This window comes from Hibiscus syriacus, unplaced genomic scaffold (assembly GCF_006381635.1).
Source record: "Hibiscus syriacus cultivar Baekdansim isolate YM2019G1 unplaced genomic scaffold, ASM638163v2 tig00110403_pilon, whole genome shotgun sequence".
Lineage (NCBI taxonomy): Eukaryota > Viridiplantae > Streptophyta > Magnoliopsida > Malvales > Malvaceae > Hibiscus > Hibiscus syriacus.
This window is the reverse complement of record NW_024062723.1, coordinates 930,201-1,052,772: the sequence shown is the minus strand read 5'-3', so window position 1 is coordinate 1,052,772 and position 122,572 is coordinate 930,201. Positions and strand designations below refer to the sequence as shown.

At 35.2% G+C, this 122,572-nt stretch overlaps 9 protein-coding genes and 6 pseudogenes across 10 annotated transcripts; 9 read left to right on the top strand and 6 right to left on the bottom strand.

The window, feature by feature from the left end:
• Positions 1 to 6,573: 6,573 nt before the first annotated feature.
• LOC120123839 lies at positions 6,574 to 11,409 on the top strand (annotated as a pseudogene).
• Positions 11,410 to 14,155: 2,746 nt separating this feature from the next.
• Positions 14,156 to 20,995, top strand: LOC120123810 (chloride channel protein CLC-d-like). Its single transcript, XM_039142635.1, is given in 26 exon segments — positions 14,156 to 14,495; positions 14,598 to 14,670; positions 15,042 to 15,083; positions 15,086 to 15,262; positions 15,365 to 15,411; positions 15,631 to 15,729; positions 16,032 to 16,106; positions 16,398 to 16,446; positions 16,449 to 16,485; positions 16,717 to 16,857; positions 16,964 to 17,034; positions 17,139 to 17,218; positions 17,324 to 17,473; positions 17,919 to 17,978; positions 18,066 to 18,140; positions 18,304 to 18,406; positions 18,409 to 18,454; positions 18,767 to 18,902; positions 18,980 to 19,111; positions 19,449 to 19,526; positions 19,606 to 19,661; positions 19,762 to 19,848; positions 19,943 to 20,099; positions 20,190 to 20,294; positions 20,372 to 20,418; positions 20,784 to 20,995. Coding segments are annotated over 26 exon segments (2,400 nt in total). The 5' UTR covers positions 14,156 to 14,312; the 3' UTR covers positions 20,878 to 20,995.
• Positions 20,996 to 34,247: 13,252 nt separating this feature from the next.
• LOC120123922 (probable linoleate 9S-lipoxygenase 5) lies at positions 34,248 to 38,780 on the top strand. The gene is made up of 10 exons (XM_039142707.1): positions 34,248 to 34,518; positions 34,632 to 34,924; positions 35,019 to 35,262; positions 35,365 to 35,703; positions 35,785 to 35,870; positions 35,944 to 36,051; positions 36,148 to 36,452; positions 36,546 to 36,809; positions 36,921 to 37,759; positions 38,717 to 38,780. The coding sequence occupies exons 1-9, from the start codon at positions 34,248 to 34,250 to the stop codon at positions 37,684 to 37,686; spliced, it is 2,676 nt and encodes an 891-aa protein (XP_038998638.1). The 3' UTR covers positions 37,687 to 37,759; positions 38,717 to 38,780.
• A 535-nt stretch (positions 38,781 to 39,315) lies between these two features.
• LOC120123818 (putative methyltransferase C9orf114) lies at positions 39,316 to 43,324 on the bottom strand. The gene is made up of 11 exons (XM_039142640.1): positions 43,023 to 43,324; positions 42,891 to 42,938; positions 42,618 to 42,794; positions 42,448 to 42,514; positions 41,963 to 42,027; positions 41,254 to 41,332; positions 40,751 to 40,869; positions 40,563 to 40,642; positions 39,994 to 40,063; positions 39,686 to 39,763; positions 39,316 to 39,597 (listed from the first exon to the last, which is right to left on the bottom strand). Exons 1-11 carry the CDS (start codon positions 43,269 to 43,271, stop codon positions 39,526 to 39,528), a joined length of 1,104 nt encoding a protein of 367 aa, XP_038998571.1. The 5' UTR covers positions 43,272 to 43,324; the 3' UTR covers positions 39,316 to 39,525.
• A 1,637-nt stretch (positions 43,325 to 44,961) lies between these two features.
• LOC120123921 lies at positions 44,962 to 45,894 on the top strand. Its single transcript, XM_039142706.1, has 2 exons — positions 44,962 to 45,374; positions 45,705 to 45,894. Exons 1-2 carry the CDS (start codon positions 44,965 to 44,967, stop codon positions 45,892 to 45,894), a joined length of 600 nt encoding a protein of 199 aa, XP_038998637.1. The 5' UTR covers positions 44,962 to 44,964.
• Positions 45,895 to 46,219: 325 nt separating this feature from the next.
• On the top strand, positions 46,220 to 47,334 carry LOC120123919. The gene is made up of 4 exons (XM_039142705.1): positions 46,220 to 46,333; positions 46,433 to 46,516; positions 46,687 to 47,133; positions 47,171 to 47,334. Exons 3-4 carry the CDS (start codon positions 46,728 to 46,730, stop codon positions 47,332 to 47,334), a joined length of 570 nt encoding a protein of 189 aa, XP_038998636.1. The 5' UTR covers positions 46,220 to 46,333; positions 46,433 to 46,516; positions 46,687 to 46,727.
• A 243-nt stretch (positions 47,335 to 47,577) lies between these two features.
• LOC120123819 (magnesium transporter MRS2-2-like) lies at positions 47,578 to 49,702 on the bottom strand. Its single transcript, XM_039142641.1, has 11 exons — positions 49,438 to 49,702; positions 49,345 to 49,374; positions 49,041 to 49,182; positions 48,831 to 48,952; positions 48,635 to 48,709; positions 48,346 to 48,561; positions 48,223 to 48,267; positions 48,095 to 48,139; positions 47,990 to 48,019; positions 47,796 to 47,915; positions 47,578 to 47,694 (listed from the first exon to the last, which is right to left on the bottom strand). Exons 1-11 carry the CDS (start codon positions 49,678 to 49,680, stop codon positions 47,608 to 47,610), a joined length of 1,155 nt encoding a protein of 384 aa, XP_038998572.1. The 5' UTR covers positions 49,681 to 49,702; the 3' UTR covers positions 47,578 to 47,607.
• Positions 49,703 to 51,517: 1,815 nt separating this feature from the next.
• LOC120123875 lies at positions 51,518 to 52,136 on the top strand (annotated as a pseudogene).
• Positions 52,137 to 65,469: 13,333 nt separating this feature from the next.
• LOC120123778 (transcription factor bHLH104-like) lies at positions 65,470 to 95,608 on the bottom strand. 2 transcript variants are annotated; one of them, XM_039142605.1, is made up of 9 exons: positions 95,456 to 95,608; positions 95,295 to 95,378; positions 94,908 to 94,985; positions 94,420 to 94,582; positions 93,600 to 93,852; positions 79,221 to 79,231; positions 72,847 to 72,854; positions 67,651 to 67,657; positions 65,470 to 65,479 (listed from the first exon to the last, which is right to left on the bottom strand). In XM_039142605.1, exons 1-5 carry the CDS (start codon positions 95,539 to 95,541, stop codon positions 93,604 to 93,606), a joined length of 660 nt encoding a protein of 219 aa, XP_038998536.1. In that variant the 5' UTR covers positions 95,542 to 95,608; the 3' UTR covers positions 65,470 to 65,479; positions 67,651 to 67,657; positions 72,847 to 72,854; positions 79,221 to 79,231; positions 93,600 to 93,603. The 2 variants fall into 2 exon arrangements, with proteins under 2 accessions (XP_038998536.1, XP_038998535.1); XM_039142604.1 differs by lacking the exons at positions 65,470 to 65,479; positions 67,651 to 67,657; positions 72,847 to 72,854; positions 79,221 to 79,231 and having other exon boundaries at positions 93,475 to 93,852.
• LOC120123776 lies at positions 69,722 to 71,314 on the top strand (annotated as a pseudogene).
• On the bottom strand, positions 71,506 to 72,192 carry LOC120123918. Its single transcript, XM_039142704.1, has 2 exons — positions 71,899 to 72,192; positions 71,506 to 71,739 (listed from the first exon to the last, which is right to left on the bottom strand). Exons 1-2 carry the CDS (start codon positions 72,190 to 72,192, stop codon positions 71,506 to 71,508), a joined length of 528 nt encoding a protein of 175 aa, XP_038998635.1.
• LOC120123917 lies at positions 74,623 to 75,925 on the bottom strand (annotated as a pseudogene).
• LOC120123777 (enoyl-CoA delta isomerase 2, peroxisomal-like) lies at positions 90,814 to 91,596 on the top strand. Its single transcript, XM_039142603.1, has one exon. It carries the CDS (start codon positions 90,873 to 90,875, stop codon positions 91,590 to 91,592), a length of 720 nt encoding a protein of 239 aa, XP_038998534.1. The 5' UTR covers positions 90,814 to 90,872; the 3' UTR covers positions 91,593 to 91,596.
• A 4,233-nt stretch (positions 95,609 to 99,841) lies between the features above and the next one.
• Positions 99,842 to 106,312, top strand: LOC120123866 (annotated as a pseudogene).
• A 4,482-nt stretch (positions 106,313 to 110,794) lies between these two features.
• Positions 110,795 to 119,529, bottom strand: LOC120123834 (annotated as a pseudogene).
• Between the last annotated feature and the right edge of the window lie 3,043 nt (positions 119,530 to 122,572).

The window sequence follows — 122,572 nt, the reverse complement described above, 5'->3', positions numbered from 1 at the left end:
GTAGTGGCAACATATTTTTTGTTGGTTGATCGATCGACTCTGGAGTGAACAAAAACTACGAATGTTAGAATTCTTAATTGTAATCATCACTTCTTCTTTGGATGAAACTCCATTCCCTTATATAGCTCACCATCATTGACTGATGAGTTAAATCCGTACTCGCCAACATTATGCATTTCCATAAATTTTGGCTGTACGTTACATTATAGTCAGCTTTATACATGTGTGGAGGTTCAATATGTATTGCATTTGTAGGAACTTCATCTACATCATCATCATCGGAGTCCATGTTGAACTATGGTGATTCGGGCTCAACAAATAGTCTTGTCTCAATATCATCCTCACTTGGCTCACGAAGAGGTTCTTCTGGTGGAGATGAGGGTTCCTCTGTGATGATATTTAGGTCGAACAAGCTGACAATTGAATGTCTTCCCCTTGAACTTGAAGACATCGTGTCAAATATTTTGAACTGAGCGATGTGTCGTATGCATCTCTATATTGAGGTCGAAGAAGCTTGCAATTGAATACCTCCCCTGGAACTTAAAGGCATCATGTCAAATGGGTACTAAACAGATTGTTACGTCGAGGCATTCATATTCAGGTCAAAGAAATTGGTAGATGAATGTCTTCCCCTTTAACTGGAAGCGATATTGCCATACGCATTATTCGTGGAGCCAAATCGGTAGAGATCGTAATAAGTTGTTGATGAATGTTTCCCCATTGAACTTGATGGATGGTACCAAGATGTGGATTTCCTATTAACGAGTTAAAATCATTATGCATTACTTGAGTTGTGTTGTCAACTTGATCAGCTTGTTGATCCAGCCCATAGTAGGAGCATAATGACATACCACGAACCACATATACTTCAACAAATATGACATACATTTATGTAACAGCTTTGTATTTTGATTCTGAGCATCAACCATCATAGCAACATCGTCTTTATAGAGAGTTCAAACGATGTATAAGTTAACAAAAATAGTGATGCTGGAAATCTGTACTAAAGTGAGGACATTCTTCTAGTACTTCCAACATGAATCTTCTTTTGAAATTATAGTGATTAGCTCCTCAAGAGTGATGTTCCTCTTGAAGGATAAGCTAACAAAAATGATTTGATGCGAAGACAACGCCATTTCATCTTACCGAATTTCTCCATTATAGTAAATAATAGTTGAAATATGTCTCATTTTGAGAGTTTGGGAGTTTGAAAGATTGAGAGTGTAATACCCTCAGACTAAAACGGGTGACCCGATCTGATTCGAGGTGTTACATTATGGTCACTGGAGCAACCCACAATAAAATCCATGAGAATTTTTTTGTTAAAACGTGTAAAATCATAAAATAATTATAAGTAAAATACAAGTTCAAAAAACCATTAATATATTACAAAATAATTAAAATCATACAAGTTCCAGACTCAGTAAAAATCAAATGTGACCTACATACCCCTAATTACGCTTGTATCGTACTCTGTAAGTCAAGCTAAATGAACTCCTATTACTGAAGTCGATAGTTGCACTGGATCGATTCTTTTAACCTGAAATGGTGAGTAAGAGAGTTAGCTTTGAGGAGCTCAGTATATAGAATTACTAGGTTATGCTGAAATACATGCAAATAAATGACAAGCATAAAAATTTTCTCATTGATTCAACCATCTACAGGTTTTCGTGATGAGCTGAGGTTCTATTGATTTCTTCAGATAACATATAAGTAGCTTATAGCTCAGATGAAATATTCAGAATATCAGGTTCAAATATTGAAACAAACGTCTAGTGTGTTCCTTCAAAACCAAAATAAAATGTAATCATAGTTTAAAAACAGTAGTAGTTATTTCAGTAAAACAATTTTTTAAAATCATTGTAGTACCCTCCATCCGAATCCTCCATGTGAAATTCCTCAGGACATTATTCATAAGGACTTACACTAGACCTTAAGGGTGTGTTTGGTTCACGGAATGTAAGATTACCAGTGGGAATAAAAGATTATCAGGGAATAGGATTACTGGGAATGTTGTATTTTGTGTTTGGTTGGTTTAGCAGAAATGTAAGATTACCGTGTTTGGTTAAAGAATAAAAGAGATTGGAATGTATATTTGACCAAATTGTCCTTATTATATATTTGTATAATATTACAAATTGTAAAATATTTATATATTTTTAAAAAAATTAAATTCATAATATTTATATAATTTTTTTACAAAATTAAAAATATAAAAAAGGTTTAATGAAAGGGTAAAAAAAATTTAACCCCTGAACTTCATATAAAATTTTAATTATAGATTTTTTTTGTAAATCTAAAATAATTTAAGGATAAATTTGTAATTTAACATTCGTAGAATTTTATTATTCAATGACAGAAGAATGATATTTTTGAAAAAAATAAAAATTTAAGGGCATTTTAGTCCAAAACGCCGATAATGTTACAATACCTAAGGGAATGGAGGTAATGACATTACCGGTAATATACCCAAAAAATCTACTATTAGTAATAAAATATTACCGGAAATAAGATTCTCGGCCAACCAAACATGGAAATGTGAGATTCTCTTCCCATGATAATCCTACAATCTTTGAACTAAATACATCATAAGAATCTAGGAATTCAATATGAATGATTAAACAAAAAGCACCCGTCAACATGGTCATGGCTATGAAAGCTACATGACCTACAGAAACAAGTCTTACTATTTTACTTTTTAACCTGATTTGTTTTAATAGTTTCAGTTGATTAGAAACCACTCGTCTGGAGTGTATGCAAGCTTTGATTTTGTGAAATCTGCTGCCTCCCCGTGTCCATTATCACCTGCAGAAAAATTGACTTGGATGAGTCAGTAGTGGGTTCTTTCCTCCTTTTAAATTGTTTATCCATGATGATTTCCTAGTTGTGAATCATGGTTTGTTATTGTCAGCCTACCTTCTCCCCCTTTAAAATGGAGATTTTGGCATGAGATAAAAATCCGGACCACTTTGGCAGGTATATAGGAAGTGTGTGAAAGAAACTGGATTGAGTCGTAAAAGATCATTCTATATGCAATAAAAAACCTTATCCGCAATTAATGAGCTTTAAACCTGTACTAGGCTGAACTAAAATAGGCTCAGCCATAAACACCCTTGGGAATTTGTCAATTGAATAGATGATTGGACTGTGGGAGTATTGGTAGAGTATGGTCCTTGTTGGGTCCTGTTCCTGTGATCATATAAGCATACTGGTTCACATGGCCCCGTATTTTATTGGCAGGTATATAGGAAGTGTTGTGAAGAAACTGGATTGAGTCGTAAAAGATCATTTTTCTATAGCAATAAAAAACCTTATCCGCAATAATGAGCTTTAAACCTGTACTAGGCTGAACTAAAATAGGCTCAGACATAAACACTCTTGGGAATTTGTCAATTGAATAGATGATTGGACTGTGGGAGTATTGGTAGAGTATGGTCCTTGTTGGGTCCTGTTCCTGTGATCATATAAGCATACTGGTTCACATGGCCCCGTATTTTACTGTGTGTTACTTTTACCCCAGTCTCCATATTTTAAGTATATTTTTCAAGATTGTTATTCTTCTAATCCCAATTTTCATTGTTACCTTGTTTCTGTCTTAAGTTGTGATTGATTAAGGGGCATGTATATACTATTTACACTGATTTTATATAACCAGAGTCCCAGAATAGGTGACAAATATAGCCTATAGCGTCATGTCTTGCTTTGGTTTAGATTTTAACATTTTTTTTTCATTTTTCAGTCTTTTTTTTTTGGGTTTTCCCTCGAGTCGTGGTTACTAATTACAAAGGACATCTGTATGTACTATTTTACAATGGTTGTATATAATACAGATATACAGCTCTTAGCATCATCTCTTGCCTGCCTTAGTTCTGTGTAATTGGTGTTGGGGTATGCCTGGTCGTTAACCATGAGCAGTGGCGCATGCTTGATGACTGATGGGCTAAAGAGCCTTGCTTTTGATGTACATTGCGCTCTACCCTGTCCCGTATTTGATTGTGTATACTACCGGACTTAGAAGCACTGCGGATTGGAAGAACTGATTTGTTCTCTAGATGGATGTAACATATTTTTATAGTTATCATACTCCGTGAGCCATGGTGCAGAGATTCTTGGAACATATTCTTCCTGGTGTTGGTGCCATTAGTTGGTAAGGAAAAATGGCTTGTCCTTTTTTCGCTTCAAATCGTTGTTTTGATACTCTTGTAGTAACTATCTGCCATTGACGTGTTGTGGTAATGGTGATACGTGCTATGAGGTCTTGAGATGTTGCCTGTTCGTTCTTGCTCCCGTGGTTGGTTTGTAATCTTGTTTGTCACTCTCCTCATCTAATAAAATGATGATAGATGTCGTGTTCTAACTTCCCCTCTGCTGTTTATTTTTAATGATATATTGGCAGCCTCCGGAGTTATAAAATGATTATTCAATTATTCATTATGTTATAAATTCTTTTTTCGTGATAAGTTTAATGATCGTCTAAGTTGGATATTAACATGTTAGTTAAGATATGATAATCATTTAAGATTACTAGATCATATTTTATTATATCTCAGTCAATAATTAAACGTACAGTTTAGATTATCGTAAAAATTTTAACAGAAAATGATGAATTTGATAAAATTTTAACATAAAATCACAAGTTAAAAAAAAGAAAATGTTGAAAATGTTGACGAAGACACCAAATCTGAATTTATACTTCCTACCTCATGCAACCAAAAAGTCAACGTAAAAGAAGAATTTTATGTTGATGAGACTAGTCAAATTTTATTTTTGGTCAAAGTACACAAGTGGTCCCTTAAGTATAGGATATTACTTTATTAAGTCTCTTGACTATTACAAGTTACAAAATGATCCTACCACTATAGAATATTGCTTTGTTAATTCCCTCGACTATTAAAAGTTACAAATTGGTCACCTAACTATTCATTGTGTTTCAAAATCTCCATTTTTCGTTAGAAAATTGACGATGGTCTAAATTGAAAGTTAACAAGATGACTGAGATACGATAGTTGCTTGAGATTCTGGGATTAGATATTATCATATCACAATTAACATATTAATGTTTAACTCGGAATACTATAAATTTTTTAATAGAAAAAGGACGAGTTTGAAACATAATGAATAGTTAGGTGACCATTTTATAACTTTTAATAGTTGTGTGACTTAACAAAGTCATTTATTTACTTTTATTTTTTTTGTCTAAATTTAATTATAATTTTTTTTAATATATATTTTAAATTTTTATTTTTGAAATAATAAAATGAAATACTTAAACTAACTAAATCACTCAAATGAGCTAAATAAATTTTAAATAATTAGATAAAATACACCAAAGGTCATTGAACTATGTTCAAATGATCATTTTAGCCAACAAATTTTTAAAAATTATGAGATATATATATATATATAGTATGGCTAATTTATAATCTCTTGTTATAAATTATAGTATAAATTATAGGTTTAGTACCTAAACTATTAGTTTTTATCCATTTTTATTTTAAACTTCAATTTTTTTTCAAAACCATACATAAAGTTTAATTTTTATTTTATTTTAGTACCTCGTTGCTAAAAAAATTAGTTTTTTTTTAATTTTAGTATCTTGTTCAAAATTTAATGTTAAGTTTTTGAAAAAATTGAAAGTGATAGTTTAGGTATTAAACACTTTAAATTTTTAACGACGTATATTAACATGAAATGAAAACTAAACATTAGGTTTGATTTTAAAAAATAAAATTTTAAATACTAAAAAAAATAACTAATAGTTCAGATACTAACTGTAATTAAATTTGTTACATCTCGATTAATTCAACGATGAAATTATAAATTCATCTAATATATTTAAATTAGAGATCGTAAGTTAATTATATTTATAATATAATAACGATAGTGGACTCTGACTATAAATTCGGATCAAGGGCAATAACAGCGGAGGCAAGCTTAAGTTTAAAAAAGGTAAAAAGTTACAAGAGATCACTAAACGTTTGAAAAAATTCAATATGGCTTTCGTAGATTTTTATTTCTCAATGTAGCCCTCCAACGTAGAAAACAAACAAACATGTGACCCTTAAGCAACGTTTTTCGTCGTTGACCGTTGCAGTACTGACATGTCAGTTTACAGTGCTGACTTGGCGTTGGCAGTCCACGGTGTTGATGTAGCAATCCAACTGCCATGATTGAGTTATCAATTTAATTAATTTGTCATGTCATGTCACGTTATTTTGCCACCTTAGACTGTCATGTCAGTATCGTGAACTATCACATCAACATCGTAACAGTCAACAACGAAAAAATGTTGGTCAAAGGGCCATATTGAATTTATTTTTGAGTTAGAGGGCTATTAGAGAGAAAATTAATACAGGGTCACATTAATTTTTTTAAAGTACAGGACCTCTTATTGTATTTTACCAAACAAATAGACAATAATTAGTAAACAGTATTTTTTTAATTCAGAAAAGATATCAAGGCAGAAAGATCTTTAAGCAAGTCGCCATCAACAAGTATAAGCAATGTCTGAAAAAGTCCAAGAATCCTTACATCTTTACCTTAATTAGTTATCTTTTTCTGGAGAGAAAAGGCAAAGGCTTTGTAATAATGGATTCAAGCACAGCTGAACGTCGACTTAGCGCCATCCACGGCCACCTGGTCTCCGCAGCCGCAGGTTCTCATTCCGACCTCCGTGCCAATCCAACCGCCGGTGAATTCCTCTACGGTACGTGTATCTTGGTTATTGTACGGTCGAGAGAAGAACAATAAATATAAGCTCCGTTGACCACTTTTTTTTTAAAAAAATATGATTCTTTTAGTTGGTGTAAATGGTCATTAATGGCTGAACAAAAAAAAAGTAGTATATGCTTTTGGGTTGATGGGTTGTTCTTAAATTTCATGTAATAAAGGGGTGGAAAAGATTCTTACTTTTCTTTGATCTGGGAATTATATGTGGGAAGTATAAAGTTCATTGTTAACTAAGATTTATTGATCTTATGATCGTTGAAAACTAGGAGTTGCTTTTAGGGAGACATTTTGACATTTTTAGTTCGATGCTAGGATCGATCCAGGGAGGCGGACGTGATTGTCCTCTGAAGATTTTAAATTATAGTATATTTTAGATATATTTTTATATTTTCTGTTAATAATTTGTTTTCGATCTTATAATTTAATAAGTTTACCTACTCTTTCATTTCCTAATATAAAATCTTACGTCGTCTTCCTTGCTGATATTTGAAGTGACGGAGAACTCGAATTTATTTTGTGTCAGTGATGGTGGAATGGGTTTGCCCGTCTATTTTAGGACAGGAAGAAATGTCAGCAGCTTATATATATATATATATATCCATTGTAATAATGATATGCATTTAGTTCTTTTATCTGATTTATCTATTGGGATTGATTCTTGAGCAGAGCAGGGTTATAGTGTTGTGCTTCCAGAGAAATTGCAGTCCGGAAAATGGAATGTGTACAGGTAACACTCTGCATTGCCCCTTCTCAATTCGGCTGTTGTCGACATTTTTTTAAAAGTACTTTTGTGCCTTACCGCAGATCTGCTCGCTCTCCGTTTAAGCTCCTGACGAGATTTCTCGATCATCCCGATATCGGTACATTGCACGATAATTTTGTGTAAGCATCATTGTTTTCCTGGCTGAACCATGCTCAAATTCCATAGTCTGTGTTTCTTTTGCCATGCATCTATGCTTTATGATTGATTTCGTATTGAAATCTTCACTTTAGTCGTGCGGTCGATACCTTCCGGGATTACAAATACCTCGGTACGAGAATTGGAGACGACGGTAAAGTCGGAGGGTGAGTTTCCTACTGTCGAAATGAGTTTCACAGTGATGGTTTATCGAAGTTCATTTGTTTGACTTTGGTATCTTTTTGCTCAAGTTACAAGTGGATGACATATGGAGAAGCTGGAACAGCTCGGGCAGCCATAGGTTCCGGCCTAATATATGGAATACCAAAGGTATGCGCGTCGCGTAACATACCCGATTTCGGTTATAGATTGTTCCTTTTGTGGCATGTGATTCTATTGGTTTTTCTCGACAGGGCGCTTGTGTCGGAATATATTTCATCAATAGACCGGAGTGGCTCATTGTCGATCATGCTTGCTCTGCGTATTCTCTTGTATCAGTTCCTTTATATGACACTCTAGGTTTGCCAATGGCCACATCGTCGCTTTTCTATTTGTCCGTCTTCACCGATTATTAAGATGCCAAGTAGAAAGTTTTGTTTCTTTGCAGGTCCAGATGCTGTCAAGTACATTTCTAATCATGCAGATGTGAAAGCTGTATTTTGTGTGCCTCAAACACTGAACTCTGTAAGTTTTAATTCGTAAATGGAGCAAGACGGATTGGAATTTGGATTTGTTTCACGAGATTTATTCGTCTTTCCGCTTCGAATTGCAGTTGCTGGCCTTTTTATCCGAGATTCCATCCGTTCGATTGGTTGTGGTATATACTTTCTTGCCAAATCCGAGTAGTGTACATATTAATCTGTCATTTTCTCAGGAAAATAACTATTTTCTTCTCTTGGTGTAGGTGGTTGAAGGAACGGAGAGTGAAGTGCCTTCGTTAACTGGCATTCAGATCATCACATATGAAAAACTATTAAGCCTGGTAATCGGAAATCCTTTCTCATCTACATCATAGTCGTTTTCATCGACATGATCTCGGTATTGTTAGGACCGATTCACAATTTTGCTCAACTGCTGTGTTGTATGATTGTTTCTCGTTTAATCGGTACTTTAGGGCTGCAGTAACCTTCAGCCTTTTATCCCGCCGAAACCAGACGATATCGCGACCATTTGCTACACTAGTGGTACAACTGGAACACCAAAGGTATATATGTTAATCCTCTGAATATCAACATATTGAGTAAACATAGGTTCTTTCCTTCACCTACTTATTCTTCATAAATTTTGACTAGGGAGTCGTGTTGACACACGGAAACATGATTGCGAACTCTGCCGGATGCTGCGCCGGTATAAAATTTTACCCCTCAGACGTGTAAGATCTATAGGTTTTAAATGAACTTCCGGTATAAAATCATGATACAGTTTTGTTAGGATTTATGAATGAATTTCCTGTTTTTCCTTAAACTTCCCTGCTGGAATATATGTCCTATGTTCAGATATATATCATATCTTCCATTGGCACACATTTACGAACGAGCTTATCAGGTTATGTTACTGTATTACGGAGCTGCGGTTGGATTCTACCAGGGGGTATGAGAAATTCCTTACCTTTTGGTGCTGCATATGCAATAGATGTGAACAATATCTCATGTTCTTGATCATTTTTGTGCAGGATAACATGAAATTAATGGATGACATGGTTGTGCTACGACCGACGATATTTTGCAGCGTCCCTAGACTGTATAACAGAATTTACGCAGGGTACTATTCCGATCGTTCAGTTGATTGTGCCTGGTATATTGATCGAATCATTTTATCGAGCTCTTCCTTTTTGCAGTATTATCAATGCTGTAAAGTCATCTGGTCCTCTAAAGGAGAGGCTTTTTAATGCAGCCTACAATTCCAAGAAGCATGCTATAATGAATGGTAAGTGTTTACATCTGTAAGTCGATGTTTTCGCCACGTTACTACACCGGTATGTATTGATTGTGTATAATTTTTTTCTTTAAGGAAAGAGTCCTTCGCCCCTGTGGGACAAATTAGTGTTCGACAAAATAAAAGCCAGACTCGGAGGACGAGTTCGCTTCTTGAGTTCAGGCGCTTCACCCTTGTCTCCTGACATCCTAGACTTCTTGAAGATGTAAGTTAATTTACTTTAAACATGTTGAATCGAGACGTCGGAAGTGTCTCCTATCGTTCTTGTCAATGTTTCTGTTATTGAATCTGCAGCTGCTTCGGTGGTCGAGTTGTGGAAGGTTACGGAATGACCGAGACTTCGTGTGTTATAACCAGTATGGATGAGGGTGACAACCTTTCTGGCCATGTTGGCTCTCCTATTCCATCGTGCGGTGAGTTATTATACGTGAGCTTCATTCAGGATGTTCTCTTCTTATTCTTTTTGCAACGATTCCAGAAATAAAGCTCGTTGATGTCCCGGAAATGAACTACACATCCGATGACAAACCGTACCCTCGAGGAGAAATCTGTGTTAGGGGTCCAATTGTTTTCCAAGGATATTTCAAAGACGAAGTGCAAACGTATGCTCCTCGGACATGACCCTTGACCCTTCTCTTCTAGAAACTTACTTATACTGATGTGTTTAAAACGTAAAAATGGGACAGGAGAGAGGTACTGGATGAAGATGGATGGCTCCATACCGGAGATATAGGCCTATGGTTACCCGGGGTCGTCTAAAGATCATCGATAGGTAAGGTTGAATATCAGTCAATGTGTATCTGTTCCCCGGACATGCTCATATCTAGATCTTTACTTGAAATTGCATATTGGTACAGGAAGAAGAACATCTTTAAGCTGGCTCAGGGAGAGTACATAGCTCCTGAAAAAATCGAAAATGTATGCTAAATGCAGATTTATTGCTCAGTGTTTTATTTACGGTAAGAGTAAGACGACAATGTTCGATCATTTCCTGCTCTTCTTTCACTCCTCTGTTGACGACTTGGATCGTTTTGCTTGTTAGGTGACAGCCTGAACTCTACATTGATTGCTGTCGTCTCGGTGGATCACGATGCCCTGAAAGCATGGGCTGATTCCGAAGGCATTAAGGTAATCCATCTACTGCTGTTTTACGTTACCACACATCGCTTGCTAACGTTATCCGGCAATGATGCATGCAGTACAATGATTTAGTACAACTGTGCAATGATCCGAGAGCAAGGGCCGCAGTCCTGGCCGATATGGATGCTGTCGGAACACAAGCTCAGGCAATACTTCTTGATGAACTCACCGTGTTTTCCATTTTTCGGCTATTTATCTTTCTGTTTCCTTCTTCGCCGGACCTTAATACTTTGTTTTCGATTAATCGACTTCGGAACAGCTGAGAGGCTTCGAATTCGCAAAAGCCGTGACATTAGTACTCGAACCATTCACAATGGAGAATGGTCTACTTACTCCGACCTTTAAGGCAAGTGACTACATTTTCTATCAACCTCATTGCCATGAACAAACTGAAACCGGCACGATATACTCTAATCGGTTTTCTTATTTTCGGCCAGATTAAGAGACCTCAAGCAAGGGAATATTTTGCAAAAGCGATATCGAACATGTATGCCGAGCTCGCTACGTCGGATCCGTCCCCTCGGAAGTAATCGCGGCGGCGATGCAATAAAAATGCAGATCACAGTGACCAAATTTGCCAAAGGCTCCCAACATTGGTCTAAGTATATGTTTCAATCCCATAGCTGAAAAATAAAAAACGGTTGATTTCTTTTCCGGTTATATTTTTCTTCTTTTCTTACCTTGTGTCACACTGTAATTTTCAAATCCATCTCACATTAGTCTCAAAAGTATTTTTCAATCCCAAAATTATAAATATTTCGATAGTTGGTATGTTTATTAGGGGTGTTCAAAAATAGTCAACTCGGATGATTCGATCCGTTGACCCGATCAAAAAATTCGGGTATTTTTTTTAAAAAAATCAAGTTCCAGATTGGGTACCCGGCCCGAAATTTCCCGGTCAGGCCCAAGTCACAAAATTAAAATTTTTCGTGTATAATAATATTACATATTTAATTATTGATAGTTTTATATATTAAATTAAACTAATAAAATTAAAAAAGGCGTATGCTTTATTTATATTATGGATTATTAGATTTTGAATTTTTAAATTCTATGTTTTATATATTGGAGTATGTAATTTGATCATTTAAATTTGTGTAGTTTTTTTAAATTAATAATTTGAAAATGATAAAAAAATTAGGTACTCGATTATCTGGATTACGGGTACCAGTAACATCTGGGCCGACCAATCCAGTACCCAATGACCCAGGTACCTAGAACTTTAAATACCTGAAAATCCGGTACTTGGATTTGAACACCCTGATGTTTATGAAGAATAAAGTAATTATTTTAAATGTAAAATATACAAATGATCATTTGACTATAAAATATTATTTTATTGAGTATTTCGACTTTTAAAAATTATATAATGATCTATATGGCATTGTTTTTTAAGTCCCTCAACTAATAAATGTTACAAAATGATCACCCGACTATTCAATGTATTTCAAACTTGTCCTTTTTCGTTAAAAATATAGATGGTAATTTGAGCTCGAAGTTAACATGTTGACTGAGATATGATAGTCATTTAAGATTCTAATTGAATTCATTATTATATCATATTTAAGTCAGCAAGTTAACGTCCAACTTAAATTGTCATCAATGTTTTAACGAAAAATGAAGAGTTTGGAACACAATGAATAGTCGAATGATCATTTTGTAACTTTTAATTAGTCAAAGAACTTAAAAAACGTCTTATAATTGAAATATCATTTTATAACTTTTTAATAGTCGAAAGACTTAATAAAATAATATCATATAGTCGGGACCATTTATGTATTTTACCCTTATAATTAGTAGGAGTATATGAATTTTATTTTAAATTATTCGTTTATATTTTGACATTAAATGAATTATTCAAAAAATAAATTAAATTAAATGAGTATTCAGTTTTAAATTAATACATGAATATTTTTTGGTTTAAAATTTAGTGGAGGAAATGGCTGCAAAATTCGTGGAAGGAAGCACTTCCACGTAAAAGAGGAAATAATAAAGTTCCCAATTTCGTAAGTGGAATAATAACAGGAAACAGACGGGACCTATCTGGTAATGTCATGAAAATAAGGCTTTATTACATAAACGGACACCTGAATTATGTTCTTTCTTAATGTAATATTATAATTTTTTTATTATCTCAAATTGATACCTTGAATTGAAAAGCATACTCAAATTAGTATCTAAATTTGAAAGAAAAAAATCAAATTGATATTTGGTACCAATGTGATATTTTAATACTGAATTAGATTGTCAATTTGTATAATAGACTTAAAAATAAAGGATAGCTTTCTCATACTTCTCTAAATTATCATTCATGGTCAATTAACAAGTGTAAATTATGCGTTTAGTACATAAATTATCAATTTTAATTTGTTTTAGTACATACTCTTTTAATTTTTTTAAAAGCATGCCTAAAGTTTAGTTTTTATTTCATTTTAGCGTCTCATTCAAAATTTAATGTTAAGTTTTGAAAAAAGTAAAAGTTTAGGTGCTAAAACAGATCAAACTTGATAGTTTAGGTACTAAGCGTGTTAAGTTTTTAACGATAATGTACTAAAATGAAACAAAAACTAAATATCAAGTATGATGTTGAAAAATTGAAAGTTTAGGTACTAAACAAACTAAAACCTATAGATTGGGTACTAAATGCATAGTTTACTCATTTAAAATGTTTTAATTGAGTGTTTAAAGTATCAATATCTTATATTAATTTAATCATTTCCTTAACTTTGTAATTACTTAGAATGATTTGTATGGAATTCGTGTTCCCCCCCCCCCTTCATTTATTAAAAAAATATGTGAATTAAATTTAAATGTATGTACGAATTTATCACAAAAATAAATTTAATATAAAAATTGATAAAATTGATCATTTTTTTTGAAAAATATTATTTTAAATCTATTAGTTCTAAATTGGTTATATAATAAGTATGAATATTTATAAGCGTAATTTACATATTTAGTACTTTTACTATCAATTTTTTGTTTCAGTACCTAAACTTTCAATTTTTTCATAATCATACCCTGTTCAAAATTTAACATTAATTTTTGAAACAAATTGAAAGTTTAAATACTAAAAAGGACCAAAATGATAGTTTAGGTATTAAACGTGTTAAGTTCTTAACGGTGGGTACCAAATGAAACAAAAACTAAACATTATGTATAATTTTGAAAAAATTGAAAATTTAAGTACTAAAACAAACCAAGAATGATAGTTTAAGTATTAAATATATAATTTAGCCTATTTATAAATTGATCTGTGTGATTTAGAAATTTTTATATGAAATTGAACTTGTATTTGAAGTTTCAATTCACAGTTAGGTCAAGAAAATGATTTAATTAGAATATTTTGAAGTATGAGGACTGGTTTAGAATTCGGGTCATAGATAGAGAACTAAAACTGAAGGAAAGAAAAACCGAACAGTCACGCTCAATTGTAATCTTTGTTGTTCAAATCCCAATATTATTCTCATTAGTAAGATCCTCCTTTCTAATTTTTTCTTTTTAATTCGTAATAATTTGTTCTTGAGAGCTTTGATTGTGGAGTAATCTCGTGGAAGCTTAAAACTTAGGAATTTTTAAGGTTCAATAGATCGATCGATTTGAATCGATCATGTTATCGAATCATTTCGAAAACAGATCGGAAACGGCGAGGTTTGCTTGGTCTCGGCTTCCGCATGCAGACGACGGTGAACTCGACGGAGTCGGACTCTTGAGTACGACTACAAGCAATAGGAACGGCGTCGAAAGCCTTGATTATGAAGTTATTGAAAATTACGCTTATAGAGAAGAACATGTACTCTTTTTAATCATACAAATTATACAAATTACAGTTCAGCTTTCTTTTTAAGTTATTGAAAATCCTTTTTTAATAGGTTTGATCTGAAATTCAATTCAGGCTCAACGAGGACAGCTTTTTGTTATATATAACGCGGGTGTTAAGTGGTTCTTCGCTTTGCTCATCGGCATTGGTAAGTTGTTCTTTCTTCATTGGGGAAAAGAGAAGGAAAAATATAATTTCAGTTGTTTTGCTGATTTTAACGTTTTTAAGATGAATTTCCTAGTGATGGATTTGAGTTGGGGACGAGTAATAGTTATTTTAGTTTCATTTTATTGATTTTTTTTACTACTACTAGCATAGAAAGAGTAAAAACTTTAGAATCATATTTTTAGATTCAGATTATATGAGAAATAGACTATTTTACTTTGAGTGGTGAATACTACTTGACCTGCAAAATTAAGAACTTGTATATTGTACTGCTTTAAGTGACAATTCTTATATCATTTTTACAATATGTTATTTGGTAGTGTGGATGACATATGTTCTCTTGATTGATTTCAGGTACTGGATTAGCTGCTGTGTTTATCAATATTTCAGTTGAGAACTTGCTGGATGGAAGTTTGCCTTGATTTTTAGCATAATACAGAAGTCGTATCTGGCTGGCTGTCTAATTTACATCTTAATCAACTTAGCTTTAGTCTTTTCTTCTGTGTATATCATCACCCAATTTGCACCGGCTGCAGCAGGATCTGGTATTCCTGAAATTAAGGGCTACTTGAATGGTAAGTTTTATGTTTTTTAATCTCTTTTGTTCCTATACTCATTGATGAGCTATCCCCAAGTGTTGAATAGTCTGACAATCCAATTCTTATCTTACCTATCAGGAGTTGATATTCATGGTATCCTTCTTTTCAGAACTTTGATTGGAAAGGTATGATAATCTTGCCAGTATGATGTTGCAACTTTAGATTAATCATAAATCAGTTGTCACTTTATATACCCATGACGTGCGCTTTTAATAAAAACCATTAAGACAAGATTTTTGAAATCCTATGAAATCAGATTGGGTTTCAGGTTTATCAAACCATAACCTGCCTTTAATATGCCACTACAACTATTTCAGTTGCGTTCTTCTCATTGTAATTTGCAGATATTTGGAAGTATTGGTTCTGTTGGAGGTGGTCTAGCTCTGGGCAAAGAAGGTCCTCTTGTCCATATTGGTGCTTGTATTGCTTCTTTACTTGGACAAGTAAGCACTTAGCGATCGATGTATGGTAATGCTAGGGTATAATTCAATTCAATTTTGTCTTAAAATTTCATGATTTTATAGCAATCAAGTGATTGTATTACTGGGCTTGCTAGTTGTTTTTATGGTTTATCTTACAACCATTTATTGATTTCAGTCTGAATGCAATAGTAGTGTATTTTAACAACTGTATCTATGTTGTTTGGTCTCCAAACTTTAATATTCTTTATGTTGTATGTATGGCATCTCTTCAAGAATTTGCAATGCATGCTAAATTTTCTTTCCAATGTTCTATGTTGACCCAGGGTGGATCCACAAAATACCATCTGAGTTCCAGTTGGCTTCAAGGTTTCAAGAGTGACCGGGATCGGCGGGATCTTGTGAGTATAAGAATAATTAATTGATTGATACTTCTGGAAAGGATATATATCAGAACGCCTTTATGGATTTTCTCATTGTGTATGTATAGCTGTTCAAAACGAATCCTCCTAGGATGCAGTTTTACTCCCTGACTTCCAAATCATCCTATTTCTGTATAGTTTCACTATCTCTTTTGTTGTAATTCTAATGATTTTTGCTTTAATTGGAAGTTATATTTGATTATGGTCTACCAATTTTCCTAACAATGAAGATTATATACTTCTAAATTTTCTAATATTTATTTCGAAAAGGTGACCTGTGGCTGTGCAGCTGGAGTTGCTGCTGCTTTTAGAGCTCCTGTTGGGGTGTATTATTTGCATTAGAGGAGGTTACATCTTGGTAAAGAAGTTCTGTTCTTTAACTACTATTTAAATATATGCACAAGCATGTTACTTTAGGACTAAATTGTTCAAATTAATTTTCTTTTATGTATCTTCAGTTTCACAATTATAATTTCTTGCCATTCATGTGTAAGTGCAGATATAGATCTGTATGGATATATGTTTTGTGCTTATGTATATTTTCGTATTCAACTCTAACCTTCATAGCATCTGATCTTTGCTTTTGAAGGTGGAGGAGCCAACTAATGTGGCGTGTCTTTTTCACTTCTGCAATTGTGGCTGTTGTTGTGCGAGTTGCTATGGGATGGTGTAAAAGTGGAAACTGTGGACATTTTGGTGATGGTGGCTTTATTATATGGGATATATCAGAGTAGAATCTTCCTTATACTCTTGTATATTAACCCCCAAACTTTTTGCTCAGCTTTAATCTTACTGCTTCAAAACATTTTTTTTCCTTTTCCTTTCATCCTGTGTAGTGGTCAAGAGGACTATTCTTTTGAGGAATTATTGCCAATGGCACTTATTGGGGTCATTGGAGGTCTTCTAGGTAGAGCTTTTGAATTGGGTTTCACATCTGTTATTATCTTAATCTTAGTTTCTTTTAATTAACTTTTGATTAATATCTGTTTTTTTATTATTTATTGAGCCCAGGAGCTTTGTTTAACCAACTTACTCTATATGTGACTCGCTGGAGACGTAATTATTTGCACAAGAAAGGGAATCGAGTTAAGGTGATGAATTCCTCTAACTGTAGAAGCTGCTTGGGCTCTTAAAGGGCATATCTAATGTCTTTAACTACTGCTTACCCTACTGGTTGTCTGAACAAATCATTGCAGATATATGAAGCATGCCTCATCTCTGTTTTAACGTCAGTTATATCTTTTGGACTACCACTACTAAGAACCTGCAGTCCATGCCCAGACTCTGAACCTGGCTCTGAAATTGAATGTCCAAGGGCTCCCGGAGTGGATGGGAATTATGTGAATGTAAGATATGCTCATATAGTTACTGTATGTATCAGCTTGATGCATGATATGCCAAACTTTTCCTTTCCAGTCGTGATGTTTCTTCCCTTAATAAAGGCTTTTTCTGTGCAGTTTAAATCTATAGGTAGAATAGTTCAAACTTGATTGTGTTTACTGAATGCTAGAATATATGAATCACAACTTTAAGCAACTTTGCGGTCAGTTTTGGTTGAAGATTATCTCGATTTCTAACTTTGGTGCTGATTTTCTTTGTTCTCACTTTTTCTCTTCTGGGTGCATTTATCTCAAGAGCTACCTTTGTAATGCAATAAATATAGTATTATTTTTCAGATGAGTGGTTATTTCAAAGAGCAGGAGGAAATCTTTTGTTCTTATTTTTTTTTAAGTTTTGATTGCAAATTTACATTACGGTTATTTTTCCTTAATTGATTTATGTTATCTGCAGTTCTACTGCAGTAAGGACAAGGAATACAATGATCTTGCAACTATCTTCTTCAATACTCAGGTCTCTAATCTTTTGAGATACATTCTTGCCATTGATAACCTACTTGCCTTGTAGTTTCTATATTAACAGGTGTTATATCTGTCACAGGATGATGCCATCAGGAATTTGTTTAGTGCAAAAACAATTCACGAGTTCAGTGCCCAAAGCTTGTTGACATTTTTGGTAGTGCTCTGTAAACTTGTTGACTTCCTTACAAGTATACTTATAATGTATTTTAAAACCCTATTCCTTACAAGTATACACCCAAACTCAGTGGCCAATGTTTTTTAACCTTAAAATTATTCATGGTCTGACTTTTTCCCTATTTTCAAATGATTTATTTCAGGTTATGTTCTATACCTTAGCCGTAGTGACATTTGGTACTGCTGTTCCAGCTGGTCAATTTGTTCCTGGAATAATGATAGGATCAACATATGGTCGTCTTGTTGGTATTTTACTGTTAACCATTACAAGAAACTGAACATTGAAGAGGGAACGTAAGTAAATTGTTTACTTGTCCGGAATTTGAATAATTATCTATATTCCTAGGTATTATGATTTTACTCATTTTTCTTCTCCTGAGAGAAAATGATGATTCATGAACATAATGGGAAAAAATTAATAATTTGAGTCATAAACAGCAGAAGAATAAATCTGAAATATACTTGTTATTTGTGCATGCGTTGGTGGGTGGCTGTATGAAAGATTAAATTATGCAATATTCTATGCCCATGAAATGATCTATTTTCAAATTTCAGTGTTAATTATATGGCAATGCTAAAGTGCTTTATAATTTGATTGATTTGCAGATACGCACTTCTAGGAGCTGCTTCATTTCTTGGGGGTTCTATGCGTATGACAGTATCACTGTGTGTCATTATGGTCGAAATCACAAATAACTTGAAATTTTTACCGCTTATTATGCTTGTTCTTCTCATATCTAAGGTATTTATTTGAATATCGGTAGTTTTGTTGATTCTTACTTGATGTAATTTAACAAGTCCTCTCTTTTTGCCTCCCAGGCTGTTGGAGATGTTTTCAATGAAGGTTTATATGATGAACAAGCACGATTGAGGGGCATTCCATTGCTGGAATCAAGACCCAAGTACGAGATGCGGAAAATGACTGCCCAGGAAGTCTGTGGGAACCAGAAGGTTTGTTGATTGTGTTAATTTCAGAGAAAGACGAAAACTAAAAACAGAATTCTTCCCATTTGTGTGTATTAGCTTTGAAGAATTGAAAAAACTATCTAGGGAAATAGTCACATTGATAGCCTAATTACAAGCTAATTGCACCCTATAGCCTAAAGTCAGCCAACATAATCACTAAATTTCAAGTTTTAATTTGGTCAACAGTTTGACCCTTTTAAATTATGTTTCACTGGCAAAACCGAACTATGTGAACAATTATTTTCTTAAAACAGTACAACTTTGACCTGGCTCCTATGGTTTGACTCCCAAGTCCTAAACAGCTTATATTTCTACCTTCCAGGTTCTTTCACTTCCTCGGGTTGTAAAGGTTGCAGACGTGGTTTCCATTTTGCAAAGCAATAAACATAACGGCTTTCCCGTAAGCTAAACTTTCGTATTACTTGTTTCTCTTGTTCAATATCAGCAATTTTGAAACTTGTTTAATTTCACCTACCTAGGTGGTTGATCACATGAGAAATGGAGAGCCACTTGTCATCGGAATTATGCTTCGAAGGTATAACAAACTTATTTTCGCCCCTTGATGTTTTAGTCTTTATTTTGAAGAGCCAACGCACACTCGAAAGTACTAACTTCTGCATTTGTTTATAATGCAGTCACCTACTGGTACTTCTTCAATCCAGGATTGATTTCCAGCATAGTCCTTTACCCAGTCATTCCACTGGTGGATCCAGAGCAATTAGGTGAGTCGAAATTCGCTGTATTTAAGATTTTATTGTGCCGTTCTGTCTTTTTTCTTCCCTTTAAGCTCACATCAAAATATCCCGTTATTTGTAGGCCTAATTACAGTGAATTTGCTAAACCTGTTTCGAGTAAAGGAATATCAATAAATGATATCTACCTTAGTTCGGACGACTTAGAAATGTACATAGATCTTGCACCATTTCTGAATCCTTCACCGTATGTGGTACCTGAAGATATGTCTTTAACAAAGGTGAGGTTTTAATCGCAGATTATCGTGTTTGTTTCCTATGGTCTATGCTTGTTGTATCTCGTAATGTTTTCAATGTTTGCGGTGATATAGGTCTACAATCTTTTCCGACAACTGGGATTGAGACACATATTTGTTGTTCCTCGTGCATCTCGAGTGATCGGTGTGATCACTAGAAAGGATCTGCTGATTGAGGAGGTATTTCAAGCTTGCATCAATATTTTCTTATCTAAACTCGGACTGCACTAATCGAACTTCGATCTTTCCCATTGCAGGGAGCTGAGTATTCAACTACCACGGAGCTCCAGTCTACTAGTGTAAGGTCTCTATGCTTCTTTACTTCTGTTTATAGATTTAACTTCTGCCATCATGACACAAATTCAGCAGCAACCCATACTTCTTTACTTCTGGTTTATCTAAACCTAGCAATTTATACACGACAACACGAAAATTTAGCGCGAACATAATGCGAATACATGAATGCATTGGTATATATACGAGATGAATGACTAACGTGTCAAAATTCATATACATAATAACTTAACCAAGATTACTTGGAAAATACCCAGCACAACACGGATGTATGAATTGCTAGATTTAGTTTCAACCCTTGATGATTGACTAACGTTGGTACGTACATACATATATATTTATGTATGTATATATATATATATTTGCGTATGTCAGTGGTCAGCGACATGAGAGACTGCCGGCGGCGGAGAATGGTGTGGATTTAGACCGGCCACTTCTGAATGGTCTTTTGGTTCAACATCAAAGGTGAAGGTCATATTCCTGCTCCATTCTTCTATTCTTTTTGGTTCTACCATCCGTGACCCTTCTGATCAGATTCTTTATCTATGAATCTCAGTAACTAATATTTTGTATCATTAAAGAAAAACTCATATATAGGAAAGTTCGATCGATATGATATATATTTTTATTATTTAAATTATTCGAGTTATATAAATGTTGATCTCATTTGTACAGTTCAAATGAGAAGACGTTATTTAACAAAATCTATTTATTCGATTCATAACTTGAATAATTCCAAACTTTAAAATTAAAATATATTTTATGAATTTGAATCTAATTTTAAAATAAAGGGTAAAGTACAAAAATAGTATCGACTATATGGTGTCATTTTATTGAATTTAACGATTATTAAAAGTTATAAAATAGTATTTTGATTATAGGATATTGCTTTATGAGTCTATTGACTATTAAAAATTATAAAATGTTCACTTGACTATTCATTATATTTTAAACTCATGATTTTCCGTTAAAAAAATAACAACAGTTTGAGTTGGATGATAATTTGTTTTATGAGATATGATAGTCGTTTAAGATTCTGGGATCAGATTTTATCGTATCTCACATAGTATATTAATATTCAGTTTAAATTGTTGTCAATTTTTTAATAGAAAATGATGAATTTGGAACTTAATAAATAGTCGGGTGATTATTTTGGAAATTTTAATAGTCAAGGGATTTATAACAAAACAATATCTTATAGTGAAATGACTATTTTATAACTTTTAATAATCTGATACTCAACAAAATAACATCATATAATCGGGAACTATTTGTATAATTTATTGTAAAATAACTTAATACAACATTTTAAATATATAAAAATTAAAAAGACTGTTAATTAAGATAAAGGAAAAGAAACTTAAGTGAAGATGCATCGTTTTCAATTTTCATCGATCGAGTTTTTTCATTTTTCATTTAAAAAAAGGTAACTTCAACTTGTTCGATTAAAAAATCAAAATGCGACTGATAACATTATTAATAGAATTCCATCGAATTTAAATATATGATATTTTAGAGTTAATTGCACCATATTGTCATCAAACTATGACCCTCAATTTTAAATTGATCTCTAAACTTTTTAATGTTTGAATGTCATCCTTAAACTAAGACTATCATTTTAAATTACTCCTCAAAGTTTTGAACATTTTAATTTTATCCCCAAACTATGACCCTCTTTCTAAATTGGTCCCAAATGTTCTGATCATTCCAATTTCATCCCAAATTATATGTATATATTGATCACATTCCTTGTTAATAAAATTGATAGGTTAAGTTACGATGAGACTGATTACATGTTCAAATGGATTCGAGGATGAAATCATAATATTTAAAAGTTTGGGGAATAATTTGGAAAGAGTGTCACATTTTAGGGATGAAAATAGAATGTTTAAAAGTTTAAGAACTAATTTAAAATGAGAGTCTTTGTTTGGGGATTAAATCAAAACATCTTGAAGTTTAGGGATCAATTTGAAATAAGAGTCATGGTTTAGGGACGAACGATGCAATTAACTCAATATTGAAAGGTAGTATAATGAGTTAGTTAAAGAATAATAAAAAATTTGGTATTCCGAGGACTGACTCAAAGCACGTCCTTGTTGAACAATAAAAAATAAATATAGCAAAGCACATCCAGGTCTTGCGTGGTGATAATCAAGAGAGTATAATATAAAAAATGCAATTTTTTAAATATTATAAAAATGTAGTGGTTGAATTTTAATTTGCTGAAAGTTCAGATACCAATGTGTAGGCGATTTCCAAGGAGCTTCAAGTGTTCTGCAATTTATTTTAGGGTAAAGTATAGTAATGGTCACTGAATATTTTCTGAAGCTTGCATTTAGGTCCTTCAACTTTTAAAATTTGCAATACAGTCCCCCAACATTTATTCCGTTTGTACTATAGTCCCCCAACTTAAATCACTGTTAGAAAATTAGGGTAAATTATATAAACGGTCATTAAACTTTTCAGGCACTTGAATTTAGGTCCCCAACTTTTAAAACTTACAAAACAGTCCCCCAATAATTTTATTTTCTTATTAAATATAGATGTATAGAAAATATGAATGATTCAATTTATATTTAAATGTATGAATCATTTATATTTTTGATATATTTTATTTTTCTTGTATAAACTAGTATTTAAAATATGTTTATATTTTAATCAAAATATTTCAATATACGAATAAAAATATATTTATATAAATGTATATTTATATTTAGATGTATAAATAAAAAAATATATTATTCATATATTAATGTATGAATCATTTATATTTTTTGAATATTTTATTTTTAATAAGAAATTAAAATTATTAATTATATTAGAAATACTCAACTTAAGATTATATATATAAACATGAATTATAAATATGAAAAATATAATTATTAAATTTAGTTTAAAAGTATATAAATCTTAAATTTATTCTTTTAAAATATTGTATCAACTAATATTTAAAAAATATATTAAATCTATCAAACAATTTATCAAATATAATATTTTTATTGTAAAAAATATAATATTTTCCCATCATTTATTGCTTTCAAATTTTTTGCCGAAGTTCAAATCTCATTATTTCCATTTTCCATTATATTCTTTTTTTTCTGGCATTGGTCATACTATTAGTATATGTATTATGTATATCTCTTAACACAAACGATGGTGTTAGCTTAGTGGCTCCACCCTGTATCTTTCATTTGCGTGACTCAGGTTTGAGTTTGCCCAAGACCCAAATTTTACTTCTTTGTAACTTAATTTTCTTCTAATTAGGTGGTGACATATGTCACCAATAACATATATCATGATCATGTGTTAACACATGTCAGATCCTGGTTAAATGATTAATTTATTAAATTTTATTTAATTTAGGACCAAATTGATAGCATATATAAATAATTAGGTGGTGACATGTGTCACCAATGACACGTGTCATGATCATGTGCTAACACATGTCAGATCCTAATTAAATGATTAATTTATTAAATTCTATTTAATTTAGGACCAAATTGATTATATAAATAATAAAGACTGAATGTATAATAATGTCAATTCCTTTTAACTGCCACTTCATCATTTGTATCAATTGGTAACGACTAGTGGCTTAGTTGAAACAGTTAAATAATTATGTTGTATGATTGATAAATTTAAAAGATCGATGACAAAAGTAAAAAGGGCTAGATAGTTAAGTTGTCAACCTAGTAGTTTACACTTTTATTTATACGTCAAAATAACATTTTATAAATTTAAAATTCGAATTATTTTAAACCTCTTCTATATCCTAACTACTTTTTTTAATTAAAAAATTTCTTCAACAAATAAGAATTATACTATTATATTTATATAAAAAAATATGTATCACATGAAATAAGATGAAATTAAATAATAATAAATCTGACATAATTGAATTATTTTGGAATTTAGGGTTTAGAATGAAATTGAATTACTTTGGAAATTGGGGTTTAGAATGAAATTGAGGACTGTTTTGCAAGTTTTAAAAGTTGGGGGACCTAAATTCAAGTGTCTGAAAAGTTCAATAACCTTTTATATAATTTACCCTAATTTCTAATGGTGGTTTAAGTTTGGGGACCATATTGCAAACGGAATAAATGTTAGGGGACTGTATTGCAAGTTTTAAAAGTTGGGGGACCTAAATGCAAGCTTCAGAAATGTTCAATGACCATTACTATACTTTACCCTTTATTTTAAAAATAAAAGTATCGAACTTTAACTAAAAAAAAGCTTATTATTATTATTGTTATTATTATATAAGAAATTAAAATTAAATTATAATTATGATTAGAAATCAACTCCCACTTTAAAAATACCAAAACGATTTTTGACCAACATTTTTTGTCATTGACACCGTTCATTCCTACTACGTGGATGCTTTCTCAAAGCTATTACGAATGGATTATTATTTGTGGCTATTGATAAAGATGAAATAATTAGTTTCCGGTTGTGTGGCCAGTTGTTGAGGGGGTGGAAAAGAATCAAATAAATGAATTTTGTAGAAACTTATGGTTGACTTAAAGCATACTAATAACGAATGACTTATACTAATGTTGGTCAATGACAAAAAACGTTGGTCAAAAGGTCACATCAAGAGCTTTTTTTTTAGTTTGAGGGTCACGTTGAGAGAGAAAATGGTACGAATACCACATTAATAATAAAATTACGGGTAAATTACAAATTTTGTAACCGGACTTCACTCTCTCTCCTATTTCACTCATTGTACTTTAAATCTTTTCAATTTCCTCATTGAACTTAATACATTGGATTTTTTGGTCACTCGACCGTTAAATAGTAAAGGTGTTAAAATGAGATATTATATAGATAAAACAACATCGTTTTAGTGAAAAAATTTATTTTTTGAAAACGACATCAATTTTAACTTTGTCTATTATTTTACAACGGAATGACCAAAATAGGAGAGAAAGTAAAGTTCAGTGACCACAATGCATTAAGTTCAATGAAGAAATTGAAAATTTTTAAAGTTCATTGAGCAAAATAAGAGATAGAGTAAAGTTTAGTGATGAAATTTGTAATTTACCCTAACATTATATGGTATAATAAATATATATAAAATAATTCCAAATATTAAAAAAATAGTATAATAAATATATAATAATAATATTAATAAAAAATTCGAATGTGGAGGACTGACTCAAAGCACGTCCCTATTGGGGGGAAAATCAAAGCAGATCCAGCTCATGTGCAGTGGGGATCAAAATAGTATAATATATAAAAACATATACAATATGTGCAATTTGTACTTCTCTTTAATATTTCGCAATAATGATATTATAAAATATACTCCTTCATTTTGGTGTGCTGAAAGTTCACGATCCCACAAATATATATTTTATTTCACTTTCACATAAACATATATTTTTATAAATAAAAAATATTTTTAGATAAAATTTTGAGATTTATGATTTTCGGTCTAAAAAAAATAAGAGACGGTGAAAAAGGATTCTTGTAATTAAAATATTTAAAATCATTTAATTTTTGGTAAAAATATATCAATAGTCTCTGTTCATTTTGAAAAAAAAATCAAAGTAGACATCGTATTATTTTTTTTCTCTCAACGTGGCTCTCTAACTCAGAAAATAAACTCAATTTGACCCTTTGATCAACGTTTTTTGTCGTTGATCGTTACAGTACTAACGTGGCAGTCCACGATTCTGACATGGCAGTCCATATGTCATGTTAGAGTTATCAATTTAACTCATCTGTTACATCATTAACCACGTTAATCTACTATCCTGGACTGTCATATCAACAGTATGAATTGTTATGTTAACATCGTGAATTGTCATTTCATCACCGTAATGATCAACAACAGAAAAAAAATATTAATCAAAGAGTCATTATGTATTTATTTTATGAGTTGAAGAACCACATTAAAAAAAAATTAATAATACGACGTTTTTTCAAACAGGGACACTTGAGGCCTTTTTTATTAAATTATTTGTGTTATATTTTACTTTCCCGATAACATATACTTTTATCAATATATATATATATATATATATAAACTAATACCCATCTTGAGAAGCTGGTCAACGGTGCTCATAATAAAGGATGAAAGAGACGAATCTTTTGATTCGAATATGGATAAAATCTTCTCTTATTATTTTATATTATAAATATGTTTAGAATATGTGCAATTTGCAATTTCTTTAATATTTCGCAATAATAGTATAAGATTCAAAATGCCATGGGCTACTCATCTATGTGTTTTCAAAATAGAGAAAATAATCTCAGTGAGTGAAAATGCCTTATAATATACGATTTTAACCAACTTTTTTTCGATTTACCAAATTGACCAACAAAATCGCAATGCGATCTCTAAATCGCAACGCGATCTCCACTATCACAAATCAATTTCCAGATTCGCAACGTGATTCTGACTATCGCAATGCGATAATACAAAATCGCAACGCGATTCTGACTATCGCAATGCGATTATGACTATCGCAACGCGAACGCGATTCTGACTATCGCAAAGCGATAATACAAAATCGCAACGCGATTCTGACTATCGCAACGCGATTCTGACTATCGCAAAGCGATAATACAAAATCGCAACGCGATTCTGACTATCGCAAAGCGATAATACAAAATCGCAATGCGATTTTCCAAATTCGTTGCAATAGTTCAAATTATCACGTTGCATTTGTTTTTTAAGAATTTTCTCTAAAAAGATAGTATCCGCGTGGACATTTCGAAGACACGTATTACCACGACCACGACCTGAGACGGGACGGGACGGGACGGCGGCGGCGGCGGTGCGCAAGAGTCTCCCTTGTTCTCTTCCACTCAACAAGGAAGTGGGAAATCCAAGCCTTAAATACCCATTCCCAATAGTGTTTCTAATACTATGTGTGATTGAGCATTGCAAACACTTGGGAATCTTTTACACTATCGCAACACATTCTTTATTGTTTCAAACTCCACGTGAATTTGGAATAGTTAAAAGGTAAACTTATTTTGGATTTTTCACTATCGCAACACTTTTTCACTATCGCAACAACACGTTTTTCAAACTCTCGCAACACATTTTAACTATCGCAACACATTTTTCAAAATCGCGTTGCGAATTTGGAAACTGAGTTGAAAAATTAGAGTTCGCGTTGCGATTTTGTTGGTTATTTTGGCAAATCCAAAAAAAGTTGGTTAAAATCATATATTATAAGACATTTTCGGTCACTGAGGTTATTATCATGGGCTACTCGTCAATGTGAATTAAATGAATCATGAGCTAGACATAAAATAATAAAAATATATAGGTAAAAAGGTATAAGTGGTCCTTGTACCTTTGAAAAAGATAATGTGGCCCTCATATTATTTTTTCTTTCAATATGAACCTCCAACTCAGAAAACAAATCCAATGTGGTCCTTTCACCAACGTTTTTTCGTTGTTTGACCGTTGTGATAATTCACAACAGTTCATATGACATGTCTGGGTTACCAATTTAGTCTATCTGCCATGTTATCAATCATAGTAGATTGTCACATCAACACCATGGACCGTCACATTAGCATCGTGAACTGCCACATCAGTACCGTAACGATCAAGGACGAAAAACGTTGATCAAAGTGCCATATTAGACTTATTTTATGAGCTTGAGGACCACATTAAAAGTAAAAATAATATGATGGTCACATTGATTTTTTTAAAAAAATATACAGAGAACTCTAATGCCTTTTTATGAAAAATATATACTTCTTTAAAAAATTAAAAGAAATTTTAAAATCATAAAAATGGGAAATTCCAATATTATACTAATTTTAAGTTTAATTTTCTATTTTTAATTTCAAAATTTCAACCATCTACTATTAATAGATATATGTTAAATTTAAATATATGATATTCAAAAACTAAAAGTTAATTGCTCAAAGTATAACAATAGAATTTGATCTTGGTTTCAATTATACTATTGAGTTGTCAAATTCTAATATTGTGACGATGTGAACAAATAATTTTGTTTTGGTATGGATTATCGATGCTCAAAATAGTGTCATTTTAGACGTTAAACATTTTCGGTTGTTATTGGTTGCCAATCACACAGCATGTCATCAATCATCATTCGTTGCAAAATTGGTACCAAAACATCCGTATTCAACTCCTACTTCTCCTATGGGCTATGATCGATTTTTCGTCACAATATTAGTATCAAAATGTTCGCATGCAACTCCTCTTTCTTCTTCTATGATTGATTTTTCATCAAAATCATTCGAAATCAATAAAATTAAACAAAAAATCATTATTTTAGGGGATTGGGGACTTCTTGGATTTGAAGGTTCGCGGATGTTTTTTCTCTCTTGGAAATCTGAATTGTGAGAAGCATTATTTTAAGAAGAATTACAAAATACCTCAAAAACAGCCTTATCGAATGACCATTGAAGGATATCAGAGTATTAACACATCCTAAATTAGCGATCCGATGAAAAATAAAAGATAAGTGAAATGACGACATTTTGATATCGATTTTGTCACAAACGACGATTGGTTGCTAGCAACTACTAAAAAAGTTAAGTGCCTGAAATTGAATCTTTTTAAAGTTTAGTTGCAAAATCAGCACTCTTAAAATCTAACACCTAAAACGACGTCATTTGGGGCACTAGCGAATGTAAACGGAGTTTAGGACGAACATGTGTCCACCTTGAAATTCAAATTCTTTTATGTTAGTTGTTCATTTTACTGATGATACTCAACATGAAATTTTATTTTTGTCCCCATACGAAAAATATATGTTTATTAATATATATACATATACCCACCCTCAAAGATATATTTTGATCCGTCATTAATTTTATACATTAATAATCGTACGACTAATATCAAAGATAATATTTTATCCACGTCATTATGTCGTTAAAATTTAAAGGCAAAATGATATAATTGAATCTAAAAAGATGGTATAACTTTAATCATTAAAATTCCAGTAATTTCGCATGCCGGGGCACGTCATTATTGAACCGAAACAAAGCACATAAATCACGTGCTAAACATATTATATTAAAAATGTTAATGTCCTATATGTACATATAATATTAAAAAAAGAGAAAATAACCTCAGTTACTGAAAATGCCTTGTAATATACGATTTTGATCAACTTTTTTTGGATTTGGCAAAATGACCAAGTAAATCGCAATGCGATCGATAATTCGCAACGCGATATCCGATATCGCAAATCAGTTTCCAGATTCGCAACGCGATAGTCGAAGGGCGAAGTTCGCGTTGCGATTCATTCCAATTCATTGCGACAGGCGAAGTTCGCGTTGCGATAGTCCAAATATTACATTTGTTTCTTAAGAATTTTCTCTAAAAAGATAGAATTCGCGCGGACGTGTCGAAGACACGTATTACCACGACCACGACCCGACCCGACCCGAGACGGGACGGTGGTGGCGGCGCGCGAGAGTCCCCCTTGTTCTCTATCACTCAACAAGAAAGTGGGAAAGCCAAGCCTTAAATATCATTCTCAATAGTGTTTCCAATATTATGTGGGATTGAGCATTACCAACACTTGTTTCCAATACCATTACCTTCATTGTCTGTAAGAGTTTAATTTTGAAACTAAAAAAATATTTATTCGAATAAATAACTTACCCTTTGAGGACTTTGATCATAAATGAAGTAATTGCTAAAACTAACTCTGATTCGGGTTCTTATAGTGTTCAAATGACTTACTTGCAAAGAGTAGATGATGACCAAACAACTCGATATGTTTCCTTTGTGTCATTATCAGCTAGTTTGGAATGAATCGCAACGCGAACTTTGCCCATCGCAACGAATTTGGAATGAATCGCAACACGAACTTCGCCTATCGCAACGAATTGGAATGAATCGCAACGCGAACTTCGCCTATCGCAACGAATTGGAATGAATCGCAAAGCGAACTTCGCCTATCGCAACGATTTGGAATAAATCGCAACGCGAACTTCGACTATCGCAACGATTTGGAATGAATCGCAATGCGAACTTCGACTATCGCGTTGCGAATCTGGAAACTTATTTGCGATACCGGAGATCGCGTTGCGAATTATCGATCGCATTGCGATTTACTTGGTCATTTTGGCAAATCCAAAAAAAATTGGTCAAAATCGTATATTACAAGGCATTTTCAGTAACTGAGGTCACGTGCAATGAGAATCAAGACAGTATAATAATATATGCAAATGCGAGACATGTAGAACTAAGGATGATTAAAGTATTCGAATATAATAAGTTTAAATCTAATTCAATATTATAAGATCGATTTACCTCCCGTTTAGTAATACTGTCTAAGAAATGACCATCCAGCTCAGTTGGTAGAGCACAAGGCTCTTAACTTTGGAGTCGTGGCATCGAGGTCCTACGGAGGGCATTTCATAATTCGGAGGTCTCCTACGGAAGCTGCTCTCAACCTGGCGTTGGGGGCAGCTTACTATCCTACCTCCCCCTTATCCCATTACATATGGGAATAAGGGTCAGCTAATTTTAGTAATACTGTCTAAAAAGACTTTTAGTTATAAAAAAAACTCGTTTTGACTATAAAATTAACGTCATACAAGTAAATTTTTCTTTAAAAAAAGAAAAAGGGTAACTTTTACCCCAGTAGTATACTCAATTTATCACTTTCGCACCAATCTAATCCTCGAAGTTGTTCAATTGCATCATTTTATAACTTACCCCTAACTTAAAACCTTATATTATAAACCCTAAACCCTAAATTATAACCCACAATCTTTGAACAATAAACTCTATACCCTAAACCTTAACTTAAGGTTTATAGTTTAAGGTTTTAAATTAGGGGTAGATTATAGAATGTTACAATTGAGCAATTTCGAGTGTTAAATTAATGCGAAAATGAATTGCCCGTCCAACTCAGTTGGTAAGAGCGCAAGGCTCTTAACCTTGTGGCCGTGGGATCGAGTCCTACGGTAGGAAATTCATAATTCTGACTGCCGGAGGTCTCTTACGGAAGCTGCTCTCAACATGGCGTTGGAGGCAGCCTACTATCCTTCCTCCCCCTTACCTCATTACATATGGGAATATGGTCAACTAAATTAATGCGAAAAATACGATAGGACGAAAATGATAAATTAAGTCTACTACAAGAATAAAAGTGATCCTTAAGCCTAAAAAATAAGATAAAAACGATAATTTCAAACAAACAGTAAATGATAGATTAATAAATTTATGCTCGATGAAAATCTATAATAATTAATACAAAATAAAACTTAAATCTTAATCTTGACATAAATCGAGATTTAATTAATTAATGTGTGACATTTTAAGTACATAAAAAACACTTGTTTATCATTATTCTAACACATGATTCCCCATCAATGCAAATATATATATCTATAGAATATTATGTATATGTGATGTGTTGGTAGAATCTGATTTGTGGCTGCAAAATGACAAATTGGACAAAACTATGTCTTAATTAGCGTTAACCCATTTTAATATCATTTTTAGAATATATTAATTAGCATAAATAATTTACCTACCATCTTTGAAAATTTCTAGGTTGCATCCCTTAAATAGGGAGGACCCCAATGGCATTTATCTCAGATTTCCCCCCTCAAATCTTACAAATTATTGCCATTAAAATTGTATATTAATTTTAGGATAAACTACATAAATGGTCATTGAGCTTTTAGGGTTGCATTTTGGTGACCAAACTTTTAAAACTTTCAATACAATAATTGAATTTTTAGTTTATTTTCAGTAAGGTCCCTGATGTTACCTCCCGTTAGTTTTATCTGACGTGGCATGTTACTGTTATTTTTCAGCTTAATAAAAATTAAAAAAAATATTCCCAAACAGTGTTGTATAAAATTTGAGAAAAGTTAAAAGGGTTTAAAACTATTTTACCGATCAAATGACTTGGATAAATTAGGTTTAGTTTGAGTTTTCTGGTTTAGACTTTTTGTTTTTTAGATTACCGATCGTTGGTGGATGAAAATGAGGGGGAGAAGGACTCGATTGAAGGTTTGTTCAAGTGTGGCGAATGATAAATTGTTATTTTTGAAGTATTTTATAAAATTATTCTGAATTGATTAATGTTTTACACTTCAATTTACGTGTTGAATTTCAAATTCCAAATTCATGTTCTTAGCTTACCAAAATGAACTTGAAGCAGCAAACACAAGCAAAAAAGCATAATCTCTAAATCCTAAATCATCTATTTCTTAACCCAACATAACTAGATACAACAAAATCCCCAAACAGACAACCCAAATCACTCGCTCAAACCTTCTCCCCCTCTCCATAACTCTCATCTTCCTCAGCAAATTAACGATAACTGATAACATCACGTAAGGTAGCTTTGATTGTTGAGATTGCAGTTGGTGTCTTCATTACTAGCTTCGATTGTTGATCAAATAAAAAGAACGAGAGAATAAGAGAAAGATAAATTTTATTTTTAGGGTTTCCAGTCAACTTTGGGTGAGAATTTTTTTATCAAGCTGAAATGAGTTAAAAGAATTATTTTAGTAAACTAAAAATAACAGTAATGTGCCACACTAAATTAAACTAACGGGAGTTAACGTAAGAGACTTTACTACAAAATGAACTAAAAGTTAGGTGGCTATATTACAAGTTTTAAAAGTTGAGTGACCAAAATACAAGTACCCTGAAAGTTCAGTGACCAAGATATAGTTTACCCTTAATTTTAAATAGTTGGCATGCCAATAGTTACTGAATAATAATGATAATAAGCTGCTTCCTGTAAAAACGTTTTTTATTAGTAAAAAGATAGATCCGAACGCCTCTTTTTCAACAAATAAATAGGGTAATCTCTCAACATTTAGGGCATTTTCACTTTAGTCACTATTTTATTTTTATTTTTAGTGTAAATTACACCAATAATCCCTCAACTTTTAAGTTATCTTTATTATGGTCACTTTTAGTTCTATAAGAAATATTTAAAATATTTTTTTGGTTACCCTACCGGTTCCAAGGCTTCGCCTTGACTAATCCGGACCGACCCACATCGCACACATGATTTTGGTGGGTGATGTCCATACAGAAGGACTTTGACGCAAAACATCACTTAAGCGATATTAAGTTGTTTACCACTTAAACTTACTCATATCGAAAATATTTAAAATATTTTAATGTACTATTAGTTTACCAATATTGTTACTTGTATCATTCATTCAACTTCATTTGTTCATTTTTTTTAACTCCAATGACAATGCATATAATAGTTCTATTATTACTATATTGAAGTATCTTTTAATTTTTCAAACAGATTAAAAAAGTATAGTATATTTTGGGGTAAAGTATACAAATGGTCCCATGACTATTTTATATGTTCCGATTTTGTCCTTTCTTGTTAAAAGATTGATGTCAATTTGAGTTGGATGTTAATATGTTGACTGAGATATGATAAAATCTGATCTAAAAATCTCAGATGACTATCATATCATAATCAACATGTTAACGTCCAACTTAGATTACTGTTAATTTTTGTAAAGGAAAAGGACGGGTTTGGAACATATGAAATAGTCAAGTGATCGTTTTGTAACTTTTAATGGCCGAGGGACTAAAAAAGCAACATCCTATAGTCAAAGGACCATTTTGTAACTTTTTAATAGTAGAATGACTTAATAAAGCATCATCCTATTGTCGGGGGGCCATTTTGTTTATTTTACCCTATATTTTATCATTGTAATGTTTTATCCCACTTGTGTAATGCGTGGTTTTAAAGTTTTTAAACTCTTTTGGAAGGATGTAAATAAGTTAGGTTCATAAATAAAAGGGCTTAATGTGTAGATAATAATTTTCAACTAAACCCAATAAATTATGTCACGTGGCTACATTATTTTAACTAATTCCAATGAATGCTGACTTTAATCTTCGCCTACAAATGGCTTCGTGCTTCCTATTACATTCATTGCTTAAGATCTTGTTTAAATTTTAATAGCTTCGTGAAGCAAATCACAGGGGATTCGAGTGCAGCTATGGCGAAGACGGTCACCGGGAAAGTGGTTTTGGTGAAGAAGAATCTGACGGACATGACTGATCCGGCGGCTTCTTTGCTCGACCGAGTCGGCGAGCTCCTTCACCACCGTGTTTCGCTGCAGCTCGTCAGCGCTAACGTTGTCGACTTCGGTTCGTATCTTTCTTTTAGGTTTTCGCGGGTTAATTGTGTTAGATGTATTTGAATCAGGATTTGAGTTTCAACTTGATCTTTGAATTTCGAAATATCGTTTGTTTGTTCTCAGCTAATTGGAAGCGAGGGAAGCTCTCCATGCCGGCGTATTTGGAGGATTGGGTGGGTACGTTGACACCGATAACTGCAAAAGAGGCGGCGTTTTCGGTCAGATTCGAGTGGGATGTTGAATCCATGGGTGTTCCTGGTGCTTTCATCATAAGAAACAATCATCACAGTCAGTTCTATCTCAAGAACGTCACCTTGTACGATTATCCCGGCCATTCCTGGATACATTTTGATTGCAATTCATGGGTTTATCCCACGGATAAATACAAATATAATCGTATCTTCTTCGCCAACAAGGTAACTTTGAAGTTTCGAGTTCGAATCTAATTAATAGTGAGAAATGGGACAAGTAGATTCACTAACAGATGTTATGGTTATATTTTGATTTTAGAGTTACCTTCCATCTGAAACACCTGAAGCCTTACGCGACTACAGAAAGGAAGAACTTGAAAATCTTAGAGGAATTGGACGAACAGGAGAGCTCAAAGAATGGGATAGAGTATATGATTATGCTTTCTACAATGACTTGGGGATGCCGGAACTGGGGAAGAAATTCGCACGTCCGGTGCTCGGTGGAACGGCTCAGTATCCGTATCCGAGGAGAGGGAAAACTGGTCGTGCACCAAACAGAAAAGGTTGGAACTTGGAAGCCTCCATTATGAATTTCATTACTTTACCTAAATTAAAGCTTAATATCTCTACATGAAAACTAAATATGGAAGATGTGTGACTAACAGACCCGAACACGGAGAGTAGATTGGGTGGACTAGACATGATCCTGCTAAACATTTACGTTCCACGAGATGAACGGTTCAGCACGGTGAAATTCTGGGATTTCCTTGCTTATTTTCTGAAAGCTGTCTCTCAGACAATGGGCACCGTAATAGACGACCACAACATATTTCATTTCGATTCCATTCAAGACGTATTTGATATGTACGAAGGTCATATAAAACTACCCAGTAATGACTCTCTAAAGGGAATAAGGGATGCAATCCCTTGGACTCTTGTCAAGGAACTTCTTCGTAATGATGGTGAAAAATTAATGAAGTTCCCGGTGCCCGCTGTGATCAAAGGTACATGATAAAACTTTACCGTTTTCATCGGCGCGAGACGGTCTCAACACGATGTTAATGTTGGTGTTTTATTGGTTGCAGAGGATAAGAATGCTTGGAGGACGGATGCAGAGTTTGCTCGAGAAACTCTTGCCGGTCTCAACCCGGTTATCATCAATCGGCTTCGGGTAAATATAGCTCACATTAGTGTTCTTTTGGTCACTTGGTCTTACAATTCACAATAATTCATCATGTTTGTAGGAATTTCCCCCAACCAGCAAGCTTGATCCTGAAGTATATGGGAACCAGCATAGTAGCATTAGAGAGGATGACATTAAGCATAATTTGAATGGATTAAGTGTGAAAGAGGTAGTATTAAACATCATTTACTCATGCTAATGTTATCAGTCAGATTGTAGCAAATATCAGATTACTAATCGTTTTATTTGTTCATATTCGATTCAGGCTCTAGATAACAACAGATTGTTCATATTGGATCATCATGATGCATTGATGACGTACCTGCGGAGGGTCAATTCAACTAGCTCAAGGATTTACGCCACTAGAACCCTTTTCTTTTTGCAAGATGACGGCACGCTGAAGCCGTTGGCCATCGAGTTGAGCTTGCCGCATCCGCAAGGAGACAAACATGGTGCGGTCAGCAAGGTCTTCACCCCGGCAGAGCGCGGTGTTGAAGGTTCGATCTGGCAGTTGGCCAAAGCTTATGTTGGGGTGAACGATTCAGGATATCATCAGCTCATTTCTCATTGGTATGATTGCTGAAATGCCGATGTCTCCATAAATAGCAAACTGACTGAAAACACTGCCAATCATTTACAATGATTAAACGTGTTCTTTTGCAGGTTAAACACACATGCAGTTGTTGAACCATTTGTGATCGCTACTAATCGACGATTGAGTGCGATTCACCCGATATATAAGCTTTTGCATCCTCACTACCGTGACACGATGAACATTAATGCACTGGCTCGTATGCTCCTCATTAATGCTAATGGGATAGTTGAGTTAACTGTTTATCCAAGAAATTTCGCTCTCGAAATGTCGTCTGCCATTTACAAGGGTTGGAATTTCACTGAGCAGGCTCTCCCTGCTGATCTGCTTAAGAGGTAAGCCATGCATGACCCGAACTCGGAGATGTTTGGTGTAATTAACCCTCGGAAATTTACCGAAATGAATATTTAATCGATCATGTCATTTTTTTGAATCATCCATTGCAGAGGAATGGCTGTTAAGGACCCAGGGTCTCCCAATGGAATTAACCTCGTGGTAAAGGATTACCCTTTTGCAGTTGATGGGTTAGAAATCTGGTCAGCCATTGAAACATGGGTCACTGAGTACTGCTGTTGCTACTACACATCAGATCAAGCAGTGGAAAAGGACGAAGAACTCCAATCATGGTGGGGCGAGATCCGAGACGAAGGCCACGGCGACTTGAAAGAGCAACCGTGGTGGCCCAAGATGAGCACAATACACGATCTGGTTCAATCATGCACGACCCTAATATGGATCGCTTCAGCACTCCATGCAGCAGTCAACTTCGGCCAATACCCGTATGCCGGTTTCCTCCCTAACAGGCCGACAGTCAGCCGTCGGTTCATGCCAGAAGCGGGCAGCAAAGAATACGCCGAGCTCGAGAAAAACCCTGACCTGGCCTTACTTAAAACGATCACCCCACAGGACCAAACGATGATCGGCGTGTCCCTCATCGAGATACTCTCTCGGCATTCAGCCGATGAGATATACCTCGGGCAGAGGGAGTCGGACGAGTGGACTTCGGATGAAAAAGCATTAGCTGCATTTAAAAGATTTAGGGAGAATCTACTCGATATCGAAAAGAAAATCGAGACCAGAAACAATGACCCCAACTTGAAGAACCGAAACGGACCGGTGAAGTTGCCATACACGTTTCTAGACCCTAACACCTCCGGTAAAAGTGGAGAGGGACTCACCGGGATAGGTATCCCTAACAGTGTCTCAATCTAGGTTATTTGTTGCTTTATGAGAAAATGTAGGTTGTTTGTGCGACAAGCGAGTCTTTGCCTTTCTTCTTGCTTTGATGTAATCTCCTCCCTCTAGTCCCCATAATAAAAATAATGGGAAGAGAAGTTATTTTATTGCTTAATCTCATAATAATCTGAAGAGAATTTATAATAATTAGCGATGTATGCTGTTCGGTCCAATTTGATTATAATATTTAAATTTATTAATACTTTATTATCAGTTTTCTTTTTAGTACATTAATTTTATAATATATACATGTACGTACATGCGTTGTTAGAATCTGATTTGCAGCTGCGAAATGTCAACACCTACACACCAACTGAATAAAACCATGTCTTAATTAGGGTCAACTTATTTGAGTATGATAGTATATAAAATAAAAAATAGCATAAATAATTTACCTGCTTTTTTTTTGTTTAAAATTTGTAGTTTGCATTTTAAATAGGGTATAAATTATTACGGTTAAATACAAAAATAGTCCCTCAAGCACTACTTTGTTGAGTCCCAAGGTATCAAAAAGTATAAGATGATCCCCCAACTATAGAGCTCTACTTTGTTGAGTCCCTCGATTATTAAAAGTTATAAAATGTTCCTATGAGTATAGGGCGTTGCTTTGCTGAATCACTCGACTATTAAAGTTACAAAATACCAATCTGACTATTCATATGTTCTAAACTCGTTCTTTTCCACTAAAAGATATAGCAATATGAGCTAGACGTAACCCATTGACTAAGATATGATAGTCGTTTAAGATTTTGATATCAAATTTTATCATATCCTAGTTAGGAGGTTAACGTCCAACTCAGACTATGGTCAAAATTTTAATGAAAATGGTGAATTTGGAACATATAAATAATTAGGTGACTATTTTTTACTTTTTAATAATCGAGGAATTCAACAAAGCAATATCCTAGTTGCCATACACGTTTCTAGACCCTAACACCTCCGGTAAAAGTGGAGAGGGACTCACTGGGATAGGTATCCCTAACAGTATCTCAATCTAGGTTCTTAGTTGCTTTATGAGAAAATGTAGGTTGCTTGTGCGACAAGTAAGTCTTTACCTCTCCTCTTGCTTTGATGCAATCTCCTCCCTCTATAATAAAAATAATGGGAAGACAAGTTATTTTATTGCTTAGTCCAATCCCAATTACTCGGAATCTTATAATAATCGGAGGAGAACTTATAATAATTAGCTATGTATTCAGTTCGTTCTTTGACTATACCATATTTATATTTATTTCTTTTATTTGAGAATAAGTTTTATTTTATTTTTATTTCTTTTATTTGAGAAAATGTTCTATTTTATTTTGACGAGTAAAACAACACTTGTCATGAACTCTCTGGGATGGGTATCCCTAACAGTGTCTCAATTTAGGCTCTTTGTTGCTTTATGAGAAAAATGTAGCTTGCTTGTGACAAGCGAGTCTTTGTCTCTCTCTGCGTGCTTTGTTGTAATCTCCTCCATTTATAATAAAAACAATGGGAAGAGAACCTATTTTATCGCTTAGTCCAATCCCAACTATTCGGAATCTTAAATTTGATCAACCAACTTTCAAAGTAAAAATAAACCTTGAAAATTGAACTTCACGTTACTACAAAAGTCCGGTATCCGAAATAAGGGCCTAAGAGGAGAAGAGATGCACACAGAGACAGACGTGCTGCCATAAATTTCAGAGCATGCGCATGCATGCAGCAATTAGTATCAAAATCCAAGGAATACCTTGTCAGCTTTCAAACGATATATTCTCCGATTCATTGCCAACAATGTGACATGAAAAAACCAATCTGATGCGTCAATGCATTTGAGAGCCCGAGTTATCTTCAGCTCACATCTCTTTGCATTGCTCGAGTTATTGGTTCTTGGAAATATTGGAGTGATATCAAGAGTGCTTCCTGTTTTGTGAAGATAAAAGAAACTCAAAACATTGACTGTAATTGCATGAATTTAAGAATACATGAAAAATTAGACAAAAAGAAATACCTCCGTTCGAATTGTTCTACTTCCTTGATGTGGACATGTGTTCAAATACAGGTCAAATATGTCACGGACATTTTTTTCCTGAACCGAAGAAAAACTTGCTCAGTCAATATACTGCATAATTCACCTTGTTTTGAACCAAAAAGTTCTAAATGCCACGGACGATGATCTAAAATTTTAACCGCAAAAGAATAGCCATAAATTGACTCAAGTGTGAACGTTTATTTAAGGGCACTTGCTTGTATATGGAGAATATGACACGGTACCGTATATTGCAAAGACAATCGAGACTAACTGCCGTCCAATTATACCTTCAACTTATAATCTTCATCTACACACTTCTCCAACCCAGCAAGTCCACCAAAAGCAATTAATAAATGCCTGTCATATTATATAATACAATCAAGATGTATCATGGAATGAAATCACTCAAGGACAAGAGGAATATTATACATTTCCATATGAGAGCATTCTCGGGAAGATTTTGTATAAATAAAGCTCAAAGAAAGTAGTAAGATTTCATGGATACCACAACAGAACAAGCAATGCAAGGGGCCAGGAAAAACGTATGGCCCTTCAATGTTACTGATTGCTTGTTATTTATCAGACTAATCACCAAAAAGGAAAATTACCTTCATTAAACGGATGAATATCAAAGGAACCACTTTAAGTTCATTTCAACCACAATAATAATTAAAGTAGACTCGTCGTTACATGGTATGATACATTGTTCTGTACATATGGGGCAGGATGAGCCATGAATAGATACAACAGAGAGGATAGCTCATCACATGCCAATGCAAGGATTTCAAGTGGAGCACATATTTTGGTAGAGTATGCTCATCACACATAAAGGATTTAATATGAAAAAAAAGTATACCTAAAGTTAGGTAAATTAAGCTGTGATGAATTAACAACTAGTCCATGCTCAGATGTACCAATCAAGTGATCATATCCACCCTGAGACAACATTTTAGACGCTATCCTGCTGTTAGTGGTTGTACAAAAAGAAAAGGAAATTGGGAAAAGGAAGTGAGTTTAAACCATATTATAAAAAAGTATGAATACCTTGTATGGGCAATCAGAGAATACCGAACTGATATTTGAAGCATACCGCACTTTATACCCCCAATACATACCTGTGTCTTCCCTAGGCTTGGAAGAGGAGACAACCTGGAGAGGTAAATCTAGAAAAACAACTTTATAAGCTTAACACATAATTTCGTCTATATCAATTCTTCTACTTATGACTGTAAACGAATTTAGAACATGCTGCACCATCTTAAGTCCAAATAAATGATTTTTTTTTCTAGCCAGAGAAACTGTTCATCCAGGAAGAAAACATTATTTCGTTATTGAACATTCACTAACCCAAAATACAAAATTAAAAGAAGTCATTCCGTTTTGGATGCAGCAAAGGCATGTTAAATTTGCATTATCCAGTAACAGGTAGGAGCAGGACAAAGAAATAAATAAACATGTACATCAAGTTAGGTTTAAATTTTCACACTCAATACCTATTACATGATACATGAAAATGGAACATGAAATAACATCAGAATTCTCATTACCATAATCCAAGTTTTGGTTAGTTCCCATCGCAACTGTGACTCTAATTCCAGGCTCAAGTGCTTGAACAACCACAACATTCTGCATAAAGAACCATAAAATAATCCAAAAAAATTCACAAGTATTACAAGTTTAATCCAAACGAGAGGTAAACAATAACATGATAAATTTTATGTAAAATCATACTTGAGCTTTCTGAATATAAAATAGACAAAAAAATTACAAATTTGTATAAAGAAAATTCAGAAGCAAATATGATGTGTTTCCATTGCCAACTTTTATATGAAAATTTGTGTAGTGGTTGATATAAAATATTTATGGTAATGCCAATGATTGAATAGAATGAAATTGCCAACTAAGAACTATGTTCATCAACAGAATGGGCCAAAGAAGCATAGAGTTTAAGGAACCTTTAGCCAAAAGTACAAATGAAAGAAAAAAGACAAAAACCATCAGCTATCAACAACTTCAAGGGGCGAACAAGAAGATTTCCAGGATAGTTCTAACCATTAAGGAGCATTATATGAGCAAATAAATTAAGTACTTCTTCATTTTGTTTTATTAAAAGTTGAGTAGAGTAGACTCTCTCCCTCACACTCCCTTTGCATGGGCATGGGGTCTATTTGGGTTAAATTTGGCGCTTGATTATTAAAAATAAATTATTCAGGCAGCATGATTAAGTAAGACACACTCGAACAGGAATGTACGTACCTTATCTAAACCTACATCAACCATTGTTCCCACAGCGCTTGTAGGTTTTTCATCAAGCGTCACACCTATAAAGTTATCACAACAAATGAAGTAGTTAGACAAAGATTCAGTTCAACCTATTCATTGATCAGATCAAGCACTTCTTCAAGGAGGCAACATATTACTATGATTCCCATAGAAACCAGGCTGAAGTTATTTACAATCTGGAACCTAAAATAACCTTATCATTGCTTTACAAAAGTCAGTAACATCAGTTTCCATCAATTTCCCATAGAAATTACATCTGAATTCCTCACATTTAAAAAAGCATACTTATCAGTCCATATCTACCTGTACTACAATTTCACTTTTAACAATTGTAAACCTAGTAAGAAATATAAAACAAACAAGATCATAGAGGAGCTAAATTTATTTGGTAATGTAAGCCAATTAGCTAAACCTATCCAAATGAAGGGATGATCAAAAGAATCATGGCCAAACTTTACCTTCCCGATAGGGTGCCCACTCATGCTTACGCAAATGATGCGGTGCATCAAGCGGAGGCAGCATTCCCTGCAATATGCACACAAGTGTGGACATCAACTTTAAATCCCATTCCATTAAAAATCAAAACAACAACAAAGAAATTCATCAAAACCGCGAATTTGATATTCACCACATATCTGAGGGTATTATGCTTAGGGAAAAGGGCTTTTCTTAGATATTGCGGCGTCTCAAGATACTGCAAGATCCTAACAAGAAAAGACGCTCCTCTATCATTTTCATTCGAATTATTTTGATTCGAAAAGGCACCATTATTCCTCGAGCTACTCTTATTATCAAACACCACTACCTGCTTATACAAACAACTGATTACTGATTCTGATTAAATCATTAACAACTAAAATGTAGGTTCAAATAAATAGGAAATTAGGTTATAAAAAAAGACCTCATCAATCCGAAAAATCGTTGCAGCACGAGCAATTTGACCTGCCAACTTTAAAGAAAAAGGAAAAAAACAAATGAAATATCGAAAATTTATTTCTTACCAAAAGAAGAGAAAACAGAGTGGATTAATTACACGAGTGGCTAGCTCGAGAGATTGAGCGTTGTCGACGATAGAGCCAGCGATGGCTACGGTGACGGTGGGGATTTCGTCAGCTTTTTTGGTTTCACCGTCTGTTACTTTCTCTGCTTTCGTTTTATGCTTCTTCTTTTTATTGCGAGAATCGGCGGTGGCGGTGGCCGCGGCGGTGACAGGACTGAGATTCGTTAGGGTTTCAGCTGGACTGTTTGTTTCGGCTTCTCTTTTCTTATTCTTCTTTCCCATTGCTCAGTTCGCTTCAGTTTTAGCTTAGGCTGCGGTAGCTGTAACAGTAAAAACTGAACCACCCGGTCGACGAAAGGGCTTTGAGGGTTTTGAGCGGAGACGCCAATTTATAGATATTGTCAATTTATGATTTAAGTCCATATATTATACTTACATTTAGGATTTAATCCCATATTTTAATTTGTTACAATTTGGTACTCTTCTTTTACAATATTATCAGTATCAAATTGACAACATTATTACAATTAGATTTGACAAATGTTGTCTTGGCCGAATCATTGTCGATTTAAGAGTGCTTTCTTTGTGGGGATATAACACCATCGAGTTGCCTGAATTTTTCGAAAAATTTGAACATCTTCTCTACTTAAATCTTTCATATACTCGTTATAGATATTCGATTTATCCAATATATATCAATCATCGATTGGTCTAACGAAATAGATATTCGATTTATCCAATATATATCAATCACCAGTTGATCTAACAAAATGAGACGCTAAATCCTTAAACAAAGTTAAGGGGTTCGAATCCATAAACTAAATTATTACTACGAAGACATTATATTACACCCGCAAATAAATATATATACTTCATAGGTATTACAACACTTACAACATAAAGCAAGTAGAGATTTAGGAGCAAATTATTGTGTAGCTGAGGATATATTTGTTCAAGATACAAGCTTCAAGTTTTCTATGGAGCTTCCCTACTAGCAACCTCCAATCCATTACCTGCAAATCGAATTCTCAGATACGAACACCAACCCGAATTCTAAATACTAATTATAGTGTTGTTTTGAGCTATTTAACTCACCGTCTGGATCGAAAAAGAAGACCTGTCTGACCTTTCCATTGGGTAGTGACCTCTGAAATGTTTGGATTCCTTTATCCTGAAAAATTCCCACGGTGCCGAAGACTCGTTTTGTTTAAACTTCAGATATTAAAATGGATATGATTTTAAAAAATTTGAAAGTTTAAACATTAAAATGAATTAAAATAAATAATTTAGATAATAAATGCGTAATTTATCCTATTTTAAGACTCGATACCAAATCGGTAAATGAAAAATATTTTAACCGCATCCTCTCACCACCTCCAACAACGCGCCAACACTCGCGTTAAACGAACTATCAACTGCCTTCCTTCCGCCACGTCATCGCTACCCGTTGGCTCAATCAACCGCCAAACCCTCACAAAAAGAAAATTAAAATTATATGGAGAAAATGCATTAGAGGTCCCTATACTTTTAACGAAAACCAATTTGGCCCTTGTATTATTATTTTTATTTCAACATGACCCTCTAACTAAAAAAATAAACATCATGTGGCCCTTTGACCAATTTTTTCTCGTTCTTGATCATTACGGTGTTGATGTGTTATTCTACGGTACTGACATAATAGTCTAGGGTGACAGATTAATATGGCAAATGACATATTAATTGGTAACTCAGACATGCAGATGAACTACCACGTCAACATATTGTACTGACACATCAGTATAATAATAGTCAACGAAGAAAAACATTGGTCGAATGTCACATTAGGTTTATTTTTTGAGTTAAAGGGTTATATTGAGAGAAAAAAATAATATAAGGACTACATTGGTCTTCATTCAAAAGTACAGGGGCCACTATCTTTTTGCCAAATTATATATATCTATATAAAAATTGTTTGCAATTATTTTTTATGTAAAAAATGGATGAGACATTCTTCGATTCAATGGAGTTTTTAAAGAAACAATCGGTAGCCGATACATTCGTCGACATTTTGTTATGCGCCGTGCCTATATGGCTCGCGGTAATGGTCGGGCTCGTCATGGGCTGGTCTTGGCGTCCGAGGTGGACCGGCTTGGTTTTCTTCGGCCTACGATCGAAGTTCCGGTTCTTCTGGACAGCTCCTCCCGGGTTCGGAGCTCGCCGACTCTGGTTCGCCTTCATCGCTCTCTCCGCCTTCTCCGTCTTTCGGAGGATTTTCTCTAACGTTATGAAAGGGAGATCCAAAAATTCGGCAGCTTCCGCTTCGGATTCCGCCGTTCCATTGCCATCGCCATCGCCGCCGCCTCCTACACTGCGGATTTCGCCGGAAGGCGCTGCTGAAGCTGATAGGTCAGTATTTATTTATTTATTTTTCAATGTGATTGAAAACAGAACCATTTTTCATTGGATGAGTCTGAGTATTCGATGGTTGTTTTGTGTCTTTAATTCCGTGTGATTTGTATCAAGCTAAACATCAATTAGACTTCATAATTAAACTTAAAAACGATGAAGCTAGTTTTAAGAGATGGTTACGCCAATGATTATGATTAGCTTTTATTATTAGCATCGCTTTCGCTTGTTAATTTCTGCAGTAATTAAAATCTCCTTATGTTACCATTGGAATGGTTAACAATGTTTCATGCATGAGTTTCTTCATGACTAATACCTATTTCTTTATAGCCATGGTGGTAAAGCTGAAGAAACAGAGCAGGCTATTGTCACGCAGAACTTAGCACTCCTCTTGCATTTACTGGAGGGGAAGGATGGGGAGATGGAATGGCAAAGGATGATGGAAAGAACTACTACAAATATGTCATACCAAGCTTGGCGCCATGAGCCTGAGGTGGTTTCTGATTTATTCTCTTTTTAAGATAGAAAGAGAGTTGGGAATTAGTGCTCGCCGGTATTTCGTTATTTGTACCGCATCGCTCTAAGAGCTTATGAGCATCACATTTGTTAGTCAAGTAGCATTTCAACTATGGTTGAATGCAAGCTATTGTTGTTCGTCAAAATTTCACGTCATGAAATCCAAAGATGCAATATACCTGATAGCTTACATGATACTTGCTGTTTCTTTGTGTTTTCGTTTATGTTGGATGGAATTCTGTTTTACTTCCTAATGGTGATTTTGTTTACTATAGTGGCCATGCAGTTTACCGTAGTAGAACTGTCTTTGAGGATGCAACTCCAGAAATGGTTAGTTCTGGGATGACGATTTTCGACCGAAGTGGGACACTATGCTCTCATACTTCAAAATATTGGACGAGTGCCCTCGTTCAGGGTCAATGATTGTTCACTGGATAAGAAAGGTAAATGATCTGAATGGTTCGTATAATTTTGTTTTTAAGCACATTTCTTATCCAATACTATACATGGACTAACATATTTTAACTTGTCTCATCTTGTAGTTCCCGTTTTTCTGCAGTGATCGAGATTACGTAATTGGTCGAAGAATATGGGAGGCTGGAAAGACTTTCTATTGTGTGACAAAGGTACAAGGCACAGACTATAATGTTCTTTTCTTTAGTTGGATCTGTTTAACTTTTTTATGAACTACACTCCTGATGAAGTTGATGTCAGGACCTATTGGTTTTACCATATGATTTTGGTACCATATCCTGGTTTGCCGAATCGTGACAACATTCAATCTATGATGTTCCAGGGGGTACCTTATCCTTGTTTGCTGAAGCGTGACAAGCCAAGATGAGTCGAGCTTTACTTTTCAAGTTGGATTATCAGGCCTGGTGGGTCTCTGTCTCTGCACCTTATGATTCAAGAAATCGTATTCTGGACGTTGCAAGTGATAACACCTTTTCTTTAAACTATCCTGTGATGTGCAGTGGAATCTTGAAAGGCGATGAACAGCAGTCCGCATGTGAAGTTACTCTCGTACATTATGAAGACATGGGGATCCCAAAAGACGTAGCCAAATTGGGTGTTCGTCACGGTATGTGGGGAGCTGTGAAGAAATTGCACTCTGGAATGAGAGCATACCAGAATGCTGGAAAAACCGATGCTTCATTGTCTAGATGTGCACTGATGGCAAGAACAGGCACAAAAAATTATTGTGATGTGAAAATAAGCTCTCCTGGTCCTGTTTCAAGGGAAGATGAAAATGAGCTCTCCTGGTCCTGTTTCAAGGAAAGATGAAAATGATCAAACCACGGTTATTGGGAGGAGGAACGGTAATGGCCTTAACTGGAAGTTGATCTCTGTAGCTGGAACAGTGGCGCTGGCTTTCAGACTCCGCTCGGGCGTAATCGTGAAGGCGTTGTTAGTCGGAGCCGGGCAGAGAAATGGCCGGCGATGAGAAGTTTTTTACATTGGTAACATGTGCTATTTTTAGTGGATTTTGATGTTTATGGTAGGTTTTTCTACATTGTTTTTATTGAACAAAGAATCTCTTCCGTGAACAAGTTTTTTCCATTAAAGTTAATTATTTCAAAATCTTATTTAGGATAGAATACAACACTTTCTTCTTAAAACAAACACATACCTATAAATTTTCTGAGGTACACTTTCTCTTTTACAATTGAAAGTAAAAAGGATAGAATACACTTTTGTTTCATGCAACATTTGCAGCTCAAGATCCAAGCAGACCCTTGAACCGAGCACAGGACATGATCAGTATGAACACAACCGCGGATATTAGCCCCGAGACAACGACCACCTGTCAATGAAAAAAAACGGGACGACAGAATGATCAATCACCGGACATGGGAACCGAATCAATGTCGTCTAGTTTAACTGATGTGAAAACACTTTGCTTACCCATGGAAACATGTAATCACGGTCGGTATTCCATGAATAAGGAATGTTCATCCCAAATATTGCAGTCACCAAAGAATAGATGGCTAGAGCCACGGTTCCAGAACTTAGAAAGAGCTCTAACTGCAAAAGGAGAAATCTTTTAAGAAACTCATTCGATAACATTCTAATGTGTTAGAGAATGAAGAATAGAACACCTGGATAAGCTGATTCCGGTGATTGTCGAGCTGCGAAGAAGGAAGGTTAAGCAACAAGCAACAACAAAAATCGTAATTTCGAGTTTTTAAGCTTATGATCGATACCTGAATGTTGATGTAATCCTCTGTATCGTCGATATATTCCTGCAGCTACATAATTCCGAATCAAGCAGTGAAACTTAGAAATGCAGATTTCAGAACATGACTATTAGATAGGAGAAGAGGATGAGTACCGTGGTTAATTTATTCAGTGTACCATCGATTTCCATAAAGTAAACCTGTAAGACAGAGCAATACAGACTTAGCTTAGGGGTGAAGGAATTGTTAAACAAGAGTAAGTAAATCACTATTTTAACCTCGAGTAACATTTCGAGCTCCTCGACATCGTTCTCATCGCCCCAAAGTGTTGCTGTACTTGCTTTGGAGATCATTGATCCTATGGTAGGAGAGACGGAATACCGATTGGCAGCACCGGATCCACTAACGGGTGAAGTTGCAGACAACTTTCTCGACAGATAAAGGTCGGACATGTCGTCGTCGTCGTCCAGTAGTTGTTCAAGTTCATCCCTCACCTTCAACAAATGGCAATGATTACACAAATGCTGCGAATGATAGAAAATGTTTCACATAGACATGTATTAGTACCTTTTGTACCCGAGCAGTCAATCTGGTCATTGCACTCTTCATTTGACGAACTCGATCTAAATTACGACTGCTAATCTGCATAGAGTACAGATTACAACCGAAAATAAAGTACGAACAGGCCAAGACGAACGACTGGAAGACGATGAAATCCATCGAATTTCGTAAAAGTGAAAAGCATATGTGAAGTAGCATTTACCAGGGAGGTAAGCTCATCTAAAGCAGGGTAAGCTGCAGTCTCTAGTTCTAGTGTACGTGCAGCCAGAAAGCTACATATGGATTCCAAAGCTACCTCCAGCGCCTGGAATTCGAACGGAAACACTACACGGCAAGGCTCAAAGGATTCAGATTCCAAAGAAACGACGAAATCAGAACATTATATATGATGTTCCGGACCGATACAACATACCATCTTCAACGCCTGCGTCGAAGTTGATTCGTGCACTCGTTTCCTGTCCTCGATCAATGGCATTCACTAGAGGCAGCAGACGTCTCCGAAGTTCATGAACAACAGGGACGACGTATTCATCCGACGGGTCTCGGAGCAACACCTATTCAATACAATACAAATATAAATCACCATCTGAAAAGCAGTCCACAGTACAAAATCTGAATCCAAACCACTCTTAGTCCCGTTACACATTGGTTAGCGCTTTCTTTTATAAAAACTCGAAACCCGATTGAATCAACAAAAGAGAGAAGAACCCACTGACCTCCTCTGAAGTAATAATTGCCTTGATATGCTGCAATTCAAAATAAAAAAATCAGAAAAAAAAGACAGTAAAGAATGTTTACAAATTTGGGACCTCTAGATTCAACACGATGGCTCCACCACGGCCGAGAATGGTCGAAGGGTAAGACAAGAGTGGGTCGAGTATGCGTAAATCACGGGCGTGGACGTTAACTCGTTGCATGATAGCGTACTTGTCGACGTCGAGCACGGTGGTTCCTCCATTGCTGTCCAAAAGAACCCAACTCCACGACGGCTGCGCCTTCTTCTTAACGGTCACCGCCGCCTGATTTCCCGCCGGAACCACGTGCGTCGTCATCTCGAACCATCACCTTGCACACTTCTCCAGCTTAATTCGTCATCAAAATTATATACACCAAAAAAGAACACTTTTTCTTCTTCTCAAATTCGTAAATGTTTCTGACAATTTTTTATTTTCAGTCAAATCGAATACGAAAAACTAAAATGGGTGACTTTTAGGGGCCTGGGAATTTATTCTCGTCTTCTTTATTAAACTGTCTTAAAGTTGAAACGAACGTGTGCATGAAGTGTTATTCGATTTTCAACTTACACGTACAATTATTATACGCAACGAGAGATCCTGGTTTAATTGGTACCTAGATTCTTTGGTTAAGTTATCTGACTTTTAGTGTTTTAAGCTGTGTTTTATTATACATACATTTATCTACGGATGCACGAACCGAGTCGCTTCCGTAGTAAATGAGTTAATGTTATTCTTTAATGATCAAGGTTCGAGTATTATTGATGGTAGGAGTGTGAGTGTACGTATGTACAGATGAATTTATGTCTATATACTTCAGTTCAAATTAAAATTTATATTGATTTGACTTTTTATCTTTTATATAATTGAGACTTGGGTGCAGAGACGGAGCCAATATTAGATATAGACATGGGCCGAAATATTAAACTTTTTAAGAAAAATACAATAACTTATTTGGTATTTAAACTTACAATTTAGAAAACAATGTCTAATTTGTCTAATAATTAAATTTATAATGACCTAAATGGTCGACTAATTCAGATCGGGTATTGCAGAGACGAGGGAGATCCTCTTGACCCAGTTTGCTTCATTCGCAATTGCCAAGACTTGAACCACTTACCTTGCTTAAGAGATCTAGTGTCTCATTCGCTAGACCAACATGTTGTTGGTATTAGATTATCATTCTTTACAACTCGAAGTCTGATTTGGGTGAGCGTCGGTCGAGTCTGGCCAAGTCAAAAAATTTCGAGTTATTTGAGTTGATGAATCCTATTTTACAACTCGAAGTTGACTTGAAATTTTTTCGATTCGAGTTTATAAAATTTGAGTCGAAATTTTGAGTTTCTGTATAAGTTTAACTGTAAATATTTATAATATTATGATATTATTTTATTTCAATTTAAATAATTTTTTATAATCATATACAATACATATATATTTATTCATATTTTTTTCATATATATAAATTTTTTAGTCCCTCGACTCGACTTAAACTTAAAAATCAATCTATAAATTTTGAGTAAAAAATATAATTTTTTTTAGATAAAATCAAATTAATCGAAAACTCAATCTATACCCATCCCTACCCCACTCACCCTCGGTGCATCCATGAATACAATCATACATATTTTGTGTAATTATATCCCAAGTCAAAGTGTAATCAATAGTTTGAAATGATTAAATTCTTATTTATCCTTTGTGATGGGACTATCAACCCCAGAAAGCTCCGTATTGCAATCCAAACCAAACCAAACCAAAACAAAACAAAAACAAAGAGCCTCTGACCCTGTCTGTACGTATGATGTTGATGACCAATAGCACCTGCCCATGTTCCATCTCACATACATGGAGTAATAACCTATTCAAATTAACATCCACACACTGATCTCATCTCCTAAAATTTATTCAAAAAAAAATTACTATTAGTAGCAAAGAGCTTCTTTTTTATGCCCTCTTTCTTTCCAAATCTCTAAATCCACTCTTTTTCTGAAACCCCAATCTCTCTATCTCTCTCAGGTATCAGTTCATTGATTTCTTTTGATTTTCTTTCATTAAAGAAAAACATGACATGGTATATGAGGTTAGATTGTTGTTTTTGTTGTTGTTGTCGTCGTCGGTTTGATGTTTACTAGGTCTTACTCGAGAAAAAGAGAGGAAGATCCATGGAGAGGAACAGTTTTGGTAACAGCTTGAAAGACCATAGTAATGGCTGCAATGACGACAACAACGGGAAGAAGAAGAACCAGACAGGGTACAAGGTTAAGGATTCATCGCCGTGGAGCTGTAATGATCCGGGTCTCGGAGACGATTTCCTCGCCGGGTTTTTATGGCCGCCGAGATCTTACACTTGCAGCTTCTGCAAAAGAGAATTTAGATCGGCTCAAGCTCTGGGTGGTCACATGAATGTCCATAGGAGAGATAGAGCCAGGTTAAGAACATCACCTCCAAGTGACTGTCATGTTCATCCCCCCTTTTTGAACCTTAATCCTAACCCTAACCCTAACCCTAACCCTAATTTATCTTCTTCTTCTTCTTCTTCTTCCACATTTCCTCCCCTTCCTTCATTTTCCTCGCCGAACTGGCGCGTCAACGGTACCCTCATCGACCCTTTGGCCATGGCTTAGAAACCGGCTTTCGGGGTCAAAGAAATCAAAGATTATGGCAAGTTGATGGAGAAGAAGACTGATCACCATCAGTATGTAACCTTGGAGACTGGTCTGGTTAGTGATTCAAAGGAAGATTTGGACTTGGAACTTAGATTGGGGTACTCTTAGGCCTAATTCGGTCGATATATGCTTTTCGATTTCGCATGTTCATCGGCACTCATACTTGAACTCAACTGGATCATCTTCAAGCATCTTTGTTTGAACCTAGGGTTTAATCCGATCGATTAATTCAGTCACCTTTGAAAGGCGTTCGAGTTTTGGTATCCGACACTCTTTTCCTTATTCCGAGACTAGGTTCAAAATATGTTGTTTATTTTAATGTTGTATGAACACAAGTGTCATCTTTTATTTTATTTTTATCACTTGGTGTGATGCTTCACCTGTTAGGTTAACAGTGTACTTAACAACAAAAGCAGTTGAATTAATCAAATTTTAGAACAAAAAAAGTAAACAGTTCAAGATGTCATCTTTTGAAGTACTTGACCTACTTAGTACTTACATCTAAAGAAAATATAATAAAAAAATTTATGATCAATTTATAACTTCGTATATATAATATTTTAATAAACGAATATAGTATTATAATTACATTTAAATATAAAATTGATCGATAATACTATTTTTCATGAAATTTTTTACTTGTATCAATATTATCAATGCAAATATTACACACACATATATATATATACACACACATGTTTGATGATTGACAAAACATTGAATCTTTTTCTCGATCTAACAAATTATATTGCGTGACCGACACCGTCAGTGTCGATCGAGTTTTTTGAATGAAAAAATAGACATTCCAAAAACTTCTTTTTTCGTTTTTAAAGATCTTATACACAACTTAATTCCGGATTTAGTCAAGAAGATCCTTCACACAACTCCCAACTCGATTCAAAAGAAAATACTTACACAACACTAAACAAATTTACTAATAAAACCCGGATTTTGACATCTACGGAAACCGACGAGAAGCGAACGTACTTACCGAAATGCCAATGAATAGTGGATGAAAGAACTGGCATTTGCCAAAACCTGAAGTTGCATGATTGGAACCACGACTGGATCATGTTGTTAAAAGGAAAAGCATGGCACTTTTCCTTTTTTATTGATTTGTTTGGATCGATGGTGGACAAAATGTGACATTATTGACAACCTAAAGAAAAAGGAGCTGTAAAGAGGGAAGATGGGGCAAATTTGACTTGCTGCAACTTTTTAACAAGTCATTTTCCATACATTCACTTATACTCTGCATTATTTGCAGTCACCATTGCAGGTATTATTATTGTTGGAACCAAGTTCCAACACCACATGAGTGTATGCAGCAATGTGACAACCCATTAAATTGGGCCTTCTGAATCCGTAACGACCCGGATTTTAGATTCGATATTCGAGCGTTGACCTGAACCATGAAAGAATCGATCAGTATGCATGATTAGGGACACTGGATAGAAATATGGAGCTAATCGAGTTTGAATTCGGGTGCACGGATAGGGAGATATTTTAGTTGAGAAAGAAGCTTGGAGGACTAAATATGAAATTTAAATCGGAAAATTTTCGATACGTTATGATTAATCTATGATTTCGAATGTCAAGTATGTTATTGATCTCGTTGAAGACCGATGCCAATGAGTACTTAATCGATTGAATTAATTCATGTTTATTCATTTGTTAAAGCATTGAGATCTTATGTGAGTAGGGTTGATGTTGAATGTAAGTAGGGTTTGTGAGCTATTGGATGCTTTCCCCCCCCGAAATCTGATAGTTTGCATGTTCCCGACAATGTCAGGGGTTGAGGAATGGTATGATGGGTTTTCCTTAAAGGGGAATGAAAGGCTTATGTGAGTTTAAATCATTACAGACAACTCTCAGACCCAAACTCTTTCCAAACATGTCATTAGGTCAGGACACAACACAACACCACTCATTTACTTTACACACATTACGCACTAGGGATGGAGCAAAGATCAAATATTAGAAGGGACAAAGTATTTAATTTCAAAATAGTAAGGACTTGTCATGTATTCAATCTAAAAATTTGGAGGACAAGAGTCTAATTTTAGTTAAAGTCAAACTGATAAGAACTTAAATTGCTATTAAATTAAAAAATTTGGGAGGGCAAGAACCCCTCCATCCCATTCCCTATATAGCTTTGTATATATAACCTTGTTTTTTTCTTTATTTCTGGTATAGGATGTGTTCATCGCTGGAACAGATACATCAACAACCGCTGTGATATGGGTTCTGAGCTTCCTGATGAAAAATCCAAAATGTTTGAAAAGAGCTGAAGAGGAAGTTGTCAAAAGTCAAATAATTTAGGCACCAAATGGTGCTTTGTCAAAGTCAAAAATTAGGCACCTAATTTTTGTTGAAATTGGGTAATGGGATAATTAATTTTAGTCATTGTAATTTAGGATATTTATAAGATTAGTCCTTAAGTTTCAACTATAAATACCCTAGCTTATATAGCTTCAAAATCATCCCAAAGCATTATAGATTTCTTCCAATACTAGAGAGATTTTAGAGAGTTTCTTGAGAGTTGTTTTCTCCTTTTTATCTAGAGAGAATTATCATTGTTTTCTCCTTGGTAGATCGAGAGAGATTGTAATTCCTATTTTCTCATAGTGAAATTCTTCTACCGTTGCCCGTGGTTTTTACCTTAAATTTTTAGGGGTTTTCCACGTAAATTTTGTGTCTCTTTTATCTTCATTTTTATTTTCTCAAATTATCAGTTGCGATTTTGCTCTATCCGATAGCCGTCTTCCGCAACAATTGGTATCAGAACCAGATTTGAGTGTGTAATATCTGCTTATTGTCTTTGTGGTTGCCACCAAAAGGTGGATCCTCTAACATAAGAAAATAATAAGGTATTACTCATTCTTTGAGGTTCTAGAGAACTATTTACGATAGTGAAATAGTGGGAGCTACCCGTAAAAGAAGCTATAACAAATAAATTTGATATTAAAAAATTCAATGGGAGAAATTTCTCATTGTGGAAATTGAAGATGAAGGTTATCCTGAGGAAAGACGGTTGTCTAGCAGCTATCAGTGAAAAGCCGATGGATTTCATAGATGAAAACAAATGGAACGAGATGGACGGGAATGATATGAACAAGAACCAGAGAGTTATGAAGCTCTAACAACTCTTCAATCAGATCATGTGAGAAGACGTCCTAATTGGCACTCAGATTATGTTATAGAAGGTAATATTGCATACTGCCTTTTAATAGAGGACGGTGAACCATCAACATACCAGGAGACAATAAACAACTCAGATGCTTCACTATGGATGATGGCGATGCAAGAAGAAATTTAAGCCCTTCATAAAAAGAATACATGGGACCTTGTACCACTACCACAAGGAAGGAAGCCAATTGGTAACAAATGGGTCTTCAAAATCAAGTGAAATGGTGATGATCAAGTGGAGAGGTATCGTGTAAGATTGGTGGTCAAAGGATATGCTCAAAAAGAAGGTATTGATTTCAATGAAATCTTTTCTCATGTGGTTCGACTAACAACAGTTCAAGTAGTCTTGGCAATGTGTGCTACATTGAACTTACATCTAGAGCAGCTAGATGTTAAAACAGTTTTTCTTCATGGAAATCTTGAAGAAGAGATTTACATGCTCCAGCCTAAAGGTTTTGAAGAAGACGAAAAGAAGAACTTGGTTTGTAGGTTGAACAAATCTCTGTACGGTCTAAAGCAGGCGTCGAGGTGTTGGTATAAGAGATTTGATTCCTTCATTATGTGTCTTGGATACAACAGACTTAATGCAGACCCTTGTGCTTATTTCAAGAGGTCTGGTGATAACGATTTTGTTATATTGTTGTTGTATGTGGATGACATGTTGGTTGCAGGACCCAACAAAGATCATATTGAATAATTGAAGGCACAACTGGCTAGGGAATTTGAAATGAAGGACTTGGAATCAGCAAACAAGATTCTAGGGATGCAAATTCACCGAGACAGAAGTAATAGGAAGATTTGGCTTTCACAAAAGAATTACTTGAAGAAAATCTTGTCACGATTTAGCATGCAAGATTGTAAGCCAATTTCTACCCCTCTTCCTATTAACTTCAAATTATCCTCCAGTATGAGTCCTAGCAGTGAAGAAGAGAGGATGGAGATGTCTCGAGTACCGTATGCATCAACAATGGGAAGTTTAATGTTCGCTATGATATGCACAAGACCAGACATTGCACAAGCAGTGGGAGTGGTTAGTCGATACATGGCGAATCCAGGCAAAGAGCATTGGAATACAGTAAAGAGGATCATGAGATACATCAAAGGGACCTCAAATGTTACATTATGTTATGGAGGATCAAACTTACTAATCAATGGGTATGTAGATTCTGACTATGCAGGGGATTTGGATAAAAGCAAATCTACTACAGGATATGTGTTTAAGTTGCTGGTGGAGCTGTGAGTTGGGTTTCAAAATTACAGTCAATTGTGGCTACATCCACAACAGAGGCAGAATATGTAGCAGCTACACAAGCCAGTAAAGAAGCAATTTGGTTGAAGATGCTATTGGAGGAGCTTGGCACAATCAAGAGTATGTCTCTCTGTTTTGTGACAGTCAAAGCGCCTTGCATCTAGCAAGGAATCCATCATTTCATTCAAGGACAAAACACATACGAGTTCAGTACCATTTCATTCGTGAAAAGGTGGAAGAAAGGACAGTAGATATGCAGAAGATCCATACCAAAGACAACATAGCAGATTTCATGACGAAGGCGATCAACGCTGATAAATTTACCTGATGCTGATCCTCCTGTGGCCTGTCAGAAACGTAAGCAACATGAAGGTACAAGGTACAAAAGAATGGTGTGAATATATGATTATTCCAATCAAATCTTCAAGTGAGAGATTGTTAAAAGTCAAATAATTTAGGCACCAAATTAGGCACCAAATGGTGCTTTGTCAAAGTCAAAATTAGGCACCTAATTTTGTTGAAATTAGGTAATGGGATAATTAATTTTAGTCATTGTAATTTAGGGTATTTATAAGATTAGTCCTTAAGTTTCGACTATAAATACCCTAGCTCATATAGCTTCAAAATCATCCCAAAGCATTCTAGCTTTCTTCCAATACTAGAGAGATTTTAGAGAGTTTCTTGAGAGTTGTTTTCTCCTTTTTATCTAGAGAGAATTATCATTGTTTTCTCCTTGGTAGATCGAGAGAGGTTATAATTCCTATTTTCTCATAGTGAAATTCTTCTACCATTGCCCGTGGTTTTTACCCTAAATTTTTAGGGGTTTTCCACTTAAATTTTGTATCTCTTTTATCTTCATTTTTATTTTCTCAAATTATCAGTTGCGATTTTGCTCTATCCGATAGCCGTATTCCGCAACAGAAGTGAGGAATTTGATTGGGAAAAAAGACTTTTTAGAAGATGATATTCCAAGTTTAACTTACCTAAAAGCCTTGATAAAAGAAACGTTTAGATTACAACCAGTAGCTCCATTGTTAGTGCCACGATAAACACTGCGAAAGTGCAACATAGAGGGATATGAAATACCCACCAAATGCTTAGTGTTTGTGAATGCATGGGCAATAGGAAGAGACCCTCTAGTTTGGGAAAACCCAGAAGAGTTTTGTCCAGAAAGATTCATTGGCAGCCCTATAGATTACAAAGGACAACACTTTGAACTCATACCATTTGGTGCTGGTAGAAGGATTTGTCCTGGAATGCATATGGGAGTTGCAACAGTGAAGCTTGCACTTGCTAATCTTCTTACAAATTTGATTGGAAAATGCCATCAGGATTAAACGAAGAAGACATAGACTTCGATGTCTTACCTGGGATCACTACGCACAAGAAAAATGATGTTGTCCTAGTGGCTAGGAAGATTAATGATTAATCAATGTATCTTTATAGTAACTTACTTGCTACTTGCTCTAGTTCATACTTTGTAGAGTTTCATTACTAATAAAAACAACACAAATTCAAGATATAATGGACAAGCTCACATCAACAAATGTTACTTCTTGATGATTAACAAGTGTTTCTCATCACATACAAATTAAACCCAGAGCCAGCAGAGAAGTTGGATGGAAATTTTTAAACTTCAGATCAAAACATATACTAAAACTTAAATTTTATACCTTAAATTCTACACAGTGACAGAAAAATAATGGAATAGACTTTGACCACACATGCTATGCTATATAAAAGCTCAAACAATAAAGGGCAGAGGGTTTTTAGTTAACGTGGGTTAAATGTCATGGAAAATATAGTGTTGGGCTTGGCTTTGATCCCTCAATTGTTGGTTTTTTTGTGAAAAAAATGAGGATGGGTAAAATTTAAGGTAAAATTATTATTTTAGTCTCTCTATTATATTTAAGGGTTAACTACATTATTGATCACTTATGTTTATGTTTTGTCCACTTTTTCTAAATGATTTTAAAAAACATAATCTATTATCACAATTGTTTTTATTTAATTAAGATATAGTCACTTTCAGTTTTATTTAATTAAGATGTGATCACTACAGGTTAACTACCGTTAACAGTTAAGAGATTAGGTGACATGATATTTTAGTATAATCATACATTTAGGTGACCACTTAACTATTTAGCCATTTTACTTTGATCATCGATCTTTCAATTTTGTCAACCAGACCACTTAACAATTTAATTGTATACAATCAAGTCACATGCCCTTAATACTTAACAGAACGACTGATGTGGCAGTTAACAAAGCTAGTATAATTATGTGAGTTTAAAGCATTACATAGAACTCTCAAACCTAAACTTTTTCCAAACACTACTGGTGGGCGGAACTTGGTGATAAAATTTAAGGGACTATCTTAAAATTTTTAAAAATTTAGATATTTAAATTAAAAAAATTTAAAATTTTGAAAGAAAAAAATTTAAAGAACAAAATTACAATTTTTCAAAATTTTGGGGGCCGTGACCCCAAATGTTCCCATTTATTTACCCCTCTACATACTACGCATAACTCATATATATTGTCCTACCGTATATAGCCCTCGTATTCGACCTCATTTGCATAATTTTATGTGTTATTAATCAATTAGATGATAACATATTGTTAAAAAAATAAAATAAAATATTATTTTTTATGATGTTTCATTACTTATTTTATTAACCATATATAAAATTTCATCCTGAATCAAATATAAAATCTCAAGTATATGTCTTAACTTATTAAATTATCATATGGACCGATTAGTATGAGGTCAGAGAGAATGATTTTTTAAGTGAAGTCTTCACCAAACACTTAGCTAAACTACTTGAATTTGTTAAATAAATAATTCCTCCTAGTCCTTGAGTATGGGTTTTATTGATAACTTTATTTGTTTATTTATTTATTTATAATATTTCAGTTTTTAAATATACTTTAAAACCTTTTAAAAGGTCAGAAATATATTTCCTAAAAAATCATGATGACAGTTCCTACTTCTTCGGAATCTCTTAATAACACTGGCTGTCCGATAACGATGGCCGATGCATCAAGAAGCCCCAAAGGATCGGCGATGACGCCCATGGCGATCTCCCCGCCGATATGGACACCGAAAATAGTGCTGCGTTGGATGCTGTTCCAGCGAACCCTAACCCTCCCATTGATGTGAATGTTTCTGAGACTGGCACGGGAGATGCCGTTGTGCATGGTCTGTTCTATAAGGATACCCTTGTTGGTGGCTGTCCTGATAGTGCTTTTTCTGAGGAGCCTATCATTGATGAGGAAGACTTTGAATTACTTGAAGATGATGTTACTCGGGGCTTTGTTGATGGTGTTATATCAATTGATTTCTCCAACCGAGTTCAAGAATTGGCTAACAAATCATTAGACCAAACTGTTGTTGTGAAGTTGTTGGATAGGAAAATTGGTTATACGACTTTACGGAATAACTTTGGAAGCCATCAGAGCCAGTCCGAGTTATGGACATCGAGAATGATTATTTCTTGATTACTTTCTGCACCTAGTCTGATTTCTTAAAGGCCATCTCGGAAAGCCCTTGGATGATTATTTCTTGATTACCTTCCGCACCTAATCTGATTTCTTAAAGGCTATCTCGGAAGGCCCTTGGATGATATTTGGTCATTACCTGATGGTTGAGCCATGACAGTGAATTTCTCTAATTCTCAGTTGCACCCTAAGAAAATCACTGCTTGGATTTGCCTCCCCGGTCTCCCGGTTACCCTCTACAAACGAAGCCTTCTCACCAAATTGGTGATTGCATTGGATCCGTAATCAAGGTCGACTTTCAAACTGAAAATGGATGAAGAGGTCGATTTGCCCGTATGGCCATTCGCCTAGACCTTGGTAAACCTCTTGTTTCACGTATTCTTATCAATGGCCGTTTGCAAATTCTCGAGTATGAAGCTTTGCCTTCCATTTCTTTGAATACGGGAAGTATGGTCATGTCCAAGCTGTTTGCCCCACTATTGCCCACCCCTCGCAAGAAGCTCCTGTTTTGCCTCTTGATCCACCCCCTCTAGCACCACAGTCAATGTACTTCCCGAACAGGCGAAACCCGATAGTGAATCGATGGATATGTCCTACACAAATACAGAAACTTCTACTGTTGTGTTTCAATGCTCTTCTGAGCGAGCCCTAGTGGTGTCCTATGATGATAGATGTTGTACCCCGATGGTCTTCTAAAGCACTGATACAGTTCATCTCCCCTCGTTAGTTATTAATGTTTAAGTTCTTCATGTGAAATGTGCAGGGTTGTGGTAACCCTAAATTTGTCAATATTGCGAAGCAATTAATTCGTGAGAATGCTTCTGACATATTAGTTTTGTTGAATCGCGTATTAGCGAAATTAAAGTTGATCTGGTCATTTCCTGTCTTGGCTTTCTCTGCTCTCATCGTATCGAGGCCTTAAGATTCTCTAGAGGTATCTGGCTCGATTGTGCTCTTTGCAACACTTACTGGGACGAACAATTCCCCACTGCTGTCGTGCACCACTTGCTTTGCGTCCGCTCCCATCATAGACCTCTTCTTCTCTACTCCGATCATATTTCATACCATCGTCCTCCTACCCCTTTTCGATATTTCTATGGCTGGCTCGGACATGAGGACTATTGGAAATAAAACACTCACACAAACAACTTTTATTGAAACTCAAACAAATATTACAATAGCACTCTCACTCAAAAAACTAGAACTACAACTCACTCTTATAAGACTTTGCTTCTTCACTCACTTAGAAGCTCTTAATTTTTCTTGATGCTTAAACTAAAATGGGGAGGGGTATTTATACTACTCAAGAACAATCTTACACCACACAAATAAAATAATTTAAACCATTAAAGTCTACAAATACCTAACTAAATTTATGTAAGCAATGACATCTTCATCTAATTGATGTAAGCAATGACATCAATTTAGTTTGGGTTTGGGTTTAGGCTCCCATAATGGATCAAGTTTATGATCCAACACCCCCCTTAAACTTGATCTTGTGATTCCTAGTAAGTTCTTTAATCTTATGAAGTCTTCGCTCGTCAGTGGCTTGGTAGAAATATCGACAACTTGATCTTGTGACTTCACGTATTCAACTTCCACATCGTTTATTGTAACATACTCCCTTATATAGTGGTAGCAAATATCGATGTGCTTGCTTCGATCATGGAATACTAGATTCTTTGCTAAGACAATGGCTGACTTGTTGTCGACACAAACCTTGGTAGGCTCTTCTTGTATCAAACTTATCTCCTTCAATAGATTTCTAAGCCAAATTGCATGACAAACGCATGAGGTAGCATCAACATATTCCGCTTCACAAGTGGACAATGTGACAATCGGTTGTTTCTTTGACATCCATATGAAAACAGTATCTCCCATGAAAAATACGAATCTAGTAGTGCTCCTTCGATTATCTATGTCTCCACCCCAATCACTGTCGCTATATCCAACAAGCTTGTAATCATTAGAAACTGAATAGAACAAGCCAAAGTCAATTGTACCTTTCAGATAGCGAAGAATTCTCTTTGCGGCTTTAAAATGGGTGGTTGTTGGAGATTCCATATAACGACTAACCAATCCAACTGCGTGAAGAATATCAGGCCTCGTGCAAGTTAGATAGCGTAGACTTCCCACCAAACTTTTAAAGAATGTTGGATCTATACTTTTTCCTTCTTCATGTTTGGACATCTTGATCCCATATTCTTTCGATGTGCTTATTGGCTTACAGTTCTCCATCTTGAACTTCTTCAGGATCTCCTTTGCATAGGTTTCATGTGAAATGAAAATTTCATCCTTTTGTTGCTTAACTTCAATGCCAAGGTAGTACGCCATGAACCCCATGTCTGTCATCTCAAATTCCTTCATCATCACATCCTTGAATTCATTAAACATGCTTGAGTTGCTTCCAATGAAGATCAAATCATCCACGTAGAGACACATGATCAAAATATCTCCATATTTGATCTTGATATATAGAGCATGCTCGTAGGGACACTTGTTGAAGCCATTCTCTTGGAAGTACTTGTTGATTCGGCTATTCTATGCCCTTGGTTCTTGTTTTATCCCTTAAAGAGCCTTCTTCAACTTCAACATTATCTTCTTACCCTTTGACTTGTAGCCTGATGGTTACTGAATGTAAACTTCCTCTTCAAGAACTCCATTTAGGAAGGCAGACTTTACATCCATTTGATGTATCTTCCACTTGTTTTGAGTTGCTAAAGAAATGATTAGTCTGATAGTCTCCAATCGAGCAACAGGAGCGAATACCTCATCATAGTCAATTCCAGCCTTTTGACTATAACCTTTAGCAACTAGCCTCGCCTTGTGCCTTTCAATCTCTCCTTTGGCGTTTTATTTGTTTTGTACACCAATTTGACACCTATCGCCTTATGTCCCTTGGGAAGTGAGGTAAGTTCCATGTGTCATTCTTCTCGATGGCCTTGATTTCTTCGTCCATCGCATCTCTCCACTTCTTTTCTTGTACTGCTTCTTGAAAGCTCAATGGTTCACAATTAGCAAACAGACAAAATAATGTAAGATTATCTTGTCGTTCAGTTACCTCATAGAGATCTCTAAGGCTTCTTGTACGTTGCACAACTCTTTCACTTTGACTCTCACTTGACGATGACAAAAGTGATGAGTCTCCTTGAGTGGTTGATGTTGGTGAAGTGGGTGGAGTTTTAAGCTCTTGTTGAGGTTCTTGTTGAGGTTCACCTAGTTGTTTCCTCATTGTCTACTTATCTTCTTCAAACTGAGGAAAGAAATTGAAGTCATCTACATGAGAGTTAAAATCATATTCTCCTTCTTCGTTGAAGACCACATCTCGACTAATCACAAACTTCTTATTGTCTGGATTGTACAGCTTGTAGCCTTTCGAATTAGTATCATAGCCGATGAAGATAAAACTCTCGCTTTTATCATCAAACTTTGTTCTTCTCTCGTCTAGTACGTGAACATGAGCTATACTTCCAAAGGTTCTCAAGTGGGAAATGCCAGGCTTTCTTCCACTCCATGCCTCTTGCGGTGTCTTTCCCCATACACTTCTTGTTAGAGATCGGTTTGACAAGTAGACTACACACGCTACTGCTTCCGCCCAAAATTCCTTGGGTAGTTTTTTGCTTTTGAGCATTCTTCGTGCCATGTCGAGGATTATTCTGTTCTTTCTTTCTGCCACACCATTTTGCTGGGGGATCTAGGAACTGTCATTGGTCGACAAATTCCATTTGCTTCACATAACTCTTGAAACTCCTGGAAGTAAATTCTCCACCTCGGTCGGATCTCATGGCTTTGATCTTTCTACCACTTTCTCTCTCCACTGCTGCTTTGAACTTCTTGAAGACTTCGAAAACTTTTGACTTCTGTTTCAAGAAATATACCTAGGTTTTTCTTGAAAAATCATCAATGAAGAGAAGAAAATAGTTACTGTTACCAAGAGAGCTTGGCTTGATCGGTCCACACACATCGGTATGGATGAGCTCAAGTGGCTTTTTGGCTCTTGTCTCTGACTCCTTCGGAAAACTTTTCCTGAATTGTTTCCCGACTAGACACCATTCACAAAGCTGGTCAGGATGGTTGATGCGAGGTAGTCCCTTCACCATCTCCTTCTTAGATAGCAGCTCTAGACCTCCAAAATTGAGATGCCCAAATCGAAGATGCCAAAGCCATGATGCATCTTTGTAGCAAGCTTTCAGGCACTTTGCAACATCATCTTGTATGTTGATCAAGAACATTCTATTATTTGATATTGACACTTTAACAATGAAGTTACTCTTATCATTTTTTATAGAAAGATTATAATTATTCATATGAATATCATAACCTTTCCCTACCAGTTGCCATAAACTTAAGATGTTACTTTTCATATTGGGCACATAGTAGACATTTGAAATAAATTGATGTCTCTCATCTTTCAAACGGATAAGAATGTTACCTCTCCCTTTCACTGCTATTGTGGAATCAGCTCTAAACGAAACATTTCCGCTTACTGACTCATCTAGCTCCACGAACATGTCTTTCCTTCCACACATGTGATTGCTTGCACCACTGTCAAGATACCAGAAATTTGATTTGCCACCATTAGTTTCATTTCGTGCTAGAAGAAGTGTTTCTTTGCCATCTGTCTTTTCCTCCACATAGTTGCCATTCTCCTCAATTTTGTTGTTGGGAGATCTACATTCTGAAGCATAATGCCTAAACTTCTGACAATTATAACATCGAACTTGAGATTTATCATGCATTGAGTTTGGATTGATTCTTCCATGACTTCGTGTCGAGCTTTCTCCTTTCTCATAGTTGTTGTTGGAATTGTTGTTGTAATTCCAACCTCGTCCACGACCTCGACTTCCATCTCGTTCATGGCTTCTACCTTTGCCTTGGCCACGTTGGTTTCTATCATTGCGTTGGCTTTCATGCATATCTTTGAGTTGTAGCTTGAGGAGTTGCTCAGTAAACTCATGTTTCTTCTTATGCTTCTCTTCATATGCTTGCAATGATCCTTGGAGTTGCTCGATCTTCATTTCTTTCAAGTCTTTAGTTTCTTCAATCGCACGACGATATGCTCAAATTTGGGATCCAACGAACGGAGTATCTTCTCTATTATCCTCACATCTTCTAACTTTTCACCATTTCTTTTTTATTGATTAGAAACATCTACTACTCTTGAGAATAATCTAAAATAGACTCGGATGCTTTCATGTGTAAGGATTCGAATTCACCTCTTAATTTTTGGAGACGAACCTTCTTCACTTGCTCGGATCCTTTGTAAGAGGTTTACAGCTTCTCCCACGCTTCCTTGCTATAGCTTGCACTCGAAATCTTTTCAAAACCATCATCATCTAATGCTTGATAGATGAGGTAGAGAGTCTTCTTGTCTCTCTTTCTTGAATCCTTCAAAGTTATCTTTTGATCTGGTGTAAAATAGAAAAAGCATCATCATTCGCAGGCTTGTTATAGTCTTTCTCTATGATATCCCACACATCTTGTGATCCAAGAAGTGCCTTCATTTGATATTCTAATTGTTGTAATTGTTGTTGTTGAGTGTCGAAACTTGGAATGGTGTAATACTATTTGCCATATCTCTCAATATAATGACTTGATTTTCTGGTAGTAGTCTTCCGGCGGTGCGTCAGAACTCAGATTGAGAAAATTCTAGCAACGGCGGATTCATCTCGTCGAGACCTTCGATCTTTCCAACTTGCTCTGATGCCACTTTATTGGAAATAAAACACTCACACAAACAACTTTTATTGAAACTCAAACAAATATTACAAGAGCACTCTCACTCAAAAACAAGAACTACAACTCACTCTTATAAGACTTTGCTTTTTCACTCACTTAGAAGCTCTTAATTTTTCTTGATGCTTAAACTAAAATGGGGAGAGGTATTATACTACTCAAGAACAATCCTACACCACACAAATAAAATAATTTAAACCATTAAAGTCTACAAATACCTAACTCTCACCTAACTAAATTAATGTAAGCAATGACATCTTCATCTGATTGATGTAAGCAATGACATCAATTTAGTTTGGGTTTGGGTTTAGACTCTCCTAATGGATCAAATTTATGATCCAAAAGGACTTTGACAGGTGGGTTTTTGAAGAATGGAATTTGGCTTCTAGTCTCTCTGAAACTGTGTCCAATTTTACAACAGTTGTTACCTCCTGGAATAAAACCATATTTGGGTCCATCAGTGCTAAAAAACGCTCTCTTATGTCTCGACTTAGGCGGTACAGAGAGCCTTAGAGCGCAGACATACGGCTTCCCTTTGTTATCTGGAATTCTCTCTTCAAGTTGAACTTGAAACCGCCCTTGACCAGGAGGAATTACCGTGGAAGCAAAAATCTCGTGCGAATTGGATAGCAAATGGGGACAAGAGTGCTAAGTACTTTTATCGGAAAGCTAAAATCCGTCGGAATAGGAACTGTGTCTCTCCTTAAAGCAAGCGGTCTCCTACTTTCGAAAGTTGTATGAGGATTCTTCTCCTTTCGGTCCTGTCTTTCCTATCTCCGGCTGCTTCCCTGGTATTCCTTTGGCTGGCTATAATTCTCTTCATGTAATTCTTGATGCAAAGGAAATCTACGCCGCGCTTATGGATATGGCCCCACTTAAAGCACCTGGCTTGGATGGCCTTCATATCGAGTTCTTCCAGAAAAAATGGTATATTGTTGGTGTTGATATTTGCCGCATGATACAATCTGTGTTTAATAAAGGAATAATCGAGGAATCCCTGAATAGAACCATCATCACTTTGATTCCTAAGGTAGATTGTCCGCAAACTACGGCAGACTTCGGGCTATAAGCTTATACTCGGTCTTATATAAACTTATCACCAAAGTCATCGCAAACGCCTTTAGAATATCATGCCTGGTCTTATCGAACCTGTCCAGACAAGCTTTGTTGTCGGACGGTCAATAACCAACAATATCATTCTTAACTAGGAAATTGTCCATTCTATGCGCACAAAAAACCAAGCAAAGGTGGATGACGATCAAGGTTGATTTGGAGAAAGATTTCGATCGAGTTAAATGGAGTTTTATTCGCGATATCCTCTATGACTGTCGCCTCTCTTATTCAGGTCATTATGCGATGCATTACTTCATCCATCATGCAAGTTTAGTGGAATGACACTCTCACTGCTCCTTTTAGGCCAAAGAGGGGTTTTCAGCAAGGTGATCCCCCTCTCTTTATCTTTTCGTCTTGTTATAGAACGTCTCGACCATCGTATTAACCATTGGGTTGCTTCGGGATCCTGGAAATCGTTCCGGCTTGTTCGAAACGGTTTCCCCCTCTCATACTTATTCTTTGCTGATGATCATCCTCTACAGCAAAGAGAAATTATCCCAAGCACAACTTATAGCCTCTACTCTCTTAGAGTTCGACTTTTCTTTCGGTCATAAGGTTAACTCCCAAAAAATGCAAATCTATTTCTCTCCTAATACCGATATAGGTTTAAAGCAGGCTATCTGCTCGTCATTGGATTATCAACAGGTTGATTGTCTTGGTAAATATTTGGGGTTACTGTTATTCATCAAAGAATTTGTTGTGTCGATTATGACTTCATCTTGGACAAAATGAAGGCGCGCCTAATGGTTGGGCAGCACGGTCCTTGTCCTTAGCTGGCCGTATACCGCTAGCTAAGTCTGTGCTCTCTACAGTTCCGCTCTACATTATGCAAACGACCAAGCTTCCTCAGGGTGTTTGCAATGCGATTGACAAGCTTGTGCGGCGTTTCATATGGAGTACATCCCCTTACGATCGCATGATCTCTCTTGTGGATGGTCATCGGTTTGCCAACCGGTTTGGCGTGTTGTCTGGGAATCCACCATTCTAATCTGCAGAATAAGTTTTATTTTTATGGAAGCTTTGTTATGCTATCATAGTCCGTCCGAACGATCTCTGGGTCTGAGCTTTGCGTCAGAAACACAACCTTTTCACCCTCTGCCCACTCTCAATTCAACGACCAGCCTGTTCGCTGCTTTGGCGGGCCTTGTCCGCGAACTGGGATGATTTCTGAAAGCAGCTCTTTTGGCTTCTTGGAGATGGTATTTGTGTTCGTGTTTGGGACGATAATTGGATCCCAACACTTGGTCCTATCCGTTTCTACCACGCGGACCCTCCTGTTGCTCCGCACTTTAATGGCCTGTGTGATTTGGTAACCTCAGATGGCGATTGGAATCTCGATATGATCTCTTCCCTGCTACCTGTTGACTTCATCCCTCACATCTTGGGCGTTAAGCCACCTTTGACGAACGCTGGCGGTGACCATGGCGTTTGGGTTGGTGATGCCCAAAATAACTTCACTGTTCGTTCCGCCTACAACCATCTTCTCACCACCGTTGGAGTTCCGCCTGATCTCATTTAATTGGAAGCTTGTCTAGTCTCTCTCTGTCCCTCGACGTGTTAGGGCGTTTCTCTGGCTGTTCATCAAGGACCGCATCCTAACAAATCATGAAAGGTATGATGAGGGTTAACTCCAGATCCTTCATGCCCTCTGTGTGGTATTCAGGTTGAAACTACTACCTATGTTTTACGCGACTGCACCGACGTGAAGATCGCTTGGGAAAGTCTCATCCCTGCTGGCTCCGCACATCATATTCTACCCGGTTCATGATTGGATCAGCTCCAATCTTGCCTCCGTTGCATCCATCGTCGCGTTGAACTGCCCTTCGAAGATTCTTTTCCACATTTCTTTGGCACACCTGGAAAAGGAGGAACTCCTTCATTTTCACGGATTCCCGCCACACCATGGAAGCTGTCCTTCGTCTACTCTTCTTGGTCATTCGGCGTCGCTTCTACCCGAGCTACTACTATGAGGATGACGAATCGTCAGGAGAAGCAAATCATGTGGGTACCTCCACCAGTTGTTTGGTATTGCCTCAACTCGAACGTTGCTGTACCTCCACCATATTCCCCTCTCCATGCCGAGCTTTGGGACATTTACATTGGTTTGTAGGTCGCTTGGGATCTTGGTATTAAGCTTCTGCAGGTACAAACGGATAGCTTGCACGTTATCAGCCTTCTTAATGATGCTGGAGCAGCTAAGCATCCGCTCCCGCTTGTTCGTGTTATTACTTTGTTCAGCTTTCGTGGTTGGTTTCTGGACTTTTGTTGGATGCCCAAGGAAGGGAATATGGTTGCTGATGGAATGTCGAAGCTGGATCTCCCTTTTCGTACGTTTGAGTCACCGCTGGTCTCCATTAAGCCGCTTGCCGATAAGGATATCTATGGTCCACCCTATGTAAAATCGTCTTAGATAATTAGGCTTATGCCTCACCTTGTAGTAAAAAAAAAAAAGAAATATAATTGATTTTGGAAAAAAATTGATGAGGAAATGCAGTCGTCAAAGGAGAAATTATTTTTTATTGAATTTTTATAATTTTTTTGATAACTCATTTCAATAAAAATACCTGATAAAAATCTAATTTTTTATACTTTTTTATATAGTAATATTATTAACGGATATTATCACAAACTCCAAAAATATATCGTAAAAAAACATACGTACAATATAAAGCACAAAGAATAATGGGTAGAGGTTTTTTAGTTAGTGTGGGTTACAAAAAATGTCGTGGAAAATATCTTATCTAGATGTTTTGTCCCTGAAAATATCTAGATATTACTTTATATATAGATATTTGGCCCCTGAAAATATCTTAATTACCACAGTGAGGACCACAAGATTTACGATATTACTTATATATGGGGGAGGATCCCTCTCAACTTTCAACACAGTGAGTAGAATATTAGAATGACCATACTATTGTTTCTCATCCTCCTTCTACCTCTTTCCTTCTTTGTTCTTTTAAAACATTACGGCCACAATGTCAATCTCCCCCTACACCGCCTGCTCTTCCTTTGATAGGTCACTTGCACATGCGTTGTTAGATAACTCACCCCTCATATTTTTCTTTGGAGGCTCTCTCGAAAGTATGGTCCTCTCGTGTACTTGCGATTCGGGTGCAGGCCGAGCATAGTAGTTTCTTCTGCAAAATTGGCTGAAGAGGTTATGAAGACCCATGACCTCGACTTCTGCAGCAGGCCTGACCAGCGTGGTACCCGTAGATTATCTTACAATCGCTTAGAAGTGGCCTTTTCACCGTATGATGACTACTGGAAGGAGATCAGGAAACTTTGTGTTATACATCTCTTTAGCAGAGTGCAACAATTTCGTCCCATCCGAGAAGATGAAGTTGCTCGCCTGATGGACAAAATATGTCAATTGTCTGTTGATTCTAGGCCTGTCAACTTGAGTGAGGCAATGATGTGTCTTGCCAGTACAATCATTTGTAGAGTGGCCTTTGGCAAACGGTATGCCGAAGGAGGAGCTGAAAGAAGCAGGTTCCATGGTTTGCTTAACGAAAGTCAAGCCATGTTAGCAAGCTTTAGCTTCTCTGACTATTTTCCATTCATGGGTTGGGTGGATAGATTTTCTGGGTTTCACAATCGCCTTGAGAAAACTTTCAAAGAACTCGACATCTTTTACCAAGAACTCATTGATGAACATCTTGATCCAAACAGAGTAAAGCCAGCACAAAAGGATATACTCGATGTGTTACTACAAATATCGAAGGATAATGATTTTCCATTTGATCTCACTATAGATCACATAAAGGCTATTCTAATGGTAATAACATCACATCTCCGCTTAATAATTTTATCTTCACACTTCATGGATATATAACCTTGTTTCCCCCCGTCTTTATTTCCGGTGTAGATTGTGTTCATCGCTGGAACAGACACATCAGCGGCCGCTGTGATATGGGTTATGAGCTTCCTGATGAAAAACTCAGAGTGTTTGAAGAAAGCTCAAGCGGAAGTGAGAAGTTTGATTGGGAAAAAAGGCTTTCTAAAAGAAGATGATATTGGAAGTTTGAGTTACTTAAAAGTTGTGATAAAAGAAACGTTCAGACTGCAACCAGTAACTCCATTGTTAGTGCCACGGGAAACACTCCGAAAGTGTAACATAGATGGGTATGAAATACCTGCCAAATGCTTAGTGTTTGTGAATGCATGGGCTATAGGAAGAGACCCTCAAGTATGGGAAAACCCAGAAGAGTTTTGTCCTGAAAGATTCGTCGGCAGCCCTATAGACTACCAAGGACAACACTTTGAGCTCATACCATTTGGTGCAGGTAGAAGGATTTGCCCTGGAATGCGTATGGGAGTTGCAACAGTGGAGCTTGCACTTGCTAATCTTCTTTACAAGTTTGATTGGGAAATGCCACCAGGAATGAACAAAGAAGACATAGACTTTAACGTCTTACCTGGGATCACTACACACAAGAAAAATGATCTTATCCTATTGGCTAGGAAGGTTAATGATTAATCAATGTATCGTTATAGTAACTTGCTACTTGCTCTAGTTTATACTTTGTAGAGTTTCACCCATATTTTATCAATCTTATCAAAACAACACAAATTCACCATATATAAAATCATTAATTTTTAAACTGGATAAAAAACAAATTTCATATTTAATTATAAGACATAAAAGGTTTAAATACATGATCAATGCTATTACCGGGGATTTGATCATGAAATGCTAGCCTGTACAATCCTCAAGGAAGCAGTATCGGTGCTACGCAGAACTGCCCTGTATTTGAAAATACCATCACTTGAAGGGCAAGTGGAGGGACGAAGAAGCCTTTCAAGCACTTCATATAAAGAACATATCACAGTTGCCGTTCTCTGTGTAAAGCAGATGAGTTGAATATCTTCATTGCTTTTCTTGAAACCATCTTTTGAAAACAACACTTTCTTCAACACCTACAAAAGTCGCACAAGCTATATTATTACCTTGTTGATAATCAGATACATCCATAAAGAAAAGCTATGAAATTGCTCAAGTTTCTAAAGTGATTTCACACCTGTGGTTTGAATATGGACAAATCAAAATCAAATTTCGCAGCTTTACCTTCAATCTACTTTCCTAGGGATGAGATTTTCATCATCGATTAGAACGAGAGGTATGTGGGAAATCTTGGACCGTTCTCGTCCTTCAACTCTCCTGCACTCTTCTTTTAGCAACGGACAATCGGATATTAATAGCATCCCAAGCGAGAGAAGCATGTCTTTTTCTGGAAGAGATGTGAGCTTTGGACAATCTCCGATATCCAATAATGCAAGAGAGGTGAGGTGTTGAAATCTCTTGGAGAACATGAACTCCAGATTATTGAAATTACAAATGGGGATAGAGATAAGAGGAGGAGGCAGCGTCATTCCAGTCCTTTATTCTGGAAACGACACCAAATTTAAGCGTCCGAGGCAGAGTCGTCGAAGAGAGGCAAGTCTATGGAATCCCCATTCAACAGTGAGCTATATATTTGGGTGCGCCTGAGATTTCAAGTGATGTCAAGTTGGTTGGAAACTCCTCTTCTGGAAATGATATGTCGGCCCCACAGTTCCACACCTTTAACTGCAGAAGGGAGGTGAAGTTGTTGATGCACTTTGGAAGGGCTCCAATATTTTCACAATTGTCAACTGTGAAAACTCTGAGACTTGTGGAGGACAATTCAATACCTTCGAAACAAACCACCAGATTTGAACAATCCCATAAACAAATCTCCTGTAGATGGCTGAGCTTGACTAATCCTCGGGGTAAAGATTCATATTTTGAACATCCATAATTTGAATAATTTCGAGATCATTGGTTTCATGCAAGTCTTGGGATATGCATACCAACTCCTGACACTCCGAAATAGAAAGCTTTTTAACCATCACGGGGTAGCTTGAAATTTAGAAATAAGCTTCTCAACTTTGGGTAGCGGAGAATTCGGAGATGTTGAAGCCGATTGAATATATCGCCTCTCAAAGATAACCATATCCAAGACAAACATCTTTCAATTATCAACTGCTCAAGCAGGCAACTGTTACAACTCATACTCTCATCAAACAGGTATTGCAAATTCTCACAACCCCAAATCCTCAGTTGTTTTAGAGCAGGGGGAAGTTACTCTCTGTAAAAGAACCCAAACCTTCACAGTTTCTTAGTACCAGTTTTGTAAGGAATGTGAAAGCATGCGACACTTTTGGTAGTATACTGAAATCACGAGTTACAAAATGTTTGGAGTTTGCAAACCTCAACATTCTCCTCTCAACAGCAATACTAAACTTTGAAATCCTTAAAAGATTCACACTTTGCAAAGAGGTGACCTCCTTCCCTGGTGAAGAAGATGAGCATTCATCCACCAATTCTTCACACCCTTCCACGCTTAATTCACGCAGTGATGGATAACTTGAAATTGAAACTACTAACCTCATGCACTCGTAGATTTCAAGTTTCTGCAAGGACTGAAGACGGGTTGGCAACCTTCCCAACAATCGAGGACAATGTCTTATCGCAGCTTACGAAGCATGGGTAACTTTGAAACTTGTTCATCACCTTCACAAGCATCCCACTCCTCCCAGTTTGGTAGACTCTCGAAAGATAAACCTCTAAAGATGCAAATGCAACTGACTGATTTTCCCCAAACAACTCATTACCAATCTTGCGCACCTCAACCAACCCACCAATTGAAAGATCTTTTAAGGATGACAACCTTCCAATTAGTGGTAGTGATTTGCAGTTTTTACAGCTGAATAGCTTCAAAGACGACAAATTCCTGAAAGAAGAATCTGCTATCCAAGTGGAGAATTTTACACCACCAAAATTCTCAATGACGAGTTGCTCAAGCTTTTTGGGAGGATGAAGAGAGTCTAAGACTTGTTCTTCAACTTCATTATTCCTTGTAGGTTTCTCAAAGTCTCCACCCCATTTTAGTACCAACTTAGTGATCCCAGATTTCTCATTCAACCTGGCTTCCCTTGAATCTTGACCATTAACATTCTCTAACCTCGAAAGATCAAAATCACCTCTGAGATTTAACAAATTCTTCAATTCTCCAATGCGATGTCCATCACCTTCGCCTATAACAAAATTAGATAACCTTTGAAGATTGGTTAGATTACCAATTCCTAAAGGCATCATTTCTATTAAGTATGTTCCTCTAATATCAAGACAATGCAAGTGAACAAGATTTTCAATCTTCGAGGGCAATTTTTGAAGCCTATAACAATCTTTTAATAATAAAGCTTCCAATTGATAAAAAGTACATAAAGAATCAGGTAAACATTTGATATTAGTATGGGAAAGATTCAAATAACATAGAAGTTTTAAATTTTCGAAAAATTCAGGCAACTCAGTGATCCGATATCCACACAAAGAAAGCACCCTTAAGTATCGAAGTCTCAGCAATAATTCAACCAAAACATCATTAGTAAAATAACCCTAATGATCTTGATTTAACTGTAGAAAAGTACGTAAAGAATTTGCTTGATCAAACTCTTCAAACTTCTTCATAGTGTCATACCGACTGCAAATATAAGACGAATGACGAGAACGATGTTAGAACAATTGTTGCTTATTGTCCTCCAGTCCGCCGCATATATCTCCTGCAACTAATTGACCAAATCATTCATGAGGTCACGCATGACAAATGAGATTTATCTTGACTAGATATCTGAAAAATGATCTTGACACTAGATCTTGAAAATATTTGTTTCCAAGATTTCTAATTTGATGTTAGCTTTTTGTTGCAAGAACCTTCTGCACTCCATAACAAGATTTATTTTCTTCTTCAAATTCATAATCTTTTGAAAATATGGAGCAATATGCAAAGCAACGTTTCAAATGAGAAGATTATGGCAGCTTAATCGCAGTGCAGGAATTATGCCGCATTGATTTTCTGGTAAGTCCCATATCTCGCTCTCATATACTCTTTCCCATTCATCAAGATTCTTAGTTGTGCGTAAGAAGCTTCCAATGGCTTTTGCAGCTAAAGGTAAGCCGTTGCACCTTCTCACAATGTTCTCTCCAACTTGTTTAAATCGGAGATGTCCATCAAAATTTATTGCTCTTAATGCATGCTGTGTAAATATGGACAAACAAACCTCATGTGATAGTTTATCCAAATGAAAGACTTTCACTGGATCCACATTAGATGAAACATTTGAAGACGAGTAGTTATATAATATCTTGGTCATTGCTCCAAAGGGAGACTGTAAGGTGGACCAATCATCGTAACTCTCGTTCCAAAGGTCATCTAAAACAAGTAAGACACTTTTTCTAGATAACTTCTCCTTCAACTTGACTTGAAGCAAATTCAAGTCATTAACATCAGGCGAGGAAGAATCGATGGATTGTAAGATAATTTTGGTTATTTTTAACAGCATCAAAGTCATCGGAAACACATACCCAGGCCCTGTGATCAAAATACTTCTTTAAGCTGGCATTGTAGACAAGCTGAGCAAGAGTTGTTTTACCCATCCCTCCCATGCCAACGATGGAAAGGACGTTAACTCCAACGGAGTTATTAGTTTTGAGCAAATCAATCATTTCACGCTTCTCATTGTCTCTACCAATATACTCCACAGATCCATCCACCACGGAAGTAGGTTGCAGCCTGGCCGGTTTCTTTCGCTCGGAGCTTGCAGATTGAGGCAAGATCTCACTCAACCCCAAACTATTTTTTCGTGTAGACAGACTGTTGAGTCTAGCAGTGATCTTTTTCATCTTGGGAATCGTGGCATTTTTAAAGAGAAATGACGATGGAGTGGAACTAGTGCCAGTAAACCAGGAAGGAAGGAGTTTCCGTATCTCACTAGATCTGGGTTGAGCCAGAGTTTTCTGGAGGTTGAGACGTAACTGTTCATAAGCAAAGTCGTCCAAGATGTCATCCACATCGTAAGCCAAGTCTTGGAGATCTTCCAACCAGCTCTTCACACCCTCGTCCTTGATTTGTTTCTCCTCTGCATGGTTCAGAACTGCTTTGATATCGGACAATAGGGACTTCCACTCATTGAGCTGGTCGTCCAGTTTCTTGTGATCAGCAACAAAGTTGAGAGCGTCATCGATGGACTTGCCAAGAAACAGATCCAAAAGCGTTGACAGAGCAACCTTTCCAATGAAAGTCATGGTGGGAATAGGAGAAAGAATCTGAAGAAGAAAAAGGGAAATTCAGGGCACAAGGAAGAAAACAGAGAATTTGCTGAAGTCAATGGATTGTGATGGTTCAGAATAAGATATAATAATGGAGATGGAGCCCAAGTGGTTGTTGCAGGGTAGCTTTCATCGGAAAACTCTAAGGAAAGTGGAAAAGTCATAGAAAATTCCAAATAATATTGTCTGTCTGCAATACATTGGACTACAAGAATATGCCATCGTGGGCAAGTGGGATACACCTTAGCTTTTTGACTTTAATGGCATCTCATGGCCATATATCTAACTAATGAAAGAATATATCATTTCCCATGACATTAATATTAAATTTAATAATCCTAAAAAGGTGTAATAATTTTTAGTCAATATGATAGTAATCATGATAATCGATGACGATAGTGATCGACAACCGAGAGATTTTGATATGATTAATAAGATAAATTAATATTTTATTTAAAATTTAATAGTTAAATTAATATTTTTATCTAAAATTTAGTAAGTAAAATAGTATTTTATCTAAACATCAAAAGTCAAATTAAAATCTAATCTCTTATACTAACACGTCACGCATCAAATTAATCATACTTAACATCTTAGTGATCAAAATGTTATAAATCAATAATATAAGTGATCAAAATATTATATTTCAAAACTTGATGATTAAAGTAAACACTTATAAAAAAATGACCATTTTGATAGTTTACCATAATATATTATATTATTCAAAGAGAAAATAACTTCAGTGACCAAAAATGCCTTATAATATACGATTTTAACCAACTTTTTTTGGATTTGTCAAAATGACCAACTAAATCGCAATGCGATCGATAATTCGCAACGCGATCTCCGGTATCACAAATTAATTTCCAGATTCGCAACGCGATTCTGACTATCGCATTGCGATTTTCCAAATTCGCGTTGCGATTTTCCGACTATCGCAATGCGAATATGTAAATCGCAATGCGAATATGTAAATCGCAATGCGAATATGTAAATCGCAATGAGAATATGTAAATCGCAATGCAATTATGACTATCGCAATGCGATTCTGACTGTCGCAACACGATTCTGACTGTTGCAACACTTAATTTCAAATTCGCAACAGGTTTTAGTTTCGCAACACAAATGTTTTGGGTATATAACTACGCAGCAGAAGCAACTCATAACCTAAATCCCTAAATCGTAACTCATTCCATCTCCATCTACCACTCTCTCCGGCGACATCCGTTCCTATATCCAACGACATCCTTCCCCATCCGGCAACATGTTTTAGTTTCGTAGCTCGTTTGTTTAGTAAATTAATTTACAATAATGAAATCATCTAATGTTGATCATGTTTGGATAGATTTATGTTTTGGAGGGTCATGGGAGAATGTTCATGGTGTTTTACAATATATGCCTTTACCTATGAATCTTCAACTAAAACTGTCATTAAAAAAGTTAACTTATGAAACTCTAATGTTACGTGTTGCAAATAAATTGAATTTAGAGCCCTTAAGTGGATTTAGGCTATCTTATCAGAGAAAAGGTAAAGTTTATTTGTTAACCGACAATGAAGATGTTGAACGATTCATTTCTTACATTAGTGTTTCGCAAGATGATGTTACATTTATGTTGTTGAACCTAGAAGTAGTGAAGTTGGGTCAGTAGCGGGTAGTAATCAACTAAGTTTTTCAACCCCAGTTTATGGTGCTCAAAATTTAATGGTTCCACCACAATTTCATCACCAAACAAATTTTGTTTCACCACATTTCTAATACCAAACACAATCTCAAAACCCACAACCTTTCCCTAATCCAAATCCCAATCAACTTTCAGCACCAAATTCCGATTTTCGTATTAACCAGTTAGACGATGATGAGCCAACATAAAAAATTATGAGTACTAGTTGGTATTCGAAATTGGATCTTGGTCAATACCCGGACTTTGATCTTGGTCAATACTCGGATTTTGATGATGTTTCAGAAGAAGAAACAGACCCTGCGTGTAATGATTTTGATATTGATCAATACCCGAATTTTGATGATGAAACAGCCGCTGCCGAGGAAGATATTGTTGATGATAATGAGAAGGAAGTTACGACTGTGAATGAACATGTTGAACATCCATTCTATAATTCATATAACCTTGAAGAAGAAAAAGAAATCCCCGAAGAAAAGTCCCCGAAGAAAATGCCATGGGAGTATAACTAGAATATGCCAAAATTACTTCAGATACCAGAAGAAGAGTTGGTAAAGATATCAGTTGATTGTTACACAAAAGTTATTCGTGTCAAGAAAGATGATTGTTTTGATACAAAGGAAGACTTGAAGATAGCTTTGTATACGAAATGTGTGGAAGATGGATATCAACTAAAAGTTAAAAAATCAAGCAAAGATCGTTTCGAAACAAGGTGTATGATTGACAAAAATTGTACGTGGCGTATGATTGCAAAGAGGATAAAAGATTGCGAAATGTTTCAAGTTAGGACTTTTATTGATAAACATACATGTTCAAGAACCTAAGGTTTTCCTCACTATAGAAAGGCAAACAAAAAAGTGTTGGGTGGTTTTCTGGCTGAGTTAATGTTTTTGAATAGCATGGTATATCAGGGACATGAAATTATGACTGACATGAATGCTCGGTTCAAGATTAGTATCTCATATTCTCAAGCTTGGAGAGTCAAATGTTATGCCTTGGAATTGTTGAGGGGGTCTCCAGAAGCATCGTTTACCCAACTGCCGGCTTATTGTCACAATTTAAAGCTGAAAAATCCTGGGTTGATAACTCATATCAAAACAGATAAAGATGGACGCTTTGAGTTGCTATTTATCGCCATTGGTGCTGCGGTTAGTAAATCAATATAATTTTGTTGACTCATTTTTGTTAGTTACATGCATTTCATATTTAAATGATTATATTTCTTGTGTATATGATTTTGTAGATTCGTTCGTTTATTACTTGCATGCACCCAGTTATTATAGTTGACGGAGCACATTTAAAAGGTCGATACCTTGGAGTAAACTTATTAGCAGTAGCCATGGATGCTAACAATGGGATACTGCCAATAGCTTACGGGGTTGGCAAATCTGAAACCTCTGATTCATGGACATGGTTTATGGGGCATCTTAGGGATTGCATAGGTCCTATTAGTAATCTGACAATCATATCTGATAGGGCAAACTCAATTGACAACGTTGTTAGAAGGTGTTTCCCATATGCTTTTCATGGACTTTGTGGTGTTCATTTATATAGAAATATAAAATCAAGGTTTGCTGGTATAAAAAATCACAAATGGACATACTGGAAGGCTGTAAAAGCTTATCGGGAAGTGAATTTTAATAAGCATATAAATTGTTTAAGACGTGTTTTGCCTCAGTGTGCTCAAACACTAGAAGATGTCGGGTTTGAAAGATGGTCAAGAGTACATCAACTTGGAGCAAGATATGGTTTCATGAATTCTAATAGTGCAGAATCAATCAACGCTCTAAGTCTTCATTCCCGGAAATTACCCATTACTATGTTAATGGAGTTTTTTCGAGCCTCTATTCAACAGTGGTACTACAAGAAAAGAAACCATGCAGGTATTATTTCTTTAAATTCGTAACTTGTCATATATTTTACTAAGTATTATTTATTTAAATTTACAGGAACATTGGAACATCGTGTTATTCCATAGACTGAAAAAAAAGATAACGAAACGTGTTGTGAAGTCAACGTCATGGAGAGTTGAACCATGTTCAAACACTTTGTTTGAAGTACTGGATAATAACTTAAATGGGCTTGTCGATCTAAATGTAAAGACGTGTAGTTGTATGAAATGGCAAACATCTGGTTATCCGTGTGGGCATGTTATAAAAGTTGCTCTTCATCTAAACCAAGATGATTCAAGCGCATACGCTATGGATTGCTACACTACAGAAGTATATCGACAGACGTATGCCAAGATTATCTACCCTATTCCATATCATTCTGATTGGGACATACCAGATGACTTACAAACAGTTTTGCCACTAGCCATGGACAGAAGGCTACTTGGCCGACCAAAAAGTCACGATCGTATACAGTCTAAGGGTGAAGAGAAGAAAAGATCGACATGTAGTCGGTGCAAGGAAAGTGGTCATACAAGGTTGACATGTGGATCACCAGTGCCATCACAATCATCTTTTCCTCTACCAAAATATGGATCCTCATCAAAATACAAAGCTCATATGGTGTCAAGAAAAAGGCAATCAAAATCGCAATCAAAATCAAAATCCCAATCATAACCGGCTTCACCTTTTGGGACTATTAACTTAGGTGATTTTTAAATGCAAACGTTGTATTATGTGTAAACTTTTAACATTTTCAGATAGGCATGTATTAGTAACTTGAGTTTGAACATTGTTATGATATGTTCAGTTATTATCAGTTATTACACATTCATTTGAATATTGCAACGCGAATTTGACTATTATGTGTATTTTATGTGTAAACTTTTAACATTTTCAGTTAGGCATGTATTAGTAACTTGAGTTTGAACATTGCTATGATATATTCAGTTGTTATCACTTATTACACATTCATTTGACTATCGCAACGCGAATTTGATTATAACAACGCGAATTTGACTATCGCAACACGAATATGACTAGCGCAACGCGAATTTTTCTATCGCAACGCGAATTTGACTATCGCAACGGCTATTTGAATATCGCAACGAGAAAATCGCAATGCGAATTTGAGTATCGTAACGCGAATTTGATTATCGTAACGCGAATTTGATTATCGCAATGATTATTTGACTATCGCAACGAGAAAATCGCAAAGCGTATTAGACTATCGCAACGCGAATTGACTTTCGCGTGGCGATTTTGTCTTTCTCGTTGCGATTTTGAGTTTAGCGTTGCGAAAGTGTACCTCTAAAAGGTCTTTTGCCTTTAATATGATGCAGATTGAAATCAACAAATCAACTTTTACATTTCAATCAATTAAACAAGCACAAATAAGAATTATTTACACATCAATATTAAACAAATCAACTTTTACAAATCAATTTTTATAAATCAATTAAACAAGCAAAAAATGATAATAATTCTTATTTTCCTCATCAATTAAACAAATCAGACTTTTAAGAGTCAATTAAACAATAAAAAAAAGTGTACCCCAGACAGTTGTTTATGCACACATACATCAATTTCACGCAGCTCACTTCAGGATTAACCTGCAGAAACCAAACATTTGCTCAAATAACACTTTCTACACATCTAAAACCAACAAACAACAAATTATTATTGAATTCTAGGTACTTAACAACACTTGCATTTGACTTACAAATTGTTTATGGACACTTTCATAACGCGGATGCAGGTAGGCAGCGTCTCAAATATATCGCTCTAGCCATAAAATGCCAAAACCACAAGCCTACTGCACTTCTATCTCTATCGGTGGGAGGTAGAAACTGTGTACTTCTTGTCGTCAAACGCTCCAAGAACATGCATACGAGAGGACCACAATCCCCTCTGGCTTCCGGCATTTGTTGTGGCGCGATCTCGTCTCTGATAACTGTAACATTGAACTTCTTTGGCTTCTTGTTTCTAGAATAAGTCCAATCGCATCCAAGAATTTAGCCAAATGAGAGCTCCATCCCTTAATAATATCTCTTAAATCATACAATGATATGTAATTTATCATGCTGTCATATACTATTGTCTTCAGGGATGGGACTTGAAGCTCGACGAGAATCCAATGAGTACGTTCCAAAACAGGGATAAACACCTGCAATCATAAGTTATATGATGTATGTGAGACTTTAATATGTAATAATGGAAGAACATGAAATAAGTTATATGATAGAGTTATAAGAAATGAAATGAATATGAGAGATTAATATAATCAAGTATAAGTTATATGATATGGTATAAGTAATTATACGAGAAATGTTAGGAGACTCTAAGAGAATAGTATGAATTCGAGGGCATAAATAAGGATACATAAGTAATATAGGGAAGATTGATAAATTAAAGGAAACTATGGTTTATGTATTATAGTGAAGAGCTACAAAGTTTTATTAAAGAGTATTGAGGAAGTCATGAGAAATGGAACTAAATAAATAGATGGTTTATGTGAGTGGAAAAGGTAAATGATATAAAATAAATGGAAATTATTTATAAGATAGCATGAGACTAATTGAACATGTAATATAAACTTTATAAAGGAGTACTTGGGTAAAATCATTATATGATACAATTATAGAGAATTACTATTCAAATTATATTAAAATATGATATATGAGAATATGAGTAAGTTTATAGGATATTGATAGGACATAGAAGAATATGTAAATGTATGCTGATATGAAAAAGGGGATACAAAGAAATGGAGCATAAGGTAGATAATATTATATCAGCTATTATATATCTATATGATATATGTCATCAGATAATATGAAAGGACTCTGAAAATTGATATAAGCTACGTAAAAGTGTTCTAGGTGTTTTTATATGTTATATGAAGTATATGATCTTATGTGAACAAGATATAATAAGTATGTTTACATGAATAAATGTGATTGGGTGAGAAATGATAGAAATTATACAAGAACATGAGATATGTGACATGTGAATTATATGGAAATGATCTACGTGTAAGTGAACTATGTGACTATGTGATAATATGAAAAGAAGCTATGTGATACGTGATATGTGAAAGTGAATTACATGTTTATGTGAATATTTGAAATGAAATAAATGATAATGCCCATGTTATGTGTCATGAGAGCTAGGGGTATAGTTGGCATGCCAAGAGTCGAGGGTTTCATAGGTCTTTCGGGACAACTCATAGGTCCTTCGGGACAAATTCACAGGTCCTTCGGGACAAATTTCATATGCCACTCAGTGGGACTTATGCGAGCTGTGGTGACAGCATTAGTGCACAACCTCTATAGACTCACATATCGATAGTTCTCACATATGTACATGGGCTAATCCAGAGATATGAACAAATATATGTTAGTGGTATGATAAATGTTATAGAAATGATATGATGTTGTGTGTGTATAGTGTTTGATTGAAAAGGTTAACAATAAAAATATGTGATTACATGATAAACTGTTAAGGATGAATTATGTGTATGTATGTATTTACTGTAGTTAATCTGATATGATTTTATATGATACGAAGAATGCATGGAATTGGTATACCATGATAGAACATAACATGCATATATTGATATATGTTATAAAGTGCATTATAAGTTGTTATACCTCACTAAGTCTTCGACTTAGCGTGTGATTGTTTCACACGTAGGTTTTGGGAAGAGTAAAGAGTAATGCGGAGCAAGACAGGTCAGTTCTCCTTACCAAATGTCAGATCAGAAAATATATGTAATGGTTATAGAGTGTAGTTGGCATGTAATCTAAGGATATAAATTGTATGAACTCTGATATATTTTGTAAACGTTTTGAATAAGTTAAATGTTATCAAAGTTTTTTTTTAAATTACTCACTATTTTATACAAGTAAATGTTTTGAAAAGTCAATGTAACACCTCGGACTCGAATCCAGGTCGGGTACAAGTTGGGGGTGTTACATTTAATGGTATCAGAGCTAAGGTTTAGCCGATTCTCGGTATAAACCGAAGTCCAAAGTGTCATAAAAGGTGTACATGCCAACCTAGATTGAAAAATTTCTGATCTGATTGTGTAAGGAGTATGTTGTCTTGCTAATAGAATAAGAATAGTTTAATACAATATAAATCCGATCGTGATAATTTCGAAGTAAGTGAAAGGTGATATTCCTGATTGTGATAGCTATTCACCTGCCCTGGCCAGGCAGGAGGAAGAGCGGACATCTCAGGAAATGCCTAGTAAGATCAAAAGTTGATTTCAGAAAGCTGAAATCATATCTGAATAATGATAGAAAGTTTTCATCGTTTGGAATCGGAAAAATGATATAGAGTAGTTTTGTTATTATGTGGATAAGATAGAATATGGTGAACAGGTGTCACCATAAGAATGTTAAAAAGATCTAATGACGTGATGAGTACGTATAGAAGAACTCAAGGATAAGTGCATCAGTAACAAGTGTATAAGATGTATAAAGTCAGAGCTTATGAGTTTGAAACGAAGTGATAGTATTGCGCATAAACAAGAGTATGTTTATGATAAGGGTTTGCAGTTAAGATGGAAAGAGTTAGCATTGGCTAACTAGAGTATGTGATAAAAATGTATTGGAATTATAAGATTATAAGATATTGTCAGGATATGATAACCAGATCTACAATGGATCTGGATATAGTTGCATATTTGGATCATAGTAATGGGGTATAGTAAAGGAAAAGGAAGTAAGAATTTTTATATTTAAGTAAAGCTGAGGATGAATAAGAAGAGTTTGAGAATGTGTATATCGATGATCAGATTATAGGACACAGGAAGTCAGAATGTTGAGTTTGAGCAAAAGAAATTTCAGGATGTATGAGAATTGATGTGAAATTGATAAGTTGAGTAAGCGAATGTTGAGATAATTTAGATTGGAAAGGATGTATAGGATTGGTATAATAGGGCTTGTGCCCTAGATTGAACGAAAGTTATTATCTAGCTGTCAGAGTAAAGGTGCTAGAGTTATAAGATTGGAGGAAAAATAAAGTGGAATTAATTGATTATGATGTGAATTTGAATATAGTTGTATATTCTGAGCAGATAGCTATGATGTAGAAACTGAGATAAGTATTTGCATGGAACCTTCAGGAAGAAAAATACAAGTATAAGAAATGATAAAAAATGAAGTTATGTATAAGAAATGGGTTATTAGAGTAATGAGGATGCAATGAAGATTGGTACATAAAGATGAGTATAAGTGATAAGACAAGAGTATATGAATATGAAAGGAATATATGATTTGTATAAGGAAGAAGGAATAAAGAAATGAAAGGGATTGATTTAAAGGATCAGATACGATAAATATGGAAGTACAGAGGACAATTTTGATATAGAAATAAGACAAGTGTGCAAGGTGATGTGAAAATATTGTTTGACTCCTTAAAGTATATGTTTAATCACATTGAAGAAGATTTAAAGTTGTGTTTTGGTCAAATGATGACGAAATACAAGTTTGGTATGGTTATAAGGTAATTAAAGAGTTATGAAGAAATAGATGGATTTATGATATAGAGTGATGAGATGGATGTACTGTCAACGTGATGAGTGACATTATATGGAATTTTAGAAAGGTTAAAGGAAAAATGCATAAAGGAAGGAGAGAGAAGACATAAATGGATTAAAGTTACTGGTTGTTGTTTAAATGATAAGTGACCTGATATGAATATATATATATATAAAGGAAAAAGGTAATTGAAAAGCTAAAGGATTGAAAAGTAAGTTTCTGATGATGACAATAAAGATTAATTAAATGAAGCAACATGAGAACCTTAGAAGATATGTTCTATCAAAATGTCCAGTGAAAATTCGAGGACGAATTTTCTTAAAAGGAGGGGAGATTTGTAACATCCGCAATATCGGGTTAGTGACCAAATTGTAAAGTTTCAGAATTTGGTGACTAAAGTATAAGAATGAAATAGTTCAATGATTATTGGATATATATGATGAATGTTATTTAGTAATTAGTAAAGGAAATAAAGGGCAAAAGGGTCAATTGACCAAGAAATGAATAAAAAATGGGATTGGTAGGATAAAGGCACGTGGAAAGGGAGAGAATTCTCTAGAGTTCTCTTCTCTTTCTTCTCTTCTTCTTCACGTGGAAGACAAGAGCCAAAGGTAAGTTTCTTTGTTTATAATTGAATTGTTGATTTAAGGTTGGTTTTAATTATTATATGATAACTAAGCTTAAGGAAAGCTTAAATCATCTTAAAAGCAAAGGATGGTGGAGTTAGGAGAGATTAAAGATTTAGAGTTTACAAATGAAATCTTGGAATAAAGTTCATTTCTTAGATTGGAAGTTAAATTTGACTTGTCAATGGTTAAATTAAGAGATTTGGAGTGATAGAATTGTATGTAGATCATATAGAAAATTTGGTATGATTCTTGAATCTCATAAGGAAGATAGGATTTTGAGGTTAAAGATGATTTACATGGATATAAGTTGGTTCAAGTTATAGTAGTTAAGTTTAATGTCATAAGAGGGGCTTAAAATAGAAGAATTAAGGGAAGAGTTGATGATTTACGTGCTAAAATGTCAGTTCTGGGCAATGTGCATCGATGCACATTCATTGTGCACCGATGCATCGATGATAAATACCAGAAATTGTTTAGGGTGCATCGATGCACATGCAGTGCATCGATGCATGAATTTTAAATAGAAAACATCGAATAGGATTTATGCATCGATGCATAAGGAGTGCATCGATGCATCCCCATTAAATACAAACATCGAATAGGATTTATGCATCGATGCATGGTGTAGTACATCGATACATACCTTCATTAAAAGATGAAATTGGCTTTTCTTTGAGACTAAGGAGTGATAGTTTCAAATATATCAATCAGTATACTGATAAGTATTAATGTATTATTATGTAGATATAGAATGAAAGCTTGTTCCGGAACAAACTAAGGATTAGGATTGATTCAAACAACGAGGCCCAGGTGAGTGCATACTAGTGATATGAGGTGTTTAATGGAAATAAGACTTGTGATGAGTCTATTTCCTAGAGTAATATGCATGAAGTCATGGACATGATTATGTGTAGTTATAATTATATGTGATTATCTGTATTACATTGATTGTATGTATGCATGACTAAAGATAAGGATATGCTTTGTATATGTTATATGATGTATGTAAGACTTTAATATGTAATAATGGAAGAACATGAAATAAGTTATATGATAGAGTCATAAGAAATGAAATGAATATGAGAGAATAAGATAATCAAGTATAAGTTATATGATATGGTATAAGTAATTATACGAGAAATGTTAGGAGACTCTAAGAGAATAGTATGAATTCGAGGGCATAAATAAGGATACATAAGTAATATAGGGAAGATTGATAAATTAAAGGAAACTATGGTTTATGTATTATAGTGAAGAGCTACAAAGTTTTATTAAAGAGTATTGAGGAAGTCATGAGAAATGGAACTAAATAAATAGATGGTTTATGTGAGTGGAAAAGGTAAATAATATAAAATAAATGGAAATTATTTATAAGATAGCATGAGACTAATTGAACATGTAATATAAACTTTATAAAGGAGTACTTGGGTAAAATCATTATATGATACAATTATAGAGTATTACTATTCAAATTATATAAAATATGATATATGAGAATATGAGTAAGTTTATAGGATATTGATAGGACATAGAAGAATATGTAAATGTATACTGATATGAAAAAGGGGATATAAAGAAATGGAGCATAAGGTAGATAATATTATATCAGCTATTATATATCTATATGATATATGTCATCAGATAATATGAAAGGACTCTGAAAATTGATATAAGCTACGTAAAAGTGTTCTAGGTGTTTCTATATGTTATATGAAGTATATGATCTTATGTGAACAAGATATGATAAGTATGTTTACATGAATAAATGTGATTGGGTGAGAAATGATAGAAATTATACAAGAACATGAGATATGTGACATGTGAATTATATGGAAATGATCTACGTGTAAGTGAACTATGTGACTATGTGATAATATGAAAAGAAGCTATGTGATACGTGATATGTGAAAGTGAATTACATGTTTATGTGAATATTTGAAATGAAATAAATGATAATGCCCATGTTATGTGTCATGAGAGCTAGGGGTATAGTTGGCATGCCAAGAGTCGAGGGTTTCATAGGTCATTCGGGACAACTCATAGGTCCTTCGGGACAAATTCACAGGTCCTTCGGGACAAATTTCATATGCCACTCAATGGGACTTATACGAGCTGTGGTGACAGCATTAGTGCACAACCTCTATAGACTCACATATCGATAGTTCTCACATATGTACATGGGCTAATCCAGAGATATGAACAAATATATGTTAGTGGTATGATAAATGTTATAGAAATAATATGATGTTGTGTGTGTATAGTGTTTGATTGAAAAGGTTAACAATAAAAATATGTGATTACATGATAAACTGTTAAGGATGAATTATGTGTATGTATGTATTTACTGTAGTTAATCTGATATGATTTTATATGATACGAAGAATGCATGGAATTGGTATACCATGATAGAACATAACATGCATGTATTGATATATGTTATAAAGTGCATTATAAGTTGTTATACCTCACTAAGTCTTCGACTTAGCGTGTGATTGTTTCACACGTAGGTTTCGGGAAGAGTAAAGAGTAATGCGGAGCAAGACAGGTCAGTTCTCCTTACCAAATGTCAGATCAGAAAATATATGTACTGGTTATAGAGTGTAGTTGGCATATAATCTAAGGATATAAATTGTATGAACTCTGATATATTTTGTAAACGTTTTGAATAAGTTAAATGTTATCAAAGTTTTTTTTAAATTACTCACTATTTTATACAAGTAAATATTTTGAAAAGTCAATGTAACACCTCGGACTCGAATCCAGGTCGGGTACAGGTTGGGGGTGTTACAGTGTACTAGTAATAACTTGTTTATAAACATATGATAGTATTTGTGTTAACTTACATTATTTATTGTCGTATACGGTAGTAAATATTCCCATTGCTGCAATGTCCGTTTCCTCTTCCAGGAAATAACCCTAGGAATATCATTAGAAGTTTTTAATGCATATGTCTGCATGGCGGGAAAGGCCTCAAATATCCAAATCTACAAACAATATAATAACAAACATTATTAATTGTTAAATAATAATTAATTATAATTTTGGAAACATTATATAAAAATTCTTACCTTAAAGGCCCAAATAAAGCCTGACAAAGTGTATTTGGAACCATCGCCACACAAACTTTTTCGATCATCAAAGGCAGACGACAACTTATTCCATGTAGCTTTCCATAGATACGAACCCCACGGAAACAGGTTCCATGCATTTAGGTCCTCTACCAATTTAATTAGATCATTAAGAATATGTTGTCTGACCTCTCTGCCTAAAAAGCCGGCATGCAAAAGTATTAGAAGGCATACTCGGACAACATCGACGTCATCCATCCGAGTAAAACCATCTTTCTTATTCAATAATCTCGTCAAGTCTTCCACGTGTAAATTCGACTTCTCCATTGACAGCTCAGGAAAAACCTGGGATAACCATGATAGGCGGGTAATATGTCTATTGTACCGACCTACATCATCGTGTCCGAAGCGTAGACCGGTGATTAAGCAAAACTCCTCCCGCCCAAAATACGTATACGCCGGTGAAAAATCAAACCATATCTCTTCATCACGATGTTGTATAGTCTCTGGTAGATCGCTAGTCATGGTTTGAAGAAACAAATGGGTCAACATAGCATCTTCACCCGGATGTTGTACTTTCAGTCATGGCCTGAAGCAAGTATCCTCAAATATTTTTCTTTGTGCAGGTGAAAGCTTCGACGCAATTATTTTGGCCAGGCTTAATTTATTTCTTAAGGTCAATTGAGCCGAATAAAAGTTATACAAAAAAAATAAACATACCAAGTTAGATATACCAAAAACTACACTGTGAAGATATATCAAGAACAATAAACATAAAGAGTAATAGTTTATTCTTCAAACTTAAATTTGCAACACTGTGAATTTAGTATTTGTCTTTGTTTTTTTGTTGAAGTAATGCAATTCATTCAAGTTTCAATTTGTAAAAGAAGAATAGTTTCTGAAACTTAAAATCGCAACACGAAAATGAAAATAGCAACACGAAAATGACTATCGCAACGCGAATTTGACTATCGCAACACGAAATGAAAATCGCAACACGAAACTAAAATCGCATTGCGATTCTATCGTTGCGATTTTCATTTCGCGTTGCGATTCTCGGTTTCAAATACGAAAATTGAAACTTGAATGGATTGCATTACTTCAACCAAAAGACAAAACAAAGACAAATACTAAATTCACAGGGTTTAAAGACTAAACAGTTTAGCAGTATTGGCAGCAATCGAATGAATTTAATAGGCAATCTAAATGAAATGGTTAATCAATTATTGAAATTACCAGTAAACTTATCATCAATTTCAATATGAAAAATATAATAATAATGCAAAAATTTCAAAATAAAAATAATTAAAAAAACTAACTCTCGGTGGTTGATTTGGTTGATTTTCCATTTCTGACCGTGAATGATTGTGATGGTGGCTCTGAGAGATGGAGATGGACGGATTTCGCCGGAGATGGGGACTGATTTCGTCGGAGATGGGGACGTATGTCGCCTTAGAGAGTGAGAAATGGAGATGGGACTGAGTTGTGATTTAGGGTTTTAGGTTATGAGTTACGATTACGGGATATACTATGAACGGTTCAGTGTTCCGATATATTAATATTCGTGTTTGGAATTTGAAAAAAATACGCGTTGCGATAATAATGGCGCTTTGAAAATCGCATTGCGATAGTCAGCATCGCGTTGCGACAGTCAGAATCGCGTTGCGACAGTCAGAATCTCGTTGCGATAATCAGAATCGCGTTGCGATAGTCATACTCGCATTGCGATTTACATATTCGCATTGTGATTTACATATTCGCATTGCGATTTACATATTCGCATTGCGATTTACATATTCGCGTTGCGATTTAAATATTCGCATTGCGATAGTCGAAAAATCGCAACGTGAATTTAGAAAATCGTAATGTGATATTCAGAATCGCTTTGCGAATCTGGAAACTGATTTGCGATACTGAAGATCGCGTTGCGAATTATTGATCTCATTGCAATTTAGTTGGTCATTTTGATAAATCCAAAAAATATTAATTAAAATCATATATTATAATGTATTTTTGATCTCTGAAATTATTTTCTATTATTCAAAAGATAAACCTCGGCGTAGCTTCCAATGCTATTAGCAATAGCGTAGAAAAAGTAGAATCACAATATGTGTACCTTAGAGAAACGCGGCAACCTCTTCTTTTTAACGTTGACCGGCGACGGCCAGCACCGGATTAACCCGAATATCATCGGCGAACTGCTGACCCTTCTCTCTCAGGTCAAGGCTCAAGCCACTGTGGGCTCGGCTCTCATCACTCAAGGCCAAGGCAAATTCTTCTCCAATGGCTTCGACCTCGACTGGGCTCAAGCCGCCGGATCCAAACAAGGCGTCTCGGAACGGATGCTACACATGGTGGAATCGTTCAAGCCCCTCGTCGCCGCTTTTCTCAGCCTCCCGATGCCGACCGTCGCCTCCTTGACCGGCCACGCCGCGGCCGCCGGATTCGTCCTCGCGTTGTGCCACGATTACATCGTCATGAGGCGGGACCGAGGGGTGCTTTACATGTCCGAGGTGGACATAGGGTTGACGATGCCCGATTACTTCAACGCGTTGTTTAGAGAGAAGATCGGCGACGCCTCGGCTCGCCGCGATATCTTGCTGCGGGGGGTGAAGATGAAGGCTGACGAGGCGGTTAAGAGAGGGGTGGTGCAGGCGGCGTACGATGGTGAGGCGGAAGTGAGGGCGGCGAGCGTGCGTATGGCGGAGGAATTGGGCAAGAGGAAGTGGAACGGCGAGGTTTACGCCGAGATAAGGAAAGGCTTGTTCTCCCAGCTTTCTGCTATTGTGGGATTAGGCCTCAAAACAATCGCCACTCCAAAGCTCTGATTAAGGGGAAGAAACAAAGAATCTCTAAGGTATGGTTATATGTTTGATCTGGGTTTTAGTTTTGAATAAATCGAATGTTGTTGTTGTTGTTTGAAGAACAATGTTGTTAATCAAGGATCACTTGAACCCAAAATGAAGCAACTCGTTCAAAATCTAGTTAATTCGACCCGGATCGATTCGACTTAACTATTAACAGGTTTAAGTACATTGCAACTCCGGCCATAGTACTAAATGAACTTGTGTTAGATGATTCGAAACAGCCGAAATTAGGCAGTTTTCGGCCTTGGGACTTTCTTCCTCAGTTGTATCTTGACTATCGAGTTCTTCATCCCCTGAAGAAGAATGCTCCGCATTGTGCGACACTCGCCATTAACGAAAGAATCAATGAAGTTTGCACAAATGTAATGCGCGTGGAACACTTTAGAGATGCCTATGTAAATACCTGCAGAAAATCACCGAGCAGAACCGAGCATCGGGCCTCATAGGGGCCATAGTTGTAGAAGTCGTAGAGAAGAGGAGTGCTAACCAGCAAATACACGATCTACGGGAAACGGAAGAACCGATCAAACTACGTGAAATTAACTGATAACTTCCTTCACAAACAGAACGGCACCGAGTCCTTTCAAAGCGATAGCAGCTGAAACTAGTTTAACCTGTGTTCAAAACGGATCTCCACGGTATGAAACTTCATATTCCAGAAAAAGAAAGAAATTCATCACAAGTGATTAAGAGAGAAAAGGAACATCTTACGTCGATATCTGGTAAATCTACATGGAGCAGCGAAGATATATGGCTCCTAGCAAGATCAAGCTTCGGTATCAGCTCCTTCGCCGCAGGTCCGCCGTCAACCCTGAATTCATTGAACCTGCCATCATATCGACTATGTTTAGTGAGCACAGCTAATCAAGCTCTTTCGACAGTCTTCCAAACAAGAACGGTTACGATAGGATTCCAGTAAAGCACGACACATTCGGGGCATTGAAGCAACTACCAGATTAGACAAGAAGAAGAATCCATCACATTAGATCTGACACCACACTTATCTATGTTACTTGGATTCGGGTTCAAGTACGTGTCCGACACGGGTATATTATTCCTTTCAAGCAGTCGGAGAGGCGTATTGCCAAACCCTTACCCAAAACTGTCGGAGTATTTTAAGGAAAATGAAGAGTGAAAGCAATTAACTTATAAAAATGACTTGCATAGGCTAATTCACTCTTCATTAGAACTTAGCGCACCATAATGATTATTGTTTTAAGTACATTTTTAGCCTAAAATATGCAATTACATAGCTGGATGATTAGTTCTCTAGGAAGTAATTAAGACAATAATCATTAGAAATAATCATACATACTTGCATATTTTAGGCTAATTCAACCATAAATAAGAATAAAAATGTTATCCCTACCATTTCATTATAAAATATTGGGTAAACTATGCTTTTAGTACTTCAACTATTTTTGTCTATTTTAGTACTTAAACTTTCAATTTTTTTTAAAAAATCATACCTAACGTTTAGTTTTTATTTCATTCTATTACCATGCCATTAAAACTTAAATGCGTTTAGCACCTAAACTATCAATTTTTGTACGTTTTAGTACTTGAACTTTCATTTTTTTTAAACTTAACGTTAAATTTTGAATGAGTACTAAAATGAAACAAAAATTAAACTTTAGATATAATTTTAAAAAATTTAAAAGTTTAGATATTAAAATGGATCAAAAATAATAGTTTATGTACTAAATACATAATTTGCCCAAGATATTAAAACTTGCAAATATGTGAAGAGTACAAGGACTGCAAGCATAATTATACGAATAGGTTATTTTTAACATTTTATGCGAATCTAGTCCTATCATAAATTCTTCACTATGATCTCATGAAATAATACAAACCAACGGAAATAATACAAATAGCATAACCTACGTTACTCGAGAATAACTATGTAAATATTTACAGATTTGGCCAGAACGCAGAGGATACTCGGAAATAAAACAAAGCAAAAACAATACTATGCTGCAGGGGGCCTAAGCTCGTGATCTTGAGACGTATCTCGTGCCGACGGAGGTAGATATTGCCACATTGGGACCAAACCGTAACTGGGAAAAACGGCCATCTTGTTTGCCTCGGGATGATATGGCACTGGTTGAGCAGGAACATACCCGGTTGGTGGAACGGTTATCGCTTTCAGCTGTTGCTCTATCCTTTTTTTATTTGCCTTCAGTACAAGCTTCTCTTCTCGGAGTTCATTCTTCTTGGCCTGTTGAAGGGGTAAAACGAATATGAAAAAGCAGACGCTTGAATTTATGGTGCAATCTAAAAGAAAATGATCATTTGAAAGTTTATCGACAAACTATTGTCAACTCGTACCAATGTATTCCATCTACATGACTAGACCAAATTGACACTGAAAAGAAAAGAAAAGAGCCAACTATATGACCAACTAGAAAATGGAAATACATCCTTTAGAACCACCAACCATGCACATCATCTCAAAGTTAATATCCCCCGGAACAGAGTTCCAACAACGAGCAATATTATGAACCAACTTTCACCTAATGTAAACAATAATCGAACCAGTTCTTCCAGTCATTTTATCGTATCACCTACGGAAGATATTATACATATCAGCTAGCATGTTAAGAACAAATAATAAAGATCACATAATCATTATATCAAACAATAAATCGACCCAAACGGTAATCATAAACTAAAATTTACATCAGCAATAAACACTGCACAGGGTACAGAACCAGAAAAAGAGGCCAGTAGGTAATTTACTGAACATTGGACCCGATTACACATCCAAAATGATCTGAAAGTTTACCTTTAAACTTTTTATTTCCTCTTGCAGCTTTTCATTTGTTTCTTTGAGCTCCTGAGCCTCAGTTCTTAGTTGGGTCAGAACTCGGATGGCATCATTGAGAATCGCCAATTTGTCAGTCCGGGAAGATCTCCCAGGTTCCAAAATAGAGCTTAGATCCAGAAACCTGTGAGAGTATAACACAATCTGTTCTTTATATTTTTACCTTCTTCATGTGATGCAAATGTACCCTAAAACTACTAACAATGAAAAGTAACCCTAGGTCATCCATCATCATCATTCCTAACAATGAAAAGAACAAGCAAAACTGATGGCAGTTCTAACACAATACATTTATCGCAGCTGCAGATGCAACGAATAGTATGACCGTCAATTCAATAGGTACCGGTCATAAGGGCAGCGAAAGAAAACCCAAAACCAAAAACTACTGTTTATAACATCGAGTTGCAATCACTGTATAAGTTAAGAGCTCCAAAAAGGGAGTTACATGCCTTTCATTCACTCTCTCCCGTCTCAATTTTTCGCTGCATGCCTTTGCACCTGACCTGCTGCAAGATCCACTGCGTCCCCTAAAAAAACACAACAAATTACACACATCACCATCATCATCAAAATGAAGAATCATATGAACAAAACTAAAATGAAAATTGGAAGAAAAAAACCCGAACTTTAGGATTAAGGCTTGTTAATTATTAATGTTAACTACAGTACACCAAGTAAAGTAGTAAACATAATAAAAAAGCGAAATTTTGGGGATTTTTTTTTCTCTTTTTTGATTGCTCTAGGAACTATCCGAATCAGCCACTGCCCAGAAATATATATTTTGGATCTGAATTTCATCCAACAGTTAAATTGAAATAAACTGAAAAGAACAATACCTCTTGCGAGAGCAATCTCCATCGACGAATTCATTTCCTTGATGCGCAAAAGTTCCAGGTGAGAATTCAATTTCTCTACCGCTACTGAAACAAAAAGAAAAGTCATGAATCAGATGGAAAAACGATACCTGTATTGAATTGATTCTTTTTTTAAGAAAGACCTGTAATAGGGACACAGTAAATCCTGAGAAGAACTATCATCGATGAAATTAAATTCCAGAAAATCCCAGTCTTCTATTGAATCCATTTCTTTCACCACTTCCCCGCAGGTTTTCTTCTTTCTTTTAGTTTTTTTCCCGAGAAACTCGGATGAAATAATATACACTGCGGCGGCATGAAAACAGTGATGCTTATATGAAAATGGGGAATTCACATTAAATATAGGGTAAACTACGCATAAAGTATCTAAATTATTATTTTTGATCTGTTTTAGTACATAAACTTTTAATTTTTAAAAAATTATATCTAATGTTTAATTTTTATTTAATTTTAGTACATCACCGTTAAAAACTTAAAGCGATTAGTTTAGGTATAATTTTGGAAAAATTGAAACTTTAGGTACTAAAAGGGACTAAAACTGATAGTTTAGGTATTAAATGTGTAGTTTACCCAATAATAATATTGGTAAATTATGCATTTAATACCTAAACTATCAATTATAATCCATCTTAGTATATAAACTTTCAATTTTTTTAAAATTATACCTAATATTTAGTTTTTATTTCATTTTAGTCCCACCAATAAAAACTTAATGTGTTTAGTACTTAAATTATTAGTTTTGATCCGTTTTAGAACTTATACTTTCAGTTTTTTCAAAATTTAACTTTAAGTTTTGATCAGGGATACTAAAATGAAATAAAAATTAAACTTTAGGCATTGTCTTTAAAAAAATTAAAAGTTTAGATGGGTGTCCCAAAATACTTGTGGGGAGAGGTTGTCCTCACTGCTTGCTACCTCATAAATCGTCTACCATCAAAGGTATTAAATTTTCAAACACCTTTACGTACACATTAAAAGACCTTTCCCTTATTTCGTGTTCCCGACCTACCAACAAAAATATTCGGTTGTAAAACCTTTGTCCACAATCATCAACCCAATCAATCCAAAGTTGATCCTCGAGCCCACACCTGTGTCTTCATTGGCTATACCTCCACACAAAAGGGCTATAAGTGTTACTCACCAACCTTACATAGAATGTTTGACTCTCGAGATGTCGCCTTTTTTTTAGAATGAACCAAACTTTGCAACATCTCATCTTTAGGGAGAGACTCTCATTGAAGATGAGACCTTTAATACCCTTCTCATTATACCTCGTGATTTTACCTCTACTATCACAAACAAACCTAACAACCCAACATCTATTGTGATTCTAGATTTAGGGATTGTTTCTCTTGTGCAGCAACAAGAAATTAGCAGAAATAATCACACCACTGAAGAACAACAACAACATAATTCAGGAAGGCAGCAAGAACATGCTCCAGAACTTCGGGTATACTCTCGATGACTTCATCCTCCTGAAACTGAAACAGCAGTTCTAATTTCATCCCCAACCGAGGATTGTTCTGATACAGAAGTCTCACCTCCATCACCATCCATCTATCTTTCAATTGTTGTTCTAAAGCGAACAAGGAGCTACACTCAACACCATATTTCTCGGTTTGTATCCTATGGAAACTTATCTAAGTCTTATAAAGCTTTTGTGTCTAATGTTGATACTGTAGAAGTTCCGAAAAACATAGAAGAATCTCTTAAATCAACTAAATGGAGGCAAGCTGTGATGGAAGAAATAAAGACTCTCAAAGACAATGAAACGTGGGAAGTCTCGGATTTACCAAGTGGTAAGAAGACCGTAGGATGCAAGTGGCTCTTCACTACAAAATTTAAACCCGATGACAGGTATACACTGATGCAAACTGGGTAGGTGTTGTTAACGACAAACGTTCTACAAGTGGTTACTGTAGCTACGTTTGGGGTAATCTCGTTTGGAGTGATGGAGTTTGTTCATGCAGCTAAAGTTGAAGGACTACAGAAGATCGTTAGTATCCAAAACAGCTACAGTCTGCTGGTCAGGCGTTTCGAGGGTAAAGCATTGCTTAAATATACATATATATCTTTATATAGAGAGATTTCGGAACTTAAAACGTCCATCTTTGATTATCTATAACTGCTCGACATCTTGCTGTTGCATCTGTTACTCATTCCCTGAAGTTTCGATTCATATGCAATGGCCAACAGATGAAACAACAACCCGGGACAGTATTCATCTGTAATCGGTTCCGGCAACGCTTAATCACGATTTCGTTTCCTCGTGCTCTTTCGGGGACTTTGTTTGAAAACAACATATTTAAGAGATAGTTAACTTTGTGCTTTGGTTGAAGTTTGCCACCCGAAGAATTGCAACATCGGCTTGCTTTCATATTCTCCGCTTGGTGGTGGATCACTGACCGGAAAATGTCTAGATATCGACTCCGAAGCAGCAAAGAAAGGAAGGCTGAACCTTTTCCCCGGATATTTGGAAAGATATAACAAGTCAATTGCCAGGAAGCAACGATAAAATACATTGAAACGGCGAAAAAGTATGGATTAACTCCGGTTGAACTCGTGCTCGGATTCGTACGGGACCGGCCGTTTATGACGAGTTCGATCATCGGTTAGACCTCGGTCGACCAGCTCAAGGAAGATATCGATGCTTTTCGGACAACTCGACGACCTTTGCCTTCGGAGGTAATAGAAGACATTGAGGCCATTTTCAAAAGATACAAAGACCCCACCATTCTGTTAGACCAAACAGTTCCAAGCATGCGATTTACTCATTTGGATCTTTTTATTTTTACCCTTTTTTTCATTGTTAAAGGCTAATAATACCTTGTATCAATAATTTTTAATTTTTTAATTAAGGGTAAATTACACATTTAGTTATCCAACTTTTATTGTGTTTTTGTTTTGGTCATCTACCGCATAATTTTTTATTTTTTCACTTGATTATTAAGTGTATAACGTTGTTTAAATTTTTTGAGTAAATTTAAGAAGAGAAAAAAGAAAACCATCATGCTTTATATATTTTCAGACTTTATGATTCATCAACCTCATAGTATTTTCTTTTAAAATTTGAATAATACAAAGATTGAAAAGGAAGAGAAGTAATATATCTCGATCCTACGATGTTCAAATATTGAATGTTTTGCTATTGATACTACGCAACTAATGACTTGGTGAAAAATATGAAATTTAAAAGTTGAGTGACTAAAGTAGAAATATAAAAAAATTGAGTGACTAGATTCACATTTTACCCTTTCATTTATTAAGTTTTTTTATTAATCTGGGTAGATACAAGACAATACATATTCTTAACGTTTGACCATAAACATTCATATCCTTACTACATATGTGGTATTCAAATCCAAAATCTTAAGGGTGTGTTTGGTTCACGGAATATAAGATTACAAGGGAATAAGATTACTGGGAATGTTGTATTTTGTGTTTGGTTGATTTAGCAGAAATGTAAGATTGACGTGTTTGGTTAAAGGAATAAAATATTATTGGAATGTATATTTGACCAAATTGTCCTTATTATATTTTGTTTTTAACAAGTTGGAAAATATTATATATTTTTAAAAAAAAATTAAATTCATAAAATTTATATTTTTTTACAAAATTGAAAATATAAAAAGGTTTAGTGAAAGGGTAAAATTTTATTTTAACCCCTGAACTTCATATAAAATTTTAATTATAGACTTTTTTTGTAAATCTAAAATAGTTTAAGGATACATTTGTAATTTAACATTCGTAGAATTTTTATTATTGAATGACAAAAGAATGATATTTTTGGAAAAAAAATTAAGGGCATTTTAGTCCAAAACGCCGGTAATCCAACAATACCTAAGGAAAGAGAGGTAATGATATTCCCGATAATATATCCCAAAAAATCTACTATTGGTAATAAAACATTACCGGGAATGAGATTCCCGACCAACCAAACATGGGAATGTAGATTCCATTTCCCATGAGAATCCCACATTCCTTGAACCAAACAGCCCCTAAGAGATAACAAGTCGCTTAACCACTGAAGTCACTAAATTTGTTTCAAAATTTTAAATTATACATAATTTATCACATGTTTTAATATCTATACTAAATTATAAAATGATGTTTAAGCTAAATTGTAATTCAAATTAATTTCATAATTAATATTTTAGAGTATAATTTTGTGTTTGGCAAGTGGGAAGGAGAAAATTGAGAGGAGGTTAAATTAGTTAAGAAAAGGAAGAAAACATGGAAGTATGAAAAGGACAGAGCGGAAATGTCTCAACATTTTCACCGCTTACTCTCCTCTCATTTCGCCTCATCTCGCTCGCTCTTTATTTTTCTCGTTTCTCCCATGCATTTGCAGCAGACCCAACTCCAACAACAAACAAATGATTCAAATAAATAAGCCTTGGGGATCATGTTTTTCGAGTTTGGAACTTTGGGTTCTTATCGTTCGATGATCAAAGAGTAGTGGGTGGTTTTTGTTTTCTGGGCGATCGGAGTTCGTGAAGAGAGGCCACATGCATCTATGAAGACAAGGTGGTCAGCAGGGGAGTCGCCGTTTCAGTACCTGATGATTGAGCGTCTTCGTTTTCGGCGGTCTCCTTTCGGTTCTTTTAAATGGAATGGCAGATCTTGTTCATCATGGCAATTTTGAACGCGACATTGAGCAAGTATTTTCTCTTTCCCCTTCGTTTTTCTCTTGTATGTTTGTTTTAAGCTTAATCCGAGCCTGAACGAGAATATGGAAATATGGTCTCTGAAAGATTTTTCGAATACACAAATATGTAAATCTCACACTAACCTAATATATATATATATATATATGAATGACGAGTACGGGTTGATGGATTCAATAGTATAAACGAAAAGAATGGGACGAATTAACTGGAAATGAGCAAGAATTTGATGTGAACCCCTATCTAGGAATCTGCAGGTTGGCATTTTCTGTTTATTCAAATATAGAAGCTAGGGTATTCTAAAAATATATATGGAAGCGAGTTAGGATGTTATACAATTATTGAGCGAATTTAATGGTAAAAGAAAGTATTGTTCTCTTTAAAAGTTTTGAGTTAGGATATTATACAATTATCGAACGAATTTGGTGGTAGAAGAAGTATTGTTCTTTTTAAAAGTTTTAAAGTTGAGTAATTGTATATGCAGTGTCTACACGTTTACTGTCAATTGATTAATAAAATGAAAATTTAAATATTAAAACGAACTAAAACTAATAGTTTAAATACCAAATGCGTTTACCCATTATTTTGTGTAGTTCTTTTAATTCCTTACCATTTGTTTTGAAGGCGATTATTGCTTTGAAAAAGGGCACTCGGCTTATCAAATACAGCCGTAAAGGAAAACCAAAGTTTCGAGCATTTAGACTTTCCCCTGTGAGTTACTTCCTCTTCAATCTTTTTTCATCTCAATGTACTTCGATGGTGGAATGAGTTCTTCTCAAATGATGGAAAAATGCATCATCCATCTGTGTTACCAAGACTCAGATGTGTTGTGTTAGTAGATGACAGCATATGACAGCTCCCTTTATCGATATGCTCTCTAGGGTAAATTATGTATTTAGTACCTAAACAATTTGTTATGATTAATTTTAATACCTAAAGTCCCAAGTTTTTTTAAAATCATATCTAAAGTTTAGTTTTTGTTTCATTTTAGTATCCCGTTCAAAATTTAACGTTAAGTTTTGATTTTTTTTGTAAGTTTAGGTACTAAAACGGACCAAAATTGACAGTTTAGGTATTAAATGCATTAAGTTTTTAACGGCGAGTACTAAAATGAAACAAAAACTAAACCTTAGGTATGATTTTAAAAAAAATTAAAAGTTTAGACCCTAAAACATATCAAAACTAATAATTTAAGTATTAAATGTGTAATTTACCTAGTCTTTATACTAGTAAAGACATTAAATAAACTCATAACTTTTCTTTAAAGTTAATATTTACTGTTAAGAAATGTAAGTTACAGTTTAACAGAGCTAATATTTTTAAAACAAATTTCATGTCATTTTTAAAAGTAAATGTTAACTCTATTAAAATTAGCCTTATTTTTCTTATTGGTACTGAGACTAAATCGGTTCATTTAATAGTAAATGGACTAATTTGAATCAACCCCTATGATAGAGGGACCTGGAATGAATTTTCAACCATGTTAGTATGTACCATATACAAATAGTCAGTAACATAATTATTCGGCTTTTGTAATCAGGGATGGAGTCAAATGATTGGTCTAATTGTTTTTAAGTCTCTTAGTTTTGAAATTATATAAATTAAGTCTTGGCCCTTCTCAATATCTTAGGCCTATTATTTTTTTCAAGTTTCTCTTAATTTTGAAACTTGATAAATTCAGTCTCCAGACTTCTCAAATTTTTGGGCTCACCTTTAGGTCATCGTAGTTTTAAAACTTTACAATTTGAGTATAACCGGTTGCGAACGCAAGTAGACTTCAGGGTGTGTACGTGCTTATCTTGAAATTCGAATATTTTTATGCAAGTTGCTTATTTTATTTATGATGTCCACTCTGAAATTTTATTTATACCTACCTTATATAAAAAAATTGTTATTAATATATCTGCCCTCAAAAATATTTCTAGATGAGTACAATTAAAATCTAACCCCATTTTATTATTATTTACGTTCGAAGCCCCTAAAGTTTCATCATGACTCTGTCCTTGTTTGTATACAAATGGGTCTTAGTGGATGGATGGCATCTTAAGTTTGAAAAACCGTGGATAAATTTTTAATATAACTTCAAGTTGAAATTATTGTTTGAATGAGTACAATTAAAATCCTAACCTTACTTGAATTAGTTAGAAAATAAGCCAGATGGACATTTATGTAGTTCTAATTTTACATACATACACACACACATAGATATACATGTTTGCATGTGAATTCTCTTCTATTCCTAATTTCTGTTGTTTTCCAGTAGAAAGCAGCCATTACTAGAAAAGCATATGCAGTTACTCTCTCAGTAATCTTAAGTGCATATATGATTTCAGTTTTAGCTTTATTAACAGGATGAAACAACACTGATATGGTTATCGCATGGACAAGAGAAGAATCTGAAATTAAGCTCCATCTCTCGTATCGTTCCTGGACAGCGAACTGTAAGTTCAATTCCAGCTTTTCATTTTTCCAGTTAATGGCAGCGTAATTGGCCTTCTTTTTTGTGTCATGCCACTAAAATAACATGCAAAAAAGAGAGGTTAAAACCAGTGCTTTTCAACTTCTACAGGCTGTTTTTAGAAGATTTCTTCGCCCAGAAAAGGAGTACTTATCATTTTCACTTCTATATAATAAGGGTGGTGACAGATCTCTCGACTTGGTTAGTACCAGTCATTAGGTTATCTGCTATTTGTTTATATTCAGCTGAATGGTAAATTTGAATCCAGTGATTGCAATTGTCTACCTCCATAGATCTGCAAGGACAAAGCTGAAGTTGAAGTGTGGTTATCAGGTCTTAAGGCATTGATCGGACAGAATCGAAAGAGACGAACCAAAAGTGATTTAAGTGATGTGAGCTCTGCTTTCTACATACATATGCATATCATAAGACGCTTGTTGCATGTATTGAGTTAGCAGACCGAACCAGTATTTGTCGGAGAATCCACTTACAATATAAAATATTCTTACTAATGAATCACAAAGGACTTACTTTTGGAAGATACATACAGCGTGAACGTCCATTATAATTACAAGAACTCGGAGATTGTATGGCTACATTTGTTGCCTATTCTTTAGATTGGAATATATTCCTACTGACTTCCATGTCTTTTGTGACAGCTACAAGAAGGTTATTTATTACAAAATGGTCGCCCGTTTGGTGCTCTAGAGTTCAGCAATAGTATTTCTAGTAGTGTTGCATCATTTGATATTGGAAGCTCAGATGCGGGGTCAGAACGTGCAAATATGCAGATGAGACCTAGTAATGCAGATGGTTTCCGAATAAGTGTTTCAAGCACTCCTAGCTGTTCAAGTGGTGGATCTGGGGGTCCAGATGATATAGAATCATTAGGTGATGTTTACATGTGGGGAGAAGTATGGCCTGACGGATCAGATGGGCCTGTAAGCTCAGTTTCTCCAAAAATTGATGTGCTAACTCCTAGGCCCTTGGAATCGAATGTAGTGCTTGATGTTCATCAGATAGCTTGCGGTGTGAGACATATCGCTCTTGTAACAAAGCAGGGTGAAGTTTTCACCTGGGGTGAGGAATCAGGAGGAAGACTTGGTCATGGAACCGAAAAAGACTTTAACCATCCCCGATTAGTTGAGTTCCTGGCAGTAACTAATGTCGAATTCGTTGCATCTGGAGAATATCATACATGCGTTGTATCCTCAGCTGGTGATTTATTCACTTGGGGTGATGGTGTTCATAATGCTGGCCTCCTTGGTCATGGTACTGACGTCAGCCATTGGATACCAAAGAGAGTTAGTGGTGCATTAGAAGGACACCAAGTGTTATCCATCTCATGCGGCACTTGGCATTCAGCTCTGGCAACTTCTAATGGCAAGCTATTTACATTTGGGGATGGAAGATTTGGTGTTTTGGGCCATGGAGATAGGGAAAACAGTGCATATCCAAAAGAAGTTCAAATGTTGAATGGACTAAAGACGGTTAAAGTTGCATGTGGAGTTTGGCATACCGCAGCTATTGTCGAGGTTTCAGGCCAGTCTGGTGCTAACATTTCATCAAGAAAGTTGTTCACCTGGGGTGATGGGGATAAACACCGGCTAGGCCATGGAAGTAAGGAAAGTTATCTCCTTCCATTCTGTGTCTCTTCGCTAATTGACTACAACTTCCACCAGATAGCTTGTGGACATACTATTACGGTTGCACTCACTACATCGGGTCATGTGTTTACCATGGGTAGTACTGCATATGGTCAATTAGGCAACCCAAGTTCTGATGGAAAATTACCGTGCCTGGTACAAGATAATCTGGTAGGTGAATTTGTCGAAGAAATTGCTGTGGGGCATATCATGTTGCTGTACTGACATCAAGAAGTGAAATATTCACATGGGGAAGAGGAGCCAATGGAAGACTGGGACATGGTGACATAGAAGATAGAAGAACTCCAACATTGGTCGAATCATTGAGGGAAAGGCATGTCAAAATATATCATGTGGTTCAAACTTCACTTCCTGTATATGCATCCATAAATGGATCTCTGGTGCTGACCAGTCAGTTTGCACCGGCTGCCGGCAGGCTTTTGGCTTTACTAGAAAGAGGCACAATTGTTACCATTGTGGACTGGTGCATTGTCATGCTTGCAGTTCCAAGAAAGCTTTGAAAGCAGCATTGGCTCCGACTCCTGGAAAACCTCACCGTGTTTGCGATGGTTGCTACACAAAACTTAAATCAGCTGAAGCTGGTAATACTTCACTTTTGAATAGAAAGTTTGCTGGCCCACGGTCCTCTATTGATGGCAAGGAAAGATCTGTAGATAGTCATAGAGGAGAGTTAAGGTCTTCCAGGCTTTTACTTTCTCGCAACACAGAACTGATAAAATACCTTGAGATAATGTCAGGAAAACCGGGGTCTAGAGTTGATGCTTCTCAAATGCGAGCCTCCCAATTTCCATCACCTATACAGCTTAGAGAGGCTCCAACTCCAAGTCCATTAGTTCCTTTTCAAACTGCTTTTAGACCGGCTACATCTCCGGCAACACCACCTCATTCCCCTATGAACTCGAGATCTAGTTCACCGTACTCAAGGCGACCAAGTCCTCCACGCTGCACAAATACATTTTCAAAGAATGTTATTGAAAGCCTCAGGAGGTCAAATGAAGTTCTGAACCAAGAAGTGTCAAAACTGCAAAATCAAGTACTAGTGATATACCTATTTGCTGTTCTGTTATGCTCATCCACTGCTTGTATTAAACAGGCAGCCTGCCATCAAAACTAATCCGTTTTTCTCTACTTTCGAGCGGTTACAGGTCAAAAGTTTGAAGCAGAAATGTGATACACAAAACGTAGAGATTCAGAAACTACGGAAAAAGGCTCAAGAATCAGCTTTAAATGCTGTAAGAGAATCATCCAAGTTTAAAGAGGCCAAGGAAGTCGTGAAATCCATCACAGATGAGGTAAATTTAACTTAACTCGCTTTTCAGTTTGCCACCAGATGTAAACCGTGCCATCTACGATGATACCTACCGATAAAAGTCGATATTGTTCTACAGTTGAAGGAACTATTCGAGAAGTTGCCCTCCGAGGTTTCCGAAAGTGAAACATTTAAAGCTATGAATACTCAAGCTGAAGCATTCTTAAGCACTTATGGAAAACCCGATGCTTCTTTGCCAGCAACCTTGGAAAACCAGACGGTGGAAAGCACCACAGCTATTGTTCCGTCTAATGATAGTGGAAGTTCCAGAGATGCTGCAGCTCAACCAAGCTCGGCTGAACTTACCGAGCAATTCGAACCCGGAGTCTACATCACTTATGTTAATCACCCAAATGGAGGAAGATCTTCAAACGAGTTCGATTCAGGTACTTGACTTAATAGTTGATTTTACTGAAATAGCTCCCCCTCTCCGTCTCACACATTCGATCACACGTACATGCAGCACATAGACAACTGAATGCACCATCGACATAAATAAAACCCAGTGAACCAAAATTGTTTTGCCAATGTACTGACTCTCAACATTTGTGCAGCAAACGAAAGTTCGCCGAGCAAAAGGCTGAAGAATGGTGGAGCAATAATAAAGGTAGGGTGCTTATGAGGTACATTAAACCATCAGCAGTGCCATCCCCTCTTCAACCACCACCACCACCACCAGCTGCTGGTGAAACCACTGACGCAGCACCTCCTTCCCAAACTTAGTTTCATAAAAGTCGGCAACGTAAAGTAGAGAAAAATCAAGCTGCCACTCGGTTCGCAATTGCAGCAAACATCAAAGATCAACAATTAAGATATGCACTTTAATTTAACCTGATTCTGTTGCTCGGTTGATCCAAATTACTAACATCGACTTATAAGATTACTTTGTAGAACAAAAATGTAATAAAATGGGAATTATCTTGTCCCAGCATAGTGCTAATGGATTCCTTGTCCTGTATAAATAAATACCAGAAGTTCAATAAGAAAAATTGCATCAAGCAATAACATTGATAAGCACCATATCACTACAAGCTATAAAGAAAAATACGAAAAGAAGCTGCATAATGTTGATGACAACAATAGCAAAATCCATGATTCAAGATACATTCTCCTTTTTCAGCTTAGCAAGCTATTGCCTGACGACTCCGGCCCTCTGCAAAACAATATAGTGCAGCTTTGCCAGCTTTGAATTTCTAGAAAGCGTTATCTGCAAAGAAATCAATAGTTGGTATCAGAAACAGATCTTGATCTTAGCCAAAATGAGCTTGAATCTATCGAAGTCATTGAGAGATGCCCTTCTCTTCTGGACAATCAGCTTTCGACCCCATGAGCTATTTTCCCTTTTGGTCTTAACATCTGCAAGTCAACATAAAATGATTAGAAAGAAAACATTACTTTGAGAAACGATACTTCATTGCTGGTAAAAATTATCATCCTTACCAGCCTTCTCCATAGCTTAAATCAACGTCTTCTTCTTTGGAACACGGGGAATGTCGATTGTGATATCTGTTAATGTAAGCCTCTTGAAGTTCATTTGGCCTCACCATATATGGGGCATCAACAAGTGAGGTTAGGTTTGTTTAGAGGTTTTGAGATTGGGAGTCCGGGAGATTCTTTTCAGCTCTCCCATCTTCAATTCGCAGATGATTTGTTAATTTTTTGCAATGCGTCTGTTGGGAACTGAAAAATGTGAGAATGGTGCTTCTGATTTTTGAGTTGATGTCAGGATTGAAGATTAATCTTTCAAAGAGCATGTTATTCGATATCAACGTCAATGACGAGGTTATTTTTGAGTGGGCTGCTGCAATAGGGTGCACAGTGAGTTCTTTTCCAACAGAATACTTGGGGCTTCCGCTTGGGCCAAAGAAAAACTCAGTTACTCTATGGGATCCGATTATTCAAAAGTTCTAAATAAAAATTGACCACGTGGAAGTCTGCCTCCCTATCCATCACTGATAGAGTGGTGTTGATTAAGTCGGTTCTGTGCTCCTTACCAATATACTTCATGTCGATTTTTAGATTACCAAGGTGTGTTCTGAAGAGAATCAACTCAATTATGGAAAATTTTCTTTGGGGGAAATCGAATATTAAAAACAAAATTCATTGGGTTAATTGGGAAATTGCCTGCAAGCCTAAGGAGTTGAGAGAGATTGAGGTTCCAAATCTTGAGCTTATGAATTGATCATTATTAGGAAAGTGGACATGGAAGTTTGCCAACGATAAAAACTCCTGGTGAAAAAGGATAATTTGTTGTAAAAACAATATTAATCCGAATACTATGGGTGTAGAGAGTTCGGTCTCCTGCAAAGCTTCTTGGATATGAAAAGGGGTTGTGAAGAACTGTTGCTCCACTGACGAGTTTGGGGAATGTTTGCGAAGTAACTTTCGGCTGAAGCCGGGTAATGGGGAATCAATAAGATTCTGGCATGACGCTTGGTTGGATGGAGTTCCTTTGAGGGTACGTTTTTCTCGATTGTTCGCATTATCAATCAACAAGGAGGGGAAGATCGTCGATTTCAGGAAAAGTAATTCGTCAGGCTGTTTCTGGGATATTGCCATGAGGAGAAATCTTGCCGATTAGGAGTTGATGCAATGGAATGAGCTTATGGCATTGTTGTATAATTTAAATCCATCGTCATCGATGGATAATAGTCTTCTATGGGAGGGAGAAGGAGATGGGAGGTTTTCAGTGAAATTTTGTCTTGAAATTTTTTTGGGAACCTCGTTCGATAGTTTTCCTTGGAAAAGAACAGTCTGGGCCGGTGTAGCTCCTCCTAGGGTTAAATATTTTATTTGGCAAGTGGTGCACAAGAAGGTTGTGGTCAAGGTAGAGTTAATAAAACGTGGGGTGCAAGGTATAGAAGATTTGTTTTGTCCGTTTTGTGGGTTGGTTCAAGAAACAGTTTCTCATCTATTCTTTTCTTGCAAAGTGTCTTGGGGGTTATGGACTAGCTTCTTGCGCCGGTGAGAGGTTTCATTTGCAATTCCAGAGTGCCGGTGAGAGGTTTCATTTGCAATTCCAGAGTGCTCTGTAGCCTTATTTTCAGTTTGGTTTGATCTTGTGCCACGTTCATGCGTTTGGACCTGCATCCCAGGAGCGGTTTTGTGGTCAATTTAGAAAATGAGAAATGATATTATTTTTAATAATGGGAAATTAGATTTCACTTTGTTATCTTTTCTATCAAGGTACATAGTGGCATCATGATTTTCTTCAAAATTTCCTAAATTGATGGTCTCTTTTGATAGTCTTGTGAGGGATCTGCTGCTAGCTGATCATGTTATGTTCGACGAAAAGATATCACAAAAGGTAGTCAGTTGGTCTCCTCCTCCTACGGGTTTTGTTAAGCTGAATGTAGATGGTGCTATGGAGAGGTGGTGGTCGAAGGGAGGAATTGGTGGGCTTATAAGAGATGAGAAAGGAGTGATATTGGGTTCGTTCTTAGAACAAGTTGGATCCAGTCCTCCGATTATGGCATAATTGATGGCAGTGAAGAGAGGTTTGAATCTGGTCCTGGATTCGGATTTGTCGGAGAAACAAAGGATTATTTTGGAGTCCGATAGTGTAGTGGTTGTGGAGTGGATAAAAAATCCAGTTATCTCCATTCCGATGTTTCTATCCATTGTTAAAGATTTGCAGACATAGTGGTCCATAGAGGGGTCATTGTTCGTCATGTGGCTAGAGTAGCAAATTGTGAAGCGGATAAACTTGCCAAACAAGGGATTGGTTAAATGATGGGGAATTAATTGGGTTGTTGTTTTCCTATTTTTGGTATATTGGGAACATTAGGGAATGGTTTTGGTTTGTAATTGGTTGATCAACCTATTAGTTTGTTTTGTTGTAGGGTACAAACATATTCATGCAGGTATTGTTGTTTGGCAATGTGTTAAGTGGGCTGCCATCGTTCTTCGGTGGTAGTCTGATCTTATTGTACTTGGTTATTATGCAATAAAATTTCTAAGGCGTTCTTTTTCTCCTTCTAATGTCTGTTGAGTCTTTGCTGCTTGACGATTATGAAGGGGTTTTAACGAGGCCTTCCTTTTTATCAAAAAAAAAAAAAAACAAGTGCTTGCCACATCAAAAACACAACCAGTCAACCACTGAAGCTCCACTTTTGCAAACATCACCTACCTAACTTCAACAAACTCAATGGCTGATAAAGCTCCGCATTCTATCCGTTCTACAGGCTAACATTGTTCATCAAGTACAATGGCATGCATATATAAGACACATCAAACCCCTCAAATCCGAGGTGCATAACAAAGCCCCGACCCTCCAGATAAACAGGAAAACTCAGCACATAGGCTTAAATCATATACTAATATCCGACACTCCTTCCCAAGTGTAAAGTAAACATTGAGTTGGCACAAGTCTTGAAATACGAAATGACTTACATAAGGCAGATTCATTTCTGCAGCAATTTGCAGATGGAATGAATATTTCAAACAAAGCTACACTCAACAAGATAAACACAGAGAACCCGAACAAAAACCCATATTGAAAATCCAATTAACTTAGTATAAGAAACAAAAATGCACTAAAAACCCAAAATGTACCATTGAATTTACCCTTAAGCGACTATTACAACATTGACTTCAATAGCTAAAAACCCAAATTCCATTTCATCATTACAAATCCACAAAACACTTAAAAATGATAACTTTAGATGAAAGCCAATACTGTACTAAATCTGAGAAGGGGGCATACTCTGTTCTGGTCGACGGCATCGACGATGACAACCAACTTGCCGTAGTCTTTTCCGTAGTTAACGAGAGCCACTCTCCCGATCTCAATGTACCACTTAATTGACACTTGAATTGAGCGTAAAATAATTTAGACAATTAGATAAGAAAAATGTATAGTTTGGGCACGTATTTTTATACTAAGTTTGATTTATTTGACTAATTTATAAATATTTCTTCTAAATTTAATTAATTTTAATTATTATATTCTCAAGATAAACTGCATAAATAATCATTGATGTTTAAATAAAAAAATTCTACTGATATTTTAAAGTAATAATTTAATTATTATTATTAACAAGTCAATCACTCACTGTTAACATCCATTTTTGAAATAATAAAGTATTAATGTGATCCATTAAATAGATTGATATGACACAGTTTGAGCATGCAATATAATTAGGGTTATAAATCAGATGAAAAAAATCGTGAGTCACTCGAGATCGATTCAGTCAAAGCTCTATAAATGCTCAATTCGAATGGACTCAACTCAAGTTGTCAAGCCTTCATACATAACATCTAACCAGTCTACCAGATACAATATTCATATATATATATATATATATATATATATATATATATCCTTATTCTTACATTGCAACATGTCCATTAACTGAACACAAGCAGGGACTAGGGAAAACAGGTTGTTCGAAATACTGGCAGCAGCGGCAGCAGTTTGATCCAGCCGGTTGAAGTGGTCTATGGTGATCATCGTTAAAGCCTGCTTATTTCTGGGTCGATATTCGGCACGAAGCTCATTCATCGTTGAAGGAATATGCCGACGGGAAACCTTTGTACGGATCTCCAAGTGTATCGAAATTGCCGGCCCGCGAAAATACAACCTGCATTCGTTCGTAGCAGCAAGCCTAAGGATTAAATTCTTCCACATATACATGGGACTCGTTGTTGCTTGACATGATTAAGGAGTCCAAGACTATAAATTTTAAGTGTGCATCATGTATGTATGGAGTTTACCTGGTAATCTATAAGGGTTCCGGTCTTGAAACCGGCAGCACAGTAATCGAAATAGTATTCCCATGTCCGCATGAACTTGTCGTCGAATCCCAGAGCCAGAACTTTGCTGAGGAGGAAAACAAAATATGTTCATGGTCACGAACTTCTCGTGCCGATCAAAATCGGCACAATGTGTAGGAGGAGAGAATTGCTAAGTACCTTGTGTTTTCCAGGAAAAGTTTTCGCCACCACCTTAGTGTGTGGTAATAACTGATTCCGATGTTTTCGACATGCTCCACACTGCACTCGTGCAATAATCGTTGATCAATTTCTACCTCCGAACAAGGAAAAATGCGTGTCCGATTGTCTAAACAACGAAAGGTATTACCTGAATCTTGTTGCATTAGCCATGGCTGTCAAATTCCTGTCCAAAGAAAGCAGGGTTCCACCGGGGAAGATATATTCCTTTAGGAAACCTGCTGTTTGCTGAATTTCCTTGGAAAGCTCCTCTGGAATTGAAATGAACTGAGGAAAAAGAAAAACAAATGACCACTCCTGGACATCAATGAATTGTTTCGGCCTAATACGAAAGTGAAAGTTCTATCTTCACCATTTTAGCATTACCTGAAGTACGAAAAGTCCGTCTTCCTTCAATAATTGGTCGCAGCATCGGTAAAACTCCTCGATATATTCTTCACCGACATGTTCTACCATCTCTCTGAAGAACATAATTGCAAAATATTGAAGCTATTTGTCAAGAAACTACTAAATATAAGTTAACGGGAGCGGAATTTATAGCTTACACAGATATGATTCTGTCAAATTGGTGTTGCTTGGGTAACTGGCGATAGTCGCAGAGGAGTATTTTGATTTTATCCTGATGTTAAGAAACTTGTTAGCTATGGGAAACAAGGTGAAAATAAGAATTATATGCAGACAGAAGCTGGGTTTTTTCGGACATGGATACCTCAAGTCCAGCTTCCTTCACTTTCTCTTGAGCATATTTCAATTGCTGCTCTGATAGAGTGATGCCAGTGTAATTGCATCCTGTTCTTTTGACAGTTTCAATAGCTAAGCTTCCCCAACCACACCCGATATCGAGAACTTCATGCCCCTTCTCTACCCTTGCCTGAATGTATCAGATAACAACACCATCAAATAAATGATCATAGCAAAAGAAAATGAAGAATGATGATGAGACCATCAAGAATGCTCACTTTCTCAATAAGGGAACTGATTTTTCTTCGCTGTGCGACGTCCAAATGCTCTTCCCCCGTCTGTAAAGTAACTTAACATCAACGTCACAATGCTAGAAAAAGATAAAATCTAAATGTCCATGCACTTTTAGAGAAAGAGATATAAGTTGAGATCCTGACCCTAAAAACTCCAGAAGAGTATTGCATCATTTTACCCAAGTATAGAGTGAAAAGCTCGTTGCTCTGCAGGCAAATTTGCAGGGAATTGGTTAGCTTTGATTCGATAAATCCAGTTGAAAATAGACTTATCCGTGGCTAGTACATGGTAACACCGAGTTAGTAACATAGTTCCTTAACAGAGAGTTATCCGGACAAAGTTTGCTACTTGTAATACAAATAACTTGTTGGAGGGTGAATACTGCATATTTGTAATCAAATTAATGATTACTTACCAGATCATAATGACGAGCGATGTTCCTACGAGCCTGCGTAATGGTATTTTGTCTCATGAGATGCTTCACGAAATACTTTGCCGATGATATACTAGCTGTTAACAGTGCAGGTGACCACCAAGTCCTGCAACCAATTAAACGTCCATGCTTTATGAACCGATTTTGTTTGCGGATTCTACTAGTATCGCAATCGAGATTCGTCTTTAAGCTATAACAAACCTTCTTTTATTTGACGTTGCTGAATTCTCTTTGTTGGCAACGAGTATCTGCAAAGTTGTCGATGAAGATTATGATTACATATAACATAAATTGTACTGTATTTATGGGCACAGGTCTCGAGAACCTTTTCTTACCCGGAAAAGATTCAGAAGACCATCATTTTCATCGACGAAAGAAAAATCTCCATTGATATACGCATCTGCAAGGCCTATATCAGCATCTTTCATAATCTGGGAGAAAACACATCCAGTGTTCATTAGCACTATATTATAATATTAACAACTAATCCAACTTGGTTGAAAGCTCGAGTAGAGTTTACCCTCCAGTAAAAATGAGGATTGTGCACTTTCAGGGCTGTTTTAAGAGGACATTTTTCGATGTTTCCTTTGAAAGTGAAAATTTTGCCTCCTTCCTCTAAGAAACTGGCGAATGTCACACGGTAAATTTTGTCAAATTCAAGAAGAAAAAAACATGTACTGAAATAACAAAATGCTAAAAGATTGAGTGATTATCTTTAAGAACTCACATTACGCAGCCCACAGATATATATTGTTGAAAGAATTTAGTAACAAAGAGGCGTGCCGTTGTTTCCATGAAAGACGGTGCCATGTTCTTTGGACTGGGCAGAACAGAAGACTTCTTTCCCAAGAAACCATGTGCAGCATCCATGCCAGCCTGCGAAAAAAGAGGTCCTTATTAGAATGCTTTGTAAGTTCTCGTAATTTCATTGCAGCCTAAACTAAAGCCATTTATAAGATCGAAGCATTGTTAAAGTTATAAATAAGCTGAAATTATAAGATATCTACCTTTAATTCATCCTCATGGAGTCCATAACCTGAAAGAATCATAAACAGATACTCAGATTAGAGGCAGTCGACATGATGCATCATTTTTCGTATAATGATAATACTAATAAAACTTAACTGTCTAGCTAATAAGCACAGCACACTGCCAGCAGCGAGAATACTTCGCTGATAATCGACATCTATTACAAGAGTACTGAAACGTTAAGTAATTTCATGGAAAAAAATATCTCACCACAGAACCAGATTCCTCTCTTCCCTTGAATTTGACCAAGCTCAAGAGAAGCTTTTGAGGCAGCAACAGAGGGAATAGCATAGCCAGTCGACCACTTAAATAAGGTTTTCTTTGGGGTATGGTCTGGATTGACTGTCACAAAAAATGGCTGACTAGTTTTCTCAATTTTCTGGGGAAAAAATAATAAGAACCGGTCAGCGGGCTTACTCAAAGTTATAACTTGAGAAACAACCAAGTATTTTAGTAATTCTGATGAGATAGATGGTATATGACAAGTTTAACATCTTGTTTACTAGAAGAACTTGCCGCATACCTGCAGTGCATCAAGCCAATACGTTAAGCTTGCTTTATTTTCTCTAGTATTGAGAAAATTCAGTGCACCCCAAGCTGATTTGTTTTGTGGCATTAAACTGCTGTCCTGGTGAAGGTACATATCACTGCAAACAGAAACAATTGATCAGCTTTCATGCATTTTAGTAAGCTCTAGAAGTTCGAAGTTCCTGTCTCCTAATGAATTTTGACATCCTAAACTAGATCGAGTCATCGTTTACCGATATCAACTTCCTTATATGCATATTAATGTTGAGATGCAGGTAGGCACAACATTAAGTATATAGATCAAAGTGGGGGTATAAGTTGTAGTACATGGAAGCATATTGGACTGCACCCAATACTCTCGTTTCTTCGAATGTTGCTTGTTTTCCTAATATTCTCAGGGCTGTGGGAGCATCAACAGCCATTATGCATCCACTGTAAGTTTCTTCGGAACCATCTCTACACACCACGGTGGTGCCTGCTAATCCATTTATACAATTATCTTGGAGGTCCATAAATCTCAGATAGGAAAAATGTCTTGCATCTATATGGGAATTTTCAAGAAAGTGATGCTCAAAGGAAAGATGTCATGTTGCCTGATACAAGGCTTAACACGGAAATATGACAAGGGAGCACAATCACTCACCGTTATCGGCAGGCAAAACAGATTGTACTTCAGAACCAAGTTTAAATTGACACCCTTTAGTCTCCAACACATCTCTGACCTGATTTCATTGAATCGGAACACATTTTTATTTAGTTTACGTCAGTACAACCTCTAGTTTTTATACTTTCGAACAACCTATGTCACGAATAAGATGACCATATGGAGTCGGAGAGTTTAGGAAACTAGTAAAGTGCTAACCCTTTTAACAAAATTTGAGTGCCCTTTGATAGTCAACCACTGAGGCTGCCCAAATTGCTAAAAATGGAAAACAATAAGATCAACAAACGAAATCAGCATATCAGGTCTTATGACTAGGTAGTATTCATTTGGGAAATTAATCAAACACCTGGTATAGATGGTGAGCACGACAAACGAAAGAATGGAGAAGGCTGAAAACTTCATAACATCTTCCTTGGAGCTTGACCACATTGATCCACATATGGGACCCTGTCAAATTTCAATGTTTCAATTAGTATAAACAATTGGATGAAACATATATATATATATATATATATATATATATATATATATATATGTATAAATCCTTCAGCAGCTCACCAGATAAGTGTCCTGAAAATTTTCAGAGTAGCCCTTTGACTTAATAAACTCTCCCAAGGTTTCATTACGATCAATGTCAGGGTTGTTCTCAACTGATCCAAGATAGCTGCACATATCAGGAAAACACATGCTAAGAGCAGTTGAGAAATCGTGTGATCACAAAAGGTCAAACTCGAACCTCTCGACGTCGTTCCCGAATTTGATGATCTCTCTAAGGTTCTGCCAGTTGAAAGGATTCAACAGCTTCTTCTTTTGAGCAAAGTAATTCGAAAAACCATATTGGCTGCACCATTCGTAGCCATCGCCTTTGTCATGGCTAACCGAGAAGGAAACATCGGATGTCTCCACATCGACACCAAGGCTATCAAACATCTCCAACAGTGTTGCATACCTTGCCTGTCAAGTTTCCCATGTATACATATAAGTCGATGCATTGTTTCTTAACAAAACATACAAAATCTTGGAGCTCGTAGAATACAATCCATGCATTTGTAATCCGCTGCCTTGCTTAAACCCTAATGATTTTTAAGACAAATATGTAGTTTTCTTGTTCCAGTAACGATTTGTATACGAACATGTCTGTTTTACTATCTATATTCGAAGATCGGAGTTCACGATCATGTACGTGTTAATATTTTCTATATATGGTAAAATGAATTTGCATGTCAATTATTTGATTAGGAGCACTCTGAGGTACCTAAGTATAGTAATCATAAACTATTTGTCAATCTTATCTTAAGGGTAAATTATGCGTTTAGTACATAAACTATTAGTTTTGGTCCATTTTAGTACTTAACTTTCATTTTTTTTCAAAATCATACCTAAAGTTTAGTTTTTGTTTCATTTTAGTACTTTGTCGTTAACAACATCAGTTTTCTTTCATTTTAGTACCCCGTTCAAAATTTAACGTTAAGTTTTGAAAACATTGAAAGTTTAGGGACTAAACCAAACAAAAACTTATAGTTTAGGTATTAAACGCGTTAAGTTTTTAAAAAATAAAACTAAACTTTAGGTATGGTTTTGAAAAATTGAAAGTTTTGATACTAAAACGAATTAAAACTAATAATTTAGATATTAAATCTGTAATTTATCCTAAAATTAAACACATTGACTAATTTAATAAAGCTGGTCCACAGCGGGCCCCAAGTGTAACGACAGGTTAATATTTTAATTTATTAAAAACAAATACTTAAAAAAGATTTTCAGGTTACTAATCAACTGACAAATTCAAAGTTTTGTATAAAAAATCATAATAATGATAATTATTTATTTATACAACGGTCGTACGTGGGTGTATGAATATTCTAAGTACGATAGTTATATTTTGGACCGAGGAAGATGAAATGACACTTTAAGGTCGCACTTAGGCTCAAGTGTGCAGCGACAAGTTTGATTATTTTAAATTACTAAAAAGTTAAAATGAAATAAATTTAGTAATATTTTATATTTTATGTCACACTCTCTCAATTAAGAATTGAACTCGAACTCGACGGATTTTAATCTAATTCAACCTGATCGGGTCGGATTTTTAAAAAAAAATGAAATTGGGTTGGTTTTTTTAAAGGTGATGTTTGGGTCGGGTCGGATTCGGGTTTAGGGTGAAAAATACCATATCCGACCCGACCCTACAAGAATATAATTTTACCTTATATATTTATAAATAATTATAATAATACCCCTTTATATATTATTTTTTTCAATTAAATTACTGTTTTTATTTAATAAAAATAATATTTTTATTATTTCGGGTCGGATCGTGTTCGAATTTTATCTCAAAAAATCAGTTGAGTTCGGGTCGAGTGGAGGGTATATATTTTTCGTTTCGGGTCAGATCGGGTGAAAGATATAAAAAATTTTATTCGAGTAGAATTGGCCGAAACCTGACTCATGTCTATCCCTACTCTCAACCACTATCTATAAAAATAATAATAAATAAAATAAATAAATATTGTCTAGAAGTTCGATATAAGGAGATCAACATGGATTAGATAAAAATTATAAAAAAAAAGTTAGTATTATTATTTTAGTTTATTTATTTTAATTCTGCTCGAATTAATTTAATGCGGGTAGGTAAGGGTAAAACATATTTAAGCAAAATATTTCAACTTTGATTTTTTTGGTAAATTGTGTGTTTAGTATCTAAACTATTAGTTTTTATCTGTTTTAGCATTTAAACTTTTATTTTTTTTCAAAATCATTCCTAAAGTTTAATTTTTGTTTCATCTTAGTACCCTACCTTTAAAAACTTTAGTTTTATTTTATTTTAGTACCCTTTCAAAATTTAATGTTAAATTTTGAAAAATTGAAAGTTTAGGCACAAAAACGGACCAAAACTGATAGTTTAAATACTAAAGACATTAAGTTTTTAATGACGAGATACTAAAATGAACTGAAAACTAAACATTAGTATGATTTTGAAATTTTTAAAAGTTTAAATACTAAAACGAATTAAAACTGATAGTTTATATACTAAATGTATAATTTACACTTTTTTTACAAGTATGGACAAAACATATGTGGGAAATGATGTATGCACGTAGATACATATCTTCAAAATTATGAATTAAACGTCCAATTAGTTTAGTGAAATGAGTTACTAGATTCCTTAAGTAAAATTAGGGATTTAAATCTTGACCATTGCGAACGGAACAAACTAAATTGAGGGATCGCTTTTGCCTTTACAGACTTACAATACCCGATCTAAAATAATATTTTAGATCTTTATCAGTTTAAATTTAAGTAAAAATAGACCTTTAACCCCCTAAAATTTTAGGTTTAATACATAATAAATCCTTATTATTTCAAAATTAAGTACCGTACTCTTCTCAATATTTAATTTTGGTTTCGTCTCTACTCACTCGAAAATAATTAAAAAAAAAACAGTTTGAAAGGTCCAAAGCCTTTCATTTTCACATAATGTCTGATTTTCTTCTCCCCAGCTGGGGAAATATTCCACGGCTGGCAGAGAAGGCGACGGTGTCAATCAAATTATTGTCTCAGTGTATGTAATTGCTGAGAAAATCTCCTAAATTGGAACTTTTATTTTTAAAGGCTTAATATACTTTTGGGTATCTCAATTATATCTTAAATTAATTTTTGATATCTAAACTATACTAGACTTCTTATAATATGATAAGAACGTTACATTTTAAATTAAAATATTTTAATTCTAGTTAAAAAATAATAAAAAGATCGACCCGGTCCAACTTATTCACGAGGACGAGGAAAATAAATAATGATATGTAAACTACGCATTTAGTATTTAAATTATTAGTTTTGGTATGTTTTAATGCTTAAATTTATTTTAAGTTTTTCAAAACTATAATTATAGTTTAGTTTCCATTTTATTTTAGTATACCATAGTTTAAAAACTTAACGTGTTCAGTACTTAAACTATCAGTTTTTGTACTAAAAATGAAATAAAAACTAAACTTTAGATATAATTTAAAAAAATAAAAAATTTAGATATTAAAACATATCAAATCTGATAATTTAGATGCTAGATGCGTGATTTACCCATAATGACAATAGCGTCTTAGAAGGATTTTTCAAAGGACAAACAAACTTAGAAAGACAAGGACAGTCTTACTGGATTAAGGAAAACGAAGCCAAGGTCTAAATCGACGGCATCGAAATTGACGGTCTTTGCATGGCCGCCTAACCGGTCTTCTCCGTCGTAAACCACCACGGAAACGCCGTCTTTGGCCAGGACGTAGGCCGAAACAAGACCTTTGATCCCACCTCCGATCACCGCCACTGTACTCATCGCTGCTCACTCTCTCACGTACAGCTTTACCTGGCATTAAAAGAAAACCCTAATAAATTTTCATCCAAAAACAAAAAGCTCGAAATGCGTTTGAGGAAATGCCCGAGAGAAGTCTGAAACCTACAACTGAATGAAGTGGAATCCCAACGCAAGCAAGAAATGTGAATTGATTTCCAGATTGCTTTCCCAATGGTCATATATATAAGGAAATCTCGAAACTGATGACTATAGTGGATGACCAAGACTTACTATATTATTATTATATTTTGTGGGACGTGATAATGGGAGTGAAATAAAATATTTTTATGTAAAAAAATTATTTTATAATTATTGAGAGGGTGGTAATAAATTTATATATATATATATATATATATATATATATATATATATATATATATATATATTATCAACTATGGGTTAGATTATTATTATATACTATCTTAAAAGAAAATTAGTTATATTTTTTTGGTTGGTCTTCTGGTTTGGCTTACGTCGTACACCTGATTTTAGTGATTGAGTTTTTAAGCAGGAATTTTTACATATACGAAAACTTAAACCTAAGACTTTATTTAATTGATATCAAGCTACTTACAACTTGAATTAACTCGTTGATAAAAAAATAGTTATATCTTTAGTGGAGTGACTGTTACTTATTTTGTTTAAAGTTTGTAAAAATATATAAAACGATACCTTTACGTTTTTTTTTTTAACATTGGTATCATTTACGTTAGAATTCATGATCTAGGGTAACGGGTGGGTTGAAATTTTGGTCAACCCCAATTTGATCAAAAAAATATGTATCATCTATTCGAATCTAATTCAACTTGAAAAGTATATATTCGTCACTTAACTTTAATATGAGTTGAATTTTTAGAGTATAAATTCGACCTGATCCAATTTGATGTAAAATAAGGAGCTAATTAATAATTTAAAGAAATTACATTATTATCCACTCGTACCCGACCTGACCTTAGTCCCCTAAAAAATTCGATATGACCCGATCTGAATCAATTTTTTAAAAAATTAAACCTTATCAGATCGGATCAAAATCCGTCAGTTTCATATTAAATAATCATTCCTATTCATATCATTCATTTAATCAAAAAATTTATAATGTTTTATTTCAATTAATTGATTAAATCATATATATTGAAACAACAATTATTATTGCTACTATTAGTAAAATTATATTTTGGAAGAATAAACTAAGCTTTCATAATAATAATAGTTTTTTGAGAAATAATTATTGTATAGATATTTATTAGTTTGACTCAATTCATTTGGTTGATTTTATTCTTTCGAATGTATTTAATAATTTAATGGGTTAACTACATGACTGATCATTTATGTTTTTATTTTATTCACTTTTATCACTATTTTAAAAAACATAATATATGGGTACTTTCGTTTTTATTTAATTAAAATATGGTCACCACGAGTTAGGTTCTACTAAATATTTTGGTATAATCATATATTTGTTCCATATTATTTATATAATCTATAATTTAGTCATACTTTCAATAAATTAAAATAAATTTAATCATCCATCGAATGATGTCACGTGTCATTGGTATCACGTGTTGTGCCATGTGTCACCATTCGTTTGGAAGACTAACTTTATTTTAATTTAATTTAATATATTTTATTCATATATTAACTTCAAAATATTTTAACATAAAATGTATTAAAAGTATGACTAAATTAAAATAAAGTTAATCCTCCAACCGAATGGTGATACGTGGCACCAATGACATGTGGTATCATTCGATTGGAGGATTAATTTTATTTTAATTTATTAAAAATAGGACTAAATTGAGATAATTTTTTAAATAATAAGGACCAAATGTGTGATTATACCAAAATACCACATCACCTAATCCGTCAACAGTAACGACAGTTAACCCGTGGTGACCACATCTTAATTAAATAAAAATGAAAGTGACCACATATTATATCCTTCGAAATCAGTGAAGAAAAACGAACATAACACAAACATAAATAATCAATCACGTAGTTAACCCTTATTTAATTGATTGGATTATTTCTTGATTACCTCATGATAATAACTTAATTGCTCGTTTTACTGTTTCATTAAGTGAAATAATCATCATTAAAGTGATAATGTTCTAGGCTTTAATATTTTGTTTTATGTGGTGGGGGGTTGTCCACCGGTACTCTTAGAAAATAAAATCAATTGGGTTGGAATCATTATATAAAAATCCAATTATTTTTTATAAAAAGTTTTAGGTTAGGGGTGGTTCTTTAAGTCTAGGTTCGGGACATACTTAAGACCCAATTAGGATTTATATAAAAATTTACAGATTGACCACCAACAATAACGGTGGTATGATTTAAACTTAACCTTACAAGCTCAAATTCCTGAATCTCAACCACTTATACTGACACTCGTTGGCATATAAAATTCCAATAACCTTATATTAAGGGGTTTAATTTTGAGTTTTAGTAGTCATGTGACGAGATTACAATATCGACAACACACAAATTTTCATACTATAAAAAGGGTATCAAACCAGAAGAGGACAGAAACGTAAAATTATTGCCATGGACCAAAGATATATGTAACATGCCAAGTGCATTTTAAATTAACTGAATTGTTTTAAATTTATTTTAACGTAAGATTCTAATATATTTTAAATATATTTTTATTTTTATTTAAAAAACAAACATTCCCTCAAGTGTAAATTTGTTGAATTTATTATTTCAATTAAGGGTGTAAATAAATAGAGTGTTCGACGAATTATTCGTGAATTATTTGTATAATTTTTGTTTATGTTTGATTATTAAGCTAAATAAATTATCATGAACAATTTTTTAGGTTACTTTACTAAACAAACTAATATGAACAAATGTGTGTTCAGTTCATTTATGTTCGCGAACAAAGTCATTTAGCGACTCGTTTATAAGTTCATTTCTCAGCTCGTTTATTAACCCGTTACTGATTTTTCTTTTTCTTTATTATATTTAAATATTGATTAAGATAAGAACTAAATCGAACATAATGTGAATTTTGTAGTTCAATTACGAAACCTACTAAACTTAAGGAATAATTTTACTGTTTTTCTTTTGGCTGCAAATTAAAAGGTAAAATATAGTATTAACTTTTCAACATTAAATGAATATTTTCGAACGTTAAATGAGCGAACATAACATCTTTAAAAATAAATAATCATGTATGAATATGATTTTGAAATTTAAACTAACAAAACATAACA

What these genes read in the sequence shown, in the direction of transcription:
- LOC120123922 (XM_039142707.1), top strand. Translation starts at nt 34,248, where the DNA reads ATGCTGACTTTAATCTTCGCCTACAAATGGCTTCGTGCTTCCTATTAC. An exon ending in GTATCTTCTTCGCCAACAAG is followed by an intron (nt 34,925 to 35,018) that starts GTAACTTTGAAG and finishes TTTTGATTTTAG; the next exon opens with AGTTACCTTCCATCTGAAAC. An exon ending in TCGTGCACCAAACAGAAAAG is followed by an intron (nt 35,263 to 35,364) that starts GTTGGAACTTGG and finishes TGTGACTAACAG; the next exon opens with ACCCGAACACGGAGAGTAGA.
- LOC120123818 (XM_039142640.1), bottom strand. Translation starts at nt 43,271, where the DNA reads ATGGGAAAGAAGAATAAGAAAAGAGAAGCCGAAACAAACAGTCCAGCT. An exon ending in CGATTTTTCGGATTGATGAG is followed by an intron (nt 42,795 to 42,890) that starts GTCTTTTTTTAT and finishes TTGTATAAGCAG; the next exon opens with GTAGTGGTGTTTGATAATAA. An exon ending in GTGGGCACCCTATCGGGAAG is followed by an intron (nt 42,028 to 42,447) that starts GTAAAGTTTGGC and finishes ATAACTTTATAG; the next exon opens with GTGTGACGCTTGATGAAAAA.
- LOC120123921 (XM_039142706.1), top strand. Translation starts at nt 44,965, where the DNA reads ATGGATGAGACATTCTTCGATTCAATGGAGTTTTTAAAGAAACAATCG. An exon ending in GGCGCTGCTGAAGCTGATAG is followed by an intron (nt 45,375 to 45,704) that starts GTCAGTATTTAT and finishes ATTTCTTTATAG; the next exon opens with CCATGGTGGTAAAGCTGAAG.
- LOC120123919 (XM_039142705.1), top strand. Translation starts at nt 46,728, where the DNA reads ATGAGTCGAGCTTTACTTTTCAAGTTGGATTATCAGGCCTGGTGGGTC. An exon ending in TGGTCCTGTTTCAAGGGAAG is followed by an intron (nt 47,134 to 47,170) that starts ATGAAAATGAGC and finishes TTTCAAGGAAAG; the next exon opens with ATGAAAATGATCAAACCACG.
- LOC120123819 (XM_039142641.1), bottom strand. Translation starts at nt 49,680, where the DNA reads ATGACGACGCACGTGGTTCCGGCGGGAAATCAGGCGGCGGTGACCGTT. An exon ending in CAATTATTACTTCAGAGGAG is followed by an intron (nt 49,183 to 49,344) that starts GTCAGTGGGTTC and finishes TGTATTGAATAG; the next exon opens with GTGTTGCTCCGAGACCCGTC. An exon ending in GTGATTACATGTTTCCATGG is followed by an intron (nt 47,695 to 47,795) that starts GTAAGCAAAGTG and finishes TTTCATTGACAG; the next exon opens with GTGGTCGTTGTCTCGGGGCT.
- LOC120123918 (XM_039142704.1), bottom strand. Translation starts at nt 72,192, where the DNA reads ATGACGCTGCCTCCTCCTCTTATCTCTATCCCCATTTGTAATTTCAAT. An exon ending in AAAATCTCATCCCTAGGAAA is followed by an intron (nt 71,740 to 71,898) that starts GTAGATTGAAGG and finishes CGACTTTTGTAG; the next exon opens with GTGTTGAAGAAAGTGTTGTT.
- LOC120123777 (XM_039142603.1), top strand. Translation starts at nt 90,873, where the DNA reads ATGTGTACCTTAGAGAAACGCGGCAACCTCTTCTTTTTAACGTTGACC.
- LOC120123778 (XM_039142605.1), bottom strand. Translation starts at nt 95,541, where the DNA reads ATGGATTCAATAGAAGACTGGGATTTTCTGGAATTTAATTTCATCGAT. An exon ending in TTACTGTGTCCCTATTACAG is followed by an intron (nt 95,379 to 95,455) that starts GTCTTTCTTAAA and finishes TTTTTGTTTCAG; the next exon opens with TAGCGGTAGAGAAATTGAAT. An exon ending in AGGAAATAAAAAGTTTAAAG is followed by an intron (nt 93,853 to 94,419) that starts GTAAACTTTCAG and finishes CCCCTTCAACAG; the next exon opens with GCCAAGAAGAATGAACTCCG.